This window comes from Corvus moneduloides, chromosome 5 (genome assembly GCF_009650955.1).
Source record: "Corvus moneduloides isolate bCorMon1 chromosome 5, bCorMon1.pri, whole genome shotgun sequence".
Lineage (NCBI taxonomy): Eukaryota > Metazoa > Chordata > Aves > Passeriformes > Corvidae > Corvus > Corvus moneduloides.
This window is the reverse complement of record NC_045480.1, coordinates 41,225,417-41,366,748: the sequence shown is the minus strand read 5'-3', so window position 1 is coordinate 41,366,748 and position 141,332 is coordinate 41,225,417. Positions and strand designations below refer to the sequence as shown.

The 141,332-nt window shown below is 44.1% G+C and overlaps 5 protein-coding genes across 12 annotated transcripts; 4 read left to right on the top strand and 1 right to left on the bottom strand.

The window, feature by feature from the left end:
- Nucleotides 1-33,327: 33,327 nt before the first annotated feature.
- LOC116444518 (histone H2A.Z) lies at nucleotides 33,328-35,567 on the top strand. 2 transcript variants are annotated; one of them, XM_032110012.1, is made up of 5 exons: nucleotides 33,328-33,517; nucleotides 33,869-33,946; nucleotides 34,334-34,447; nucleotides 34,893-35,022; nucleotides 35,174-35,567. In XM_032110012.1, exons 1-5 carry the CDS (start codon nucleotides 33,515-33,517, stop codon nucleotides 35,233-35,235), a joined length of 387 nt encoding a protein of 128 aa, XP_031965903.1. In that variant the 5' UTR covers nucleotides 33,328-33,514; the 3' UTR covers nucleotides 35,236-35,567. The 2 variants fall into 2 exon arrangements, with proteins under 2 accessions (XP_031965903.1, XP_031965902.1); XM_032110011.1 differs by lacking the exon at nucleotides 33,328-33,517 and having other exon boundaries at nucleotides 33,821-33,946.
- A 1,203-nt stretch (nucleotides 35,568-36,770) lies between these two features.
- DNAJB14 (DnaJ heat shock protein family (Hsp40) member B14) lies at nucleotides 36,771-64,930 on the top strand. 4 transcript variants are annotated; one of them, XM_032108538.1, is made up of 9 exons: nucleotides 37,007-37,093; nucleotides 38,809-38,939; nucleotides 42,725-42,899; nucleotides 52,463-52,608; nucleotides 55,627-55,812; nucleotides 56,168-56,262; nucleotides 56,929-57,038; nucleotides 58,291-58,463; nucleotides 60,135-60,694. In XM_032108538.1, the coding sequence occupies exons 3-9, from the start codon at nucleotides 42,742-42,744 to the stop codon at nucleotides 60,257-60,259; spliced, it is 993 nt and encodes a 330-aa protein (XP_031964429.1). In that variant the 5' UTR covers nucleotides 37,007-37,093; nucleotides 38,809-38,939; nucleotides 42,725-42,741; the 3' UTR covers nucleotides 60,260-60,694. The 4 variants fall into 4 exon arrangements, 3 of the variants coding, with proteins under 3 accessions (XP_031964428.1, XP_031964429.1, XP_031964430.1); XM_032108537.1 differs by lacking the exon at nucleotides 38,809-38,939 and having other exon boundaries at nucleotides 36,771-37,093; nucleotides 60,135-64,930; XM_032108539.1 differs by lacking the exons at nucleotides 37,007-37,093; nucleotides 38,809-38,939 and adding an exon at nucleotides 37,920-38,071.
- A 1,527-nt stretch (nucleotides 64,931-66,457) lies between these two features.
- LAMTOR3 (late endosomal/lysosomal adaptor, MAPK and MTOR activator 3) lies at nucleotides 66,458-71,493 on the top strand. The gene is made up of 7 exons (XM_032109465.1): nucleotides 66,458-66,542; nucleotides 66,799-66,852; nucleotides 67,056-67,090; nucleotides 67,690-67,748; nucleotides 68,630-68,763; nucleotides 69,865-69,928; nucleotides 70,639-71,493. Exons 2-7 carry the CDS (start codon nucleotides 66,844-66,846, stop codon nucleotides 70,710-70,712), a joined length of 375 nt encoding a protein of 124 aa, XP_031965356.1. The 5' UTR covers nucleotides 66,458-66,542; nucleotides 66,799-66,843; the 3' UTR covers nucleotides 70,713-71,493.
- A 917-nt stretch (nucleotides 71,494-72,410) lies between these two features.
- On the bottom strand, nucleotides 72,411-127,594 carry DAPP1 (dual adaptor of phosphotyrosine and 3-phosphoinositides 1). Of its 4 annotated transcripts, none has more exons than XM_032109454.1 (9): nucleotides 127,231-127,593; nucleotides 85,064-85,186; nucleotides 81,749-81,882; nucleotides 78,933-79,063; nucleotides 77,564-77,611; nucleotides 77,264-77,326; nucleotides 75,184-75,269; nucleotides 74,579-74,666; nucleotides 72,411-73,634 (listed from the first exon to the last, which is right to left on the bottom strand). In XM_032109454.1, the coding sequence occupies exons 1-9, from the start codon at nucleotides 127,506-127,508 to the stop codon at nucleotides 73,584-73,586; spliced, it is 1,002 nt and encodes a 333-aa protein (XP_031965345.1). In that variant the 5' UTR covers nucleotides 127,509-127,593; the 3' UTR covers nucleotides 72,411-73,583. The 4 variants fall into 4 exon arrangements, with proteins under 4 accessions (XP_031965345.1, XP_031965349.1, XP_031965348.1 ...); XM_032109458.1 differs by lacking the exon at nucleotides 127,231-127,593 and adding an exon at nucleotides 92,737-92,846; XM_032109457.1 differs by lacking the exon at nucleotides 77,264-77,326 and having other exon boundaries at nucleotides 127,231-127,594.
- C5H4orf54 (chromosome 5 C4orf54 homolog) lies at nucleotides 127,519-138,305 on the top strand. Its single transcript, XM_032110408.1, has 2 exons — nucleotides 127,519-130,230; nucleotides 134,633-138,305. Exon 1 carries the CDS (start codon nucleotides 127,519-127,521, stop codon nucleotides 130,219-130,221), a length of 2,703 nt encoding a protein of 900 aa, XP_031966299.1. The 3' UTR covers nucleotides 130,222-130,230; nucleotides 134,633-138,305.
- The last annotated feature ends 3,027 nt before the right edge of the window (nucleotides 138,306-141,332 follow it).

The following is a 141,332-nucleotide window of genomic DNA, read 5'->3' as shown; positions in this document are numbered from 1 at the left end:
GGACAGGTGCTCCAGGCCTCCACACATGCCCACGGCCTCCTCCGGCCCTGCTCCACAGGCACATCCTGCTGCTGCTGGGCAGAGCTGGACACAGCTCTGCACGTGGGGCCTCACGGGGCCTCGTGGGGCAGACCTGCACCTCCCTCCGCCTTCAGCCTGAGGAACCTGAGGATCACTGCAGCCCTTGGAGGGCAGAAGAAACCCCACTAAACACCACCTGCCCAAAACAAAGAGAAATTTAAATGCTTCCTTAACCCTCCTCCTCCAGGTTTATTAGTCTGTTGCTGTTTTAACTCTTATGAGAGTGTTTTAACTTTAACCCAGGTAAATAGCAATTAAAATAAAATAAAGTTTGTGGGGTTTTTTCCGAACTGTTGGAAGTGTAACCATTCAGATCGTTATTTCAAGTCTCTGAAGTCTTGACATTTTCAGGTGTTCAACTATTCCTCTGCCAGAATTTTGTAACAGGGCTGAGGAGGTTTGCTCTGCTCCCAGGGACCTGCTCTGTCATGAAAGGTAAAACAGCAAAAAACCAGAATTAATATTCAGTTTTCTTCTAGCCATGCTGCTGCTGGACCTGTGTTCAGAGGGATGGGCTGGTGCTCCTGAGAGCAGCAGGGAACCCATCTCAGCCCTGCCAGAGGCAGGGCTGCTCCTCAGCCATTGGTCCCATGGGCGCTCTCTGGTGTGGGAAGAGGGGTGGAAATGCATCCAATGCTGAATAAGGATATTTTAAGCTCATGCTTTACATGAGGAAGATCATTTCTCACAAAAATTTTTCCATTATAACTGTTGGGTTTAGGTAATAGGCAACACATTGAGTGTTTAAGAATGGGTGGGGATGACTTCCCACTTTTCTAATTCCTGTGTCTGGGAGCTGAAGCACAGGCTTGTTCCGGTGATCATATTCGCATCCTTCATTTCTCATACTCAGTGCTTTGAGACCAGTAGGATTATATATAATTATTTATATATTAAATACATATTTGGAATTGCTTTAGCATATTAGCATTTTCATACGAAGTATTAAATCACCTATAGGATTTTTCTTATCTAATCCTCTGCCCTTTGGACCCAACATTTTTGGAAAGCAAAAGTGTTTTAAACAGCTGAGGTTGTCTGAGTGGACTCAGCACCATGTGCATTTCGGGACAGGACTGGATGGCTTCTAGAAGAAATGTGTCATCATGGGTAAGGGACAGGGAAGCACTGAGGAAGAGGGGCAGCTTTTAGTAAGACAAACATTTGAAGGCTCTAGGGCTTGATCTCCCTCATCCCCGCTGGACAATGGCAGCAGGGGCTGGGAGACCTTTACTGTAAAGCCCAACACTTTTTAATTAAAGATCCTATTGAAAATACTCATTGCTCAATGGTGAGAGGGAGAGAAATTCTCTGCCCCTTCACTGCACATCCCCGGGAAGCTGCAAAAGCCACATTCCTGTTTCATCTTCTCCCATGTGGGTCAGCTTTGAAGCAAGTGGTAAGACCTTTAAAACACCCCACTTCCTTTCCATTTCAGGAAGGAAGAAGTTTTCATCTATTACCTTCCAAAAATAAAAGGTTATTTATAGCCAACAGCCTAAACTAAGCCCAAATTGAGCTGGCTTGGTATACTAATCACCTGGAGGTACAGCATCAGTGTTTTGCACATGATTAGCTACAGTTTGCCAGGAATTTTTGGCAGGAGAAGACACCTCAGGGAGTGAGAAACCCAGAGTTCACTGGACAGGGGTTGTCAGCTCTGTACTCTCCCAAATCAGGTCTATCCTGAGGATCAGAGCAAGGGCCATGAAGTAATTTAAGAAGGGTGAATGTAGTATAGGATATTGTATATAAAAGTAGTCCACTGCAGGGCAACCACTGATGACAAGAAAACCTACAATGACATGAGAAAACCTACTTTCCACCCCAGCTGGATCAGTGCTGCCTCTCTCTCTGACTCTCTCTCTTTATTAACCAAAATTATTTTGATCTGAAGGTAGACGAACAACTGGATTCCACAAGGCAGCAGAGGTCCAGCAACGAGCCCAGTCCTTCAGTCCCATGACCATGGTTGTGGTTGCCCACAGGGGTCCTGCCCATGGGCAAGCAGGTTTCACTACCAGGCAACCCAAGTGAAAATGGGATGCATCACCCTCCTAGGCTGCCAGGGACATGTGGTGGGTTATTAGTGGGAAGCAGCCAGACACCTGGCTTCCCACACAGGTTGGCACAGGAGCAGGTCTGCACTCTCTAGAGCAACCCTGCAGACCAGGCCCTCTAAATCCACCATAGGGATGCAGGAAAATAGCAAGGATTACCAAAAGAAGCCCCAAAAAGATTATATTCTTGACTAATGATAATTTTTACTAGTCTCACTGAGGATAGCATTTCACTTCACATGTCAAAATGTGCCTTTGCTTGACTCTAGCAACGCTTGTGACTTCAGGGTATGTTTTCTCAAAGTGTTGATGGATGGTCTATTAGAGAAAGACATATTAAGACTGTTCAGAGTAAGTAAAAACATTTTTTACCCTCCCTGATGGTAGGCAGTAGGGGATGGCTTGTTCTGCAGAACAAATATGTCTCTGTCTCTGATTTCCTTCACTCTTTTTTTCTAATACTCCACAAAGGTTTGAAATTCTTCCACTGAGTCTACATGGTCTTGAAAGCTGAGCAAGATTTGTAGCTTGCTCTGAATCTGAGACAACATCTATGGGTGTGCTTGCAGGGAAATGGGCTTTTCAGGCAGTAACGAAACAGGGAATGTTTTTCCATATATAGCCTATGTTGCTTGTTCATACCCCAGGCCTAACACTAGGAAAACTCATTTTCGTAAATTGCTTTCTTGTGAAGGCAGGTAACATAAAGCGTTTTATACAGCATTAGGCAAAAATCATCTTTAAGAATTGGGTCACTATGGTAACCACTTCTTATCTCAAAATCAAATAGCCATTATGGCTGTAATTAAACAATATATGATTTCTACTAAGAATTATTCTGAATTATAATTCATTTTCTGTCACAAGCTGGAATTATTTTTATTGTCCCCAAGGGCATCAGCATTTGATCTAATTCAGCAGTGCAAAACTTCACAGAGAGACACTATAACCAGCTTTGAATCTACTGTCAGAAATCATGGTCAATGACTTCAATCTCTTAAATACTTCAACCAACTCCACAAAATATCAGTAATAATTTTTGAGGAAGGCAGAAAGTAAACAAGGTCTCCTGAATCTTGTGTTTCATTGCAGCTAGCCACATGTCCTGAGCCCAGTGGTGCACAAAGGGGCCAGGGTTGCTGCTGTACACAGGTGAGTGGGCAGGCCACAAATTCAGATTTTCCCTTGGCTTAAGCAGAAACTTTATTTAAAAACAAGCAAAAAATATTTTAAAATAAGAAAACCTCTCAGTTTTTCTTCCTTGGGCATTTTTACCTGTCACTTTTGTTCTTGGGACCAAGGTCATGCACAGAAACCTTGGCAGACTAGTGGGACACAGTAAACATCATTCACAGGTGAATCACTGTGACTGCCTTTAAAACCATAACATAAGTAACAGGAGCACGATGCTCCACATGGAGCCCAACCAAGCCAGTAGCAAAGCTGGTTTTCAAATAAAGGGGAAAACCCCAGCCTTGTGGTTAGGTGAGCTGCACCAGCTGGCTCTGATAGGAGTTGTCCACAGGTGGCTTCAGGGAGGAGCAAAGCCCCCACCGCTAATATGAACCATTTCCAAGGGAGTAGTGGTAGGGTGGTTCTGTTCTTTCCTTTTTGGTCTGGAGCTGTACCAGGTCAGGAGACTTTTAGCAGGACTTTTTGGTACTCACGCCTGGGAGTCTTTTTTTTTTTTTTTTTGGGTGGAGGGCTGCAGATGGTTTGTTCTCTAGCTAACACATTATGGAGCAAATATATGCCTATGTTCTATGTAAATATTAATAGACTTGTTTGCCTGAATGTTTTTGGGGTTTTCTCTCTCTCTCTCTCTCTCTTTCCCCATAGAGGGAGGCAAAACAAACATTTATTTTCCTAAAAACCTGTAAATTTTTGAGGCACTTGTTTCTCTATAATGCAGTTGTGAATCTCTGTGGGCTCTTGAGTGTTCTCTCCTGGAAGTGAATTTACTCCTTAGTGGCTGCAGTTATTCCAGAAAAAAAACATGGAAAGCCTTTTGGTGCCTAAAATGAGGATTTTTCTCTTCCTGGTCTGGAGGAGCAGTTTCCTGTGCTCCAGATGAGCAGTAATGTTAGTTTAATGAGCCATGGACTAATATTTTTTATTCTTTTGGAGCTATTCTGGCCACCCATCCACCCCAACAGCTCTCAGAGGAAAAATATTTACAAATCATCAGGCTGCCTAAAGACTTTCCGGAAAGGACCCTGTAGAAAACCCCAGCCAACCAGAAGAACCCAAATATGTCTATGGAGCCTGAGCATTGCACCCAGGACAGTGGCAACCCTGTCTGCAGTGGCACAGCCACTGCCTGTGTTTTGGGTCTTGCACAGGGATGCTCTCAGCACTGACTACAGCCTCCCCACCACAAGGGTAACGCTGTGGGATTTCCAGGTGAACCTTTTGAGTGGTGAATGGCTTCATTAAGCCTGGACTAATAAATAGTTTAATTTGCTGAAGCACAGCTCAACAAAGTGCAGTTCAAAGGTGAGTTAGCTCCAGCATGCCGTGCGGAGGGCAGGGGAGGATGCTGGCAGTGGGAGGGCTCTGCAGATTCCTGCCGTGGTGCTTCCCCAGGCATGGAGTAACACTGAATGGGACAGGCAGCATCAGAGGAATGCCCTTCGGGAGAGGGGCATTCCTGACCCTGCAGTTTTCCCTGTCACTGCTCAAGGACAGGGCTAAGTGTAAGGCGGCTCCTGTGGCAGAGGGATTAAGCCTTCTGGCCTTGAGGCATGTCTGTGTCTTTGCCCTGGGTGTCCATCCCTTAGCTCCACTGCAGAGCATCAGTATTTTGACCTTTCCTCTGTTGGCTTTTTCCAGAGCCTCTCTCTTGGTTTCTCTCTTCTTCTTTGGCAGCTCAAGCTAATGGTTTTGTCCCCAAACCAGTGTCTGCTTTTTTTGTCTTCTCTCTTCAATTTTTTTGAAATATCCAGCAATTGTCCTTTTTCTCTTGAGCTGCTGCAAAAGAGTCACAGCTGAGCTGTGGTTCAAGCTATGGGAAAATATCCTGTGCCCACTCCCCACCCCAGCCCCCAGTGCAAGTAGATTTTGCATCATGATGGTTTTAATGTCAAGCAGTGTCTTCAAGTGGGTATCATTTGCAGGGGCTGGATCTTTGCACTGCCATGAATTGTTAGCCTCCTCTGCCACCCTCATTTTCTAGTTTCATGAAGGCAGTTGTTTGCTGGCATAGCCCTACCCTTAGATTCAAGAAACGAACTTGTCTGTGTTGACACTCGAGACTACACTTTTAGTTTTTAACAGAGGGTGTCTGCAGTGTGAAATCCTGCTCACTACCAAGGACGTGCTTCATAGTCCCAGCCAGTGGGGACAACAACTCCTCCCTTGACAAGCTGCTTCATGAACAGTGGAGTTGAGATGTGCTGCCAAGTAGCATGAAAAAATGGTGTGTTAGTGCTGCACCCTTGAAACTAAAGAAAGGCCTTCTTTCTTTATCCAGCCTTCTTATTTTGAGCTGATCTTCCCTTCCCAAATCTCCCAGCAGCACTTGGGGTCAGAAAGAGTTTTGAGGGAGGGGACTTCTCTGCAGCACTGCAATTTTGGCAGTCCTCGTGCTGAACTCTGGGGAGCCCTTGGCAATGATAATTACTCAAGATTGCAGAGGCTATGCAATCAGAGCCATGTGAAGCTTGGAGGAGCCTACTTCAGTTTGAAGTACATTAGCCTGCTCAGAACTGGAGAGCAGAAACCAGCATGATGCACCCTCATGCCATGAAGTGAGAAACAAATCCTGCTGTTTGAGCTGGCTACCAGGATGAGGTGGCCCTTCAGCTACCTTCTCACACTGAATTCATTTCCTCATCCTCTGGAGAGGGCAGGACACGATGGTCCTTGCCCATCAGAAAGAAGGAAAGAAGAGAGATTTGCTCACAAGACAGCAACAATACATTGCCAAGGTAGGACCCACCCATCACCTCTCTTTTGGCAAACAAAACATCAAGCAGAGAAAAACCCTCCTGAAATTCCAACATTCACTGCACTCATCCCCTACTCATTGTCCTAAAGATGAGGTAATGTTCTTAAAGGGCTTCCCTGTGCAGGAGCATCTACCCTGCAACCTGCTGGTAGAGCAGCTCAAGAAACTGAGCCATCATGCTGCTTTTTCTTCTCAAAATGACATCCTGCCATGCTATGGCTTTAGAGACTTCTCTTAGGTATGGCAGTGGGCTGGTTAATGGGATTGGAGGAGGAAAACCAGGCTGAAAGAGCTGACCAGGAGATCCAAGTAAAGAAATGTGACATCAGCAGGATCCTTGCCTCTCAGCAGAGGTCCTTCAGCCAGGTGTACCTGTGGGGGAGAAAGGACCTATGGATGTATCTGTTCCTGGTGCCTCTGATAGCTGTTGTGTGTGAACAGATCGCTTGCACTGAAAGATGAGTACCTGAATGGTCAGAACAGCCTTTACAGTTCCCTGTGTGAGTTTTAGACTTCAGAGGGGACTTGTTGGGGTACCTTCTCTGGTGTCTCCTCTGTGCCCAAAGCCTGTTTGCAGTTTCAGCCACTGCTGTATCAGTTTTACAGACACATCCCAGATTTCTGGTACCAGAATGCCTGGGCCACGGGCAACCAGGTGCTCTCTCTACTGCTGTGGGCATTAAAGCACCTGTAACTTCCTTATCCATTTACAAAAGAAGAGTTTGCTCCAGGCATCCTGGGTGGATTACTGTTGGTCTCATGGCATTTCTTTAGTTAATAAAATGCTCTCATCTGGGAAAAGCCCATGCTCTGGGACCCTGCAATGTAAACTATACATTCAGACTGGTTTATTTAGAGAGCAGTCACAAGCACAGGCCTCCTCTTGCAGCACCTTTATTCAAAGGTAGATAGTCAAAAGACATTTGCCACTTGCATTTACTGAGGGAAGAGTCATTGTAATCACCTGATGCTTCTGCTGGGGCTTAGAAAATTTGTAGTCTCTTGCTGTCTTCCCCTCTGCCCAAATCTGGTTTTCCCTGCTCTCACCAACACAAGTACCCTGTGCCTCTATGCTGAACAAATGCAAGAGGAAAGGGAACTCTAAAGGGTTTCCTCAGGCCAGTGTTTTCCTGCATCGAGCAAAAAAAAAAACCAGGGATGCTTTGCCACAGAGATGCAAATGGTGGTCAGAGCAAACCGGAAAATTGGGTGTGTTACTTTTGCAAGGGCTGAGGCACCAGTGGCTGGTGTCCAGGGCTTCTGGAGCAGAGGAGTGTACGCAGCTGGGAATTAGGAAATACAATAATAGTTCCTGCACTGTGATGTAGGGTGGGCATCTCATTCACAGGTGCTGCTGCCTCCCCCGATTCATGCTGTGCTTCTGCTACACTGAAAACTGCCCTTGCTGTTATGTAAGAGGTAACAGGATGCCAGTAGATGTATCAGTGAACTCTGATGTTTATGTGACTGCTGGTTTTAAGATGCTTAAAGCCCATCAGGGCTATGTTATTTTGTCTGGTTGAATCAGGGCAGTGCCTGAAGTCCCCAGGTTACTGCTCAGACCTGCTGCCTGCCAGGACTGGCCCAGTTTAGTGTTGATGTTATGGAGATGGGAGTTGCCTTGGTCGTTTTGTCTCAGCAAGTTAGATCAAGAAAGCTTTAAGAGGAGTTTCCATCAAGCTTTAGGACAAATGGATGATAGATTTAGCTCTGCTCATCTGCTGCAGTGTGGTCTTGCTATTTGGCCAAGAGACCTGGGTGCTACAGCAGTGGTGCTGAGGCAGAGAGAGACACATACACAAAATTCCCATCCTCAGGAGCCAAGGTGAATGCAGAAGAAATACCTGAAAAGAAATTTTGCACTATCTGAGCTGCCCATTTATAAGGTAGTGATCAGCTGATATTGCTGGGTGGATGAGTGCTTGCCAACTTCGAGGCAGGTCATTTCTATATGTGAATGAGGGTGGCAAAGGCAGGTGCCATCATTATATACGGGCAAGAAACCAAGGGATCTTCAGGGTCTTTGAGCAACAACTTGTCACTGCTCCAGCAAAGTTTGCATGGAAACACGTCACAGTGGCTTCATATTTACTTATCCAACAGGATTCTGGGTTTTGGTTTGAATTTTATTAGCTATTAAATGGGACTTATGGAGCATCAGACTGCATCCTTGACAGGTTGTGAACATGCGTTTTATTCACAAAACTCGCTCCCCTCGTACAGCCAGGTGTAAAGGTGGTCAGGAAAGGACCAGCTGGGCTGGCAATGCTGTGCCAGTCCTCAGTGGCACTGGAACCTTTCCTCCATCTCTCTGCCGAGCACTCATCCTTTGGATGATGAGAATTCATTTTAGTCAGCTTTTTCTAAATGTTGGAGCATCCACAAAAGGCTTTTCATGCTACAGTTTTTCAGCCATTATATACATAGGGGAAAAATTACCCCAAATCTTATCTTTCAATGGGTACAGGAAACTACTTACTGGTCTGGTTCTCACCTCATATAAGAAGGAGGATGTGTGCAACTGGGTTTTCCCCTCATCACTGAAAAGGTGAGTTCTGTTACAGTTTTTACTGCTGTTTTGTCAGTAAGCTTTGGGCAAACAGCCTGGGAACTGCTGAACATGCCAGAGACTCAAGGCCCTGACTCATTTGTTCATCCCACTTTGTAAAATAATTTAATAGAAAATAATTTAAGTGTGGACTTTAGTTGTGTTGCTGAATTGAGACTTTGGGGTAAAGTGCCTGCTGGATTCAGTTCATCTTAAGCAGATATTTATCAGAGCTTGGGCAAAGCCACTGACATTTTGCTAAAAGTGTTTCATAAAAATGCTGTTGCTGATAACTTGGACACAATCACACAGGCATTTTGGGAAACAAATGAGTACCAATCAGTGTTGTGCTGGATGAGTCATATGGGAAAGGGGGAAAATTGGCTGATTTTGCTATTTTTAAGGCAGTCAGCCATACTGATGTGAGTGGCAAATAGGAGAGCCAGGCAAAAGCCATCTATGATGGAGTCTCTGATAGCCTGCTATTCATTTTGGAGGAAAACTGGCAGTAAAAAGGATCTGGTCATCATTGAGCTCCAGCAGAGTTTATTCTAATTTTGTCAAGCTGACTCCTTAATTAAATGGCTGCTTTGTGGGGAATTGGAGAAGCATTGGATGTGTGGTAGCAACAGGTAGAGGCTGTCATCCCAATTCATCTATTTTTTCTGAACTCTGAGAAAACACTTTCCACCTCTGAGAGGCTCTTCTCCCAAAATCTACCAATCCTTCCCTGAGCAGACAAGATTAAAAGTGTGCATGTGGGGGTCCCCTTGTTTCTGTCATAGCCACCTGCTGCTGTACCCCAGCTACAGAGGATAATTCTGCTTTTAGTTTCCAAACAGTGCCCAGACATTTTTCTTTTCCTAAGGGACAATTCAATTCCTTTTGTGAACTCATTTTGGGTTATAATGTGACTATACTTCAATCCTCTTATTAACCCCATATTGAAGGCAAGCATAGTACAATTGGAGAAAAAGAAGTACAGTTTGTTTATCTTTACTGAAGGTCTTGTTTCCTTCTCTCCATGCCCAGGGCTTTCTCTGGGTTTCAACTCAGCAGCCCCTCCATCTTAGTGCTCTTCTAAAAGAGCCACAGGACATGCACCAGGGCACTTGGTGGAGCAGAGAAGGATGAACTGGGGGGTGCACAACTGCAGAGGTGCCACCTTCACAGTCACAGCCGATTAGTGTTAGTAACCTGTCACAGGTAGGTGTTTTCCAGACTCCTTGTGTGGCATGCAGTGGGTTTTTATCTGATCCCCCTGCCTAATCATGAGCAAATGAAAGCAGATGGCAATTATCCACAACTCTAAGGGAGGCTTGGGGGGAAGGTGTTGTGCCTTTCCTTCCCAGTGCCTCAAGTGTGAAAAAAAGGTAGCCAGTCCTTGTTTACTGGGGTGAGGCAAAGCTCACAGCTAGCAGGGGTGCCCTGATCTCCAACTTGTGACTGAGGGAAAACAGCTGCTTGGAAAAGGGTTTGAAAACGGGTTTGAAAACATGGTGGTGCCTGGTTTAAAATGTCTAGCTTGATGACATTGTGTTTTCAGAAAGTCCCAGTTAAGATGTATAACACTGGAAGATGCTTACTCTGCCTGCACTTAAGTCTTTCCCCAAACAGGTCTTGTTGATTGCTGAAGAGTATGTGTTGACATACCTGGTAGTGATAAAGTTCACAGAGCTGGAGAATCACAGATGCTTTACCGCCTTTGGGAATACCCTAAGGATAATTGCATTTAGAGTTAGTATTCTTTATATATTTTACTGTCCAGTGAAAAACTCTGCTCCCTGAGGTGTGGATCCACACCTTTCTTCTGGTGAGGCAGAACTACAGTCTAATTCATTATAAAGACAATTTGGCAGCAGGAAACTCAGAGGCCCCTTGATAATATCAGGGAAATGGACACAACCTTAAAATATTTAGATTTTATTTTGTGATGGAGGTTTCCATGCAGCCTCGATTTTTACATTGCACTGCTTTTCCTCCCTGTACATCCAGGGCAGGGGATGAGGCCAGACACACCTTGGTGTTTGCTTGTAAGGCTAGGCTTGTGCTGTGGACTTGTGATGCAGTGCTGCACTGGGGCTGACAGTGCACTGCCAGCTCTTGAGAGCTGCAGCATCCCCTGAACCACTCAGCCTCGTGCCAAGATGTGTTCCCAGGGAGGCCTGAGGGCTCACACCCACCTTTAATTAACACTGCCCCATCCAGGCTTTGGATAACCTTGAGTAATTTCAGGGCTTTGCGACTTTTACCATAAAAAAAAAAAAAAAAGGAATTTGCCAGTGGCGAGGGGATGTTGCCAGGTGCTGTCCCAGCAGTACCCACTATGTGGCAGAGACGGTTTTACAAAAGGTCCTAAATCCTTCTGGGACCAGTTGCCAGGGAGCATCCCATGCAGAACATGAACCAAGTAAAAATGCAAAGCTCATCTTGCATCTGTCTTACCTTAAGAAATTCTTAGTGCACTAAGGACATAGTATTACAGTACTTGTACCTTTTAAATCCATAAGTGAAAGCAATGTGGGTTATCATATGTGGTAATGTTTGAGAGCTGAATGACAGAGCTGTCAGCTGTGAGACACTGAAATGACAGCCCTTTAAAGTGCTGTCAGGTCCTGTCAGACACTTTTACCATAACACTTATTTTAGCCTCTGGAAGACAAATCCATTGTGTCTTCCATTTCTGGGGGTCTCCTTAAAGCACTGCTATTCAGCAGTGGGATGTTTAACAAAATGGCTTTCTTGAAGCTGTCTGCACTGTAGGTAATATCTCCTCCCTTACCAGATATAGGAACCCCACCAATGCCATAGTCAGGGGCTTTGAGCAGGGTTCCCAAGACACAGAGACCTTTTCCAGGCCTTGTGGCTTCCACAAAATGCTGACCTTGGGAGATCTGTGTGCGATGCTCTGTGATTGCCTGGTGTTTGCAAGTGACCTGCTTGGGCCTGCATGGGATCCCCCTGTCTGGCAAAGCCCACCACTTCCCAGGCCTTGCCCTCTCTGGTGCAGAACAGCTTCATACAGCAGTGAAATCTGCTGGGGCTTGGCAGTGTGTTGGCCTGTGCACTCATTGGAGTGATAAGAAGGGACACTCTCCATAATACCACCAGTGCTGAGGTGGGCTGGGCAGAGCCTCGCTGCTCCCATCCGAACACGAGTGCCAGTGTTTGGCCTCACCGTCTGCCCTCCCTTCCTCTGGAAGTTGAGCTGTGGTCTTCATCTCAGTGCCAGTGAAGGGCCAGCTGTGTTTTGTATGGGGGAACAGCTGGGGTGTCCCATGCCCTTTTAACATCTGACGGATGCAAAAAGTGCAAATGATCTGCCTAATCCCACTGCTGGCTCCTGTCCCACAGGAAGAGCCCAGCTCCTTGCCAGCTGGAGGAGGTTTGGTGCAGTGTGGCAGTGCCACAGCAGAGCTTCCCCTAAAGCTGCCCACGCCCATTAAGTCTCCATTACAGGACCCTGAATTCACTCCGCAAATGAAAGATAATGTCTCCTGAGGAAAATAAACTAAAAGCGGGGAAGGGGATTGGCAAAACAAAAACAACCCTTCCTACTGCAGTAGCACTTGCAATTAAGAACAAAACAGAGCAGGAGGCTTTGAAGCTTGACTTTGGGCAGAAAGAAAAGGCCCTCTCCAAGAGCCCTGGGTTTCTGTAGGCCCAGCACAGCGGCTGCTGTCTTCATTTTACGTCAGAGCATTAATGCTGTTGTTTTGCCCCTGGTATCAACAGAGTTTGCCTGGTAGGTGGGTGGGGTACTGGGATTTATATTGTAGACAAATTCAGGAAAGCTTCAGCCTTTTTTTTCTTTTTTTTCCTTTCCTTTTTTTTTTTTTCCTAACAAAGCTTTTGAAAGTCCACTGGGGACCCCTAATGTTCAGCTACTGCTGAAGCAAGCGCTTCAAAGCCAGAGCTGCACAGCTTCTTTAGCCATGTATGGGTTTGATCATTCTAGTGGGCTTTTATTAGAGGCAATAACACTCCCTTCCCTCTGCTAAAAGTCATCTTTCTGGGAAACTCTGAGAGCTCCTCAAAATGTTTGGTAAAACAATATTTCCATGGTCAGAAAACATGCCAGCCAAATCAAGCCAGGATGGCCCTGGAGATGCTTTGGGAGGCAGAAACCTTTTTGCCACCTGCATAGCAGGTAGGATCCCTCCCTGCCCTGAGCTGTGGCAGCAGACACACCTAACATGCCCAATAGAAAAGTCCACAGAAGAAAAGTGGATTGAAGAAATGGTTATTGTAAAAGGGGTTGGGAGGAGTAACCCTGTGGACGTTTTTAAGGATGTCAGTGACAGACTGTGTTAGCCCTCCATAAACTCCCATTGCCTAGTCCCTATTCCCATACATCTCCCCATGGCTGCCTCCTTTGCCCCCCAAAAAAATCTCCACTGACCACCTTCTAATGCCCATAATGAGTTAGGCAGCCTCCATTGATGCCTTTAGTTTTAACTTTTATATGTTTCAAATTCTGTGCTGCTTAGTGTGTGACTCTGAAGTTTCTTGTAGCCTGTTAATTTCTGCTCTCTCATGCTAGGCAGACATAACAAAGCCTCTCTGGCCCTGCTTTCCAAGGACACCAAGACTGTCCTAGGCCAAAAGTATAAACCAAAGAGCCGCTAAGGGGGGGTAAGCTGAGGGGAAAACTGAAGCTTTAATTGGAGAATTAACCCTGCTATACAAATGAACCAAACCTATAAAAGAGTGAAGAACTCATGACCTGTTGTCCATCTTGGGGTCCATCTTGAGAATAGCTTCAGGCTCCCCAGGGGGTACATTTGAAGGCCTTTCAAACAAATACCTACTTTTATTCCCTTACTCCTGTCTAGTCTCTGTTTCTGGGAGGCCTCTTAAGGCATCGCCATGACCAAAACCGACAGTTCTCCCATTGCCTTCAGCCAGGGCAGATGGGAATTGCTGTTATCATAGGGGTTTTTCTTGGTTTCCTAGTGCCTCTGCTGGTGGGACTAAACAGGACACACGGATACCTCCACAACAGCCTGATTTAGGATTTTTTCAGCCAGATTCCTGGAGTCAGCTTTTGTCTTTCTTATGACAGGAATGTGTTGTCTTTCCTAGACCAGCATTAAAGTAGTTCTAATTTTGCCTCTCAGCCAAAGGCAACAGCATGGTCAGTTACTGGGAGAGCCACACCAAATGCACTTGGAAGTCTGGGCAGAAAAGTGTTAGAAATGCAGCTGGAGTAAGTTACCTTCCTCTCTTTCATGTCTCCATCCCTGATTCCAAGTAAATCAGAAAAAATCGTGCCTTCTAAGTGGTTTCTAACATAATGAAAGTCAATTAGAGTGATGCAAACGGAGCTGATAACTGCAGGTTTTCATCACTGACTCCGTGCTAAATATCTGCACTGTGGGGTTTGCAAGGAAGTAAGGGTGCATGGAGAGGAAAGGATGGGGTTTTTAAAAGCACTTAAATTATCTCTAATTAGCAACACAACTGTAGTCAAAACATAATGTAAGGATAATAAATTGATATTTGCATAATGGAAATACTACCAAACTGTACTTCAAATAAGATGAATTAGATTATAATTAGAGCTGTGTTTTGGGAAAGAAAATCCTTCTAATTGCCTGAGTACAGGCAGTGCCAAGGAGGAGAGGGCTGGCAGCTGCCAGGGAGGTCCAGCCAGTGCTGTATGGGACAAGTGCCCCACAACTGGGGGCCATTCCCTGAAGAGGTGACAGGGTGCCCACACCTACCAGGAGCCAGCACAGCCATGGCAAAGCAGGTCTGGGGAGAAAAAGGGAAAAAGCAGGAGGGATGTGTATGTGTGCACTCTCAGCCATCAACTGCAAAACCATGAACTGAAAGAAAATCCAGGGTGAAATTGTATGGACAGCAATTAGGGTGGGAGACACCTGTGTCTCAAGGGCAGGTGGTGCAAGGGTAAAAATGCAAGACCTAATCCTGCAAATTGCAGGAAACCAGTGTACATCTTTTTCTGGTAAAATCTTATCTCCACATTGAGTTGCAATGGCTTCTTCCTGCTGTTGTTTGATAACTGACTTTATTAAACTAAAAGTTGTTTTCTTTATGTTAAATCACATGCAAGGTTGCTTGTGATTTATTGTCCAGCTCTTACTGCTCTTTATTACAAAAGAGGCCACCTGGACAGCACTGGTCACTCTCCCATTGTACAAGACCATGTACACCAATAAGGAAATTACAGCTGATACCTTATATTCCAAAACAGCTTTTTTTTTTTGAGAAAGCAGACAAAATAATTACACCTTGTCACTGAAGTGAAGGCACCTTGAGGCTGGCTTGTTGTCTGGTAGCTGCAGAATCTTATGGTTGGTGCTAATGGACATTTTGGTGCTGGGCAATGACATTGTCAGGTGGAAAAACTGATGAGCATACAAAAGCCTGCTGTCTCATTTTGGCTGGGGGACAGAAAAAGATGATTTCTTAAGTCCTGTTTGTACTGGGTTTGTGGCCATATTTTTATAGTGAGGGGGCTATGGGATGGCTTCTGTGAGAAGCTTCCAGAAGCTTCCCCGGTGTCTGACAGAGCCAATGCTATCTGGTTCTGAGACAAATGTGCCACTGCCTAAGGCTGGCCCAGTCAGGAATGATAGTAATGCCTTTGTGATAACATATTTAAGAAGGGAAAAAAAGTTATTGGACAGATGTAATTGTGGCCAGAGAAGAGCAGAAGGGGACTTTTCATGCACCCCATGAAAAGGGACCACATTGGAGCAGTTCATGGAGAACTGTCTCCTCTGGGAGGGACCCCACACTGGACCAGAAGGACTCCCCTCCCTGAGGTGGAAGCAGTGGCAGAAACAGCTGGGGTGAACTGTCCATAACCCCCATTCCCCAACTCTCTGCACCACTGGGGGGAGAGGAAGTAGAGCCAGGGAAGGAGGGAGGGATGAGGAGGAAGTTGGTTTTAAATTTTACTTTTCATTATTCTGCTCTGATTTTTTTAGTAAGAAATTTAATTAATATCCCCAAGTTCAGTCTGTTTTGCCCATGACAGTATTTGGTGAGTGATGCCTCCCAGTCCTTATCTCAACTCATGACCCTTTTGTTATATTTTCTCTCCCCAGTCCAGTTGCAGAGAGAGTGACAGAGTGGCTCTGATGGCGTCTAGCATCCAGCCAGGGGCTATCCAGCACACCGTGAAATGCAATGACCCTGCTCACCAGGCTCTCAGCATATTTGCTCCTCACATACTTAGGTTAGTACGCCTTAGCTCACTGAGGTAGTGCCTTATGTCACATCTGGGCCACTAACAGCATCATCCTGGAGCCGGTGGCAACAGGAAAGGTGTGTGGATTTGGCCATCACTGGCTGACAGAAGTGTGCAACAGGATATGACTCTCTGCAACCATGCTTGGATGTCCCCCTGACATTGGCTGCTGTGGTTAGGGAGGATGGAGAAAACAAGGAGGATTATTTTGGGGGTAGAGGAGTGGCAGCACACAGACTCTGGGTTTCAGTGGGGTTTTTGAGACAGCTCCTCATGTTACTCGCTGGGTGGATGCTGTTTTGTGGAGACAAAGACAAGGTTCTCCTGCCCCCAGGCATGGAAAAGAGGGTAGCACAGGCCTGGAAAGGATGCTTGATGCACTTAATTGGTGCATCTCTCTGCATATGAGACATAAAGCATAGGTCTAGTTTCCAAAATAGGAGCTACAGCTCATGCATGTTTACTATATGAGAAACAAAAGAGCAGGGTATGAGATGTGATGCAGCACAAGCCTCACGCCAAGGGAAATATTATCCTGCCTTCAAAGGGTCCTGGCTCAGGGCACCAGTCTACAGCCACTGCAGAGACCATGGAAATAAGCTCCTTTTTGAGTTGGCAAATGGTGTCTTGTTTTTCTACTTGAAGAGTAGAAAACAGAAACTCACCTAGAGCTCTGCTCTGCTGTGCAGTTTGTGGTACCAGATTTAATAAAGGGCTGTGTGGGAGAGAGTGTAGAAGGGAAAGAGAAAGGAGATGAGTGGGGGGAGCAGGCAGCTGCACTGCACCAGAGAGCATTGGTCTGCAGCATGCTGCCAGGGACAAGTGAGAGAGGCAGGACAGCCAGGCTACAGGTCTCCTCTTTGGCCTCTCCTGTTGGGAGCAAGATGCGGAGCTGGCCCTGAGGAGCCCAGCCTGGGGACAGCCAGGCAGAGAAGAGGCAAGGCCCGGCCATCCCTTAATGTGTGGCCACCACACAGCCTCCACCAGTCTCCACTGTGCGGGGTGCTGGCATGCTGTGCCTGTGGGATGCCCCTCAGTTGCTGCCAGGATCACCCTAGAAAGATACTGGGGCTGGCACCCAAGAGGGGACAGGAAAATGGGAGCATGGATAAAATCCTTCATCCCTTTGTCTACAAGTCATGGCACAGTAGCAATTCCCAGAAACTGAAGTCTGGACCCCACCATGGACTTGCTCAGTGGCAGCTCCTTGCTTTTGGGCTCACCAGTGTGGCCTCAGGCACCCAGGGAGAATGCAGGACCTTGTGTCATGCAACAAGTGAGCTGAATAATCACGGTAGGAAGAAAGGAAACATTGCACACCAACAAAAGCCCATGGAAACTATTTTATTGCTAGCAAAACTCTGCCGGTCTTTGTTTTGTGAGTGCACTTCCCATGAAATGCAATTGCTCACTGTGGTTTTAAACTGAGACCACCCTGAAAAAGAAGGCAGCTTCCATTAAATTGAATTCCTTTTCCCCAGAACTGGCATGACAGTGGTAATGTTGATAAGGAACAATAGATGTTAAGTGAGAGCATCATTTATATTTTCTGTTAAATCACTGCCATTTCCAGCACAAATGGATCACACATGCATGTCATGCTGATTTACAGTGATAAAGCCTTAGTCGTGATCAGTTATCACAGTGCCTAAGCAGAGCATGAAAGGTGGCACAAACATGCAACTACACTGCACTAAGCCCAGACCAATATTTGGATCTAACTTAGCATTAGCAGATGAGCTGGTGCAACAGTGATGGGAATTTTTTCAAAAATGTTCATATGCCCATCATCAGTGTAACCTCGAAGGCTATTGATCTCCTCCATCTCCCCTTTCCAGTGGTCTTCAGAAGTGGAAAGGCAGGAAGCAAACGGAGAAGGAGCAGCAGCACGTGACTGCCATAGATCTCACCATGGAGATGCAGCACAAAGCAAATGTAATGTCCAATGAATGATTCAACCTAAAGACTAGACACTCAGCAAGGAGAAAGTGGGGTTGCTGAGTGCAGAAGAAGGCAAGGTTGGACGAGCATCGGTGTTGCAGCAGTCATTCAGGGAAGGCTTCTGCTCTTGAGGATGTTTTCCAAAAGTTGCTGAGCTTCTTGGAGCCCATGGGCTGCTGCCACACTGAGGAGTTTCTCCACTTCCCTGAAGGACATGAAACCTTCATCAAGAAAATCTAGGAGGAAGTCCTAAATTCAGTCCTAGCTAAATTTTAATTACTCAGGCTTTTTTAAGAGGAACAGAGCTACTCAATCTGAAAATATCTAAACATCTGTAAAGTTAACTTTCCCCTATTCAGAAAATGATCTGATTTTCCTTCTGCTTTTTCCTGTGGTCTGAGCTCATATGTTCTAGGTTTGGTGATTTTCTCTTCTTAGTTGAAGGAGAAATGGCTTTGGAGTTCTTGAAATACCACCAATATGTGAGTCTGATCATGCAATATGCAGTGGAGACTGAAACAGAATGCACTGGCTTCAAATCACAAGGTTTACCCAAACAATGCTTTCTTAGCTTTGTTTAGCTTACAACTGCTCTTTTCAACTTCATTTTCAATTTTCAGTCTTGGAGCAAATGAAAATACTCAAAATGAAACAATACACAAAATCAAAAAAGGGCTGGGTTTCACTGTGATAGGATCAGTTGTTCCAGCTTCACTTAGCCCCAGAACAAACCTCCACAGTGACTGTAAAAAGCACAAGGCAAATCTTCTTTGTCTTCGGGAACACTGGTGTGTGCTGTGTGCACGTGCACATCATGGACAGAAACTCATCCTAGGCAGTTTCAACCCACCCCCAGGCAGTCAACAGGAAACCTCTCATTGACCCCACTGGATGGAAGGAGAGTGAAAAGGGAACTCCCTTAAAAGAGAAAGGCAGGTCTTTATAGCAGAAAATTCACATGTCACTTCAGTAGCTCTTTCTACACCAGTACAGGTCTTGTCCCTTGCCCTCACTGGGAAATCATCATGGAAAAACATATGCAATCAGACCACAGGCATTTTAGGTACTGTGACACCTAATTTTAAAAATGTCTTTGGACTAACTGTGGTTTTCCATTTCCCTGCTTCAGGTTGGGCTGCATTACTGACAGTACAAAAAGAGGGCATTAGAAATGCTGGAGTAGCTTCATGCATGGAGTACCTAGAGCACCAGGTTTCCTTCCCTCCCCAAGAGGAGCTGGGAATTGAGCTGTAATGGGAAGGAAGAGGATTATCTCAGGTTACCCTTCTTCAAGTGCCATGGTCATGTTTCTGAGTGTCCCCACTGCCAGGTTGAAGGAGGAGTGGGGATGGCCCTGCCCCGCAGCTTGCCTACAGCCAGGAAGAGACAAGCACAGAAAATGGTAAGAGAAATACAGAAGAAGAAAACCTGTTTGAATGTTTTCAAGCAAGGTAGGAATTGGTTTTGGCTGAGAGAGTTACTTTTCTTCCTAGCAGCTGGTATAGTGCTGTGCTTTGGATTCAGTATGAGAATAATGTTGGTAACACACTGATACTTTGGTTGTTGCTGAGCAGTGCTTACCCTAAATCCAGGATTCTTCAGTTTCCCACGCTCTGGCAGCAAGCAGGTGCACAAGAAGCTGGGAGGGAGCACAGCCAGGACAGCAGACCCAAACTTGCCAAAGGGATATTCCATGCTATGGAGCATCATGGTCAGTGTATACACTGGGGAGGTTGGTCAGGAGCTGCTGATTGCTTGTCGGGGATGGGCTGGGCATTGGTCAGAGCATGATGAGCAATTGTACTGGGTATCACCTCTGCTTCTTGGAGTTTATTCCTCTCTTTTATTACTATTGTTATTGTTACATTTTACTTTGTTTCAATTATCACACTGCTCTTATTTCAACCCATGGGTTTTACCTTATTCCAATTCTCCTCCCCATCCCACAGGACTGGGAGAGAAGGGGAGAAACCAGTGAGCAGCTGCATGGTACTTAGTTGCTAGTTGAAATTAAACCATGACAGAGCAAATAAGGAAAAAGTTATGTATCATTCACTTTTTGAAATATGACTCCTTTGAAATTTCAGGCCCTGATTTGGGAAACATCCTTATTCAGAAAAGCATGAAGGCTTCAGCGTTTCTCTAGGTATGGATGTCTTTAATGATGCCTTCTTGATTTACATCTCCTGCTGTCACAGGCATAGTTATTTCCACCCTAAAAGTCCTGCAGCTTGATGCTGTTCTATGCCTTGAGCAGGCAGAGATAGCATCCAATGTGCTTACTTCTCTCCCCTTGCTTTTTGGGTAGCATAGTAAATTTCCCTGTCCTTAATCCTTCCCATTTCTCAGCAAGAATGGGAGTATTCTGGGGGATGCAGCCCAGGCTTCCACCACAGGTGTAACTACTATGGGTACCACAGCAAATGCACACCCAGGCATGGCTGCATCACTTACATGGCAGAAGCCTCCTGGGAGGGTGTGCTGAGAGCAGGAAAATAATACACTGCTGTAACTTGATTTCCTGTAGTCTCAGCAGCTCCTGGCTCACTCCCATCCTGCACCTGTGCATTTTTCCTGCTGCCCACCTGCAGTGCAAACCTCCCCATAAAGCCACACAGCACCAGGATCCCTCTGCACTCTCACTGTCAAGACACTTCCTTTTTTCCCACCGATTAAAAAAAATAATACTAGCAGGTGGGGAAAGTGGAGCAAAGTGTATAATACAACCCACAGTGAGAAGTCAGGAGCTCCCACTGTCCCTGCTGCCACCTGTGAGCCTCCTTCCCACCAGCACAGGACAGCTCAGTGCAGCTTTCCCCCCAAAGCATTGCCAGCTTTTTCCTCCTCCCATACCACAGTAGCCTTTCCCCAGAAGAAGCCAATTTCCCATGGCAGGAATTGCTTGGGGGATTTTTGTGCCTCACCTGAACCAGTGCATGGCCATGTCCTCATTTTTTTCCACTCCAGCTCCTGGGTGTGAGACAAGGCAACAAAGTCACAGACAGGTTATAACATACAGTGTCCAAATCCAGCAGTGTGTTGGTACCACAAAGCCACATTTGTGGTTCTGGCTTATAAGCACACACACTCTGGCAGCAAGGTAGCCACGGGCTGGAGAAACATTACCTTGCAGATACCTCTGTCCCAGGATGTGCTGGGCATTGGGGTACCCCAGGCGAGCATACACATGAGCCACATGGAAATGGAAATCCTCGTAGCACAGCGGGATGTAGAGCAGGAGGAGGCCAGCAGTGATTACAGCTGCCAACTGTAAAAGAGAGGAACAGTCACAATGCAAGGAAGAAAATAAGCTGAGGGCTAGCTACAGCAAATACTTCATCTGAGCTCTGAAGCCTCCCAAAGCTATTCCCCACAGAGAAATGGGAGGAAAGGCCCACACAACCACAGAAAATCGAAGTCACCTTTGATAGAGAGCCGGTTCCAGAACTTCCACTGAAGCTGGCAGAAAAGGCCCTGCTGAATTCAGTGAGCAGGGTATGAACTCCCAAGTTAATTTCCCCTTTAAGCTCTGCTACAGCAAAGGAAACTACAATCATTTAATTTTCTAGTGGTCCTCTTGAAGAAAATGGGGGAAAAACCCCTAAGGTGCCACCAGGCTTTTAAAAACAATTCATCAAAGACACTTACCAGAAGGAGCCTCATTCTCCAGGTACCTGGGGACTTGTGGCCCACCACTGCCCACATAATTGTCATACAGATGTGAACATTCACAGAATCCCAAAATGGGTCTGGCTGGAAGGGACAACAGGGTGTCATCTGGTCCAACCTCCCTGATCAAGCAGGGTCATCCCAGAGCACATTGCACAGGATTGCATTCAGACAGTTCTTGGATATCTCCAGTGAGGGAGACTCCACAGCCTCTCTGGGCAACCTGTTCCAGTGCTCGGCCACCTGCACTGTAAAGTTCTTCCTCATGTTCAGGTGGAACTTTCTGTGCATCAGTTTCTGCCTGTTCCCTCATGTCCTAGTGCTTGGCACCACTGAGAAAAGCCTGGCTGCATCCTCTTGACATCCTTCCTTCAGATACTTATAAATGTTGATGACTTCCCCTCTCAGTTGTCTCTTCTTGAGGCTGAACAGGCCCAGCTTCCTCAGTCTGTCCTCATCCCTTAATCATCTTCATTGCCCTGTGCCAGACCTGCTCCAGGAGCTCCATGTCTCTCTCCCTTTGTGAACATCCGCAGCTAATAAATCCTTTCATTCTGTGTTACAGTGAGGACATGTCTACACCTGACAGGAGAATAACCTTGAGTCTGAAACTCTTCTTGCATCCAAGGTATAAATCAGTGAAAAGTCTGATGAACTGCACCAGCAGGGAAAAAATATGAGAGACCAGAATTAGACTGTTTGCTTTTTTTGGTGCCAAATTGGATTTTCTTTGGTCAGTGAGCTAGCTATTAGATTCCAGTGAGAGGAGCTGGCAACTTATGCATCCACATCTTGGCAGAGTCAGATATCCCTGGCTGGGGGAAGAAGAACATATTTAGGAAAAGGCTGTAGGAGGCTCATGTGGAGCCTTCTGCCCACACAGGTTACCAGAAGCCCTTTGTCTCCCTGCAGGGGAATGCAGCGTGTCTCACCAGTGGTGCCAGCCCTGTAGAAGGTAAAACCCTTCCCTAGTATGGGGGAAAATGGAGACCAGGTACAGTCCCAAGTGGAAGACATGGTTCTTTGAAAACATCAAGGAGGCAAGTGCTGATTAGTCTCTCTGTGCGACTCTGTGCTGAAAGAAACCATGTCAGTGGTGTGGGATCCGGAGGAGACCACTCATACCTCATCCTTCAGATCTGTAGCTTTGGTGAAATAGTGATGGACTCTTGGACCTGATGTTCATGGGGACATGCTGAAGTGCCTGCAAGTGGTCTGCATGCCACGGTCCCTCCCTTGTGCATGTGGAAGGAGAGCAGACACAAGTAGCCCTTCTCAACAGCCAAGTCAGAAGTAAGCCCCAGGGCCTGTCCAATTGACCACAGCTGTTGCAGAACAAGGTCACTTTTTCATCTGGGCATAATTTCTTGCTACAGCTACCTGTGCATAGTGGCTACAGCATGTGTGTGGGTTTGTCACCATGTCATGTTCAGAATGAGCCAAGGGGACAAGAAGCAGCTGCAAAGGATGACGAGATATGAGCTTTAATGGTCAGGGGCTCTTCTGGCCACTATAGATGGTTTGATACAACTGATACAGACAGGTGCAAAAACCAACTCCCCCTCACTTTTTTGGGGGGCAGGGGGAGAGGGTATAGTGCTTGAGATATACACAGACCATTGCAAAGTAAATGACACATTTAGATCCTGATCTGCTGCTCAGTTGTCTGTATAGCTTGAGCACAGAGGTGATGTGGGTCTACAATTCCTTGCTGTTTCATGGGGGCTCCTGCACTCCCACACACCACGATCAGCTGCAGGGATTTCTGGAGGCAGCAGATTGCCAAGAGCTTGTTATCTCCTAATTGGGACCCAGGTCCTGGTTTGGGCCCATCCCTAATTGGGATTAGTGAATGCTGGGGATTAAATGAGCCTAGTTAGCTAATTAGGCTAAGTAGAAAAAATAGGTAAGCAACAATGACATGCAAATGCCCCAACATTTGATTTTCTGACTGATAATCTTAGGGATGTAGGAAACCTGGACACACACACACACCCACGCACACACCCATTCAGGCTGTGTGGTGCTGTTCTGAAAGTGCTGATGGGAATGTAAATCCCTGTAAGCCAATAGCAAGTCCAAGAGGAAATGCAAGTCATAGATCAAACTGGTTATTGCTGAATGCTTTTGATCTTATTTAAAAGGAGGAAATTATACTCCTGGTAAGAAGTGCTTCTTGCTAGAAACATGGCTGATGTTAAAGGTCCAGCTCAGGCAAAGCTGAGTACAGACCTATGGTGAAGGGTAGGACAGTGTTTCTGAAGCAGCGCAAAAGCTGATGAGTAAGGGTCTGGTTTCACACAGTGGCCGTGGGCTGTTACTGTGATATTTTGTCACTGTTGCAGTGCCTGGGGCTGGAACATGACCGGGAATGTTTCATGCAGCTGCAGGAAATAGGGTGCACCATATTGCAAGAGGTAGTGGCAGTGCTTTTATAGGTGCAGATCTGTGACCTGCAAGATGCCCACAGCTGCGGTGTCTCCCTTGTGCTCCATGATAGGTTGTCTGAAGCCTCAGGAAAGGAGTAGGAAAAGTGGCATTTTGGAGGAGCTGTTTCTATTGCGAGTCTGGTACAGCCAATACATGTAACAGCAAACAAATGACCAAGTAAGTGAAAGAGGAAAGGATATGGTGGACAGGTGCTGCAGGTCACAGGGGAAACCTCTGTGACCATGCTCCACTGCCATGGGGGTACATCCTGACATATATGCTCTCTGTGGGACACCACCTTTCCACAATAATGTCCATTATGATCAGCCATGCCCTGATGGCAGCCTCTACCCTCACTGCTGTAGAGATGCTGTGTCTGGCTCCTCTGAGGCAGGTGGCCCAGGAACCTCTGGATGTTCACTTTTTGTCCCAACAAAACGGAGCAGAGGGGAGGCTTTCAGCTTTTTGCAGTTGTGTAGGCACTGACATGTAGGGCAAGTTCACATTTTACAGGGAGTTCCTTTAGAAATCCCCCACTGAGCATCCCTAATCTGATTTGCTTGTTTGTTTGTGTTTGGGGTTTTTTTTCTATTTTCTTTTCCTAAACAGTAAGAAAAACTGAGACCTATGCATGACAAAAGGCAGGTGCACAAAGTACTGGAGTGCACTGATCCCAGCTCAGGAAGACGGTACCACAAACAGCTGTTGCTTGGCTGCCTACCAAACCTGAAAAGGCATCTGCAAGCACACAGCTAGTCCCACACAAGCAGAGACATTAGCAAGAGTACTCCTTTGTCCTCCACTGTGGTTACATCTGAGTTCAGGTAAACGTTGTGCTATTTTAAGTGTCTCCAAGACCAAGAGAGGAAGGAAACAGCTGCTGGTGGAGGGGGGGCACTTTGAAGTAAGGTCTCCCTGCAGAAGGGATGTAAGAGGGAGCTGCAAGTCCCCTGGACTTCCTCCAGGTTGATTGTCTGCAGCACTTCGCCCTCACAGCCAGCACCAGGGACTAAAGGCACCAACAGTCCCTGGATCCAAGAGTTCCTCAGGGACCCCAGCTGGGCAACAAGTATTACTCTACCTCAAATGCAGGAAGGAAAACGGGGAACCTGTTGCGTTGCCCCGTGCAGAGATGTGAAGCAGATCACTGCCCTGAAACAACCTTTGTAGTCTTGCGTGACAACTCTCAGTTGCTCATCAAACCCTTTTCTTCTGTAGTGACTCATCAGAGGCTACTTTGCATGTTTGAATCCTGCATCCTTAGGGCTGCTCTAAAGCACAGGGAAGCCCAGTGGTATTGTTGGGGCTCTGCTGGGGAATCAGGCAGTGAGGGAGATAAAACAGGCTGTGCATATGTATTTATGCAACCCGGTTCCTACGCAGCAGCTCCAGCATTTTGACTGCACCATCACCCATGCGCCAAAGCCAGGTGAACAGGATCAAAATTATGACCAAGAGGAATGCCTAAAAATCCCACCCATAATCACTGCCCTCGAAGATGCCATATTACTGTGTGCTAGCAAAAGCCTCTGCTCCTCAAACTGAGAAAGGCATCACCAGCCTTGCAATTTTGAGAGGCTGTGGTGTGCAAACAGCTCCTGTGGCTTTGACTCTGGCACCAGTGGCTTTCAGAGGCAGGGTGTGATATAACACCCACTGCCAGCACTCCCACCCTGAGCCCATCCCAACACTTACCTCCCAGCTGCTCCATGCCAAGCTCGGGAGGTGGAGGCTCCCACCCCCCAGAGAAGGATTTGCCCCACAGGTATCAGCTCTGCCCCTTCCCTGCTGTCGCCACCGCACTGCAGACTCCGTATCCCCCATCTCTCCCTCCCACAGGAAGGCCGAGCACCTCGTTTTAAGCTGCTCTGCTGTCTCTCACCAGGCACCACCACCACCCTGCCATAACTCTTGCCTGTCACCACCCCTTGGTTTTGCTCCTGATTTACAGCAGCAGTAGCCCAGCTGCTTCACTAAGATAAGAGGGATTGGATACACATCCCCCTGAAGAGCCACAGAAAAGAAGATGCTCCTGACGAAAGCCTTTCAAACCCCCGATGTTTAACTCTCCCCGTCCTGAATATTTCTCTTCTTTCAGACTGCTCCCAAGTGCTGCAAGGCCTCACCAGTAAATTGTTGTATTTGACAAACTTGTTTACATTTTTTCTGCTTTTTACATGCATGGATTTGGGACAAATGCAAGACCATGCAGGCCCAGGCCCAGGTGAGAAAATTAGAAAAGATGCAATGATGTATGTTATAAACATATATTATAGTATTGGCTTCTCGCAAAGTATTAAGGTAGATATTATATAATGTTAGAAATGCTTTTTGCTGTGTGGATGTAGTTTTCTCTCGTTTTAGCAAGAATGTTAGCAAGTGTGAGCAAGTAAGATAACCTCCAAGCGAACAGAGGATGAGGCCTGAGAAGCTGCTGATCAACACTTTGTCCAGAGAACAAAAGGGCCCAAAGGCTGCTCCGCCCGGAGAACGGGCGGCCGGGAGAGTCCGAGAGCCCTTATCACCGCTCTGCCCGGGGGGCAAAGAGGCCCAAAGCTGCAATCAGCCCTGACTGCCTGGAGAATTAAGAGATCCACTCTACTATCAACTCTTACCTAGCGGGCCCAACCCCAAGAATCAAAAGAAATAAAACCACAAGGCAGAAGACTACGCATGCTCTAAAAAGGCGGACCCAAGGAGTGGCCATGCAGAACAGCTCCTGGAAAAGTTTGAATATGAATAGAGAACAGACAGTAAAAATGGTATAAAAAGGACTCACCTCTAGCATCAGTGTGCTCTTGGCAGAGCGCCAAGGCACCCGGCCGTTATCCCTTTGCTTTATTTTATGTGTTTCTTATTGTCTTTATATTAAACTCTTTAAATTCTAACAGGAGAGTGAACCTCGTTTTTCACATGTATAATCAGAAAGTTAACAGGACATACAAAATCCCCACAAAATTTGATGGGATGGGAGGGGTTTTTTAAGCTGGAAAAGAGCTTACTTGTTAAAGTCAGTCATTTTATAGCTGCATAATTATGCCTTTATTCATCTGCAGCAGCCTCACCTAGTGAATTTCACATGCTAGATTTTGTTTTGCTTTCACATTTAAGAATTTTTTTTTTTTTTTTTTTACCACAAGATCCCTAATGCATGTTATCTTTCCTGCTCTGAAATCCTAGCAGAGGATCTTAACCAGATGGCTGCCAGGCAAGGTCCATCTCGTGTGAAATGCTGACCTGGCCTGGTCTCCTGCCTGCAAAAAACAAAATGTTTTTCTTTCCAAATTTGCAGCAATATAAGTGCTGTGCTTTGGTTTTAACGGCAATCCCACCTCCAGAGAACACTGATACCTCTTTGGTGATGATGACTCAGCCTAAAAAACCTTACTGAAGAGGAAACCCTTCATATTTTTGTATTTTATTTCTTATGTTATGCTGCCACCATTGGGACAATTTCATCTGGTCAGTCAACAGCCCCATTACAGCTGAAGAGATTAATCTCTATAGCCCTGATCAAAGTGTGACTCATTTTCACAGTATATCTAATTTAATTGAGCAGTAATAGTCATACTGCAAGATCAAACACTTCCAAGTGCAAACCTCTGCATTAAGGAAAGTTGCAAATTTCCAAAACAAGTCCAGTGCAGAAGGCCCTTCACTGCAGCAAACAATAAAGAAAGGATGAAAGAAGGTAAGGAGTCTACTTACCTACTTACCCTTTTTTTTCTTTTTTAGGTACAATTACTAAAACTTAAAGATAAATTTTTAAAAAACCAACCTCTCTGGGAGTTACTCTTCTTGGGAATGAGATGCCCTTAGCTATAATCCCAAATTTTGGCAGAAATGAACTCTGTTAATCTTACTGTTGTTTGTGAAGGTGTGTCGGTAACAGTTATATTTGTGCTGACACCTCAACTCGCTCTGAGAACTCGTGATTTCTCAGTATAAAACAGGCCCTGGGGCTTGCAGTTCTTTGTTGCAGATGACTAAAAATGAGAACATATTATTAATTATGTATAATTCAGTGAGGGCTAGGCTGTCTGTGTCACAAGCCCGGTGTGGTACAGGATCTCACTCCAGTTGTGAGCTTCAGTTACTTCTCTACAAAACCCTATTTACACCATGAGGAAGAAATGATAGCTGTAGTAGCTGCCTCCTACCACCTAAGAATCCTTCTAAGATCCCTTCTACTTGCAATGACTTTGGCAAGGAAAGGGCAAGCCCCCCAGTGAATTTTCTCTCTGGACTTCCAAAGGGCAGATGGCATTTCTTTTTTCCTTTCATTTTTACAGAACAAATTGTGTAGAGATTTTTCATTTTGTTTGAAAACCTAGAACAAGCCACCTTCAGGAAAATGCAATTTTCTTCTCATTTCTTTTTCACTTTTTTTCCAGGTTGCTTTCTTAGGAAAAGGAATTGGTATAACAAAGTTTCTACAGCTGGTAAAAGCCTATTTGATTACAATGTCCTCAGGACATAGGTATCACAAGGCAAATTAGATTCACCTGAGAGCTCCCCAACTTGAACATAATTGGAGTAGGCACTTGCAAATGACTTTGTAGCCAACACAAAATACCATGTAAATATAACTTCAGTTACTATATTGAACAGAGCTCAGATATGGGTAAGGGGGAGGACCAAAGCAAACAGCAACAAGAGAGTGTTGAGGGATGAGTTGTGGTGTAAGACAATGGGAAGGATGAGGTTAAGGAGTTCTGGCTGTCACCATCTCTGACAGACTCATTTCACGTTGCCTAACTAGCTGTAGTTTCCTTTCAGAGGTGGCTAAACAAGATAAAAATCTATTCAGGCTAGTCATTATGACACTATTAATAGCAAATACAAGGGTGTACCATGAAAAACAGTGTAGATGTAGGGGTAGTTCAAGTCTTTCTGAAATCAGTATGCAAGTGTTAACTGCAGAACTATTACAGAGATCTGTGTTGCGTGAAGAGCATAGACATTTATCAGAAAATAAACTCTCCTGCTTTCCAGCTAGTCCTTAGAGAGTCTGGGTGCAGCTAGGTTTAATTTTTTTATTATAACCAATTCAGCACTGTAAGTTAAGTTGCATTCATTAAGATCCCAGATGCACCAATAAAGTGGGTTACGTCCTAAGTCTCATTCACAATCAGAGATTTACAAATAGTGAAACTTCCCAATGAGACACTATAAGTCTGGTTGGGTTCAGAAGAACTTGCGTGAACACAGACTCACAAACAGTGCAGTTTATTGGAACAACAAGTTGTAGATTCTTTTAGATTGGCAGTGATAGATTCACTAGATGTACAGAATATAAATATATAGTACTATGTACAAGTGTTTCCAGGTATGTTCTAGAGGTGCAAATCTTACTAAAAAGGCATCCCGACTTTGGGGAAGGAGACAGGAGTAAGCCCTTTGACTTGTCTGCAAGGTGGTTGTATTCTCGTCCTCTGCCACGGAGTATTTCAAATACGGAATTAGATTTTTTTGTAGAAGTGGAGGTGAGAATGTAGTCAAATATACTGTTAGCTGCTGTCACAAAGGGGAGGGGCAGACACTTTATACCTAAATGAGGAATACTGGGAGTTACAAAAAGAGAAATTACAAAGGCTGTGTGTCTTGGGCAAGGGCAGAACAGAACTGTGACACTTTAGTGTCACTCCTTCTTCCAGCTGGATTGCAGTGATGAGAATCACCTGCAACCTATAGATAAACTGTCACCCCATCGGCAGGCCATCATGTCCATGGTAATCTCTTCAGCACATATCTCACACCGTATCTCATTCCTACAATGAGTGAAGCTGTTTAGAGATAACAAACAGATTAATAAATGTATCTGTTAAGCCGAGCAATTGAATCCATTCATCACTACAAACAATACAACAGAGCAGCCAGAGAGGGTGGGATTTTCCTGAATCCAAATACAGCAGCCAGCAGAGAGACTCAGCTGAGCAGAACCCTGCTATTTGATAGAGATCCTGGAAAAAGGCAGAAGGGAAGCTCTCTGCAATGGGAAAGAACCCCGGGGGCAAATACAAGTCATACTGGAATTCATCTCACCACAAAACCTAGAGCCTAAATTCATTTAAGTGGTGACTAAAAAAAACCCTAATAAACTATATTACTCACCTAAGGGGAGTTAGTTCAAAGTTTGGCATACTAAAACCTCTGACTAAAAACTGTATACTAAAAACTAAACTGTGTAGCTGTCACCTAAAAAAATTAATTTCTCAAATACTTTCTGCTGCCTGGCTTTTGAAGTTCCACAGATATCCTGTGAATACCATGGCAGAGCTGAGCACCTAGACATGTGTCTTCCACTTAAACTTGTGCAGGATCCAGAAATTGTATAGTTCTGAAGGATGTGGTACAAAGAGCTTTCCGGGAAAAGCTTCATCGGTCTACTAAAGATGATCTCCACGACTTCTGCAGAAAGTCAGATCCTGAAAAAAATTAATTCAAGAAAGTCCAAATAATATCATGTTCATAGTGAGGGGTGAGAAGTAGTACATGCTTTCGAAAACGTGTTTCTATTTTGGAGGCAATTGGGAATAAGTGCTTTTTTCCAAGGAAATATTACCAAGTAGTAGGCAGAGTAGAAAAGAAAGCAACACCACACCCCAGTTCTCCTGAGGTCTGAGAAGGTAGCCAGGCGGTTGAAGGTCCTTCAGGTACAACTCTGTCTCCAAGGCAGAGGTAACCTTTACCCAGGAGCTCACAGTGCAAGGCTGATGGCCTCTCAGCAAGGACCTGCCCCAAGCCGGCCCAGGCAGGGCACCAGCAAAGCCACCCGGCTTCCCGGGCAGGTGGGAAGTGCCGCGGTCCAGGACAACGCAGCAGCAGCCCCTCTGCTGGGCTGCGTGCGAGGGACTGCAGCAACAGCAGGTCAGGCACAAGCTACCCAACACAGGCAGCACTTGTGCCGACACAACATCTGTATGAGAAGCACCAGAAAAACTTCGTAGTAATAAAGCAGGGGCACAAGGGCTGGGTAAATGATGCAAAGCCCTTCACCTCTGTGGCCTTTAAAGGTAAGAGACACTTGGGGATAGGCTTGAGGTACAAATACCATTAGGAAGATGGAGGTGGTTAAGTGCTCCCTTTGGCTCCTTTTGGGCATGTGGGGTTGAGGTTGAGTTATTTGTGCTAACAGCTGGGTCTGAAGTTGCTTTGGGATTGTTCCTGTGTACCTAAGTTTGTTTCAATTTATCTCTTTGAACAGCAGAGAGGGAAGTTCAGGTTGTGCTTGTGAGAGAGTCTTGTTAGCTGGCATAGGGTGATCTGAGGCTAGTTTCATGTACTCTACCTGATATGTCCCTAACCTGATCTGTATGGTAAATATACATCCTTGCTTTAGCTTAACCCTTGGTGTTAGGCTGCCTTGCCTGCGTAATCCCGGCTATAAGGAGCTCCGAGCAGCTGAAAGCGCACAGCCAGAGGGAGCCGTCGGGAAAGCTCACGTGTGAACCAGGGAATGTCCGTGGCAGGGATTATCTCCATCTCATAGGAGGCCTTTTTGTTCCTCTTCCTAGCACTTCTGTGGACAGAAACCAAAGAGAAAAATATTTTTTTTTCTTCCTACATCTTGAATGGTGTTCCCACAGGGGTCTTATGGCTGCAACTTGGCTCCCTTTTCCTGCAAGGTAAAGGGCAAATGGATTCTTGATTTTGAACAGAAATTGTTCTTAAACAGCATGCTGAATGAAATCTTAACTTCTGCAGGCTTTTGTAAAATGTTGAGGTTTGTTTTTAAACTTAAAAAAACCCCCAAAATTCTTCAAACCCTCTTATCTTCTTTCTTGCTGAAGGAGAATATAAACAACTGATGCTTCAAATAGACAGAAGCACCAGACAGTTACATAAAAACAAACTGCCAGATCCCTGCATGTAGGAGTGTCTGCTTTCAATTCAGTCCTGCCTCTCTGTGAATGTGCCTGGAAGTAGGTCTCCCCATCCTGAGGCAATAGCAGCTGGGACTAAATGCCCGACTGAAACTGGGCGCTGAAGGCACTGATGATGTGGCCTTAGGCTGCACAGAGATTCAAGCAGAGTCCTTTGTAGCCAGGGGACCAAGTATTTGTAGTCAGACATTGGAGAAGAAGAGCCACAAAGTTTTAAATCTTTACTAGTTCCGTGAACAGCTCGAAAGACCTTGAAGTGAAGCTCTAGGGATCAGCACATATCCTCCTGTCTTAAACCTTCCTAAAGTATTTGAATTGTTGTAGACCTGAAAAAAGTGGAAAAGTTACAGCAAGGACAGAATCCTCATGAGAGCCTTATGCCCTCAGCTCTACCTCCTTTTAAATGTCTGGTTGTAATTGTGCTCAGGAGCCTTCAATATCAAGGTAGAGGAAATACAAGCTACACCTGCTAAAGTGGTGGGTTTGTGATCAGATTGTTAAAGTGCATGACAGATCCAGCTCATCTTCCCTCTGAACAGCTATTCAGCCATCTAAGGGCCAGGGTTTCTCCCTGAGCTCATTGCATGCTCACAAATGGACTGCAAATCGCTCAGATAACACAGACTTACAGTGTTCTGGAAGAGCACAGTGAATTGTTACTTTTTTGAAGCTGAAAGAATTGGATTAACCAAGAACACCCTTAAGCTGAGCTCTGAGGTTAAATGATAATGTACTGAAAATGGCACCCCGAAAAACCAAGGAGGTTAAGGCTTCATTTTAGGGAAACACAGGCAGGGATTCGAAGTGCCCAAGGTGAGGAAATTTGCACTGCATTGATTGTTACACTTGGAATAGAATTCGTGATAAACTGCTTTTAACTGTAGTTTGTGAAATATCTGGCACCACAAAGGAGTCTGAGGCCCTAGGTATTGGTGCATCCCCTGCTTAGAGGTAAAAATAAAAAGCAGCCCACGTGTGTAGAGTTGTTGGCACTTCCCCACCCCCGGAATCTTGAAGAGTTGATGGGAGCTTTATTCGACGCCCCTGGGCAGCCTCGTGTCCTCGGCAACGCAGTGTGAGAGCCCCTCATCCCAAACCCTGAAAGAAGATAATCTCCTTCAGGCTGCTCCTGGGGCGCTTAGCACACAAAGCCAATGAACTCCATTGCGGAAAGAAGGCTTCGCCGGCAGTGCGGCGGCTCTGGTGCGATCTGAGTACACAGGCGAGGCTCGGAGCCGGAGCGGAACTTGGCGATAAAGAACCCCGGGTAAATGAGTGGAGTGACTCTTGGCAGGGCCTCTCCAGCCGGTGACCCCACGGAGCCCCATCCCCAGCGCAGGCTGCCGGCGCCTGTGAGGGGGCTGAAGCTGGAGAAGCCCCCACACCGGGGGTGACAGGACCAAGACACCCCCTCAGCGCTCCTGTCTCTTTAAATGGGGGCGGGGCCGCTCCCGCTGCCCTCCTCGCGCGGCCGGCCCCGCCCCGCTCCGCCATTGGTTGTCGCTGGGGCAGAGCGGCCGCCCCGCCCGTGGCCATTGGCTGGCGGCTGGGCCGGGGTTCCCGGATGCGGCCGCGCGGTGCGGATATAAAGGGCCGGGGGAAGGCGGGAGCGGGCGCAGTTTGAATCGCGGCGGGTCGGGGTAGGTTGGTGCTGTCGCTTGGGTTCGGTGCGTGCGGGACGCTCTCTGCCTCAGCCTTCCCCTGCGCGACACTGCGCTCCGGTTCGCTATGGTGAGGAGCCGCGGGGGCCGCTCGGGGGGTGGGCGACCGTGGCTTGGGCCGGGGCGGTGCAGTACCGTGCCGCTGCTGACGGTGGGGGGGCAGCGCGCACGGGCTTAGTGGGGGGAGGGCGGAGGCGATGTTAGGGGGGATGGTCGCACGCGCAGTAGCGCCCTGGGGCCGGGGAGCGGCGGCGGCGCATGCGCACGGGGAGCGGCCTGTGCCGCGCGGTGCGGCGGGCGGCGCGCGGCGCGCATGCGCCTCGCAGCCGCCTGTGCCGCTGTGCGCGGGGTGGGGGTGGCGGGGGTGGGGCGCATGCGCGGTGGGGGATGTCAGCTCCTGTTTTTCTCTTGGCGTTGCCAGGCTGGCGGGAAAGCTGGGAAGGACTCTGGGAAGACCAAGACCAAAGCAGTTTCCCGTTCTCAACGGGCTGGATTGCAGGTGAGCAGGGGCTGGGGCGTGGATGAGTGACAGTCAGGCTGGCCTTCCATCTGTTGGTCTGTACAGTGTGAAACCTTCACACTCTGCTGTCTGCCTGTTGTTTGGAATGATGTAAGGATAGCAAACCAGACCTTAGAATATCCGGCCGGTTTTAGACATTTGCATATCTGTGCAGCTGGGAAAATAATTCCCTTGTGGCCATTGCTACTGCTTGTGCTGAAAATTGTGAAGTTGCTGATGTGAGTTTGGCATGTAGTGTCTTAGCTGGATTCTCAAGTTTCGAAATGCAGCTTGTGCTTCTGCCACTGGGATTCTGCTGCCCCGGATGTGGTTTTGTGCAGAGGCTTTCTGTTGTCACAGCCTGTTCATACTTCTCTTATTTTCCAGTTCCCTGTTGGCCGCATCCATAGGCACCTGAAGTCTAGGACAACCAGCCATGGGCGTGTAGGAGCCACAGCCGCTGTCTATAGTGCTGCAATCCTGGAGTACCTGACAGCTGAGGTAAAATTCCTGCAAGGAGTGCAAGCAAGTTGGTCAACTCCCAAATGGCATAACGACCAGAGCTTACTGTATCTGACAGTTTGGACTGGGTTGTGAACTCTCCGTGTGCTTTGAGACAGTTTTAAGTGCATGCATCATCAGAGGACCATTAAATATAAATCCTTTGCATTTTGTGCAGATCCTGCACTGTGACTTGCAGGAAAAATGCAGTGTGTGAAAAAACTTCTAAAATGGGCTATTCCAGCATGTCATACCTGCTGTAAAACACTCTATTATTGGGAAAACTAAATTCAGAGCTCCAAAGGAGGAGCCTTTTCAAAAGACTCATTGTGCTCTCTTGGTGTCACCAACAGTGACAGTGTATTTGGAACAGAGAATTAAACAGCTAAGACTGTGCAGTTGGTCTCACTTGATTGTGTAACTGATGAAAAATGGTCTTTCTCAGGTCTTGGAGCTGGCAGGAAATGCATCCAAAGACTTGAAAGTGAAACGTATCACTCCCCGTCACTTGCAGCTTGCCATTAGAGGAGATGAGGAGCTGGATTCTCTGATCAAGGCAACAATTGCTGGTGGTGGTATGTCAATTGCTTGCTGTTTGTGGGTACTTGGGTGGCATGAACTGTCACAGATTTGAAGTTCCTTAGTACTGTCCTTTCATTTGAAGCATGAAGTTTAGGGAAATCATTGAAAAGAAATAGCATGGTCTTAATTGTTGTTCTTTCTTAGGTGTAATACCACATATCCACAAGTCCCTCATTGGCAAGAAAGGACAACAGAAGACTGTCTAAAGGATACCAGGATTCCTTGTTATCTCAGGACTTGAAGTACTTAATTTGTCCAGTGTTGGTGATTCCAGTGGACTGTATCTGTGAAACACGATTTTGCCTTTTTTTAACTTTGAGAAGCTAAAGCTCCCTTGAGCTTTCTAACAAACCAAATTTCTGCATTGAAGTCTTAACCGTATTTAAGTGTTACCATGGCTTCAAAGAAGCTATTGTGTTTGTAGTGGGTTGTAATTGAGCTGACTGTTTTTAGATTGGTTTAAGTAAAGGAAATGTTTGGTTTTGTACAGACTTTTCATCTACTAGAGTGGAAATAATAAATGTTATGTCAAGAGTGATTTGTCTCTTTTCCACTAACTGGAAAATATGTGGTCTCCACTGTGCAGCTCTTGAAGTTGTTCCAAGAGCATGTAACTAACAACCCTTTCTTCTGGGTTTGGGGCATCTCGAATTGCAGCCTGCGAATACTGCCGTTAGTAAATAAATGTAGTAAAAAAGGGCACAGGGCTTTGTCCTGTAAAGCTACATTTCTTCCCAGCTGAACCTGCTGTGATGTGTGCTGAAGTTGTCACATAAAGGCTGATGCTATTTAAGGCCAGGTTATACTCAAATGTCAGCCTTCATAGAGGAAAAGGGTCTGTCATAGAGGAGGGAAAGATAAGGTGAAGGGATATTGAAATTCCATGCTTCACATAATTTCACGTTAGGGCCTGGCCCCTCTTACTGTTTCAGCTTGCAAAAGCTCTGGACAGACATCCATGAAAGCAGTGGCAGTACTGCAGCAGCCTTTAAACTGTCAGGCAGTAGAGTCCTCAGTAGCAGTGGATTACAGGGGTTTCTGGCCACACCTTCAGTTGTCCTCCACTCTGCCAGTTCATTTCGTACAGCAAAGCCTTGCCGGTTGCTGTGGTGAGGGAAACCTCCTTTCGTTGAGGTGGAAGGGAATGGTTACTGTGTGTGGCTGGAGGTGACAAGCTCCCTGCCTTCCAGAACTGCAGTCAGCAGTGAAGTACTGCAAATGGAGATGCTTCTGCTGTGAACAGGCTCTTGTGCGTCCCTAAGATCTTGCAGACAATAATCTCTGCTGCAGCACTGTAGTTGGAAGGCGGTGACCTAGATCGGAGACGCTGGTTAGACCTGTGCTAACTGCACTCCTCTGGCGCTGCGGTGCTTCCCTGGATCAGCACCCGACTGCTTCCTTCGCGGCTAAGCAGTCCTTGCCGGGTTGTAATTGTCACTAATTACAGTGAGCCGTTACGAGGAGCTAATGAGTACCTTAGGGCATAGTCAGGGCACGGGAAGCAGTGGCACCGCGTGGGCTCCTCTTACTTCTGTGCGGGGCTGCAGTGCTGCGGCAGCGCGCACGGTGCTTTTCCATCGCAGCCCGCTCCCTCCCGGGGCCGTGCGGGCGGCTGCGCTCCCGGCTGGGACGATCCCAGCACTCCCGACCCTTCCATGCGCTCCAGGCCGGGCAGCAGCGGAGCCGCGGGCGGGCGGGGCGGCGCATGCGCGGCGGGGCCCGGAAGGGGCGGCCGGGCTGGCGCCGGTGCGAGCGCCGCGCTGGGGCTGCGGCAGCGCCGGGGCAGCGGCGGGATGAGCCCTGCGGAGTGAGCGGAGCCCCGCCTGACGCCCCGTGCCGCTCTCGGCCCCTCCGCCCCGCCCGCCTCCGCTCTGGCTTCGGGCCCCTTCTCTCTGCGCTGCGGCGGGCGGAGGCGGCGGAAGGAGAAGCCCATGGAGGGGAACCGGGACGAGGCCGAGAAGTGCATCGGGATCGCGCGGGAGGCGCTGGAGGCCGGGAACCGCGACCGCGCCCTCCGTTTCCTGGGCAAGGCGCAGAAGCTCTACCCGACCGAGACGGCCCGAGGTGAAGCCCGGCCCCCTCCCCGCTCCCGCTGCCCGCGGCCCGGCTCCGTCGGGACGAGCCTGGACCGACCGCGGGGCCCGCAGGAGGGCGGGCGCAGGGGGGGGCCTCCTCTGGGGGGGCCCTGCAGGCTGAGGCGAGCGGGACCCGGTCCCCAAAACCAGCCCGGGGGCTCTGGCGGGCTGCGCGGCTCGGCTGGGAAAGGAGGCCGGAGTCTGTGCCCAGGAGTAGGGCTCAGGGCAGCTGCCTTCCCCCCGCCAGTGCGTGACTGGCGTGAGGCGCTGAGGAGCAGTGGGTTTACGTCCCCCGGCGCCAGCGGGGGTCTCCCAGGACCGACCCAGCTCCTCGCCTGCATTCCCCCTCCTCCCTTCAGCCATCAGTATAAACGCAGCCATACAGACGAGGCTTAGCCCCGATTAACATCAGGACATGTCAGGCCCCAGGCCGAGACAGGCTGGGTTGGCTTCTCTTCTGTCACTGTGAATTACCCCTCTCTAACAGCTTGCAATGAGAGCTGCAGCTCCAGAGTGGACTGTGTCTTCATTCTCAAATATACTTGTGGTTTGGGTTTTCTTGGATTTGGTTCCCTTTTGGTTGTACAGTAGCCACGCAGGAATTGCACACAGGTTTACCTTTTCTAGAGAAAATGGAATATGTGGCTTCCTCTAAAACTTAGTTAGCTCTTCTGACTATTCTGTACTAAAAACTTGAAAAATATTTAGCATCTTTTGAGCAAAAGGTGTTTAGAAATAATTTTTTTAAAGGAACAGTAGTAAGGTTTCAGTGTATGTAGAACTGTTACCTGTCTTGGTGTCTTTCTGTCACACAGTGCCAGAAGTCAGTTCAAAACACCTTTGGACGCAGCAGGGACTTGTTGCATTCCTCTGGTTCTCACTTACGTGGTCTATGCTGTAGAAGGAGTAGGAACAACTTCAGTGTGCTGTACCACTTAAAGGCCTCAGTATTTGCCATTTCTGGAATGTAAGTTTGAGGCAAAATCCTGACTGGAAGTTGCTGTGAGAAGATGCAGTGAATATTTTCGGGCCTCTTATCTCATGACTACTTTTTATATGCAAACAATAAATGAAGGTCTCACCAGCGCTTTTTTTTAAATTAGTGTTTAATTGTTCAAGTGTTTGTTTTTTCTCCTGCAAGACAGCATGGATGTTGCCATATTCCCCTACGTTTCTGTGGCTTGAGAACATGACATGTGTGAAAATCTTCGAGCTTTTTAGAATCTGTGTTGGTCAGGAGGCAGGAAGGCAAAGGATTTCAATTCAGCTTCTTCCACCAAGGAGAGCAAATAGCTTCATCTGCTTCACACAGCTTATTATAATTTTATATCTCAAAGATAAGAGTTAGAGTAGCTTTCAGGAAAAAATCTTCATCTGATTTGTTTTGAGCATTTGGGTTTTTTTTTTTAAGTAGGACTGCCACTACATAACCACCATTATAAAGTATTCAGTGCAAGAAATAGATGGCTAATTAGGCTATTGTCTGTAGGACACTTGTTTCATTCACTGTGGAAATTAGCAAAGTCAATCACGAATGAGGCAGGCACAGACCTGGGGAAAAGAAGATGGCCTTGTGGTAGTGGGCTGTAATCTGGGGAATTGTGTCTAAAGAGAAGCTTCACAGAATTTCTCTGTGGTGTTAAATAAGTCAGTTCACTCCGTTTCCATTAGTGACCAGCTAATTGTTTGTGCTTTGTTTTTCAGGTATTCAGCTTGAAACAAGGGCCTGATTTGTGGAACTGGTGGGCAGTTAAAACTCCATCTGAAGCTAAAGAGAATTGCAGATGCCCTAATATTCCTGAAAAAATTCAGGCCATAGGCCTGATTTGAACTAGGTACTTAGAAATTAGGAGACTCTGTAGACTTGTAAGTCTCTGTGCTTTAGTTTTCTAGCTGTGGAGGTTGTTAAGTATTTTAAACTCATTTCCTCTGAAAACAACACCAACTCATTGAATTTATTTTGGTTTTAAAGTTTGAGGCACTTAAAGGCACTCATAAAAGTGCAGTAAGGTGCAAGGACACAGAATGTCTTTTTTTCAGGACAGGTTCTGGAAGGTGTGCAACAAATACAACTGGCATTTTACATTGGGTAAGAACAAATTAACTTGCTCTCATTGACACCTTTTAGTGGGGAGTCCACTTGAAGAAAAAAATCCAACCCATAATTCATAATTAAAAATGTGTGATAGCACATACCAGAGAGAAAGAAGCAGTTAAGCTTTTGTGAGCCCATTTAGTTCTAACACAAATTCTTATTTTACAGTCATAATGTGTTGGTTTTATATGGTGCTAGGACAATGTGGTACAGCTCCAGTTGTCACTCTGCTCACTTATTTTTCTCTTTGGAGTGTGGGTTAGAAGGTAGTTGAACTAATTTCTCACTGAAGCTGCAGATTCTTCATATGTTGTACCTTTAGCATCATTTTGAGAACAATTGCCCACCATTTCACAAATGAAGTTCTGTCAGTCATAAAAGCAATGAGAATGGTAATGCTGAATCTTTTACTGATGGGAGCTTCCTCCTCCTGATGTTATAGTGGATTACAAAAGGACAGAGAATAGGTTTTAACTATTGTCTCTAAAACAATACTATGTGTGATCTGCTTTTGGCAACATTTACATTTAAAGGGCATTCAGCACTAGTTCAGTCGTCAGTGAAGTTTGGTTTTGCTAAACAAAGCTTCTGCCTGAAATACGCTGACTGCAGCAGTGCTATTTTAAGGCTTTACTAGTGTGAAATGTAAGGTCAATGCTTATTTAATGATAGTGAGCTAATGACTTCATAGTAGCAGTGTTCATGTTGACGTCATTCTTTGCTAGAAAATCGTTTTACGCTTCAGCTGTTCAAAAAATTGGTTGATTTTGATTTTTGCTAATGATTCATCTTGCAACTGAATGGAACCTAATCGCTTTTCTGGAAAAGATTTTTAAGAGTGGATTTAAAGATAACAAAGGACAAGATGTCCTTTTCAAACTTAGGTGCCATTCTGTTTGAAGGCAGAAAACAATGTTAAAGAAAACTTTATTTTTCAGTGTTTCTTAAGATTTTCTTGCCCCGTTTCTGATGCTGCCTTTAAAAACAAATTTTTTGGGAGCATGTCAGCTTAGTTTTTAGGTTGTTGCATTAGGACAAATTCTGAATTAAACAGTTCTTCCATTAGCGAAAGTGTGTGGGGAGGTCATGTTCAATGCATGATGGAATTAAATGTAGTCCAAGGATCTTTCATTCAACAGCAGGTAATAGTACACACAAGAGAGGCTTCAGACACAATCAGAGATAAGATTTGTTGTCTTACCTGCTAACAGAATAAGTCTTTGGTTCCCTGTGTGCCCTATTTTGAAATACTAGATGCACAACAGAAGTTTTCTTTAGTACACTGTTAGTACTACAATTCTAGCAGCTGGTTTTACCACCAGCAATTCATGGAGGAGTCAGATTTTTTTCTGACTATCTCAACTGTATCTTTTATTTGAAGAAAACAATGGCCCTATACCCTTGGTGTGGTTTTCTTTTTCAGTGTAGAACAATAGTATGTTTGTATATGCTGTGTCCTGCTATTTTAAGAAGTTCACGCTGATGTATTTGAATTTTATTTTTGTTAAGCATCCTGCATTGTATTCTCAGCAATGCAGCTCTGTTATGAGGTCTGAGAAGGTGATTAGTAATGTTCAAAGTATACTGCAGCCAAACCTGTTCATTAAGAGACTTAGAGCTACACTTGCTGTGAAGAGACATTGGATATTAAAAATGCAAACTGTTGCCCATGCCTGTGTTTCTGCCATTTCTGCTCCCACAGGTTCTGCACAAATGTTGGTGCAGGGATGAGAAATTTCTAGAGCAATACCAATATAAAACTAGGAAGTGTAAAACTTTTGAGTAAGCATTATTTCAAGAGTGCCACATGTTCAATAGGATTCTATGTGATACCATTATTAAATGCCATATTCACTGGATAGAAGTGTAATTATTTTTTTGTTTTGTTTTCTGTTAGCACTTGTTTGGAGCACATTTGGGCTGAAATGCTTCATTCTGAGGGCACTGTCTGTTCAAAGCTCTGTTCTTGATTAGTTCTTAATCTGCAGACCTGGTCACCTCGTTGGAGTTGTTATTACTTCATTTACCTCACAACTTTATATGCCACAATGGAGGATATTAGAATAAAGTATTGCAAATATTAAATATGTACTTCAGTTATAATCCATAATGCAACTGTAGCTCTCCTGTTTTCAAGCTCCAGATTTCATTTGTAGTGAAAGCATCCCCTCAGTTACAAGTAGAGATCTAAAGCTTAGTTTTTTCCTTATATCTGCAGTAAAGAGCCTGATCTGATCAATCCATGAGTCTTGCAGAGACGGGCAGAGCACAGGACCAGCTCTGAAGTCAGCTGACTTTCTTGTTCAGGCTGAGTGTAGCTATTCAGTACTAAGCGAATGTAAAAGTAAATAGTGGCGAGTTTTTAAGAAGTGATCACTCTCCTTTTCAACAAAGCACCACTTTTCTTTCCTGTGAGATACAAGCTCTGATGTGTAGGATCCCAGTTTTCTGCTGCTCTTGGGAAAGACCATGCTAGGCAGAGGAGAATTTTTTTTTAATTTAGGAGAAAATTCTTAAGGATTCTTCCCACTGGATTTCTAGAAGAAAGTGCTATGCTTTCACAGTGCACGGGACATTTTTCCTTAGCAGTTTTTATTAGTGCATTTTTAATGCAGATAGTAACTAATTTTCTTTGTGAAACAAATTTGGCCTATGTAGTTTGCCATCTTGCTCTGAAGGAATCTGTTTTCAGGAAAGCAGGACTATTTAATAATCTTTGATTTATATTATGCTTTGTGTGCAGTCCCTTATGTTAGAGTAGTATTGTTTCTGGTTCATTGGTAAGACAGATACCCCCAAAATACAGGCTTATATATAGAAAGAAAAACCAGACTTTGTGTATAATGTTTATTAAGACTGCTAAATTTGGGATCTGCTGGGACATGGAATGAAAGAGGATTTCAAGAACTAGCAAAAGCCAACTGGTTCTCAAGATTCAGGTCTTGAGTTGGATGTACTTACTGGTCCTGACTTTTTGTGGCATTTTAACAGTGGTTTGAATTTCAGCTGATACTGCCTGGAAGGAATAGAGCGTCAGTTTGTGGCACTAATGACTCAGGTTACAGATAGGTATGTACTATAGGAACTGAAATGTCTTGGAGATGGGCTTGATCTCTGTGTGGAATAATTTGCAGTTTCTATAGAGTGTAAGGTTAGTTCCTCTTCTTCAATTTACAGTTGCTTATTCAGGTGTTCAGATGTTTTCACCCCAAGGCACAGGTTCAGTGCCTCTGAAAAACATCTAGAAATGAAAGCAGCTGGACAAGTTCTCTCCAGTGTTACATTACCTTGGCAGAGATGGAGGGGAGGAGTCCAGTCACTAATTTTGAAACACTCTTCCATAGTCTTGCCATGAAAAGGAATTGCTAGAGTGGCTTCAGAAACATTTGCATAGTGACAATCAATAAGGAAGGAGGATGTAGCAGCTAGTCTTGTAATGTGGTGCTCTCATTTAAGGTACTTGGGAGCCCTGACTTAATCACTAATACCTGTAATGATACTATGATAATACTGTTGTTTTTATAGTTTTGTTGGAAGCTATTATGAAGAATGGAAGTACTGCTGGGGGAGGCGCTTACTGCCGAAAACCAGCCAGTAGCAGTGATCAAAGTAAGCCCAATAGCACGAAGGAGAGCAATGCAACTGCTGCAGGTGAAAGTGGAAAAGGCTACAACAAAGACCAAATGGAAGGAGTATTAAGGTATGGCTTAAATATGTCACTGCTTTTCATTCTGTGTATTATGTATTTATGCTTTCAGCTCTAGCATCTGAAGGAGCCACAGAAATTCGAGATTAGCTCAGAGGGATTAATTTTACTGAACTTTGACTAGAAGGAAGAGGAGAGTTATGCTGGTTTTAAACACCGAATGAGACACTGTCACTTTCTGCAATAAAGATGCTACTCCTTTCTTTAAACTATCAAGGCTACTTTATGTAAAAATAATACTCAAAATAGTTATTAAGTAGATCTCATGGTAAATGGAAGAAGTGATGAAAATTCTGTAGTACAACTTGCAGGACAGTGCTTCTATTAAATATTTTTATACATAAAATACATGCTCACTCCTAAAGTTTGATTTCAGGCTAATCCTGCTGTACAGGCTGGTCTTAGACAAGCGTTAAAATTATTTTGGTTTGGAAGTAAAGATGTCTGAGAAGCACTGAAACACATAGTCCGAGTTGCAGTATAAACTCTGTTTAGTGCAGCTTGATAGTATTAAGATGAGGTGACATCATGAAAGGATTTTTGAAAAGAAACAAAGGTCTATAAAAATGTCATTTTGCAGCAAGTAACTCTTAAGTCATGTTATCACTGCACACTTGCTGGCTGTAGGAGCAAGAAAAAATTTGGTATGTGCGCTGGGTTTCTGCTAAAGAAATATGGGTATAGCCACTCCAAAATTCCATGCCTCAAACCCTTGTATTTTCAGATAAGCCTAGCCCCAGTGTTTTTGAGGAAGCTTGAAGGGAAATCAAGAGGTGCCTGTCTCCTAGTTTGTATATATTGGATGAACTGTTGTGCATAACAGAAATTTGTGGGGGATTTTTTTGTGTGTATCTGTGAAATGTATGTTACTGTTGATACTATCTTGGGATCTTCCTGAAGTTCTATAATCTGTTCAGCTGTGCTAACAGTGAGGAAACAAGTAGCTTTTCTTTGTTGCTAGAGAAGCTCTGCATTCAGGCAGGTAGACAGCAGCAGCTCTCACATGGTTATCCTCTTGATGTTATTTACTAGAACTTTTCATTTACCATCATCTCTGCTTAATTAATGTTATTGCCTTTTGTGATACATCTAAAGTAAAACATGGATAAGCCTGTACGTTTTTGGCCACCTTATATCAACTATTAAAATGAATGCAGAGTGTGTTTGTGTACACACATGTGTGAGACAAAATATCCAGAAAGAAGTTCTCTATAAAATGCAGTTTAGGTCAAAATAAGATATGTAACATACTCCCAGAAAGCTGCTGCAAAGAGGACTTTATTAGTGCCAGTAGTCACTCACTTGTGACGTGCCATTCTGAGCTGCAGTCTGCTTTGACATCAGGCTCCCTGCAAGAGCTCTCTGTTTGTTTGTTTGTTTCACCAGAAGGTATGTTGCTTACTTTGTCTTGACTGAAATGGTGTTGTAGAGCCAGCTTTTTTCTCTGGTAGGCTTTTGTGGTATTGGGTATTGCTTCCTTGAAGGGATTTGTTAGATGCAATATAAACTTAATCCAGTTGAGATCAAGACCAGAGTTAGGGATATTCAAGAAGTTGCACATTGAGGATAATCTTGATGCAACATTGCTTCAAGAATATTGAATATTGGAGTTTTAAAACCTACCAAGATCTTTGCAAAATAAGCAACTGTAATACCTTACAGAACAACCCATGTTTATTAGTGTTTTACATACCACTTAAAATCGTGTTAAAACAGTATCTTCACCTTAGCTTGGGTAAGCTGCTGTCCTTTAATCCAGCAGTTCATGAACCTTTGGAGAGAGACTGAATTTTTGTTTAGATGTGCAGTGATCAACAGAGCAAGTTTCCTGTTCATCTTGGAAGTTTTGAAATGGTTGTCATGTTGTTAGTTAATGACATAAACAAACCACTTCAAAAATTTGTGGTTAAGAATTAAAAAACGTGTATGCCTTGCCAAGGAGAACAGAATTAAACACAAACAATGGGCTAAAACTTAATGGAAAAATGTAACACATTCAGTGATGATAACTGAGAGAAAGTTCATGTTTAAACTGCTGTGAGAATGAGCTTTCTAGTTGGAAACATGACAGGCAGCATATGATATTGCTTCAGTCAGGCCCCACATTTTTCCAATTAAATGAAACATGCCTCTCTGTGGAGGGTATTCTTTAGAGAAAAGGGCTTGTCACCACCGTATGCTTCTGCTGTACCACAGTGGAATGGTTTTCAGATGTTTGAATTGGTTAAAGAAAGAGTGTGTGAGAAGAGATGGTTTTAAACAGTGTTTCATGCCCAATTTTTGTCTTTTTTTCATGTAAGGGAAAAAGTTTGTAGACAGCAAGGTAGCAAAATCTTCAAAATTCAGTGAATTCTGACACTCGGCATGAATTTGATATTGGACAAACAAAATTGGTTTGCATGTGCATGATTCGAAAGGTGATCGTTTTCCTCAAGTATTCTTGCCTCTAGGAGTTCTTGGTTCAGTAACTAAAGGAAGACATAAGGAAAATGCTCCTGCTTTAAATACACTTCCACGCCGTTTCCAATGCTTTTGTTGTAAGCTTTAGTGAGCTGTCAGACAGGGGGACTGACTCTGAGTTCTCTGGCTTGGATCACTGATTAGAGTTCCTGGAGTTGTCCAGCTATTTTGAATTTGCTTGTGACAGCAGATTTAAGAAGCATAGTGAAGACGTGCTTGGAGCAATGTAACTAATTTAGCTGCATTAATTTTCATCAGGGTTGCTCTAGTAATGTGAGTAGGTATGAGTACAAACAAGCACCTCTGTGCTGGCTTCATTTCTTCCACATACACAGGGGACACTGATCACTAGCAAGTTACCATAACAGTTCTGTAGAGTATTACATGAGCTTGCAAGTTGCTCAACAGGGAGAAGCGTAAGGTGTAACATATTTCTTCTGATTGCATAAGTGCTGGGTAATGCTACTCTTTGTGAGAGCCATGCTCGCTCTTTCTGTGTGACAGTTTGAAGCTTGAGAGATACCACAGCACTTCGTTGCTTTTAAACGGAAATGCTTTGAAAATACCATCTGTAGTACATGCATCTTTTTCTTAGTGATTCTTACCTTGTCACTGAGAACTGGATCAAGTTGCCTTAACACCCTTGGGTGACCTGCATGTGGGAGATATTGACAGGAGACTCGCAGAAATGCACTAGGACCCACAGTAGACTTAATGTCTTTTTAGAGCAAGCGCCCTAGAAGTCTCTAGGCAGCTGAAAGCTACCCAGGCAATGTCAGTTTAAGACAAATGTGTGAGGATCATGTGCACAGCAGAAAAAAAGGAAGAATTTGCTTTTGGATTTTGTGGTCTTTGCTTTAAAGCAATTCCTTCACTGTTTCATGTATGTTAGTAGCATTTTTTGCTGAAATAAAGAAATAAAACATTTTTGTAAAAATGTAAATTCTTCTTTCTTCTAGTTCACTTAAAGTAACTGAGGTAGTACTGACCAGGATTAGTTACCAAAGTTCTTAATTACTTTAAACAAATCCTGTTCATTGTATCTGCACACTCGTACCAAGTGTGCATACCCTTCTTGTGGACTAGCATGAAATATAAACAAAAGGATCATTTGTCTTCTGTGTATTAATATTTCCCATTTCTTTTTATGCTGTGATGTGTGTATTATCTGTTGTCTGCTACATGATTTTCAAAAAAAAAGTTTCTCATTTATATATATATTTACATATATATGTATGTTGTATGTTTTATAAGGCTCTCTTTAATTGATCTTAAAATTGACATGGTGTTTGATCTCTTTGGTCTCTTTTTTTTTGTGAATAAGCCATAGCATATATTCCATATAGCCTTTTTGACATCTGAAATCTGCCATAATTAGTAGTATGTTGAATTTGGATTGTTGTCTTGTGAAAACTGTGGTGGAATACTGCTTTTCCTGCCTTGCCAGTGCCTGCTTCTTGGAAGAAAGCACAAGAATGAAATTTTGTATATGGATCTTTGAGATATAACCAAAACAAACTAACAGAGGCATGAGTTCTGTAGAAACCTTGCAAGGCAGGATTAAGTGTAATCCAGTAGTGGTCAGGAATAATCAGTAGCTTGATTTGAATTCATGTAGTGAACCAAAAAATTGCCTCTAAGCATTTCATGGATCAAACTAGGAGTATAAGTTGTGTGACGGACTTTTTCCAGGGATTGTGCTGAGACTTTTGCAAATTCAGCAAAAAGAGACATATTGTTCTTTCTAGCTTGGGGTTGAGAAGATAATTACCTGGAAGTGGATTAATAAGAGCAATCAGTGTGTTAAAAAAAACCAAACCCACAAACCAACAAATCAAAGAAATCAGGCCATGCCTTTAATTAGGCTGTAGAGCTGCCATGAATTGTTGAAATATCCAGTTGAATGGTTGAGAAATTAGGGTGAAAATCATAGTCATAGAGCCTGTCACGGAAAAGTGGCACAGAAGACATGATGGACTTCATCAGAAAGCTCGTGACTAAAATAAAAGCTTAAATAAAACCTGGAGAAAAGTATGCTGTGTTCAACACAGCCTTGAACTTTTCGTATAATACACGCAGTGGAAACAAACTGATCAGGTACATCCAAGAGCAAGCTAGTAAGACAGGCACCTACTGTGTTGTTCAATCTGTCAGTGCAACAGAGAGCTGGGACTTCCGCTGCATTTGTTTCAGAAACCAGGAATATGCTGGTTCCAGCTTGAGTTCCTTGACAATGCTGTGACCTTCTCTTCCCTATCTAGAGCACTTCTTGCAGGTCACGCTTATGTCACCCAAACTGTGATTGGCACATTCCCAACTCAGCTGCAAGATACCATTTGCATCAGGCTCTCTGGCATAATTGGAAATTTGACCTGTATAGATTTTGGTCTGCATTTTACTGTGTTTTTCTGCTCAACTCTAGGATCAGAAGGTAGTATATCTTCCTCTTGCTGGGTTCTTTGTCACTAACATTCACACTGCTGCTCACTGTGCTGCTCAGTTCAGATTACCATTGGCTGAAATAATTGTGGCTCCCTTGACAAGCTTCTTCTGGTTGAAATATTTGCCTTTTGGGCTGTTCCTGTGCATGTGGGCAGAGGCTTTGGGAGACCCTTTGAAATACTTCATCATACTCCAAATTTCATGATTGTGCATTGGTGCAGATATTTGATACAGAAATGCAAGCATCTCTGATAGCTTTTGTTAATCTGATAAAAGATGGCAATGCTGACATAATCTGAATTGTAGATTTGAAAAGTGATCTGACAAGCAGAGCAGCAGGATCACATCATTTTGTAGTCACGGGAGAACCATTGGTGGTAGCCCCAGAGTTTCTGCAGGTGAAAACAGACATTTCAGGACCTGAAGGGCTTCCTCTGCTGTCAGCCGTCAGAGCATGGAGAGCAGCCCAGCATCCAGCAGAGTTGTTGGTGCTGCAGTTTAAAGCTGGCTGGCCAGTTCTGCTGCAGGTGCCTTGTCAGCTGCAGGCTGGGGTAGTGGAGCTTTGCAAGTCTTGATGAGATACCTCTGCCAACAGACTGGGGATGAATGTAGGCCATCACTTGCTCTCATGCTGTTTGAGAAGTCTATTCTGTAAAAGTCAGGCGTTACTTCAGGAGCAGCCAGCAAATCTGTTCATCAGAAGGACAGTGCCAAGGTGTTGGCAGGGGACTGACAATTCAACAAGGAGAGAAATTACCTGAACAACAAAAATAATTTGGTAGTAATTCAGATACAGAAGTGATCTAACCAGGAATGAAAAATACAAGAAAAGCAATTCACAAAAAACCAAAACCCCAAGCAAAGCGTAAGTGAAAACACCAAACTTCAAATAAGCCAGAAATAAAGAACAACAAAAATAACCCATCCAATACAAAATGGGCAGTTAGTAAGCAAGTTATGCGTACATTATAATTCTAAAAAGAAACATTTGTATGGCGCTTATATATGCAAGAAAATTAGCAGTAGGAACTGCAGTGCCTTAAGGGCAGCAAGACCAAACAAACAACAATTTGAAATGCAGCATTCAGAAAGTTGTTCATGCTGAGAGCATTGCAGGGGTTTCAGGTGCAGTTAAAAGCCAGCAATAAAATCAGTGATGGAGCTTTTCCAGAACCTCCACTGGTTTTACTTTTAATTTTTCCCTGCCTTTACTGGCTGATCTGTGTGCCCTGTAATAAGAGAGAAGTGAGAAAGGAGTGGATGCTTCCATCCACCTGCTTTCCCATGACAGGTCTCCAGAGGGTAATTCAGTGGTGCGTATGAGGGATTCTGGCTGAGTGAGGATTGTCAGAGGTCAGTCTAGTAGAGAAAAGAGGTGAGGAATAGATCCAAAAAGGTCTATGTCTTCTGAGGGACAAGGATCAAGTTGGCCATGGCTTCCAACAGCTTCCAGCAGCTGGAGAGAGATTTCTCATCAGGAGAGTGGAGTTTGGGGGAAGAAGACTTGGAGCATCTCTGTGCAAAGCCCATGATCCCCATCTCTTAAAGGATGAGGAGGGCTGAGGCATCTCAGGCCCTGGTGGGGTGGGCTGTGTGCTCCAACAGTGTTAGAGAAGCCTGGTGGCTGCCCAGCTGTGTATGACCTGAGTCCTGGTGAGTTGTGGTGATCCCACAGTTTGTCCTGTGATAAACTGACTTACCAGGTTGAGTTTGTGATGCATTAAAGTTTTGCCTCTCGGGAGTACATCACAAACACTGATAACTTTGTTTAATTGGAAAGCACCTTCTAATCATCTTTGCTTGTCTCATCATCCCCAGTGCAAGTTTTGGTGCAAAACTCAAATGGACTCAGCTGAGGGGGGAAAAAATGGAGCTGTTATCCTGTAATGATTGCCCTGAATTGTGCTCTGTCAGGAACCTCCTGGCAAAAGTCACTGACGCCCTCCCAGGAGGAAACTGCATTAACAAGATGCTACCTACTCACAGTCCAGGTGCTTTTTGCCTTGAAGTGGTCAAGCAATGGTGTAAAACTGTTGGCTAATGGCCGAGCGTAGCAAGGGCTTTATAACATAAGGTCGCTGCTGAAAATTCCAGGCGTAGGTATGGTTTTTGGCTCCTGTGCATTTGTAGAATCATATAATGTTTTTTAGCTTTAAAGCTTGATCTGCCTAATCCAAAGTCCTGCTAAACTGCAACATTTCCATATGTATATGTATGTTCCACATTTGCATTTGTAGAATTTTTCATTTACCACTAGGAAGGACTTGCAAAGAAAAAACAGAAATGTGTTATACCTTGTCTGAACACGTTTCTTGATAATAACAATACCTCATTTGTGGGCCAGGTTCAGGATAGCTATTTCACGGAGGTGATTGCATTAATCCTTTGGAGGGCAAGTGCTGTATGACCCACAAAGCAGGTTTCTCCCTACACTTCATCATCGGAGGCAGCTCTGGTTTGATGTACTGTCTCTAAGCAGATTGTGGTGTTGGAAGCTGGTGTGTCACATGCTGACCTGAACAGCTGGTTGATACCCAACATTGCTGCTTCTCCCATGACGGTTGTCCACTGTGGAACATCCACTGGTTGTGAACAGGAGGGAACTCTCAAGTGGGTTTTGGGGAGTTAGAAGAACAGGTTGGCAACTATTGCGTTGTTCTTTTTTTTCCCATATTTCTCCTCTTGGCATCCTAGAGTGAAATAAATGTATATTGGGTCTGCAAATAAATAAACTTCCATGTTTGCGTTTTTTTTTCATTAAAAATGACCATATGCTGTTGAGGGAGAGAGTTGTTGAGGATGCACAGTGCTTAGAAACACTTGAATGAATGTTTCACACCAGAGTTTTAATGCTAAAAAAGTAACAAGTTTGCTAAACATTGACGGCTTGCTATGTAATTTTATATCAACCAGAGTTCTGAAGAGTCTGTCCCACAAACAGATAACTCAGAAACTGAATTATTGAAGAGAACTTAGATTGGATGCTGAGATAGCAATTTCATGAAATAAAAGCTTAATTTGATACTGTTACACATTTAAATAAAGCTACCTGCTCTTGGTACAGTTCATAAGTCATCCAGGTATTGAGGCTGTGGATTAAGGAATCTGTACTACACTGAAATTCTTTCTGCTTGTACAGATTACAAAATATTAGTTTCCTGTACTCAAGAGTATAATTTACTGTATTTTCTTTCCATCCTTCCTTGATGGATTCACTGTGTTCTTTTTAGTTAGGTCTATCAACTTCCTAATTGGAGCTTATTAAATGTTACTTCAATATAATGAGCTATATTTATTTCACAGGATGTTTGTGTTGGCAGCTGCCTGCATACATTCAATTCAGTGCTCTTGTGAGCATTACACCAAGGCTTCCGTAAAAGCTCCTGTATTTGAACACAGGAAGCAGGACCCCTCAAATGAAACTTGATTTGATCAATCTGTGGAGTAGGAAGGACCACACATGATCGTGTGGTTGTACTTGTGATGCTCACATTCCCTTAATTACAGGATACCCATACTTCCTTCATGAGAATGCCAAAGGCTTGCTTGCCCCCTTGTTTTCTGCTTGGCTGCCCTGTGTATAGTCTTGGCAACATTAAACCCATATTTACATACAAATTTGTGCATTTAGGAGAATGCAGATACAATTACAGCCATGTAAAGAGACTCACACGAAGCTTTTAAAGTATTTATGGATGTAATTTCTATTTCTTGCTCAGACCAGCCCATTTCTTTTGGTATGCACCCAATGTCAGTGTGCCTCATTTCTGCAGTGCAAGTTTGGGATTCAGCCTTTTCTAACTTTCTAAATTCTTACCTGGGTAACTTGGTTTGATTGTTAAGCTGTATTTACTGGTTTGATCAGTTCTTCCTGCCCACATAGAATTAGTGTTCTCTCTTCTCCTGTAGCTGCTCTTTCTTGCTTCTGGGCTATTGTAAAGTATACCAAATCATTACATCATTTCCAGATTGTGTTTTTCCTGTCTGGATGAGACAGCCTACAAAAAGAATATTTCTGAGTTTTCAAAGTTCTAAGAAATGCTACATTTGATTATATGAGATGAGCTAAATATGTAATTGCTGGAGCTGCTGTCTTTGAATTTACATAAACACTTATAGAAAGATTATTAAGATGCAGGTACATTCCCAGCAGCAGAAACATTCTCACGTGTTTTATTCCCTGAAAAATGAATGCTTGAGTGGTGATATGATTTGACTTTTGTTTGGAGAAAGGGAGGCATTGTTTGCTTTGTTTTATATCCTTCATACTGAAGTGCATTTGCTGTTTACAGTCAAGACAGATTTTCCTACCTGCTAGTTCTGCAAAGTCAATTTGGAACCTTCTTTTTAAGCATTATTAACAGCAATATTAATATAATTGTGGATGAGGAAATGCTACACTAGTTGCAAACTGAAACCCTTTCTTACAATTGTGGTAGTTCTAAAGTAGAGGTAAGAGAAATGTACATAATAAGCTCAATAGTGAGTTTTTAATGAAAAAATAACATTCTTTGTTTCTAGAGTGGATATTTTAAAAATATTTTCTATTGAAAGCAAAAGATGTAATATAATGCACCAGTGCAATGTATGACCTCATTAATACCTTACTTTTACAGCTTTTTGTTTGCAACGTTTTACGTCATTTTATTTTGCAGTATAAAGAAATGTAAAAATTATTACGAAGTCCTTGGAGTGTCAAAGGATGCAGGTGAAGAGGACCTAAAGAAGGCCTATAGAAAACTTGCTTTGAAATTCCACCCAGACAAAAACCATGCACCTGGAGCAACAGAGGCTTTTAAAAGTAAAAACCATTTTTACTTTAAATTTCTCTTATAATTAAACTTCATCCAATTAAAACATATTTATCTGCATTGGTCACTTGTATTTTTACAAATGTAAATGTATTTTTTATTTGTTAAACTGACATTTTTATTCAAGAAAATATTTGACCTTTGTCATGAAGTATAGATAAATAACATGGACTTTGGCAGTAGGGCTTGGTTTCAGAAAATTGACTGTAATGTTCAGTACAGGGAACAAATACTTGATCTGTGAAACCCAACTGCACTTTTTTACTGTTGTTGATTTAATGTAATCATTGAATTTTACTACCTTGAAGCTTTACTGTACTTGAGCTAGAAAAAAAGAAAGTAATCCTTGATAGGAAAATGCAGTTTTTACTGAATCACGTGCCACATTAAGTTACCTCTTCCTTAGAATTTCTTGTATGTGTGTAGTTTTACTACTTTTTCTGCACAAAAACACTTGAGTTCAAACATGCCTTACTAGTAGTTGCCTTTGACCATTTTTTAGGTAAAATTTACAGTCTGACTTGACCTTGTTTAAGGCTGCTCAGCTTAGCCCTGCACAAGGGAAATTGTTGAAGAAAAGCTTTTTAAAGAAAACTACACCTTCATCTCAGATGAAGAAAAATGTGAATCTGTAAAAAATGGTGATGCATAAATAAGCAATCTGATTGTGGTACATCTTTTTATTTTTCTCCTGTGCGAGGTTTACATGCAGACATTTGAAAAAATCATTCGGATAAAACACTTAAATTGGGGAGGGAAAAAAAGAAAAAAAAAGTCCTGAGCAAGACTTCTGATACAGACTATAAGAGGTAATTATAATAATATATTAACAATTCCAGTTGAAAAGTAGATACAGCAGAGCAGGGAAGTTGATTGCTATTAATTCATATAATACAGCTATGTGATGTCTTTATCTAAAAAAAAGATATTATTCTTATAAAATTGTCTCAGGCCCTAGGAATAAAATAGTTCTTCCTTGTTAATAGCATTTTAAATAATCTTGAAAATGTTAAAAAACAGTTCCTTAATATTTTATTTAAAATGAGCACTTTGTACAAGTCTGATTTCTTCAGCCTAATTTCATTTTCTGGTTCTTCACCAGATGAGTAAATGAACAGAAAAATTTGTAGGGGAATCTTGTTGACCAAAAATTATTTAATGACAGCTAGCATTTTCTTGCATTGAAATTAATGTAATCCTTCTGTATGGCTGAGTAAATTCATGGTTTAGTTTTCCTTTAAAGGTGTCTGATCAGTTTTTGACATCCATCTGAGAAAAGGAGTTCGTAATAATAGTTTTTATTTCATAATAATGCTTTATTTTAAGGAAAGCTTACATTATAAAACAGAATTGAGTTTCATGGTAGGCAAGGTACTTACTTAGATCTTGACCTACCTAGTACTTCTCTTGTATTGTATTGAGCAGTCTTACTGAAGTGAATTTTAAATTTAAAAGTTTGTGCAAATATAATGACTTTTCCTGTCTTTTCACCAATTTAATCAAAAATCTTTCCTTTGAAACTTTTGAGCAGTAGCTTTTTTTTCATTTTTATGTCCTTTTTTAAAAGAAAATTATATTGGAATCAAATCTGTTGTGAATTAGCACCAGATAATCAAGAGCAAATGACAAACAGGCATATTGTGACGGTGTGGTGTCTCCACTTTATGTGCAGTCACCTGATCTATCTCTCTAGAGTTTTAATTGTTGGGAAAATCTGAATTTTTACTACCAATTTTATCCTTGTACTGAGCAACAGAGCAATACTTGATGTCAGTTTATATCATGCTTTCAGTGCAAAATACCTGGCTTCATTTCTTTGGGTTTTCTCCTCCACTTAAAGGGATTGGTAATGGTTTTTACTAAGGGCATCTTAAAAGACACATAGCTAAATAACTCATTAACTTTTTCTTAGATTGGATAATGTTTAAAATATTAATTATAAAGCCCACAGTCTTATTTGCCTGTGTTGAGGTTATAGTGTTGCACCTTTCACGAACTTTTGATGACTGATGGCTTTTCAACACTGAAAATCATAATCCCCGTGCCTTGGGTGGGTTGGCTGCAAAAGAAGCCTTTTGTTGGAGAGGCCTGGAGGAGAGAGTAGAAAGGAAAGCAGAAGGGGTTTAATGAAGATATGACTGAGTGAAGATCAAATTCATCAAGTGGCAACAGAAACTTTCCTTCAGTCTGCAAGAGCATTATCATTATGTCTGTGCACAATGAGAAAAAAGCTTGTAAAGTCAGCAGAATATGTGGTTTTTCGTGCTGATTTTTTCCATGCTTACCTTATTTCGGTTTTTTCCTTTCTACTGTCAAAATTGAAGCTGTTCGTTTGTGATACCATAGCATGAACAGGGACAAGCATCCAGGTCAGGTCCTCCAAACACTGAGGTCATATTGACAGCCCTAGGAAAATACACGTTCCTGTCACGCATGCATGTTGTACTCCTTATGATACATCATGCAGAACTTTGTGTTATTACTGTAATCCATACAATACCTTCAGAAGCACGAAGAAAAATGCATTCACGCTCTTGCAGACAATGAAGGTGGTGCATTCAAAGAAGTGACCGCTTACCAAATGAAACCAAAGACAACCTACTGAGTCTATCATGGTTTTTAAAGCTAGGCTGCTAGAGCAAATTGAACTTTGCAATTAGCCAGCTTCAGAGTCTCATTGTAATGCTTGATGCTTTTCTTTGTAATTGCAGTGACAGAGAACATTTCCACAGGTGTAGGTGTTCCCCTAGAAAAAGAAACAAAGCTCTCCTGCCTTCTGCCTCATTTAACAGGATAAAAGGCCTTTGAATAGCATTGGTGGGAAACTTTGTGGAAGCTATTCTAAGAAAAGCAGAGATGTTTCTGGACCTTGGTCTACTGTAGTTGTTTTGTAACGTACAGTAAATTACGTCGTTTGCTGCCTATTTTTGACTTTGAAATTGCAATTTTCATGCTGGAATAGCTTTTATTGTGCATTTATGGGAGTTGTGTTTTATTCCTTGCTTCAGAAATCGGAAATGCATATGCTGTGCTGAGTAATCCAGAAAAACGAAAGCAGTATGACCTTACAGGCAGCGAAGAGCAAACTTGCAATCACCCTAGCAATGGCAGATTCAACTTCCATAGAGGTTGTGAGGCAGATATTACTCCAGAGGATCTATTCAACATGTTTTTTGGAGGGGCCTTTCCAACAGGTATTTGTATACATCAGTGTAATTGTCGAGATTTACTTCCCAGAGTGACATTAGATTTTATGACGTTATAAAACAGTAGAATTATTTCATCCAGCCTTGAACCCCAACTCTTCAATCTGCATCAGTTTATTTTTCCCCCAAGTGTTGCTAAATCCCAAAAATGTCAGTTCAGTTCTTTGGAGTTACTATCACAGAGCTTAAAATATCTATTTTAAGCTACTTTGAAGTTGTAAGATACCTTAATGTCATTTTATGTGTTGTTGTGCAGTAATGTAAAGTGCTTTATGTTGCTTCTGTACTGACCTCTAAATAGTGTTTTTGTGCATGATTTAAATGTGGATGTTCTTTCCTGAAGGTAACGTACACTCATTTTCTAATGGTCGTGCTGGCTACAGCCATCCGAACCAGCACCGTCAGAGCGGGCACGAGAGGGAGGAAGAGAGGGGTGATGTAAGTTTAAGCACCATTGGCTTTCAACTATGAAATTTGCTTTCGGTGGTGTGATTGTATAGGAGCTCTTTACTGTAGAGGAGGATTTGTACTTGCCAGTTAGGTATTTTAAACTTCAGTGGGTGGTTGGCTTACTGTCTGGTAAATAGGCATGCAAATGAGAAGGTAATGGCCTGGTTTTGTAAACTTGTTGTATGTCACTCTCTTACTGGTGACTGGTATTTTTAACCTAAATATGCCACTAATTCTGGCCACTAATCCTTGTATGCATTTAAAAGTTTGCTTGGGCCGAGGGTAAGAATTGAATTTACGGCTCAGTATTCACCTATGTGAATTATCTCTAGTCCTGTATCATCACATATCACTGTATAATCACATATCACTGTATAGATGAGACCAAATCATGGCATACAACATGGCTGAATCCAGCTTTTATTTAGTAGTTGCTTGTGTGTATGTGCTAACCCATGAACTCTTGCATCTTGAGCACTCTGTGAATATTGTGTATGCCTTTGAAAGTTCAGGCAATACCACAGTGTTTCAGTTACTGTTTTCCTAGCAGCTTTTGAGGCTTAAAGCAAAAAGTTACACTTAGCATTAAATCTTGTCAAATTTACCTGTTTGCTTGATGATTTATGAAATACCTGAGTCTGTTTTGTTCCTTAGGGAGGTTTCTCTATGGTCATTCAGCTGATGCCTATTATTGTGTTGATCTTTGTCTCCTTGTTGAGCCAGTTGATGGTATCTAACCCTCCTTACTCCTTATACCCAAGATCGTAAGTAAAGCTTAATTATGTTACCTTAAAGCAGAGGGGAACGTATTGTAATCACCCTCTCCCACTTAGAAGCATTTTAGAGAGTCTTCCATTAGTTGTTCTGTGATTTCCCTCAGTGAAGAAGGGGAGGGAAGGTGTTGATGAAGTAGAACAAAACTTAAAATTTAGGTGCAAAGAACATGCTGTGAGAATGTAATGGAGAAAAGAGGTCAGCAGTACTTGGAGTTCAGGAGGTCTAGTACAAGGCAGTGGGTCCATGCAACATGGCATGTTGCAAAGGTGTTTGCATCTCCAACATACTTAATCAAAACCTGAAATCTGCTAAGGTTCATTACTCTTTTAGGGGTAATCTGTGTTTGTAGTAAGTGAAGAACGTGAAAGCGACTTTCTCATCCTTATTTAAGTGTTAAACTTGATGAGGGCTGGGAGGATTGTCTGTTCTTTGCTTCATTTTAGGTAATGGTAAAATTTCATTTTCTTGTGAAGAATTCTACTTGTGAAACTTACCTGTTTTGTACAGTAGGATATTTAAACCTTTTTTTCTTGTGGGAAATAAATAATTTGAATCCAGCGTGCAGCTAGCTGGTAGACTTAGCCCACTCACCACAGTGGTTTTCAAGGTCCTAAAAAGGTCCTTTTTTTTTAAAGGTCCTTCAGTTCCTTGTAGAGCTTTCAGCCCCACAACAGAAAGGTTTTTTTCTCCTGTTTTTCAGAGTTCTCTGTTTCTGGAGTAAGATGTTTTTCCCTTTTGCAACCAAGCTGTTGTGATGCTTAGAAAAGCTTTTCTGCCAAAATGTTTGTATCCAATCTTTGATTTTTAATCTGCAGAACGCCAGCAGGAAAATGAATTTATCAGGGCTGGCAGCAAACACTTTAGAATGGAGATGCCTGTATTGGGTTGCTGCAGAATAGTGACGTGTTTCTCTTTCTGTTGACTTTGAATGTAATTTTCTATTATTAAAACTTACATTTGCCTGAAGAGGTATGAAGTAAGTGTCTTAGTAAAGTGGATTTTTTTTTTTTGAGACCAAGTGTTTAAGCAGCAGAAGTTTAATGATCGGGTAAATGCAGTAATTTTATTCTCTAGCAGATTATAGAGCCATTCCTTTCATTATCTGTCTCAAAATGGCAAATTCAGTAATGTGCTGGTATTATTCTGTAATGGCAATATTTTTTTATAGTCTATTTGTGGTGGAAAAAAATAATCAAATTAATACTTAGTCTCTCTCTCCCCCCACCTCCTTTTTTGCAGAAGTACAGGGCAGACCATAAAAATGCAAACAGAAAACTTGGGTGTCATTTATTATGTTAACAAGGACTTTAGAAATGAATACAAAGGAGTGTCATTACAGAAAGTGGAAAAGAGTGTGGAAGAGGATTATGTGTCCAACATTCGTAATAACTGTTGGAAGGAGAGGCAACAAAGTAAGTTTGGTAATATGTGTAATTTCATGAAATCATGAGTTACTGTAAAAATAAATTACCTCAGGCAAGAAGGAGGTGCTTGTATTATTACAACATCTCAATGCAAAAGTAAGTGTAAGGTCCCCTGCTGTTTCTCACTTTGAAACTGTCCCCAGTGTCACTTAGTTTTTGAATTTTACTCAGTGACCTAACAACCATTTGCAAATTATCAGCAATTTTAACCTGCTGCTTTATTATTTGTGACCATTTCTCAGAAAATTAAAGACTACACTAAACTGATAATGACAAAGCTTTTGTCCTTAACTTACCGCGATTTCTAAGAATTCTAATGTCTTCCACTTTACTTTCTCATGGCAATAGCTCATTTCCCTCGGTGCTTTTATATAAGTAAAGAAACAAACCAGAAGCTTACATAGGTGTTTCCAGAGAGATGAAAAAATAATCTGCCTTGGACCACAGTATGTACAAACACTGCTTTTCCAGGCAACCAAGGACAGGCAGCACTTCCTGTAGAACAAGGGGGTTTAGTTTGCCATCTGTTTCTCCAATCTAGTATTATACAATGAGCTACTTCTTTTCAGAAACCTAGAATTCAGTGTTAAAGCATAAGAATACTGAAGAGCACCAGCCTTTTCTAAATCGGCATCAATTTTAGCCAGTTATTCTGTTACCTGTGCCCATTTTGTGAGCTCTGTGAGAACAGCGCTCCTAAAATTACATCAGTGTTGAAACCAGATGGTTTTTACTTTCCAGGTGGTAAATTTCAGTCATAGCTTATTGGAAAAATAATTCATTCATGAACTGTCAGTAAACTGACCAGAAGCAAATAGAATGCAATTCTCTCAGTCAGATCACATGTTCCTGCCCAGCTTTAGTCTCTGCAGTCCAGCTGATTGCTACTTGTAATTATCAGGTTGTGAAAACTATCCAAACCGATTTTGAGTTAAGAGGCCCCTAATGGTTCTTTTTCTGTTTATAGAAACAGCTGATTTTGTGGTTTTATGGGTTTAAAATACCTGTTGTATGTTAAATCTCCTTGACAGTTAAAATCTATCCAATATTGATTGATGTGTAAGAATGCCTTGCATTTTGAGTCGAAGTGACAAAAAAGATTTTACAGAATTAAAATGCTCAGCAACGTCAAGCTGTTGAGCACCAGTATAATACAGAGAGCTCTTAATTATTAATAGCTCTGAAGACTGACAGTCTGAATCAGCATCAGTTGAAGTAAAGGGCTTAACATTCAGGTTGGATTTTTTGGGGCACAGGCAACATGCTAGAGCTATCAATAATATGCAAGATCACTGAGAGAGGCCTGTATTTGGAATGTTTAATGAGGTCTGACAGAAGTAGGGGATGTTTTGTTTTTTTGTTATTGCTGGGGATTTTTGTGTGTTAGGGTGGGGTTTTTTCTCTTTAATCAGATACTGCTGTATGAACTCTGAGGGAGCTGGAAGGCTGATACAGCTTTACCTGCTCAAAAAGATGGAATTGTTACAAAGATCCAGCAAAGGAAAACTGTAGCAGTGCTGTTTAGGTGGTGACTGAGGGAAGTTAAAATAGAAGGAGAAAAGCGCAAGGATCAAACCTGAGGTGTTTTGTACAACTCCGTGTCATGTGCCAAGTATTCAGTTTGTAACCAGAAAAATCTTTTCTCTTTTCTCCTTAAAGAAACAGACTTCCTTTATGCAGCAAAAGTATATCGAGATGACCGCCTCCGAAAGAAAGCAGAGTCCATGTCCATGGAGAACTGCAAAGAGTTAGAACGGCTGACCAGCCTCTACCGAGGAGGATGAGCTACAGTTACACCCTGCATCTTACGTATGCTGTTATCTCTCCTGTGAATTGAGAAGAGATTTAGTTTCACCATGAATGCTGGAAAAGAGGGTGGATGTAAAACTCTACTGTGTAGCTGTTTCCAGAAACCTTATGCTGAAATATCATTTAACGGCTTCTTTACCTACTGTGAAATATAGGTAACTTTAACTGTCTAGATTTTACTTCAAAGCTTCTGTGAATTCTTTCAGCAGAGAGAATAGCTCAGAAAGGATGCTATACTTGTAGAGACTTAGTCATAGTGGTTCTCCTCTAACATATTTGCCATGTAAATATCTGTGGAAAGAACACTTTGTGTATATACGAGTTAAATGACTTTCTATTTAAAAATCTCAGAAATTTAGTTCCATACTACATTTTGTCTCACTGATGGAATAAATAGTATGATTACATCACTCCTATTCAGATGTCAAGTGTGTGGAGTTGAAACAATAATTTTTAATTTTTATCTCTAACTCTATGTAAAATCTTCTAGGTTTACCGCTTAGAGGAACTTGGTATTTTTAAATATAATGGCATATATTCCTAAATATCTGTTGGGGTATATTGATCTGGTGTAGAGTAGCAGTTTAGCTGTTGTAGTTTTTTAGCATTTCTAAGCAATGCTGAGAAAAATAAGAACTACACTAATCTCTTTTCAAAGTAAATATTTGCAAATGCTGTACAGACCATTATAAACATTGCTTTTAGTACTTGCAACAGTTTACAGCAGCTCTACCATTTGGTATTCCAGTAGTAGTAAGTCCATACATATGGTTAACATGCATCCATAGCTTCCTTAATTTTCACTGGAAAGGTAGAGGAAAACATGCAGCACTAAAATCTTCACACACACAAAAAAAGGCAACCTAATTATTTTCCTGGCAGGCTTCCATTTTCTTACTACTTTTTTATTTCAAGCTAGGTCCCAACACTGATTCCTCCATGGGCACCGCAAGTAGAACAGGGAAATTTTGCTAAGGACAAGCTATGTGCCTTTCGACCCTTTTGCCAACTATTTAAATGCTTTGCTGCTTTGCAGTGTGCTCCTATGGTCAGAGCCCTATCACTTGTCAGAAGAGGTAGGGTATGCATTTTTTGGGACCAGAATGTAGCTGGACTTGACCTCCTAGAAATGAGCAAGCCTACTGTTTGGCTCCTACATAGAAGATCATGTAACTCAGTGGCCTGGAAATGGAAACTATATGTAGCCACACCTGCTGATGCAAAGAGGTGTTCTGAAGCAGCTAAGTACAATGTACTTAAAGTTTATCAAAGTGTGTTGAAAATGTTTTTAGGTTCAGTAGCTGATGTTTTTTACGTTTTAACAGTGTTATGCAGGGGAATGTTTCTTGTATTTGAGAATGCCAGATAGCTTGTATTATGGGCAATATATTTTGTTTGAGAAAACTGCTATCTTTGAACAATGCTATCAGCTTATGTGGAGCCAAATATTTCTCCTAAATTGAAAATTTAAATACTTTGTCTGAATTCATTGCAATTCTGATCTAGAGCAGGATATGACTTTACAAATATGCTAAATGCTATTGCTCCAAGTGACCTAGAAAACATTTTGCATATATCCCTTTTCTAAACTGTCCCAGTGGAAATGTCTTCTCTTGAATTGGTGTAACATGAGACTGGCTGCAGGCTTTTGACTTAGCAGTAAAACCAGCATTCAAGGTGGACATAAAAGCCTGAGGTACAAAACAGAACTAAAAGTTGCTGAAACAACAACAACAAAAAAGGGTTGCTGTACTGAATGTCCTTACTAAGACTATGGTAAAAGGGTTTAGACGTAATGGAAAGGCATCCAATTGTTTGAAATATGCAATCAAAATCTATGGAGAAAACACGATTCCCCAGATTTTGTAACTGTCCAGAATGTATTGTAATTATATTAATGAAAACCAACTATCAAAGTGCATCCTGGTACTCCTGTGTCTTCTTAACAGAAGAAAATTGTTCCAAAGGCTTTAACAAGTACTTGGGCCTTCCTGTTTACAAATGAGTCTGAGCTTGCAAGGGATCTTTTAGTTAACAGGAAGAAGGATATATAACACATTTATCAAATACTGGAACTGTGAAGTCAGAGCGAACAGATGGTCTTAGCAAAGCTGCCTATAATAATCCTATGGGCTGTGTGTGCCCTGCAGCCTCTTCTGCTGCAGGTGAGAAGTAGAGAAATGGAGGGATGCTGAGCTGTGTCAGCTTCATTCGATTGCTATCAGTTCCTCTGCAAACTGGAATAATGTGGTGGCTGTGCCCTGTGGCAACACAAACATCCCAGGAGTTTAAAAGTGACGTCTAGACTGCTACATTTTATTTGACTACCTACTGCAATTGGCACTTTCTGAGAAGGAAATAATATGTTTATACTGGTGGAAGTATGCTACTTAGTATTTAACGGATTAAATAGTTGCACACTTTGAAATATGTAGTAGTGTGCAAAAGGCTGCTGTGATTTCCTGTAGCATAAAGATTAAGCTGCTCTAAATATGGCCTGCAAACATTCTTTTAATATTTCAAGTGGGTGTTTCTCTCCTCATGATTGTTGCTTTTTTTTCCCTCAAGTCTGAAGGGTATTTTTCTTCAGAAATGTCAATATCTTCCCTGGATTTGTTGAAGGAGTCTGCTGGAAAGTTCAGAATTAATTTTCTCATGAGCAAAATGCAAATTGAAGAGGGTGGAGTACTTAAATCTTTTCAGATGACCTTTCTTCAGAAGGCAAAGTTCTCATTAAAATAAGATATTGGAAAGAAAAGGGGGAAACAAAACTGATTTTGAACAGCCTGACTAAAAATCTCTCAACATCTTAGCTACCTGCTCCTTACTGGTTTTATTTAGTCATTACGTTTCATTTAATCTAGAATTAAAGATAGCACAAGCATGGGTTCTTGGTTTTTTCCTTTAAAAGGGCAGGCAGAAAAGCCATGCAAAAAGTGAAAAATCTTGCCATGACTCTGACATAGCCTAATGAAAAAAGGAGATGATTTGCATCTGCTGAAATACAACATCAGTATGTGTTCTATTTATGGAGCATCCTGAGTCACAAGCAAGTTCAGTGTTCACATCTGATGAACATTTCCCTGCAAGTTCTCTGTTTGGGTAAAACAAGTCTAAATTGGAATTTTTTACCTTTTTTTAAATGGTCTTTATTCTTTTACAAGTTTCCAAGAAATGGTAGAACATTACAGCACAGAAAATATAACAGATGCATTTAAATAGACAGCAGAGGCAACTTTAAATTATAAATATTTTTAATATAATTTTGTAACAAACGTTGTAAAAGGATTAAAATGGGAGAGCAAGAATATTTTTTAAGGTTGTTTGTTGAAAAATTTCATTCATCCTTAAGCAGTTGTTCTTCTGATGTCTTGTAGCTCTGTCAAAGAGAAGGAAAGTGTAATAGTAATAGCATTTTGGTTTTTAAAAAAGCAGGTAATACTAAATAAAACCCTCAAGCTATAACTTACTTACATGTAATGTAATGTAATAAGTATAGGAAAGAAATAGGCCATTTGTTGTGGTTTGGCCTCAGCTATGAACTAAGCACCGTGCAGCCACCTGCTCACATCCCCACAGCACGATGGGGAGGAGAATCGAACTCAGGTAAAACCTGTGGGTCAAGATGACAGTGCTTTAATCATCGAAACAAAATCAAATATCAGTAATCAATAGTAATGAAAAGGGAGACAAGAAGAGAGAGGAATTAAACCCACAAAACAGAGGTGATACCCAGTACAATTGCTCATCATGCTCTGACCAATGCCCAGCCCATCCCCGACAAGCAATCAGCAGCTCCTGACCAACCTCCCCAGTGTATACACTGACCATGATGCTCCATGGCATGGAATATCCCTTTGGCAAGTTTGGGTCTGCTGTCCTGGCTGTGCTCCCTCCCAGCTTCTTGTGCACCTGCTCGCTGCCAGAGCGTGGGAAACTGAAAAATCCTGGATTTAGGGTAAGCACTGCTCAGCAACAACCAAAGTATCAGTGTGTTACCAACATTATTCTCATACTGAATCCAAAGCACAGCACTGTACCAGCTACCAAGAACAAAATTAACTCCCCTATGCCAGCTGAAAGCAAGACACCATTATAAACTATACTTCCCATACTTCTCAGTCTGGCAGGAATTAGGTTTGAGTATTGGGCTTCTCCACATTTTTAGAAATAATACTGAAATACACTGTCTAGTGATGACATTATCCCTCATGCAGAATACACTTCTCCGTTCAGTACTGGTTTATTCTGTGTATAGAAAGACTGTCATTGGGATGGAAGAATAAATTCCATTAATAGCAATACAGGAGCCACCTCATAGATGCTTTTGCATAGCTTTTATTTTAAATGTTACAGGGAAATAAGTAAAATCGATCACTGAGCATCATGCCTGCAAATAATAAAAATTGCATTTTTAAACATTTTTAGTGTATAGTAGGGAATATTTTAATAAATGAGGAGACCAAGGTTGTCCCAGGTAGCATTTTCAAAATACTACCAGAAGCTCACATGTGATACTTTTATGGGGTTCTCTTTTAAGTATCTCTCTAATATGACCAAGTCCTTATCAAATTGCTGTGTGTGCATGGCTTGGATTAAGAAGGAGGTATGGATTCTCAGTATTCAAATAAATTTGTTCTTTTGAATGACCTTTTCCTCTGTTACTTGCAAGACGTGGCTTATCTCTGTTTTGGGCTTTTTGGAAACTTCACTGGACCTATATGTTCAGAAATATTAGCAATTTCCAAGTGAAAATATTTTTTTTTATAATTATTTTAATTTACACTTTTTAAATTTTTAATTTAATACTGGCATCTAAGCAAAATCTTCAGGTATCAACAATGCTCTAGTCCCCAGTGGTGTCCCCCGGGCTCAGTATTGGGCCCAGTCCTGTTCGGTATCTTTACTGATGATCTGGATGAGGGGATTGAGTGCACCCTCAGTAAATTCATGGACAATACCAAGTTGGGTGGCACTGTTGATGTGCTGGAGGATAGGAAGGCTCTGCAGGGGATCTGGACAGGCTGGATCAATGGGCTGAGACCAACGGAATGAGGTTCAACAAGGCTGAGGGCCGAGTCCTGTCCTTGGGTCACAGCAACCCCGGGCAGTGCCACAGGCTGGGGACAGAGTGGCTGGGAAGCTGCCCGGTGGAAAAGGACCTGAGGTGCTGGTCAGCAGTGGCGAAACATTAAACAGTGTGGCCAGCAGGACCAGGGCAGGGATTGTCCCTCTCTACTCACCACTGGTGAGGCCACACCTCAAGGGCTGTGTCCAGTTCTGGCCCCTCACTACAAGACACTGAGGTACAGGAGTGAGTAGAGGACAACGCAGCCAGGGAAGGGTCTGGAGCACAAGTCCTATGAGGAGTAGCTGAGGGAGCTGGGGGTGTTCAGCCTGGAGAAGAGGAGGCTCAGGGGGCACCTTACCGCTCTACAACTCCCTGATAGGAGGGTGTAACCAGGTGGGGGTCGGCCTCTTCTCCCAGACAGCCAGTGACAGGAAGAGAGGAAATGGCCTCAAGCTGTGCCAGGGGAGGTTCAGGTTAGACGTTAGCAAGAAATTCTTCACAGAAAGGGTGATTTCATATTGGAACGGGCTGCCCAGTGAAGTGATGGAATCACTGTTGCTGGAGGTATTTGAGGAAAGACTGGATGTGGCACTCAGTGCCATGGTCAGGTTAACAAGGTGGTGTTCGGTCAAAGGTTGGACTCAGTGATCTGGGAGGTCTTTTCCAACCTAATTGATTCTGTGATTCTGTGCTTGGCCTGTAGCAGCTCTCTTTTTTTAGAGAAAAAGCATTGTTACATGCTGAGCAGGGTTGGGGTTTTTTTAGATCTACCACGGGGGTCCTGCATTCTGATACAAGACTTTAAAGACAGATATGCAGTTACCATTGTTTTACTGTAGGGATCTACTAAATTAATCTATTTCATTTCCTCACATTAGCTGTTTTATTATTAGCCTGCAGGTCCATCGTTTGATGGACTAGATCCAAAAGTAGGGGGAATAGGCAACACTGGAAGAATAAAACTGGCAGTGACTCTACTCGGCAGAAACAGACGTTTCTTTTTTGTTGTTGTTTTTCTTTAACTGAAACGCTACGGTTTGTTTTGGTTTTGGTTTGTTTTGCTGCCGGGGCGGAGGCGGCGGGGAAGCGGTTCCGGGGCCGGGAGGGCGGTGCCGTCGCTCATGTGACAGCGGCTCCAAGGGGAAGCGGCGACGGAGCCGTGCGGGGCGCGCCGGGGGCGCGGACAGGTACGGCGGGGCGGCCAGGGCAGCGCAGCGCAGCGCAGCCTCCCGCACCCCCCTCCCGGTGCGCGGTGGTCTCGGCCGAGCCGCGCGCCCTTCCCGGGGTGGCTGGGAACGGCTGTACCACGGCAGCGGGCGGGGGGTGGCGGCCGGCCGGGCCTCGGGGAGAGAGAGAACGCGCGGCCTCCCTCCGGCCGCTCCCCTCCTCGGAGGCGGCGGCCGTGCCTACGTTGACGGGGCGGCCTCTCGTCTTGTCTCGCAGGCCCGCGGAGGTGGCGGCGTCAGCAGCACCGGGCGGGCCCCAGCCATGGCCGACGTGAGTGCGGCTCCGCGGGGCGGGCGGGACGCGGGCGGTTGGCTTCTGGCAGGGGTGGGGTCGGGGGATGCCGCGGTCGGGCCGGGCTGGGGCCGGGCCGGGCTGGGGCCGGGCCGGGCCGGGTCGGGCGGGGAGGGAGCTCCGGAGCCGCCCCGCCCGCTCGGAGCGGCCTTGAGTAACGCGCCGCCTGTCTCTGCCCGCAGGACCTGAAGCGGTTCCTGTACAAGAAGCTACCGAGGTAACGCGGGGCGGGCGGCGAGGGCCATCCAGTGCCAACCCCCTGCCATGGGCAGGGACACCTCCCACTAGACCAGGTTGCTCAGAGCCCCATCCAGCCTGGCCCTGAATACTGCCAGGGTGGGGTATCCACAGCCTTCCTGGCTAGCCTGTTCTAGTATCAGAGTAAAAAAATTCTTCCTAATATCTAACCTAAATTTCCCGGTTTTCAATTTGTACCTATTACTCTTTGTCCTGTAACTGCAGTTCCTGATTAAGAGTCGCTCTCCAGCTTCTCTGTAAACCCCCTTCAGACACTGGAAGGTTGCTATGAGGTCTCCACTCAACCTTCCCTTCTCCAGGCTGAACAGCCCCAACTTCCTCAGTGTGTCTTCATAGGGGAAGTGCTCCAGCAGTTCCATGTCCTTCTTTTTATTGGGGCCACCAGACCTGTACTACCTGTACTAAACAGAACAATGCTGAATTAGTGAAGACATCACTTTTTTTCAATGTTTTCCCCTTCCTTGCGCATTCGTTCACACAAAAAAATCTTTCCTACTAATTACTGTGTTTTTTAAATGGTGTCTCTTCTTTTTTTCTTCCTTTTTTTTTTTCTCCTAGTGTTGAAGGTCTTCATGCTATTGTAGTCTCAGATAGAGATGGTGTGCCTGTTATCAAAGGTAACCTCAGCTTCTCACTGTGCTCTAGCTGAAATCCTGATTGAACAGCAGGGGGTGGAGAAGTACAGAAAAATTTTCATGGTTATTCCAAATAACTGAATATCCCAAGTGGTAGAATTAAATTGGACTTTTATTTAAAGTTCAGTAGTTGATTATATACCTCTTTAAATATGTCCTTTTGTTTGTGCCCTCAGTAATTGTAGTTCATGGAAGTTTTCCTCAGTGATAGGGGTTTGCAGTGCTGTAAGGTCCTTGTATCTTCAAGTCCCTCACAGGCAAATTGATACTAAGTAGTAGACAGAGCTTGGCAGTGTTTTGTTGGCTGGGTTGGTCTGTGCTCAGAAAGAGTTGTATCCAGCTTTTACACATGTTTAGTTGCGTTTTTTTGGTACTCTAGTTTTTGTGTTCTGCAGTCCTTGTTTCAGATGTTTTCAGGTTGTGAGTACAGTAGTTTAGGGATACAAAGATTCAAGTATTGCGGATTTATTTTGCTTAATGCCCCAAAGTATTGAAACACTCAGCAGAACTTGCACATCTTCACCTGTTTGCACTCAAGTGATTGTATGGCAGTAATCAGTTCAAAGGCTGGAATGGGTGTAGTGAAGGACATGGAAACAAAGGGACATCAGCACAGGCTGTTTATCCTAAAGGAAAAGACTTTTCCTAGGAAGGATGCTGGTATAATGAGCTTTGATCATACACAGAGCATTAAATGATGTACTGCTCATGGAGACTGTCTTGTGTTCCTGTGGGAGCACCTCAGATGTGTTGCATGTTCCCCAGCAGCAGATCAGCTTTTGGCAGAGCACTAAGCTGGATGGGGGTTTGGGATGCAGTCAGAGACACCATGTAGAGATAAGGATTTTCTTGTTTTGTTCTAGTTGCCAATGATAATGCTCCAGAACATGCACTGCGACCTGGCTTTCTGTCCACCTTTGCCCTTGCCACAGATCAGGGCAGTAAATTAGGACTCTCTAAAAACAAAAGTATCATCTGCTATTACAATACATACCAGGTGAGTAATGTCAGTGTGCATTGTCCTCAGTGACTTGAGCTGTTCCTACATTACATTGAGCAAGAGAAAGAGGGTTGTTTAATCTCCTTAAGTTGTTTAAGGTGGATTTTCACTAGGCTGTTGTTGAAGTAATTGTGGTTTATTTCTTACACAGCTTAAATCATGAAGCCAAACTTTCACACTATTTATTAAACTTCTTATATTTCTCAAAACTTGAGATTTCCTGGTTGAAAATGGGAAAGTCTTCTTAACAGGTAGTAATTGTGAATTTGCAGTGTTGCTCATATAGTCTTATGAATCTGTTATGAAGGGTTTATGTGCTCTTTTATAAACAGTGTTTGTTTATAATTAGGGACACCTAATAGTAATTAAGTGCATGCAGCCTACTTCATAGCTAATCTTGCTGTCAGTATGGCTTTGAGGTAAGAAAGCTTTGAAATACACTCACATTTTTCAAAAACTGATTATTTGTGTCCAGAAGCCCATCATCTACTGCATTTCTGCTCCTTCATGAGTTCTGGTGGTCTTGAGAGCTTTTTATTGTGACTGCAGTAAACTGACCAGCTGTTTAGCCTACAGTGTGTCAAGCTTTGTTTGGAAAATAAATGGGTGAATGAGTTAGTTTGCACACATTAATACATTGCTTTGATTCTCTTAATGCATCTAGCTTGCTGTTGTGCCCAAGGTGCCAGTTCCCTGTTAATAGAAGAACAGATACTTCTGTACAGGGAACAGTATTGTAGAAAAATAAAGCTGCCTGCCTTCCTGTTTCCTGTGGAGGGTGTGGTACTCTGCAGGGGTTGCAGCTGAGGTAGAGTTCTGGTGGACAACACACTATAGAATGTGGAGGCGGAGGGAAATGCCAGGTTCTCCATGTGCCGCTCCGTGTACTGTAGCGTAAGTTCTGTTGGTGTTTTTAACCCTGAATCTTAAGAAATAGATACACAAATGCTTTCCATATAAATTCTTTCTGAAACAAGCAGCCTCCTCAGTTTAAAGGACAAACAGGAGCAAGAGCCACAGAGGTGGCTTTCCAGTGTATCAGAGCCCTGACATCCAACATGTGTTAGCTGCTGGCTGAGCACTTCTCTCTCCTTGCAGGTGGTGCAGTTCAATCGCTTGCCTTTGGTAGTGAGTTTCATTGCCAGCAGCAATGCCAACACAGGTAGGTCTTCTCATTTATTTTAAATATTGCGCTATTTTAAGGCCCAAGTATTTTAATAATTGAAAATAAATTCCCTGAATTCACTTCAAGCTATATTAACTTTGCTCCTGCTGTGAATTTTGTCGGCATATTGTGAAGGTGAGAAGGAAAAGGTGTGAGTCAAAATTCACAGATTTTAGGTGGCTTGCTGAAGTTGTTAATTCTTCTAGAAGCATATTTCTCCTGTGATTAACCTCGCTCTTGCTGCACTGGCAGGTACTGTGCTGTACAAAACAGCTGTTCAGTCCCTTTCTCTCAGTCCAGTTAACATTCTGCAGGAACATGTGCAGATTTGTCTTCAGTTCTGTGGGATAGGGAAATCCTTCAGCCAGACCCTAGCCTTGCTCATGAGGGCATTGGCTAATGAATATGAGCAGAAGGGATTTCATTCTGGCACAGCTGCCTGGGCCTCAGCAGCTATGGGAAGTGGCAACACAGTAGTGGGGGAGAGGTGTGCTGCACTGGGTGCCTCTTTTAGTGCCAGGGGCTTTAGACACCCTGCCTGGGGGTGCTCCCCACTGTTCACAGGAAAATGAGTGGCTCACATGGGACATTTCAGGCTTTGAAAAACACTGCCTGTGACCTGGGAGGGGGAGAGAGCTGCGGGCTTTGGAGAGAGGCTTCTCAGTGATGTTGTTTGATGAAATATTCTGTCTCTTCTCTCTTTCCAGGGCTGATTGTAAGTTTAGAGAAGGAGCTCACACCCCTGTTTGAAGAACTGAGGCAGGTTGTTGAAGTTTCTTAGCCTGATGGTATAGCCAGAGTGCAGCATTCCTCTGCAGCCCAGTGGACAGAAAGATTCAATAATCATCAGTCAAATAACACATCTCGGAAGAAATATCACAGCTCCTTAGTACACTAAGTAAGAGTAAATTGTACATAGTACTGAATCTGAAAAGATCTACTAGAGTGTTGTAGGTGGATGTGACTTTAGGCCATGCTTCTTGTATTGTGCAGTACTGGAGAGCCCACCAAAATAGCTCCCATGGAGTTTAGCTCAGCCAACTGAGCCAGGTCGGCGCGATGCCCTTGGCTCAAAGGAGCAACCCCCAGATCTCTTGCTTTACAGGGCACCAGGCACATGGCAGGGTGTGTCCTCAGGCCGGCCACCACTATGTGTGGGAAAGCAGACCAGGTGGAGAGAGTGAGCAGAGATGTGGTTGGAGGCATTGCGAGGGCATGTGTTAGCGATGATGTGTTGGTACAATCAGTAATGTCCCAGCTTTCTTACACGGGTGGTACTTTGGCAAGGGAGTGCTACTAATCTGGATGCTAGCTGCATCCTGCTTCCACTAGGAAGAAAGCTGTTTCTATAAAAGCTGTTGCTTTAGGGATTTTTCATGATGCCTAGCTAAAAGCACCCAATGTCTCACTTCTTCATGGGTTTTTTTGTGTAATACGGTTGTGAAGATCTCATGTCTCATAGTCTTTGTGTGGGTTCATCACTGGTGACACTCTCAGCTTATTTACCCTTAGGTTTTCTTAAGCAAATAAATATAAATAAAATACAGTATTTTTAAATGACAGAGCCTGGTCCACTCTTCTGTTGCACTGTAATACCCCACAGCACATCTGCTTGTCTATAGAGAGAACAAGTCTCTTAATTGTTTGTAAATGTCCAAAATCCGTGAATTTACAGGCTGAAAACTAACCAGTGTGTCTCTCAGTTGGGCAGTAATGATACAGAGTCCTAGGGCAGTGCAGAGATCCTATTGCTGGGGGTCAGTCCTGTGCTCTCAGCCCCACCCCGTTGTTCCCTTCCATGTCCCCTTGTGACAGCTGCCAAGCACTGCGGGTCTCTGCCCCAGGCTGGGAAAGAGGATGCCGTGGTCCCTTGTTCACACCTCATCCACCTTTGGTGCATCAGGCAGGATGGGGGGGAAACAGCGGTGCTGGAAATGACAACTGGGAGTTCTTGGCTCAAAAAGAGAATACAGCTTGTCAGTCAACCCTTTTCCATTTAAACTAAGCTGGAATGGGACTTCTGTTGCTGGTCATTACAGAAGCAGCTGGAAAGTGTGTGTATTTCTGGCAAAATATGTTTGTGTTCCAGCAAAGGCCTCCCTTTGCTGTTTGCTGCTGCTCAACCCATCTGTCTGCGACAGCTTCCACAGCCACCCAACTGCTGTTTCTTTCACTGGCTTCAGTTTGTGACACCATGTGCTGAATAATGTCTCCAGTGTTTTGTGAGGCAGGCTGTTGGTGTAAAAAGGGAAGGCTGCATTTGTGGTTTCCCTACAAGCTCCATTTCCAAGCCATTTTCACAGAACAGTGATGCTGTTGGAGAATATAATCTCTCTCTTCCCCTTATGCTGCCTCTTTCTCACACAAACTCAGCAAAGGTTTTTAACTAAATGGGAGATGCCAGTTTGTTAAAGCTTCATTAAGGGAGAAAGGAGGACAAAGCTTTAACAATACAGTATAGGAATATAAAGACCTGTGGTAGTTTTATAATGACATTTTACTCAGAAAACAGTCTGTATAAAAATATTTACAAATACTTTGAATTTCTAAGCTGAAATAAAATGCTGTCCATATGTCCAAGTCTAGGTTTTTCTTCTTCTTCCAGTGTACTTTTGCCTTCCTCTTCTGCACTCTTCTCCCAGTAAAGGCAATTATCAAACACCTGCTGCACAAGCATTACCAAACACAGGCCACAGTGTTGCATAGCAGGAGAGGGAACAGATGCTGTTTCAGCATAAATTTGAGCATTATGTAGGGAGAGAGAGTCCCCCCTCTTTCCCCGCTCCTTGAGGAGGCACAGGAGTGCTCAGGGGATCTTGCAGCTGGGTCAAGCTGGTCTTGAGCCTCTCTAGTGTGTCAAACTTTTCTTCCAAATGGAACATCTATTTTGAGTACAGCACCAGTGTCCTGGGGTTCCACTTCTTGTCTCTGTAGTGAGCCACAATGCTGTTAAACGTGTGCTAGGAGTGCCAGGAAGCAGCTACTGTTTCTCATAACCCTGGTTTGTATAGAAGTGTGCTTGCAGGATGCTGCTCGCCATTACCTACAGATGCTGTTTGAAACAAGTGTTCACTTGTAGCCATCACTGTGGTAAAAATGTGTTTAACCAGATCTAAGTGTCATGCATCTGGGATATTGAAAAAGGGCCTTGAAATACTCTCTGGATTGCAATATAGATACTATTTACAAAATGTACTTCTATCATTTTTCTTTTGGTTTAAAGCCTAAACAGGTAATAAAAAGATATTTAATGTTTCCAGAAAGGACCCATTTTAAGTAAGAGGCTCAAGGTTACAGAATATGATACCAATGGTTAGTTGTGATGGAGCTTGCAATAAATTATTAAGAGTGCTCTGAATAACCACAAAAGTTTTGAACAGTGACCACTTCTGTGCTTGGTTGGCAGGTGTTTGAATTAAGTGCGTTACAGGTGTACACACCACATGTATCAAACCCACGCTGTGGTTTTGCAACTGTCCCCACGTGTGACTCGGCAGCCCCAGAGCTGCAGGATCCTGTGTGTGCAGAGCTGGGTGACATCTGGGTGGGGGCACAGACAGCACTGCAGAGGTGAAGTTGCCCTCTGGTAAGCAATGCCTTTCCCTTGGAGAGAGGCGGTTCCTGCCAGTGGAGCAGGAGCGCTGGCACACAGCTAGGAACTGAGGGTGGCGTTGCGCTCCTCCAGCTGCTTCCTTATTTGTGACTGCAACAGAAAGACAATCCATTATTGCTTGTCTGTGTGTGTGGGGGTGAGTACAACCAACCCAGTTCCTGGTAGTTTTTAGGAAGTAGTGCTTTCAAGCCTTTACATTGTCTTCTCATTCCTGCCTTCGTGACCTAGGATAAGCAGTTTGTGCTGATGATCCACGGTTACCAGCACATAATGACATCCTTAGAGATGGATGTAATTTTTTCTTACTAATGAGCATGCCTGTTAAAAGTGCATCCCGAAAATGCTGAAGTGGGTTTGCAGGCAGATACATTATGCCCCTGTGCTTGGAACTGGTGAGGCCACACCTCAACTGCTGTGTCCAGTTCTGGGCCCCTCAGTTCAGGAAGGTGCCTGAGTGAGTCCAGAAAAGGCCAGTGGGGGGGAAGGGGCTGGATCACAAGTCCCATGAGGAGCAGCTGATGGAGGTGGGGGTATTTAGCCTGCGGAAGAGGAGGCTCAGGGGTGACCTTATCACTCTAACTCCCTGAAAGGAGGGTGTAGCCAGGTGGGGGTTGGCCTCTTCTCCCAGGCAGCCAGTGACAGGATGAGAGGACGTGGCCTCAAGCTGTGCCAGGAGAAGTTTAATCTCAGTATCAGGAGGAATTTCTTCACAGAAAGGGTTGTTAAACATTGGAATGGGCTGCCCAGGAAGGTGGTGGAGTCACCATTCCTGTAGGTGTTTAAAAAAAGACTGGGTGTCTAGCTGACAAGGTGGTGATAGATCAAAAGTTGGACTTGCTGATTTCAGAGGTCCCTTCCAACCTAATTGATTCTGTGATTATGTGAAAATGGTGTCTTCCAGTCTAGCTGGCCTGGAAGCCAAGTACTCCATTGTTGCAGGTGCTGAGCACTGTAGCACTTGGGTGGCACAGTCCTGGGGGCGGTTTATGATGGCAGTACCAGCTGCTGCCATGTAACAGCACACATCACCTTACCAGTTTCCACCGCAGTATTTTAATCCACTCATCTGCTTCTATCCCAGTTTTTGCACACAGGTAGTATGTCCTTAGTGGGAACACCAAGCTGTAAGTAAACGAAGCTTTCTTAAATGGCTAGGACAACTGGCAGTTCTCCCCAAAACTGAGCTCAGCTGGCCTGTACCAACAGTTGCTTAGACAGAGCAGGGTAGGGAGGCTGTGCTCCCATTCAGTCACCAGGGAGTTAACCAAGAATGGGTGACAGTCGTTTACAGCTCAGGGAGATGCTGCCCCAGGTCCATAAGGATAAATGACCATCTGGGCACAGAAGAGGTTACCATGTGACCTGTAGCAGTGTCTGACCCCACCATGCATGAGTCTAGGTGATGATTACAGATGCTTACAGAATTAGAAATGCCCACTACACATGGGCCCACCTTTTGCCAGGAGTAATTTGGCAGTCATGCAGGACTGACAGAGATTAGCTGACAGAAAAAGACAGAAAGAGGATGAGCAGGGTCACAACCACCAAGGGACCTTTCAGAAGCATGCATTGTTTATATTTCAAAATTCCCTTTCTATTTTGACCTTCTCAGCAAGATGGAGAAAGTGCTACAACTCACCAGAAACAATTGACTCTTTCCTGGGAATAGTCAAATTGCACAGCTGAGCATTCAGTTAAGTCAAGTGCTCGAATCGGTTCCGTGGCCTTGAAGGGAAAATGGTTTTAAAATGTGGACACAAGAAAACAGAAGATAAGGCTATCTCAGTTCATCTTCAGTGCATCTAGACCTTTACAGGCACCTTCATAGGTTTTTCCAGGCATAGCTACCATAGCTGTAACACTCTAAGCCCAAACTAGCAAGCATAACATCAGTGCTATTATCATATGAAGTGAGCTTCATATGAAAAATGCAGGACAGTTCACATCTGGACAAACAAGAGAGATCTCTGCTGCAGGAATGTTTAAGCTACATGGAGGCTGCTGAGGGCATGGCTGATGCCTTAGAATATAACTAACACAGCAGCAAATCTGGTATCATTTTCAGCTAAGGTTTTCAGAAACAAAGGCATGGTATAGCTCTTATCAGACCTAGCCAGCTGTTGGAGATTTAATTAATTCCTTAGTGCCTTAAAAGGATGAAGCTGGGTAAGGGAAAATGTAGAAGCAGAGCTAAAGCAGTGCTTGCAGCAGGAGTGATAGGTTTGGCTGCCTGAGAAAGAAACACACACACACACACACACACACACATACATACATACATATATATATATATATATATATATATATATATATATATATGTAAAAGTTTTTTTGGACAAGCCCAGGTGCAGGGACATAGACTGTGTATAACAGCAACCCATCTCCCTTAGGAGTTTCATTCTCCCTAGGTGTGAGAGTTCTTCTTCCATTTGTTTCAGCCTCACGCTGTTAAGACATCAGAAGAGGCAGCTTAATTGCCTTCTGCCCAAACACCTTTAGCTGTTTTCCATGGTCCTTCATCAGGTGTATGGAGGTGTCTGTTGCTTTCTTATCTTTCTTTATTTTTTTTGCTGGCTCAGTGGCTGTTAGTAATACCCTACATTAGAAGAAAGCCCCTTGTGCTGTGGTGTGCTACCAAATGCTATCCCAGGGTCAGCTGCAAGCTGCTCACCTGTAGCTACCTGCAACCCCACAGCAACAACAGGAGTGCCAGGCGACACTGGAGCTACTGCCTGGAAGGAAGTCATATTCCTGACGGAGACACCTTCTTGCCTGGTAAGTAACTAATGGAGTGCTGCTCTTGGAAATGCTATCCTGCAAACTTAAGTTGTCTTGAACTGAAAGAAAAACTGATGGAAAGCTTTGCAAAAACCTAACTGTTTGTAAATGGCAATGTTTGGTGAGAGAAGACAGTTGTGTCTGCTCTTGTAAAAATCTGTCAGAGGCTTGAAATAGGGCATGGCAGAGGAGCAGAGGAGAACAGTTTGGCTGTGTTTATGGATGAACCTCAAACAGAGGCATTGTAAGGGCAAAGGAACTCCAGAGGTATTTCTTATGTTTACTCAGATTAAGATAGAAATGGAGCAGTGACTGTAAGAACCCAACGTTTTTTCCCAGATGCCGCAGGTTAATCTTTGTCAGAAGGAATTTTTAAATGAATGGTTTTCTATGTATGTTGTGAGACCACTTGAAATAAAAGGATGAAATCAAAGAATGCAAAGGATACTACCAGTATTCTTAGAACCATTTCAGCAGCATGCTCTCTGTTAGGTCTAACCTACCAATAAAGGTTGTGTTGTGCTGGTAGCTTAAAATCCACTTAACAAAGCAACCCAAAAATGTATTCTAGGCCAGGTTGGACAAGGCTTGGAGCAACCTGGTCTAGTGGAAGGTGTTCCTGCCTGTGGTGGAAGGCTTGGAAGTAGATGTTCCTTGAGGTCCCTTCCAACCTGAACTATTCTGTATAAAAAAGCCCTGTAAACTCTATTCAGTAGCTAAGACTGGCAGAGCACAGTAAATGTTTTCCAGCTGTAAAAATTACTTTCTCTTGTTGAAGTCATCAACAAAACTGACTTTACTTGACAGGTTTTAGCCCTCTGACAGTATGGGAAGCTTTAGCTTGGGAAGCTGTGAATACAGGTGTGAAAAGCCAGAGATACAAGGAGGCTGCAGCTGCCTGTAGAGGTGTTTAAATGGTAGAACTGGTGTTTGCTACTTACTGTCTGGTCTTTGAAATACTTAAGTTCATTCCTATGCAGTGTAAACCACCTTGTCTTCCAGTTCTGAAAGATCAAGAACGGATGGTAACTGTCTTGGGAGAGTTTAGTCTGACACTTCTAAGGAAAGAAAAACTTTTAAAGCTGCTCACTTGCTCTGGTTTACAGTTGTGCTTTGTTGTTGCCCAAAACACAAATTGTTCCTCTCTGCAGGGAAATATAGGTGAACCAATTTCAGCCCCACACTGTCTTTAGCTTCTGTGGGTGATCACAGGGTGGAAGCAATGAGTAAGTTTTCCTTACCTTGACTATTTTGCCTTGTTTTATCAAATATCCTTCTTTGGTACCAAGCTGTGAAGTAACAAGGAAAGGGATTTGGCTTAGAGACTGAGCTCTGCTTCTACCTCCCACATCCCCCTCTTTGCCAGTATCAGGAAGATGGATCAGCAGCCTGTTCTTTGGGAAATTCCCCACAGCCACTTGCCCTCACTCCAACACTCCCCTCAGGTGGCTGGATCCACCACTAGGGTAAACATGGACCTGTGCTGGCTCTGAAGGCAGCCCCCTAGACTGTGCCTCGCTCAGTGGGCTTCTGGCCTGTGCCTTCTCAACCAAACACAGCAAAATAGCTGCAGTTACACTTTATGTAGTGAAGCTGGATGGTTGCCTCGGTATGTGTTGTGACCAGAAGCACATGGGGGTTTGGCTGACAGTGGAATTATCCCCAGAAAATGCTCCTCAAATGCAAACAGGGGAAAGTACTCTTTTACTGAGCTCTTCTCTTCTCTCAAACAGGCCCATGCTTGAGAGGAAAAACCTTTTATGTTCAATGTGCTTTTTGAAAAATTGGGGTTTGAACTGTTTCTCTGGCATCATGAGTGGCACTTGGACCTTATGACTTCTCAGATACTGAAACTCTGTGTAGAGGCCTGGCTGTGAGACTGCAGAGCTCTGAAAATCAAAATCTTGCCAAGTTACCACTTGTTCTTGAAAAAATATTACCTTTTTATTGGTGGTATGTGGAAGTTAAGCTTATTTGGAGGTTAAAGTGCAACTTGGCAATGAAGGGTTAGTTATGAGACACATCAGAAGTGGTTGTTCTAGCAACTTCATTAATCCATATTAACATAACTCTTCCTCTTTTCCCCAAAAATATAGCATAGAATTTAAATACTTTCCTCTCTGTCCAGAGCAAACTGTTCTGGAGAAACCACCTGTCTTACTTAGATATGAGTTACAAGGGATTTAGAGACTCTAATTGCTGTCCAAGTGAGTCTCAAATGTCAGAACAGCTGGCCCAAATGTATATGATGATTTTTTTGTGTGTATTTGTTTTTTTAGTTCATGATAATGTTAATAATGATAAAGGATTCTAAAAGATAACATGAGAATGAAAATCTTTCCTATATTCGTTTGGATAGTCAGACTCACCTAGGTCAGCCGCAGACGATGTTTTCCCAGGGACAGCATGGAAGTGACAACAATTATAAAAGTCTTTATTTGCCATGGGACTGTACTGAGCAAATCTGTATTTTTTTTGCCTTGTTTGGCAAAGACTTCCTGTATTTACAAACCCATAAAGGGATTAATAACCAGTCTTACTCCATAGCTCACTCCTGCAATCATGCTAGACTCAGGCCAGAAGCACCCCTCCCACCAGAACACCACTTACTGAGGGAGCATTTGGGACAAGGTCACTTTCTGTCCTTCCCGTCTGCATTGCAGTGTGAACTCGGACAGACTCATAAATGGAAGGTTCTTCCACTTCCCGTGGGTAGGGATGCTTCAATACAATTAAAGTTCCTGGAGAGAAAAGAGCAGGAGTAAGTCATCTGGCAAGATCGCCTCAGAAAACAACTTGTCAGCAGCTACATCTCTGAGGAATGGTTAACTTCACCTTTTCCTGAAATTAAAAAGGCAACAGTGAAAACTGTAAATATATGACACCTTTTCAAAACCTTTGCCCTTGCAAATGCTTGCATGGAATCTCTTGACTCATTAAATTCCCTTGCTCCCCAGAAGGCTGGCTGGAGGGTAGGCAGGTTGCTAAACTAGATAGGAGGCTGTAACAGTCATTGGGTTTGCCAGCATCCCACTAGTTGGTGCTTAAGTCACTTAATCTGTCAGCACTTTGGACACAGGCTTCCTAACAGTAAACCCATGTTACCATTGCCTTCAACTGTTCTTACCACAGCTCTTTCCAGTTAAACAGTTTCATTATAGCCCTTCTCCTTTTTCCCCAAATAAGATCATGTTTATTGCATGTTCCCTGAAAAAAGCTGCATTCTCAATAGTGAATCTATCACACTTTTCAAAATAGTGAAGAACCCCCTTAAAATAGTAACTGCTCCACCATCTAACTCCATTCTTTAAAAATAATGTCACGGCATACCAAATGCTGCTCCATTTGCATTTTATGCAGATATTGCAGTTCTTAAAGAGGAGAGATGCTGGAATTGGTAATAAGTCGGACTTGAAACCTACAGATGTATGAGTAATTTTAAAGTGTTCTGTAATGGGCAGGGCTAAAAAGAGAAGTGAAAAAGTTGTATTTGAAGTAACCAGCTGAAATCTGTTTGCAGGCACGGGAGGGGTATGCAAATGTGATCTATTCAACTTGCTGTAGGTGGAAAGTCAACACTGGTTTATTTCTCTCTGGCCTTGCAGAAAAATAATGCTTTACCATTTAAAATAAAATTGAGAACAGCTCCATCAGCACTCTAGAGAAACTACTCCTAAGCTGTTGCATAGAATCAGGGTGTCATCATCTGTACACCAGGGACAAAAAGCCCCATTGCAGCACTGGAAGGACTAATTTAACATTTTATACAGTATTTGTTTTCTAAAAGTTCTCTGTGGATTTTTTTTTTCCTCCACAGAGACACTTGTACAGAATAATCTGGTAATTGTACACAAGGTCTAGCAAAAGCTGCACTGTAGCAAGATTATTCTGCCATGTCTGCACCTGCCGATGCTTGGCTTGGAGTTGACTCCGTTGAGCCCCTACCCCATTTTTGACAAGAGATGGTCATGACCCAGGAGAACTTTGACACCTGTATCTGAAGGAACATTGCCCGAGCATTAACTTTCTCTTCCTCTCTACTGTTTTCCATGGTATAGTAAGGTGGAAGGTTTTTTAATATGTCGTTACATTTTTAATTTTTTTTTTTTTTTTTATTCTGTAGCACATCTGACTTAGAGGTTTCACAGAGCCAGTAGAATCTGATTAGGAAAACTTAAGGTGACAAGTGTTGATCCCATCCATAGAGATCAGATAAAACCAATGTCTTGCTTACTAATGTCTGTAACACATGCAGTGAGGGAGTGAGGAATGGGGAAATACAAGTTTTATGTCATCTGAAATCTTTACAGAGCTAGGCCTGTGGGTGCATGCCTGATTTCACAGGAAAAATAGCTCACTGGCACAGAGGATACATGTAGGAGCTCTGTGTTAGAAGCACTCCTGAAAGCAGTTTGAAAAGAGAGTGTTTTGAAAGATACAAGTGCCATATTGAGTGTACAACTGCATGAAGAAATTGGCAAAGCAGCCCTTGAATTTAATGTTTGTGTTAGCAGAGTACTGGTGCATGTTTGGTGTGTGACATGTTGCAGTTATTGCATGTGCCAACTATCACTTAACTGGCCTCTTGCATATATAATTAGTACTGCTCTGAGTTATTTGCATACACTTGCCACAGAGGATACCGAAGTTTCTGGCATTAACTTGCACTGACGTGTCTTCAACTCTTACCCTTGAAGCTAAACATAAAACTGACATCATGAGAATATCCACTTTGTTTCTCCAGGGATTCTAATCTGATGGTGTTCAGTTCACTTGTAGGAATCAAGTTTAATATTTTGACCCTTAATTCAGGCAGCACATTGGTTGTTAAAGAAACCTCTGCTTTTCTCTCTCCTCTTAAAAGCGAGACAAATCGCCGTGATGGCAGATGGCATCAGCATGGTGATGCACTGTAGGCAGAACAGGAGAGGTGGTTAAAAACACATTCCCTACAGGAAGGAGGAACATAACACTGGAGACTCTGTCCTTGGACAAAGAATAGTGAAACCAAACAATTTTAGGTTGCTTTTCCATTTATTCTTACTGGGGGATTTCAACTTTATAGATGAATATTTATTTCCTCACTAACACCGTGCTTTGGTTTTGCCATTTTTGAGAATGTTCTGTTCTATCAGAATGTCTCTCGGTATTTTGAAATGCTTCCTCCTCTCAGAAATCAAAAGGAGCTCAGAGCCCAGGTTAGCAAAAGCCCAATAAGATTATGTGTGGTTTATCTTCAAAGAACTAGAAATATTTTTTTGGAGTGGAATTTTTTTAGATACCTGAGGTTAATACAAATGTGAATTTATGAAGAGGAGCACTTTAGTAAAAGATCTATTTGCTAACACATCAGAAGTTCCTTTAAGTTAGGTCTCTGTGGAGCATGGCTATAAATGTGTTCACACACACAATATGGCTCTCCTTACCTGTTTCACTGCCAATTAAAGGCTGGTTCGCAAAATGCATGACCAATTCCTTCAAGCTAGAAAATTCATTAAATCCAAATTTGAATGAAGTTCCTGTATGTTCAACATGGAAGTGTTTCACGGAATCTTTTCCCCTAAAATAAAAGAGGAAAATTTGTCATAACATAAATGCCAAAGGCATTTGGCATGTACAATCCTTAAATAGCAGCTTTCACTGCAGCGAATCTGACCCAGATCACAGGCTGATGATCATTGTCCTAGTAGTTATACTACTGCCATCACTGTCCCTCACTAATACTCAACACATCTGAGCATCAGATTTTAATTGCCGATTTACATATATGAGATGATGAAAGCCTAGAAAGGCCTAGTAGGTTAATTTAACCCTTGCATCAGCAAAAAGACTCACAGAAGAGATTTCCAGCCTTCTGCCTAAATAGGATGAAATCCCTTCACTTACTGGACTTTAGTCTTGATGGTGTACTCAGTATGTGTATTGCTTTTCAAGTAGCATCCCAATCTCATTGAAAATGTCTTCTGTTTCCCTTTGAAAAATAGGCTGTCTCTGTTTTGCACCCAAACAGGAGTTTAAAAACCTAGTTTTAAATACCTAGGGCTTTAGAATTTGTTTGCTTTGTCTCTGTACTCGGATGATTGGTTCCACTAGGATGGGCACTGACAAACATGAATCAGGGTCCTTGTTCTGTAAGGGAAGTAACAGCTTTTGTTTACGAAACCTGATGGCATTTAGAGAAGTGTGCAAGGTCTCACTTCCTGGGTGGGCAATTATTTTGACTTCAAAAGACAGTGAAGCACTTACTGCAAGTATTTCTCCAGTGAAAAAGTTACTTTTGTTAATTTTACTAGCACCCAAAATAGTTGAGTAAACTTTGTCTGACGAAGAACTTACATAGCAAATATACTGAAAAAGTGTGGTGAAGAAAATGAATTATAGTCTCTTTCATCATTTATTGCCACTTCCAAAGAAGATTATGATTTCAAACAGGTATTTAAATATTTATCTTTGAACAGTATTTATGACACTGTAGAAGATGCCTCTATGGGCCTCACACATGTTTTGTGCTACAGTCAGCTGGGGCACAACTAGCCAAGTGCAAATGCTCCACAGCAGGGACGAGCTGCTGTGACTCTGCTGCCATTACAGGGTTTTCCATCTTTTTGTTTAATTTCACAAGACAACGTTGCAATGAGAGCAAATTCTACTCTGCCTCCTACTTCCTTTTCAAACTGGCTAATGGGGGAGGGGATTTCAGGCAATATACAATCTCTCTTCTGCAGCTGTCAGTAAAAACCTCAAGGGATGTCTAAGCATTTTTTCCTTGAAAAAAAACCCCAAACCATAATAATGACTGAAGTTCCTTGTAAGGCTGAGGCAGAAAGTAAAGTAAAAGCTACAGAAGACATTTTAGGATAGAAGGAAAATGACAGCTAGAATTGCTGAAGTTATCCTGACGTTATATTCTGCAGAAGTGTACCAGAACAAAATTGAATTATTCTAAAATTAAGTTTTAGTATTAGTCAAAAAAGAAAACATAAAATTAAACAGTAGAAAAATTGTAAAACATTTTAAAATCAGAATCAGTATTCAAAGGAGCTGTACCACCAGAAACAACAGAGACTAACAGAATAAAAGATCAAACTCCAGACTGGGCTGTTCAGTTCATACGGTAACGCAGTAGCTAACTCTCGCTACATGAAGAGCTGAACAAAAGATTGGAATGGGTTCAAAATAGACTTTTGTAGGTCTTCTAAGGCTAGAATCTGTTAAAGCAGCAAATTTATTTTCATTAACTAACACTTCTGTTTCCTATTAAAAGAACTATTTAAATTTTAGCTTATTATAATAAGTTGTTTCCTGAAAGCTCTTTAAAACTACCTTCAAGATACATATAAATTTTATTTAATTTTCTGAGGTAGTTATCTCAAATAATGCTTAGTTACATTTTGAAGTAAAAAAATATTAACCAGCAAAAGTCTTTTTTTTTTTTTTTTTTTAAGGAAAGCTATTACTTATAAATGCCACTATTCTTTTTGGCAACATTTGCACTCAATTCAGTCATCGCTACTCTGAATACTCATTTTGTAACATCACCTTCAGATCTGACAGGCATTCCCCAAGCTCCTTGTAAATAGGGCTCCCTATAGTGGTAATAATTTCAACAGTGTGTGTATAGGCACACTTACTCCTACACTGTCTATCAGAAATGGGTGAAACACCTCATCATTGCCTTTTCTGGAGAACAGGGTCTGTGCAAATTGCACTTTTCTCAGCTCCCAAGCAACACTCTTCCAAATTGTAACAGCTTCTGGTACTGAATATGCAGAAAGCCACAATCTCTATGGCATATGCTGTGCTCCTGTCAGGGGTGTAAATAACCAGCAGCCTCACACAGACCAAAATTACTTTAAAAAGTTACTGTGATTCAGCTGAGTTGTGGCCAAGAATTTTTCAGAGGCTCAGGTTACAGCAGAAATGAGCTTGAATGTGCCAGCTTAAAATTTTGGTCTCAAAGTCTGCTTGTATCACACAGTTGCCAAAGGCTACGAATGTATTTAGGGCTGGTTAGCTCCACCCAGCTGACATGCATGGACTTCCTTGTGTGTCTATTGCATGTGTCCTTAGGTTGCCTCACTAAAATACGTGACTTCTCTCTTTCTTGGAGATCATTTAAATGTGATTCAGTAGTGAAGTATCCAGGCCAGGCTACCTCTGCTTTATATTGGTTGTATCCTGGACAGTTGTGTCCTAAACTGCTGTAATTGACTTCAAGGCCCTGATATCTATCACTTGCAAGATGCTGTTCAAATCAGTCCTGCAGACCTGGCTAAGACTGAACCTTAGCCCACAACAGAGGAGTAAAACCATCCATTCAAACACCGGATCGTCCTTCAGAGATGATGGTTCCTATACAGTGATTCAGAAACTAGTGTGGTTAGCACCTGTTAACTGTTTGCTGCTATCCTCATCATAAAAGTTTTCTACTCCATTCAGCTGTTTCTTAAGCTCTTTTAACTGACATGCAGATTTTTATCATGCAGACTGAAAATTTACAGCCATTCTATAGAATTAGGTTTTCTACCAATAAGATAAATTCATAATTTGGGAAAATGAGAGCGATTGTCAAATCCAATTCAATTTTTTCCTCTAACAAAATGTCATTCAGTGGGATTATACCAATAGAAATATATTTCAAAATTGTTTAAGCCCTAGGAAAATAAAACCTGTAAAGCATGGGCCATTCAAACATGGAAGTAAGTGCAGCATTAGATTAGTTCACTCTGTCCATACCCTACCTTACAGAGAGGGAGTACAAATCTTCCCTTTCATTACTCTTCCTCAAAAGATAGCTCCCATCCTGCCCATTGGAGAGCAGCAGCGCCTCTGCTGCGTGTCGGGTGAGGTTGTCATGGTACCACCTGGGGAGACACAAGGGGTTAAAGCACCATTCACTCAGCTCTTAACTGGCTGCTGCTGTTTGGAGCAGGGTTATTTGCAGTCTTCCTCTACAATTTTAAGTTACCACCCTCCTCACAGGCACTCACAGTTTACACAGATTTGTGCCACTTTCAGTGGCCTCCTTTTGATCTGCTCAAAAATTAACATTTTTTGTTGATGCAGAGTTCTGTACAAACAGCTGACTGTTTTTCTGGATCTAAAAAATTCTGCAAATTCTACTTGCACGAGCAACAAATTACCCAGGTCTGTGCTGGTGCTGATAAGGTGAAAGCAGTTTTGGGGGGTATACAGAATCCTTTGTCTATTTTCAGAAGCTGTATTTCCTGATATATATATATATTCTTTGGTACACTTCCTCTTCTGGCCAAACAGGCAGCACTTAAACTCCTCATAAACTTTGTACTTCCCTCAATGCATCTTCACTGCCAAGATCTGCAATTTAACATGCTTGCCTAAGCTTAGAATTAAAGGGATCAAAATTAAGTGTCAGAATTTCAGTAAAAATTAGATATCTTGCTGTGGTTACCACTTGGCCACACATGGTCTGAGCAACAAAGGAAAACATCTAAACACTGTTTCAATTTATCTTCAGTGAAAATGAATTTCATTTTTATATGAAAATTTTTTTGCAAGGAAATCACAGGGAAAAAATCCTGCAAAGAAGTCCAGGAAGTGTAGTTTATGGGTTTGTTTCCATTCAGAATGTTCCACAATAGAAACACTCAATTTTTTCACTAGACAAGGATCTCGCTGGAAATGAACCTGAGACTGAAGACAAAGAGCTGGAGCTATAAAAGGTTGGAGCTGCGGAGGGAGGGATACTAGACCCAAGGCTCTGCTGGGAGCAAGCTTCCCTTGTCAGTATGTGGAGTGGTGCCTTTCCCTCCCTTTAAACTGTGTGCGCCTGTAGCGCTGGGATCAAAGCGGGTCACTGCTTCAGCCAAAGAAACACAGTTTCACTGAAAGCAGGAGTGCCATCGCAGCCCTTTCCAGAACTTGCGTCGTGGCAGTCTTCAAAATGAAACCAGGTGTAATTGTATCCTCTTTCTCCTTAGCTGTTCATCCCAAATTTCCACCAAACTTGGCATCTCACACAAAGTTTTAACTCTGAATTTGGATGGCTGCCTATTTGAAAGGCCAGCTGGCTGATAAATTGCTTTATGAGAGACTGCGGACTGTTAACCCAGAGGAAGACAAGATCCATGTGAAACTCAATACAGGCAGGGTGTTGCTGCTTTGGCTCTAGAATGTGGTCCATCTACACAGTAGAATAAAATAATGAATATTTAAAGATCAAAGTGTCATCCTCTAGAACACCTGTTAGCCAAAATCCGCTTTGGGATTAACTGCCCAAGTAAGTAACAGGCAAAGGTCAGATCTGTCCTGATGTGGAGAGGATCGTATCAGCATGGCCAGACCTGCAGCTGAGAATGCAGCACTGTGTTTTGGGTGGGATTTCATAAGGCTGCTTGGCTCACTTCTGTGCAAAAGAAGCAGATGTTGAGAAAATCTGTGAGTGGTCGTTGTCATAGTTTGAAGTTGCTCATAACTGCGTCGTTACCTTATTTCCAAAAAAAGCCTTTTATTAAAATTTTAAAAGAAGTCAAGTTTAAAAAATACTGTGTTTAAATCCACTATCCTTACACATAAAAGGCTAGTGACTAATGAAATGTTACTACTATGCAAAAAATAGGTAAACCAACCAAGAACCAACAACAAAACCCTTGATTGGGAAAAAATGTTGTCTGAAAGTGCAGTTTTAAAACTTTGCTGACAAGGCTGCACCAGTTTCTTGCCTAAATATGCTGTCTCAGACAAAAATCCCTCAAATGTTACTGTGTTCCTCTTGTTCAGCTCAAAAAATAGAAGTGGATGGGAGACAGTAATGCAGAGCTTGGTGTCAAAGGGACTGTTACACATAGTTTTGGGTTTTTTCTCTTCCTGGCTGTGACAGATGGTTCAATCAGGTTACTTTGATATTCCACTGTGAAAATGGTCACACAAGCTTCATTCCAATTGCATAAACACAGGTAAAATTTTAAAATGCTGTAGAAAATTTAGAATTTGCACCACAGACCACCAGGAAGGTAAACAAATACACACCTATGCAGTCTGCTCTTACAATCAAGCCTGAGCTGACAACACAAGTAAAAATAAGCAGGACAAAAAATAAGCCAAAGCAGTCCTGTGGTTAGACATTACTAGGTATGCTTCAGGTAAATTTAAGTATTTGTCAGAGGGAGAATCCTTCTATTTATCTGTTTCAGAAAAAAAAACTTTTAAGCAGTTCTCTGAAATTTGCAGGCATATCAAGATGGGAGTTATGGCTCATTTGGCAAAACTGTAAAAGGCAGTCCACCTTCAGCTTACATTTTGGTTGTCTTCTGAGTTACACCTGGGGCAGGAAACTTGATATAAAACACAATACTGTATCTACCTTCATGCCTTCTTAAAATGAGACATTAAGGAAATTAAAATGCTTTACAAACACCCATCTCTTTGAAGCCGCTAAAAAGTCCTTCATAAAGCTGAATTGTCTTAAATCTTTGATTTTTGAACCATGGTGGATAATGTTAGATAATAAGGCTGTTTCTGAAGGCCCTTCCAAAAGTCATCTTTATAGAGTCTTGTATTCACAAAAAAATCCAGATATATGCTCTGTACTTTGACACCTTTCAGACTGAAAATCATCAGAAGTGTAAAAATTGCCTGAGGTTCTTGATTGAGATTTCTCTGAAGAAATACAAGAAGAAAGACAGATGGAAGTCTTTCCCAGCTTCAAAGCCACTTCTGCTGGCTACCCTTGGCCCTGTATACCTTCCTGTCTGATATATATACATCTGGGAGATTTCTCTTTTCTAATTATTTCATTTCTCCTATTAAAAAAAAATCTATGTAGTCAACTTTTTGGGGTTCCTTTTCTATGATTTGACTAGCAATCTCAGGCTCAGAATTTGTAGCTGCTGTCATTTATCCATTCTTGCTACTTTAACTTCATCCTAAATGACACTAAATCTCTTTATCCCACCCATGTAAGCACATTTGGGCTGTCAGTGTGTGTTGTTGAATGACCACACTGTCCTTCCTGCTCTTTGGAATGGCCAGTGAAAGCCTGTCTTAGGATGGGCACGCACAGCCAGTGAGATCACTTTTGTTAGCCCTTGAAAAACAAAGCCTTTTCAGATTTCAGCCTGTTCTTCAGGTCAGACTGCTTTGGTGACCTTAGAGGAAGGACTTTACTGGCACGGCTTTTATGGGAAGGAGAAGGAAGTGACACAACCCCAGAGAGCTCAAACTCATCAGAGCACACAGCCTTGCCCCGAAGGTCTGCCCATCCAGTCACCAGTGGGGTTTCCCCGTGGAATAAGCTGGTGGCTGCTACAGTACACACCATGTCTGTGCTGGCCAGCTGTGCCCCTGCAGCTGTGCTAATCATCACAACTCCAAAACAGGATGCACTCACGGTAAAATCTCTTCTTAAGATTTCTGTGTAGCTAATGCAGTGACTAAAACTACCTGCACTATGGTGAAATCAGGAATATGTTACAGCAATGTTTGGGATGGGAAACTCACTCTTCAGGTTAGAACATCATCCTCAAAATGTTCATTTCTTCTTTAACAACACAAGTTGTTCAAATGAAAAGTGTTAATGCAACTCCATATCTATGTCCCCTGCGGATCAGAGAGCCCTTAGGTATGGCATCTGTCATTTCTGATAATGCTGTTTTCAAAGAAACCATATGGATATTTTGCAAAACATTTCTGCCTGTGTAAATAGGGGCTGCTGAATAAACTTGTAGCTAGTATCAGGTGCATTAATTTTTTAACAATAATAGACTACACAAGGAACACAAACACTCATCCATGAAAGGATGGATGTGGAGTGACTTGGATAATTCTCTTCTGAGCCATTTTTATGTGCAAACTGTGTAACATCCAAAAATTACTATAAAATTGATTCACTGGTTCTTTATTTTTGGCACTCTGTATTTCAGAAACTTCCAGCTCTTATCTGTCAAGTTTAGTAGTTTGAGATTTTTTGAATTTTTTTTTCCTAATACCAAACCCTAGAAGCATTACCCATCATCTGAAAATTGCAAAAGGGTTCACTGTACCCAACGTCACTAAAAGTGAAGTTTTGGCAATGTTTTTAATGGTGCATGAGTTGACAGAGCTCTAGAGAATCTACAAAAGGGCAAGAACGCTAAGACAGAAGTTCCGTGTGTCAGGCAACCAAAATTGGTATTTATTAGACATCCTTTCAATGTGTTACACTGAAACACTTAATCATGCACCTATATAAAGTACTCTGTTGGAACACAAGGATGCCATCATATGGGAAAAAATAATTTAAAAATAGAAATAAGAGGAAGTAACATCATTGTACCCAGTCTTAAGGTTTCTAACGGTAGACTTTCACTAGCTCAGCTTCTGCTTTTCACTTCAATTTTCTCTCCCCCTTCTTTCAACTGCCTTCATTCTGATTTTCACCCATTATTTGGCCCACTTTCTAGTCACTTTAATTTTTCTCTTGCTTAAATCAGAAAATAGAGATGAAAAAATTCTTATGACAATTTACCCTGTTCCAGTCTAACATGTTCCTCAATTCCTCAATTTTATTATCACCCGATCTAGGCCTGTGGCCTAATTTCTCTTCTGTTACTCAAACTAAGCATGAAATGTATTGTCCAGTCTTACAAATATCATCTGTCATGGTATTGTTAAACCTGGAAGAGTATAATAGCTCTGCTGCAAGGGGTGACAAAGAAAGCTTGGACTGTAGAAGGAAAAAAGGCTACAGAAATTTGTTGCCTCTTGCCCTGTGCCTTTCACTTTCAACAGACAAATGGTGTCACCCAAACTATGCTGTACTGGGAGGGAACCTGTGCTACCAGACCAGCCTGTAATTACTCGGATGATGAGATATTCCACATTCTCATCTCTTGCACAAATAACAATGTGGAATTCCCCAAACTCACGCAGTACGTGCTCAGCCACAGGAGTTCCACACTGCAGTATTCCTTCTGTCCTTTCAGCTCTAACAGCAATAAAGGCAACTGGAAAATGGATTCACTCCAGGAATAACCAAAGAGGCCTTCAGAGAACAATCCCATTGTCAGTTTCCTTTTCCTTTAAGCCATGGTGCTTATGTATCTTCTGGCAAACTTCAGTGTTCCCTTTTAAATATTTTGCTAGATCTAGGGACAAAGTCAATGGGTGAGGCAACAAGTTTTGAACAATGTGTTTGGGTTTTGACCTTCCTTTTCATTAAGCATTAGGTCCACCCATATACATTTCAATACAATGAAACTGACTGTAACCTGAATTTTCACTACATTGCTGCAACTTTCCATTCTGTTGAGCAGCTAACCTGGTAAACTATGAGCATATGCTGATACTCAGCCTCTTCTCTTAAGAGTAAAGTCCTTCCCATTTCACACTTCTTTAAACCTCATCTAACTTCTTTGATTTTTGAACCAGAAAGCAGAAGCTTTAAAATAAACTGCTTCAAATTCCCCCCCAAAGGTACATAAATGTTGAAGCTGTTTCTCTTTTGAATGACCACTGTCTCTGTTGGACACACACTCCTCACCAGAACTGGGTCTCAGTTGTGCTGGATACTGCATCAGCTGTCAGGGGAACTCTGCACCATGAGAGTGTGGGACTAAGTTTAGGGTGGAAAACCCTTGTGATGGCTGCAAATTTAATTCTATAGTCTAGAGAGTGACACACCTATTTGTCACAGCTGAAAAAGTATTTACATTAAGACATCTTTCAGGTTATGCTACAAGAATGTCTGCTGCATGAGGACTTCTTTTTCATCTTTAGGGGGAAAAAAAAGAAGAAAAAAGAAGTGGCTTTAGTACCAGCTGAAAAGAAAGGGCCTTGTTTAATAATTGGAAGGGACTCTCCTTGCCTGGCATTGCTTATTTAACTTTAATGCATTTAACTTAGCACACTTCCCTGAAGGAGATGCATAGTGTTCTATAAAAGGGTGAAAAGTTTAGGTTTTCCATTGAAGTGGAAGTAAAAGAAAGTAGCTACAGCTTTAAAAATGCATATTTGTAGCCTTCTCATTTGTACTCTTCCTTCTTATGGATACCACATTAAGTACCACATCAAGCTGCATTTCTACAAGACCATCTATGAGGATGAAGTCCATGCTGTTTATAGGCACATGTTACTGGCATATATTAACTCAGACCATATAGTGTAAATCAATAAAAGTCTGGTAATTGGGAATCATGCTTCCCACAACAGCAGCAACCAATTTTTCTTTCCTTCTTCCCTGTAGATACTGTTTCAGGATGAGCGTAATCCTACAGGTGTAAAGAAAAAGTATATAATGGCTACTCTGGGTACCACTGGAAAGTGAATTTACTTAGTTTCATAAGTGTTAGGTGCTTCAGTTAGTAAGCATTTCATTAAAAGCTTCTTTTAAATATTGGGAAGTAGCAGCAGTGTGAAGATAGCAATTCCAAGTCATTTTGTTGCGCTCCGATTAATCACTAAGTGAATGAATTGCAAAAATAAGCAATGAGTTGGTGCTAATCCACAAGTACTCAGGGAGCAAAACACCTTTTTCTTTTTTCATCAATTCTTTTTGAATGCAGAGGTGACACCAGAGCCTTTTTGCCTTGTCAGAACGATCACTGGCCTTTCTTCTGCTTTGCCTCCCCTGTGCCTTGCTGCCACTGATCCCACCCTGCCTAGATCCATCTGTGCTGCTCCTCCAGCCCGTGTTTCTTCTTGCCCGCGGCAATGCTGCCGGTGACAGTGACCCAAGCCTTCCTTCTGTAAAAACCAAAACTAACTGGCAGACAAAATGGGCGAGTCACATCAGACAGGGAACAGGGTCTGTTGCAACCTTCAGCCTTCCTTTTTGCTCCTGGGGTTTTGCTTTTCGGTGAGTATGATGTCCTCCTAGCGGCTGTGAATTGTCCGCTGCTCTCTCTCCTGAAGCCTCAGGCATCTTTGGGAATCCTGCTGCTTCCCGGGGCCCAGCAAGGATAGCAGCTCTCCAGACCAGAGCCCAGGCCAAGCTACAAGGAGGCAGCTGAAGGGATGCCACAGGGAGGACAGGGATCTGAGGACAACCTCTGGATGTGGTGCTCCCTGGAAACGCAGGGAAGCGGCACGGCACAACCCGGGCTCTCTCCGATGGCGATGGCTTCAAGGCCACAGAGATTCTCTGAGGGAAGCTGCACCCCTGCCGCCAGCTCTCCACTACATTTGAAACGTGTGTCTTCGCTCTCGTTTTTCTAACTGTTATTTATTTCTCACCCCTGCCACCGGGACGTGGCGCTGGGTCCGTCCGAGGGCCCACAGCACCCACGGAGCCCTTCGGCAGCCTCGCTCAGACAGACCCCGCGTTACCTCATCCCTCACTCATCACCGAAATCCAGCAGCCAGCCCCAGCAGCTCCCGCCCTGCCAGCCCGGCCGGCTGTCCCGGCGCCCCAGGGCAGTCACGGAGGGCGCCCTTGGTGCGGGCCCCGAGCGCCGCTTACCCGAGCGCCATCAGCTCCCGCTCCAGCGGCGCGGCGGGACGCGGCTCCCGGAGCTGGGCCATGATCCGCAGCTGCTCCGCCGCCTCCGCGGGGCTGAGGAAGTGCGGGCCGGCACCTCCCCGGGCGGGGCCCATCCCCTCCCGGCCCGGCCCAGCCCAGCCCAGCCCGGCCCGTCCCGCCTCGTCGCCCCGGAGCGCCCCGGCCCCATCCCCCGGCAGGAGCGGCCAGAGCCCCCCGGCTTCCAGCTGTGCCCGGTGTGCCCCGCCACGCTCCCATACTGCTGACACTTGGGTTTATCCCCACAATAATTCATTGCTTTCATCTGTACGTCCCAGAAGTTCGTATTCCAAAGGATTTCGTTGTCGGTTCGTTTTTCTCCTGCAATCAATCAATGAATGCCCCTCGCCTCTTCTGTGTCCGCCAAGGTACTCAGCGAGGAAATCTGTGGATTATTCTGTAAGCGTCAGGTGTTCAGTCCTGTCCCCAGCCAGCCCCCAGAGCTCAGGGGGGTTGTGGCTTGCCCCGCCGAGCGCAGCTCTCCATGGACCTGCCGCTGGATTACCAGGGAAGGGGGATGTTGCCTGCCATCGCCCCTGGCATCCCGACCCGCTGATTTCCGTGGTGATCCTCCGTGCAGGTTTTGAAGGGCTCACGCTGTCTTTCTGAAACAGGAATAGGAACATAAACTGCCAGAAAGATACAACTTCATTCCCTCTTCGGAAGTATCGAGAGGAGTGAGCTCAGTGGATGAGAAATTTCTGAGCGTTGTTTGGCGTCTGTTCTTTCCTGTGCTTAAACGATCTCCTGCAGTGCTAGAGCTTATTTGTATTCCCCGATACTTCATGGGCAGTAATCATTATAGGTGTGGCGAATTCCTTACTAAAATTCTTTGACAGAAAGACAGGACTCCACCAAAAAAAAAAAAAAAAAAAAAAAAAAAAAAAGACAGAGTGTTCTTTTCCGACCATATTGAAGTTTTCACCAGGTATCCAGTACTGAAAATAAGTTGTTTCCAGAAAAACTGGTATTTAAGGAGGATGGAACATCTACTTATTTTCCCACAAGCAGTCATATGAACTGCATGCTCAGTGTGGGGCTAGGAGTCATTTGGAACAGGATTTCTTAGCCTGCAGCTCCTGCTGGTCTTGGGGAATCAGTTTTGAAAGAGCTTTTCTAGCCTCCCAGATGGGAAAAGCTTCAGAGGGATTCCATGTGTCAGATGAGACTGTCCTTTGTTTGAGCTTCTAGTTGTGGCTGCAAGGTGCTCTGCTTCTGTGCTTAACTGTTCATGTCAACAGGCAGACATTCAGTTGTAGATAAAGATTTTGCAAATAAACTGAGGGTTTTTTTCCTTACTAGGAAAAAATCACTTTTTAGTGGCAAAAAATACTTTTTTCCTCTTTCTGAGTTTGCCCCTTCCTCTATTGCTTGTTGAAAACTTGTGATCTGATATTCTCTTTGATAACCTGACTCTGAAATCCACAATATTTGGTTAAATAGGTACTTTGATGTCTCCACTGTTTGCTTGTATTTACTGGATAGATTTATTTATTATTGTTCTCCTGTTCTGGAAGCTGCTGTGTTTGATTTCAGCAGTGATGAACCCATTCCAGGTTATCTTGTCTGTCTTACTGATAGACGCAGAAAAGCAGTTATGAAAATTTCTGGGTTACAGATGAAAAGGCACAGGAAGAAAAATTAATTAAATTCCAAGCAACAAAGAGCCACAACTAAATTTTAGTAAATTCTAATTATATCACAAATGGTCTTCAAAGTTCAGCAATGCAGGCTCAAAGGTATTTTCCAGTTCTTGTGTACACACCATTGTGTTTTGTGCACCAGTGTGCTGTGGTGGGAGGGGGTTCCCATCTGGGAGCAGATGCTTCCTCTTACTCTGCACCTGAGAGAGCAAAGTTTCCTCTTCATTTGTAGCAAAAAAAAATTTAAAAAAAAATGCAGAAATTGTGCTCTCATGCAGCAGAGTCCAGCTTTCCCTTTAGCAAAGTCCACTTGATCTTGGGTTTTTAACACAGGTTAGCCACTGGACAGAAAGGCTACAGATTGCCAACTTGCACTTCCCCAAAGCCAGAATACTTCAGTGTCTGTTTTGGTCTTGTTCCCAAGTACGGGCATCCCTGTGGGAGGACTGGCTCCGTTTGCAGTGGGAGTGCTGTGCAGAGCAGACCTGTAGATAGCAGCAGTGCTCTGGTGCTTGCAGCTCAGCCCGAGCCCTTCTGGCCACAGAGCACCCCCAAAAGACAGTTTGGCTTTCTACTCATCCCCTCACAGCTGTCAGTTACAAACCAAAATGTGATTTAATTTAAAAAAGCAATCTCTTGAAGTCTTTCTTGAATAGCTGTGCCATCTCACAGGAAACAAATGCCAAACCCCTATTGCTTTAACTTTAGGTCATGGAAAACAGAAGGAGAACTATGGCCATCAAAATGGGGAGGAGAAGGCTAAAAATGATTGATACATGCATGATTATTCCTTGTGTTATATGTCACACTAGGTTATTCCAGAATGCCACATTTACCAGCAGACTTTAAAACCCAGTGAATGCTTTACAGTGCAGCCACCAGGTCTCTCAGTCCAGCAGGTGTTTGCTTTTATGATAGTGGGTTTGGAGATTGTACATTCTGTTTGGGCAGAAATTGTGGGACTGCTAGGTGAGCTTATATCACATGTGTCCTGTAAGTGGTCAGGTCCCAGGATCATGATGGCTCTTCAGGTTTTTGAGCTTTTATGCAGCAGTTGTTTAAAACTGTTTGAAAGTTTTAGGTTTTTTTAAGGTAGGTGTAATTTTGTACTTTAAGATATACTTTAATATAAATTAATGAAGGAGAATTCAGCTTAGATAGGCATATGACTAATAAATAAACATGATTGCTGCAAAAACATAATTAAATAACTCCAGTTACTTGACAGAACTTGGCAGGAAAGAATTGAAAATTTAATTTCTTTCCTTTTACCATTTTACCTTCCAATAACTTGAATAGATTACAGATAGCTGTGAATCATCCAAGCAAACCCTAAAGAGGGTGATTTCACCCAAACAAAAGTAAAAGAAGCACAAAGCCACTGTTAACATGATTGGGATGAGGGGCAGGCTGGGATGGAGCAGAGTGGGCACCGGCAGAGCACAGGTTTCCTACACAAAAGAGCATTGCCCATTGATTCATTCCTTTAAGTTAACTGCATCTGACAATTTTGCAGTGCCCAAGCCATCTAATCCCTGTTACACTCAGGTATGATCCCATGGGATTCTGTGAAACCCTCTAAAGCAACTACAGAAATCTTTCCCCCGTGTTCAAACACAGGACGCACGCTAATACCATCTTCTGAAATTAACCTGATTGTTCCCTTCTGAATGTGGCACAGATTGTCTTGGAGTGTTCATTGGAAACAATTTTTTTGCTGGAAAACACTTCAGATACTAGCTATCAGCATAGTGATGAGTTTACTTTGTGGATTTTGAGGCACCTGAGGCATGTTTATTTGGTGTGTTTCTAATGACCGCAGTCAACACATTTCCAAAACCTGTCAGCTAGCCCTATGTTGTCTGCAATCTATTCATAGAGAAAACACAGAACAGTGGTGAGAAAAGGCATTTGAAAATGCCCACATGCCTAGGGAAAAATGGCTTGAAGACCAATTGTGCAAAAGGAAGTGTTGTTCTTGCCCCATTTTCTCCACAGTTTGGGCTGGGCAGGGCTTCTATAACTAAAGATCACAGTAGTTGTGTTGCTGTCAGGGTTCATTCCCCAGGCTTGGATTAGGAACACATCTCCACCTAGGCACAGCAAGAGATGGAACAGCCATGCCCTCCTAAGCCTTTGTGGAGTTTCCTGCCAAGTAGGACAGGCCCAGCCATGTCCCATAGGAATATGATTATGTATGGGATCCCAGAGATATTTGTTTAATAATTCAGCTTTATAAGTCTCTTAACTCTGCCCTTAGTATTCTTCATACTCTTCATCATGTGACTTTTGGGACCAAACATATTTATCCTTTCTAACATAATACACTTTCTTCCTCTTGTTTGCTCTAGGAAATGCAGCTACTCCTCTAGGGCTAAGTACAGGAGGATTTTTTTCTGGTTTCTGAACTTGAACAGGGACACGGTAATAAGTACAGGAAGTTTCCCTTGATGCTTGCTCATTTTTTTCCTAGTCCTTGATTGCTGTGTGCATAACCAGGAGCTGGAGCATGTATATTTTGAGATGATGGTGGGAGATTAAATGCCTCTAGCTAGAACAGCTGTGTTATCATACGTGGTTTGGTTTTCACAGTTTCAATAATGTGGATAACAACGTGAAGATTATGTGTTTCCAGTTTCAGTTCTACAAGGAAAACTTTCTAGGAACTTTGTCAGTCCACTGTTTAATATACATGTGTGCTTGTTGAAGCCTTCAATTTGTTTTTCATGTCTTCTTAGACACAGCCAAAGTCTCTTTAAAACTTCCCATTTTAGAGCTATGTCATGTTCCCTGAATAGATTATGTGTGTTTCAAATTCTTTTCCTATCCAGCCAATCTCAAGAAATAAACCCAAACACCTAGAAATTATCTTTAAATTAGAAAATGTGGGCTTCAGTGGCTGCTAGTGGCAGCACATGTGGGGAGGTGAGGGAGAGCAGGTCTTGTTGCCAAAGGCAAGGGTGAGGGGCAAGGTTGGAGACGGGCAGCTCCTCTTGTGGGCCACGTGGTGCCTTGAGCCAAGTGACCTGCTGGTGGTTCAGCCTCTGCCCAAGGGGAATCAGACCTGGCTGTCTAGTCTGTGCATCGAGATTACCCAGTAATTAAAGCTGTAGAGAGGAGGAACTTCTCCAGACTCCCTCAAAGATGGCTCTTGGCTGTAGTAATCTGGGGTGGGGAGAACATTCAGGGTTGGAGACCTGAATGTCTTCACACCTGGAGTTGCACCAGGGATTCCTGCTTGCCTGTGAAGCCAACCCATAACTCTGTCCTGCAGCAAGGCCCAGGGTGCCAGCTCCACTTCTGTTCTGGCTCCCAGCTCCTCACAGACAGCATTACAGTACCTATTGCCAAGCCTAAGTTAGAGACTGCATCCAGAACAGGACTGACCACACACACGGGTGTCCACCATTCATGAAAAGTGAGGGGGATGCAGCATATGATTTTAGGCTTGGGTAAAAGTCTGGTTAAAAGCTAGGCTTAGGTAAAAGTGTCATAAAATACAAAATGAAACTATTTAAACTAGAGAGGGGGTGAGGGAAAAAAAGGCTGAGAACAGTTTTACTTGTTGTTTTGTAAAACTGTTTGTAGTGTGATCTTATTACAGTTCATAAGCTGGGGTTTTTCATTTTTGCTTTTTGTGGTTTCAAGGTTTATGTTCAAATAACATGTAATGAATAACAAATTATATACATAATAATTAACATATAATACATAATAAATACAATAACATTATATAATAGTAATACTAATTAAATGTATCTCTGCACTATCAAATCTGATAGGCCTGCCACTTTATGCAACTGTTTATGGATACAGGGACAAGCTTTAGGAATAGTACCAAGACCTAAGTAGAAAGGAGCTTAGGAGAAAAATTATTCTACCCAAATAAAATTATATTACATCAGTTGCTGTGAAAACATTTGAATGTTGCATCATTTTGCACTTTATGGCACTGCTGATGCATAAAGCAGGATACTGAGAATCTGGGTCAAAAAGGGGATGCAGATTGCTATCTGAGAACAGTGATTGCAATTATAGTGCCTTTTCCTTGCAGAGGAAGCATGGGTTAATATGTTAACATTATGTGAGTATAACAAGTTATGCTCACATCTGCATAATAGAATCCCAGAAGAGATCTTGCTGGAATTACAGATGCCAGGCATTTTCCAGTGCCTCGCCAAAAGCGCTGTTCACTGCTAGTTGCTAATTTAAAAATGTACATGCCTTGTGGCAGGTCAATTTTTTTCAAAAATGAGTAAGAGCCTAAACCTAGAAATGCTGCAGGAGCTTTATAACTAGTATTTTGTGGACTCTAATTGGTCTAATGGGTGTTCAATGCACTGCAAATGCCTGGTATGGATGGCTGCTTCTCCTACCAGCACATGGCATCAGTGACCATTTGCAAGCCAGCAGCAGTTTCATCTTCCATTGCATGTTCAGGCACTTCAGCGACTTTAAAAACCAACACTCTGTCACATTAACACCCAAGAGCATTCTCCTGGCAGGGCCCAGGTTATAAATAGAGATCCTCTCCAGAAGCCTGGTCTTACCTGAGCTGTCCATCTGCCCATGCTTCCAGGCATGATCTGTGCATGCCTGTTTCGGGGCAACTGCAGTGGATCTCCCCTGCAATGGCAGAAGAGGTTGTAAATGTTGCTGTGCCTGGCACACTCTCCCTACTCAAGGGGATGAGAGCATGTCCTCTGCTGGTTTTGGTGAGGGGAAAGCCAAGTTTGGGTCATCTATGAAGGATTGTGCAAAAAGAGAAGAAGGCAGTGGAGGCAGGCAACTATGCCATACTCTCCTGCAGAGCCTTCAAAAAGCACCAGGGTTGTCATTTTTCTGTATTTAAATTGCAGATATTGTCTTTTCTTTTCTTTTTTCCTTTTCTTTTCTTTTTTCCTTTTTTTCTTTTCTTTTCTTTTCTTTTCTTTTCTTTTCTTTTCTTTTCTTTTCTTTTCTTTTCTTTTCTTTTCTTTTCTTTCTTTTTTTTTTTTTTTTTTTTTTGCAAGGCGAGTGCATTTGGCCAAGTAGCACAGTAGGGGGTATTAAAAAATCCTGCATGACCGTGCCGCTTCCCTATAGCTATTTATTGTACCATGGACCACAACAGCTGCACTGGGCACCCACGTGACACACATGTCTGGCCTGTGCCAACATATCAGCCCGTCAGGCCCTCTTATTTATACTGCGACTTTCATAGCAGCGATCTCACCCCACTTCACGTGTTATAATTAGACCTTGAAAACCAGTTCAGATAAACATAACTCGACTATTAAAATCTCCAAACTGATTGACATAAACAAGTAAAGTAGTGAGGGGCTGGGGAGCTTGCTCAGATGTGTCCTTGTCGCCATGATTTTGGCATAGTAGACCGGTTTTTGTTTGAATGAAATACAGCTTTCAGGTAGTGGTCTTCGGTTCTGTTACCTTAGAGCAGAGCAGGGTGCACTCATGTTTAACTGCTGTAAAGTTGATATAGCTCAGACCTTGTCAACACTGTGGGTGTGCTCCAAGTCCAGCCACTGATCTAATTTCATTGCAGATAGGCGAAACTAATCAAAAGACAGTTGTATCCTGCGGTACAGGTGCCTGAAATATAAGCTGTAATTGAACAAAGAGAGAATTGGTGGATGACCCAAGAATGAACCAGTGAGGATTTTTCTGGGTTAAGATGAAGAATTAAGGAAATTGAGATTTGAGACACGGCCTTGATACTGTAAAGAAAATGGAGGGGACTCCTAGAAACATGGAGGTCTTATTGTTGTTATGGCGTGATTTGGTTTCAGGAAGTCAAGAATCTCTTCTTTGAACTCAGAAATTCAATTTGCATGTTTATTCAGTATGTGAGTCGGCTTTCTTTCTCAGTTCTGACAGACTGTAAGTTGTAGTACCTGGAACTAGAATTTGGGACCTCTTTATTTCTTAACATTTCTCCAGTTTTTACATTTAGGTCATGTCATGGGTTGGAGGAGGATGGGGCTATGTGTGAGCTCCCAGGAAATTCTAAGCTTGAAACATGAAATTCATAAGGTGCTAGCTCTCTAGCACATCATTATTTTTATGAATGTTAGAATTTAATTAACTTTTTTCTTGCTTTGAAAGGATTTGATAGTCCAGGAGTCTGTTTACCAGAGCTGGAATAAAACCAAACCCCCATGGCCTGTAATCTATTGAGAAGTGTAATCATGCACAAGGCAAAAGCCCCCACTTATATCCAGGAAATTTCAGTTATTTAAACTACATTTCTTGTCTATAATAACCCAGATCTTTGCAGCCTTGAAAAAAACACAGTGCTGGCCGAAGTATATATGCTATACCCACAGAAAGCATTTTACTAACTGGGGTAAAAATTAAATATTGCGCAAATACAAAAATCAGAAGAGATTCATATATAAATCAGAAGGCTTCCCTGCCGTATTTCTGTAGGGATCATAGGATCCTGCCTCTGGGAATCATCCTCACAGTCCTGAGGACCAGGTGAAAGTCACACTCTGAACATCCACCAAAGCGAAGAGGCTTTACTGCACTCCTGCAGGCGCCTGCAGCACTTCACCACATGTATATTGCTGTTTTACTTGAAAGACTCAGAAATGTGCCACCTGAGGGTTTCACAGGGTGTGCCAGCATCAGACAGAGATCTGTGAGCTTTTGTGCTTCTGGCATGGCTCAAACCTGGGCACAGAGTAGCATCAAATATTGGAGATACTTAGTCAGAAGCCCAGGTGGGCTGTGTGGTTTGGTAAAGCCAAGCAAGCTGTACCACAGCCAGGAGCAGAACCCAGGCGCTTTTACAAGGAAATCCCTTTCTGTATCACTAATGAAAGCTTGAAAGTCATTGTCTTCTGGGATGGAAATGGCATGGCAAAGTATTGATGAGATCAAAACTATTTTTAAACTGCTAAAATGAAGTTCAGTCGTTTAGAAAGTGCTGCTGAAATTCGTGGTTGGTTTAGTACAGGTTTAATAGCAGTGCTGAGGCCAACAGAAATAAACTGAAACTCTGTAAATGAAAAGTTCATTGAACAAAACCACTCTGCATAAAAAATGTAGATTCAATGTAGAGATCTCAGAACAGAGCAAAATGTTTATCTGCTTGAGTTAGTGAACGTTATTTTGACTTCTGTATCGGTTAAAAGTCACATCAGAGTGTTTCTGGCAAAGATGCAGACAACAAATTTGTAGCAATTGGGCTGGATGTAACAAAGCTCCAAGAAGCTGAACAGCAGTTATTCCGTGGCATATTTTGCAAGTGATAAAAATCCATTTAAATAACAGTTGCATGTTCATAATCATGTTCATTGAAGGGGAGCTGCACATCCAGCATACCTTGGAGATGTCTCACCAGCGCACAAATAGGGATCTTAATCAGCATCTCCAGAAAAAAAAACCTGTGGAGTCAGGTGCAAGGGTGAAGGTGGGGGCAGTTTAGTTGATGCCAAGAAGGAAAATGTCACTTTGATTCTTCATCTGCTATCATGGTGACAAGAAATAACCTAGGCAGCAGCAGCCCCTATCAGCACTTTGAAAAACGAGCTTTTGCTTGTTTGGGATTCAAGGTGAAAACTGCTTTTTGTATTTTTAAGTGGCAGGTTCTGCTCACATTTCTGGGCTGCTTCACATTGTGGAAAGGTTCAGCTGGCTGCTCTCTGCCACCAGCCTGTAGTTCAGTACTGAAAGCTTCCTTTAGAATCTAAATACAGAGAGTATAAACTATACTCTTTGCAAGTTGAACAGCTTGACACCAGAAAACCCCTTAATTTTTTGTCCTTCTCTTTTGCTTTAACATTAGAAATGTATCGAAATACAATACATTGAAGCAGAGCTGTTTCAGGGATGTCCAAGCATAAACACATACTCACACTGGTGAGTAACAGCAAAGAGGAAATCTTATCCAGGAGGAGCTGGCACATAACAGCTACTGTGGCTCTGTCAGGCCCTTCAGACTGATGCAGGAGCAGATGGTTATCTACAGGAGCACACACTGCAGGGAAATAAAGGCTGCATCAGATCGTTCATGATCAAACCCCGTGGCTTCAGGGAGCCCTCATATTGCCAGGCTGATAAATAGATGTTTCTTATTACAGATTTTTATCTTGCAAACAAGTAGCATCCACAGCAAAGTCGCTGTGGAAATTGCCACTAAAGCCTGCTGCAAAAATGGAGAAAAGATGACTAGGACTGAGATATTTTGGAAAGATATCCTGTACTAGCAAACTATTATTGAGCATGCATTGCAGTCAAGCCAAGGCAAAGGAAGCTGGTGCTGTGGCACCTTACTCAGAGAAGTGGGCTGAGAAGGTATCTTCCCAAAAGCTCTCCCAGTGATTGTACACAGAGAAGCAAGGGCCTCACATAAAGATGGGGTTTTCAGATCACCGTGGTGATCTGCTAAAGACCTTGGAGTGCCAAATTACCAAGGAGAGAGAGTCCTTAGCCAGGCTGTTAAGTGAATCAAGCCAGGAAAGATGGAAAAATGCTGTTCACAAGAGGAAATGTCCATATGCCCTTCTGAATGCAAAGAGGTGAGTAGTAATTTTAGTGTTTTCCAGCAATATCAAAGCAGAATATTTCTTTTGCAAGGGCAGAAGTAGCTTGAATTAGTCAAATGGTAATAACTGCATAAGCCATAGGTAAGTTTTGCACTGTAAGTGCAGTCCATGCACTCCCCCATTTCCACTGCTGCAGGCGAAAAGGGTCTCCCAAATCTGATCTCACTCTCCTGAATCTGATCTTACCCTCAGGAACAGTTCATTCCATCCTTTCCATCAGTACAAGAGGCTCTGAAGGTGTGACAAAAAGTAGTGCTAAGTATTTAATCTGTGTACTGGGGTGCTGCTGACAAGCCCAGCTTCCTGCAGAGCAGCAGAGTCCAAAAAGAAACCCTTCTTGTGGGAATTGAAGCAAGTAGATAGGCTGCTGTGGCAGTCACATTCCTTCAGAAGAAAATATAGTATCCCAAGTGGAGAAAATAGGGCAAAGTGCCCTTCCTTCTCTAGCAAGGAGGGGTACCCAAGCATTGTTAGACTAGATGGGAAGAAGATCCCATATGCCAGCTACATGCCTGCAAAAACCTGTTGCAAATCCCCTGTCTGTGTGAGAGATTCTTCCCTGCCTATATTTTATTTCAAAGGTTTCCTTTGGGAATAGAGAATTGTAATTTATTTATAGAGAAGAAAGAAATCAACATGCAAAGCTCGTATTTCAAATTCTCACTCGTTCTACTGCTGAAAGTCAGCTGTTCAGACAGTTAATGTGTGTTGGGAAGAAATTAAACATGTGACTGAGAGATGCACGTCCAGGAGTTTTTCTTGAATGAACATTTCCTTTTCCCTTTCATTAAACCTGTTTCTACCTGTTGTCTTAAAAGTCCTGTGACTGGATTTTTGAATGAGAACATAAACCTCTACTCTGAGCAGAGCTACAGGCCTTCTGAGGGAAGGTGCTTTCTGTGCTTTCCCTTTGCATGGATTTCCCCATCGGTAAGGCAGGGATGACAACTCTGACCTCATCTTTTGAGTGCTGCAGGCTGGCAGGTGTGAGCCAAATGATCTCCTAAGAAGAAATAGCTATGTGTTTATGTAGTAATGCAAAGTGCTGTGGTTGGGGACTCAAATGAAGAACATTGTGGGCTCAAGTGAAGAGTGAGAAAGCTGCTAAAGGGGAGTGGAAAAAAGAAAGATCAGTTCTTTCAATCTTTCCAGCTTCTAATCCATGGCAACCTGCTGCTGAGGACAGCTGAGGGAGATGCACTGAATCAGCACGTCTCTCAGCTGCTTTGGCCACTCACCCTCCTCGCCCACTCTTTGGGCTTCCCTGGCCATTGCTGGGTCTGTATTTATACCGCACTCCCCAGATACTGCAGTGGTGACTGTGGTATAAATACTGCCAGACAGCTATCTGTCACTCCTGCCACTGGCAGGCCCCAGGATGGCACAAATATGAGTTAGCAATTGGTTTCTGTGGAGGGAGAATTTCGAGCTGCTTTCTGACACCAGTTCTACCACCGCTGAACTCCTACCTTGGGACTCAGTGCCTGCGTGTACTTTGAGGGAAGCTGGGACAAACCTCTTTTGTCAATGACAGCATTGTTTTGATCTGTGCCACGGCAGATGTGAACTGTAAGGCTTGCTGCTCCTATAGCAGTGAAGGAGAGAACAAGGCTTCATGGGCTTGCTAACATACTATTAATTTTGGGCAGAACTGGCTTGCCTCCAAGTGGTACAGAGAACAGGTTTGACACAGTCATGGATCACCCACCTCTGCTTTTGCAAATGGACACCTGAGCAGGGAAACCAGTCACAGTCAGCCCTGGAGAATGGTCACAGGCTTCTGGAGGGGTGATGGTGGTAGTGGTGGTGACAGCTAGAGCTCTATGAGCTCCTTTTTGGAGCATTAATCAGAAAGGCAAATGCTCCATTCACGAATGAAGGCACGTGCTATTTTGTGAGCAATTCTGAGTATAATTTTAATATTGTCATATGAAATAAAGTAAGTGTAAAGGGAGTGGGGAGAGAGTAGAGAGAGCAATAACTGTTTGTAATTTCTGAGCGGTATGAGAGTCCTGAAACTCTTTGAGGCAATACCTCAGGGTTCATCAGGCGTTACTAAGTGATTGCTCTGAACCCCCTCCCCTTCCACTTGGGATAGTGTTGCAACTGTCCAGATAAGCCATAAAGCTGGCCTGTCACCTAAATTTAAAGACCAGATTTAAATTTCTGCAGCTGGGGCTAGCATGTGAAGTCTGAAGCCAGAGGAGTGGAAAAATGGGATTTTCCTTCTTTGTCTGACAGCTACAGAGTTGCCCAGCTCTTCTCATCACCTAGTCAGGATTTTTTTCTTTGTTTTATATTCTAAAAAGGAGGCAAGTTTCAGGTAGGATTTCAGGTCGATGTTGTGCTCTTTCATTTAGATGTTGTGCTCTTATCACAGCATCCTTGCCTCACCCCAGAAGAAACAGAAAATAAAGGATGCAGACCAAACATACGTAGTGTGGCTGCTGCTGTTCTTGACTTTGCCCCTAGACCTCCAGGCTGCCTTGCTTTGGGCCATGGGAGGTGAGTGGAAAGAATGAGAGGTTCAGAGGGTCACATCCGTATCTTGGGGATTAGCCAGGGGCTTCTGGTTTGCCTTTTTAATGAAGGCAAGTCCTGTTTGCACCAGGCTGTGCCCCTATCTTCTCAATGAAGACAGGATAAAAAATGCCTTTTAAGTCAAGCCACCGTAAGTCATTAATCAAAAACAAAGTCTTTGAGCATTTCTGTGGAATTAGGAAAAGAATAATACCATGAGAGGAAGTAAAGGAGTACAGAAATTAATGAGGGCAGAAAACAGTCTTCCAAGCACACTCCTTTTTCCCACCTTTTAACTTCTTAACCAACAATTTCACTGTATTTTAAGTGCTTTTATGACTTTCACTAAAGCAGCAGTGAAGAAGAAAAAATTGTTACCTAAAGAAAAATGCAGGCAATGGCACAACTTTTTTAAAACTAAGCATTAGAACAGTATTTTGTTCTTAATTACTTTAGAGTAGATAAAATATATCTAATTCTGAACTGTTGGGTAGGAAAATTATGTGCATTTAAAATATGCTTTGAGATACCACTCAGAAAAAAATCCTTTGAGATACCACATGGAGAAAGATCCTTTAAATCACTGAAGCTTTCTGTGTTGAGGGGTGGAAATGATGCTCTGGACAAGTGTTTCCATAATGCCAGCAGAGGAAAGATAAATGAGAGTAGCCCCAGGCTACTGAAACAGCACAATAATATGCTTGTACTGGGTGCTGAAGGCAGTTTGTGAACTCTTGGGGAATATGAGAGCAAGGGACAGGTCAGATGTTTTCTTGCAGCACAGGACAGGCATCATCAAACTTGGAGGCAGATGGTCAGGAGCCAGACAAACTATCAAAAGAGTAATGACAGGGGATATAGGAACTAGAAGTACTGAAGAAGGAATGATGGAAGAAGTAAATAACCTGGAATGGAGAGGTGAGAGGCAGATAACAAAAGAGAAAGCCCAGAGCCTAATTACTGGTTGTAGCTGTAGTCCTAGAAATTATTTTTTCCAGGCTCTATTTAAATAGCTTTCAGTATCTGTGGGTCATGGTATAAACAGCTGCTCTTCCTCAAAGCTAATGTCATTGAGGAGAAATAAAAGAGGAAGTTTGTAAACACGTGTCAGTCTGGGGGATCCTAATGCAATCCATAAGTTAAGAATATCTGATGGGTTTGCTCCTGGGTTGAAGTAGGAAATAATATTACTGTTTCAAGAATGATGGTAGGAAATATAAGTTTCCATTAGAATGAGAATTAAAATCTTAATCTTTGTATTAATTAAAATGATATAGATCTTTAACCTTAACACTAAGTGTCTCTGGAGCAGTATACAATCTGTGGTAGAGAAACTGAGGTTCCATTGTAATCTGTAGCTCACAAAATTATGTAGTATAACAAAGAAGTCCCCATGTGGATTTACTGATGTGTGTGTGTAGCCAGGAGGAGGGAAACACCAGCAGGCACAAGTCAGGGAAAGCTGTCTGAGGAAGATGCAGGCATACCAGACTACCTGTAAAGTGCTGCCTGGGCGCTGGGCAGGTGGTAAGCTGGTGGATATTTGGAACAGGAGAATTCTCTGTTTTGATAGTTTTGTGTCCAAGATGGACTGTACCTTGGAAAACACAGGAACTACACGTTGCTTGCACTGTTGGGAAGCAGGACAGGGATGGCATTAGCTTTATCCAACATGTAACCAGTGCCCAGGATTGTCCACATCATGCTGCAGAAGGGCCTGTTTGGGAGAACAGTCACTTTTAACAGAGGCCAAAGTGCTAATGGCTTATCCCTGTTGTTTTAAGGGCTGGACTGAAAAGACAAGGGATTTCAGAAATGTGAGACTCCATCAGAAGCAGGGTGAGTAGACCACTGAGACCTGTGAAGTGACAGAGACAGAGGTAGAAGATGAGGTGTATGATGGCAGGGGACAAGCTGGGGAGACCCTGCTCAGGCTTCTTATCCCAAGCATACCCCCATGCTGGAGAATTTCATCCCAGGGGATGTGATGATGTATAGCAGCACCTCAGGTGACGTCCTTGCACTGCAAGGAGAAAGCAAGGCTTGGCGTTTGGAGGAACTGGCTCTCTCTGCAGGACTCTTCATGCCAATAGGTGCCAGGTCTGTGTGCCCATCCTCCCAGATGCCACCGCTGGTGGGCTCCCCAGGGATGTGGCCCATGTGATATTTAGGGAACAGCGCACTGCCTTTCCTCAGAGCTTGGTCTGACAAGGCACAGGAGGAGTGGAGCAATGTCAGCCTCCAAGGCCTGTCTGCCCTGTGGGGTACCTCTGCTTGGATGAACTCATGTACAGAAGGGTAATATTAAATGTTGGCATATAAACAAGCATATAAAAATATTAAGGGAAAATGAAAGTCAGAGGGGGCCTGTGGAGATCATCCAGCCGAACTTCCATCCATAAGGCTCTTGCCCACTCTCTGTGCAGCTATCAAGGGCACTTGTATGAGTTTTTAAAAACAGTTTTTGTCAGTGCAGTAGTTCTATTGTAATTATCTCATTCTGTAGCCATAAAAAGCAAGGATGATGATAAAAATTCAGAGGAAAAATAGGACATCAGAGCTCTTAACTCTTAATCCCCCAGCATTAAGAGTTAAACCACAGCTATGAATCCTTAATGTAACCCACTCATATGTGTGGATTTGTGCCTGATCTTTTGGTTAAGTATTCAAAATAAGTTATGTATTCAAAATTATTTATGTAGTCAGAAAACATACTGGGATTAATGAATGAATTAAGTAGTGCTTGTTCACACCAGGTTTGCAGACCTAATTTCCAAAATAATGAGGAGGACGTAGAAAAATGCTAGTTTTTTGTGACAATAGTGAAAGCATAATTTCAGAACCTTGAATGATATGGTTATTTTCAGAAAGAACTGAGGGTCAAACAGCCTTTTAAGACTGGAAGTGTGAGACAATGGATAATCAGTACTGTCAATAGCATATGACACAAGAAAAAAAGGACAATGTTAAGGAAGTCTTTCAGAAAGTTTTTTCTTTTGACTTAACCCTTCTCATTTGTATACAAGTATATTCACACATCCTTTGCTAAGACTCGTGTCTGCTCTGTAGCACAAGCTTTGTTGCTGATATAGGAGTTGTTAGGGGTTTCTTCATGATTAAAATAAGTGTGGGATAATTTTTATCATTAAAAAGCCAAATGTGTGGGATAGAAGGGTGTTGAGGAGGAGAGGGCTGCAACCCTGCTTCCCATAGTCTCTCTTCCCTCCCCAACACCTCCATCCCAGGCAGTATTTTACTTCCTGAGAAAGCAGGTGGTTTCGAGATGTAAGTTGGATACCTTGCTGTGTGGCAAGGAAAAACATAACCTCAGATTTGGGTAGCTGGCCATTTTAAAAAGCCCTGTAGTAAATTCTGTGATGGTATCAGCAGGTAGCTCTTATTTATGTGTGACATAACTGGTTGTGGTTTCTTCCTGGACGGATATCTGCACCTAAAAATAAAAGTGACACAGTTTGTGTTTTTAGCAAGATGGCACAAATACTTTTCAAATTACTCTGTTGACTAGAAAACAATTGCACTTCATCTTCTGATGAGTGCTGGCACCTGCTGCCTTCTGAAGTTTATTTGCAGCATGAATCATCAGCGGGGCCTTGAAGTGCCTTCAGTCCATTTTAGGCTCTGAAGACCTGGAATGCATGAAGACCTGGCCTTTTATGGACTCCACCTGGAATCCTATCTTCTGCTGTAGCATCTGAATCTTTGTTTTGTTCCTTGTCCTGTGCCCCTCCCATGGGAAGGGCCTGTAACCTGCATATCCAAACAATGGAGTTCATGCTGCTGTGGCTGCAGTTTCTGTTCACTCCAGGACAGTGGGAGCTCCATTTGGCTCCACCAATCCAGGTGCTGAGGAGCTCGGTTTCCAGCTTGCCATCTTGCTGTGCAGAAGCCAAGCACCAAGCAATCTTTGCCACCCTGTGGTCTGTAAAGGGAATGAATGAAATGTGATCACATCCATAAACTGTAAGAGCAGTGAAAAGGATATTTCTGTACCAAGACAGATAAGATTTTCTCATCAAAAATGTGGGCAAAGCTGGTCTGTCCTGTTGCTTTCAGAGAACTTGTATGTGTTACATTCTTCCCCAGACTGCTAGTGGCTTTCTAGCCATAATCTCTTTTATTACTTCTGCACACATTTTGCCATACTCAGAAATTTTTTCCAGCCTAGAGATATAAGGATCATAAATGTCTCTACCGCAGAGCTGCAGAAACTCAATACTTTTAAATGCCTTTGGATATGAACAGTGCTGTACAGTGGGCACTAAGTATTATTATAGTAGCATTTACTCAGCTAGGCTGGCCTGCTGAATGCTGAGGGGCATGCTAAGAAATATATTGGTTCCTTAGAGAAGGGAGTGGAAGGCAAGTCATGATGTGGCATGATTTCCCAGGCCATAGGCAGAAAAGCTGCATGAACTCTGTGTCTCTGTGAGCCTGACTGAGGCTGTTTGCACTGACAGTAAATTCGGAGTTTCCAATGAGTGAAGATCACACGTGCAAGGGAGCAGGGTGTCGAGGTGCCAAAGTTAACATCAGGTAAGCTGGCTCTGGAGCCAGTGGCAATACAGGCACCACACCCAAGCCCTGTGCAGGAGGGAGCTGCCTTGGCTGAATGCATGTGGTTACAGTGGGACACAGTCCTTGCCCCTGGGGTCTGTGCTGCTGTACAGCAAGGTCATGAGGTGTATGAATGTGTAAGGATGGGGGACACACTCATCCTGCACTGCCCTGCACAGAGTGGGAACATTATGGGTGTCCTTGTGTACCTCTTGCCATGCACGCTGTTCCTGTGCCCAGAGCCAGAGCCTCTCAAATAGCTCCTGCACAGGCACCCCTGCGTTCCTGCACTAAGACAAGACAGCTGCAACTGATCTCTCTTCCCCTTTGCCACCTACTTCAGCCAGGCATGGCTGGCAAGGATTTAGCTTTCCTTAAAATTCCCAGATGTCTTCTGCCTTGAATGAACATGACCCATGAAGACCTTGATTAGACCATCTACCGCCCACAGCATTTCAATATGATTGACTTAAACCCTGAGGGCTTCAAACCTGCTCTTCCTGACCTGGATTAGTGCTGCTAAAATATGGGCACAACAGATGTCTCTTCTGTCCCACAGGTGCCAATCTGCCCTTTAGGTGCCCGTAAATGCATCTCCCTTGTTGCTACTTAGCAGGGGACTCTGCAAGGTCCCTGCAGACACTGGCCCCATCCAGGAGAATGCCAGGTGTTAGCTTGTTTAAAATGTAGTTGCATCATGCAGTATTGTAGTAATCTGCCTGTAAGAGGCAAACATCTAAACTGAAGATAAGCCATAAATTACAGCTGAGGGACAAGAAGGTGTTGGATAAATCCACAACAACCTGAATTTTTTGGGATTTTCCATAAGACTATGGATCAGTTTGAAAAGGTTCAAATGAAGCAAGTTGCCATCCTCACCCTGCAAAAGCAAAGGCAGCTTGGCTTTGCCTCATTCTAGGCAAAAGTAGTCAAGCTTTTTGGGCAGGGGTCACTTCTAATCCCTCAGTGGAAAACTGTACCTTCTGTCTCTTTGTACCATATGGAATGTTTTAAAGCAACAAGGACTGTAATTTAGGACAAGTACAGCAGAAGGATAGCAACCACCTGATGAAGGCTCACTGGGACATTCTGGACAGAAACTTTTCACCTGCCTCTCCTCTGTGCCACTGCACAAGCAGACCATGCAAAGGACCCAAGCACAGCCTTGTTCTAGGCTGCCTTCAAGGGCAGGAGGTGGATTTTATCAGGATGCTGGTAAAGTTGGCCGCTTCTGGCTCAGGATTCTGTGAATGTCTAATGAAGGTCAGAGTATCCTCCCTGATGGTTATCCATGCTGCTCATCAGATGTAACGAGAGATGTGTGAAAGCACAGGCTCTGTTCTGTTCAACATGCTAAACTGAGAGCAGGGAATATATCATAGCAGATATTTCCTCCCATCTGGCAGGTCTGAGAGTGCACTCTGTATGGAGACCTCACTTTCCATATGGAAAGGTCAAATGAACTTCACACTGACTAAATTTTATTAGCCAATTTTTGACATCCTTCCTGATGGCTCTACCACATGGTTAGCTTGAGCTTTTCATCCTTCATTAACAGTGATAATGATGATCATTTTTACACTTAGCTCCCAGTCCCTATAAAAAAGCCTTGACCGTGTAGATGCCTGAGGACTGCTCAGCCTTGTACTACCTACTCTTTTGTGCAAACATGGTGCATTTACTTACCCTGCAGATTAAAGCAGTCTGAAATAACTTACTGCTTAGACAGCTCACCCTGCAAATCAGGCAAGAGTCTTTAGCACCAAACAAGACTGGGTAAAATAAACCCAGCTTCAAGGACGAAACCAGTATTTATGCACTTGTACCGACTTAGCTGAAACTTGCCTTGGAAGCATTCTGCATTCAGTCTGTCACCAAAATGTGCCGTATTTTGAAGGGGATACTTTGTACTTACTGTATATTTTACAGTGAAAACCCACAGCTGCACTGCAACGTTGCCATGATGGTGGTAGAACCGGGTGGTTTATTTTGATATGTAGGTTGGTTTGCAGTGTCAGCCCTCATTAAAACTTACCTGTGATTTAATAGTAGAGTTTGAGAGTGACCAATGGATGCTCCAGACCAGTATGTCTATCTACACTGTTTAAAAAAAATCTGACTAATTTTCAATTTTGAGTTTTTGGGATTGGCAACACAATTAATTTCTAATCAAGAGCCAAAAATTTAACACGTACTTTGTCTGAGGTGTTGCTGTGATTATTGACTGCATCACAAACTTTGGCTTACTTTTTCCACACTTTCTGTTTTAAACCAATATTGATCAAAACGGAAGTAGCCTCCAACAGCTGGACTACAACAGCAATTAGCCTAACAACTGGTGGATCCTCTAGAAAACCTCAACAATTCAGGGCTTTTATTGTGAATTTCTGAATTATGGTTTTTTCTAATGCTCTTACTTCGCAAGTAACCTTTGGAGTACATGGCTGTGCTGAAAACATCTGTTGATCTTTATACAGTGTCTCTATAAATAGCTCGTGCAGCTATTGTATCCCTGCCTCAACACTTGGGTGACAAAACCACATTAATGTGACCAAAAAAAATTGTGGACAATACCAGATTCTTAAGGCAAAACATTTTGTGCATCTCACTTCCTCTTCTTCCTGTCTTTTACTGAGATATTCTTTGGTCCTGTCCAGCACAAAGGTGGTAATGGGGATTCTTGCTATGGTACGCTGCATTTTAAATTAGACTGAGGAGAGCTGCTAAAATGCTCAATACAAATCCAACCTGGTACAGTGCCATTCTCTTTTGTTTAGAAACTCAGGTCAGGTAATGTCCAGCTGGGTGGAAATCTCCATCTTGTGCCTGGTGAAAAGGCTGGAGCAGCCAGTGCTGCAGATTATTCAGCAGGTGGAGTGAGCATGCAATTGTACTTTCACACTGGTGTAAATTCAGAGATTTGCTGTAAAACCAACAGAACAGCTGTTCCTCTGGTCAAAATGGGAGAAAGGGCATTCACTGAGAGAAGTTTTCCTTCAGGGGCTCCTGATCAATGGGAAGTACCCACATACAAGCCCAGGCTCTAGTTTTATTTGTCTAATTTGCAAATAAAAAAAGTCAGACAAACTTTATGTCAAAAGGCCTGTTCTCACTGTGTTTTACTTCTGTGTAGGCAACCAATTATCTATTATTTTCAATATCAATTTTTTTAACAAGTCTGTTCTTTTGTTCTGCCTCACTGGCCAGCCGTTACAGCCATAAAGTACTGACAGCCACTCTGGCTTAGAGAAGATCAGATAAGCTGTATTCTGGTAGGTCAGCTGATCACTCAGGAAATTCTACCTTCATTTTCCCAGTTATTGATATTCATTTGGAGGGAAAAACTCTGCACAAAAAAAACCCAGCATGGCTATACAATTGCAGAAAACTTTGGACTCGATGATCTCTGTGGGTTCCTTCCAACTCAAAGTATTCCATGAATTGGTGAATCAAAGCATTATCAGGAATGCTAATAGTTCTGCTGACTTTTCTTATTGCTAATGGAGGAGGAGGGTGGTGTCCTCCCAAAACAAAGACAGCTTTTGGCTTCAGTCATAGGTCATATCATCCTCTGATAAGCACAATAGAAAAAGCAATTTCTTGAACTTTTAGTAGTTTCCTTTTTGAGATATTCTGTTAGCATAGATGCATTTTTTAATATGTTCTTACTAAGTGTTTCTTTCACTGCTCCTAGTACTTAACTTTATAAACATGGTATCTGAAAACAAGATCTGGGCGGAATGTAATAAAGGGCAAGCATGTCTTCATCTCTTGCAGCAGCATACTGTGGCACTACTGAATTTTCAGCTCCCCAATCATTTCCTGAGTAACCAAGCTTGGGAACCAAACCACTTTGTTAAAAACAAGAATGTCATGACCTTCTTCCACACTGGTGCCCAGAGAGCTCCCCGTGAAAGCTCAGTGTGCCTTGTCTTCAGCAGGCATTAATGCATGTGGGGGCAGAAAGGTTTTGTACGTGTGCCTCTGCCTTGCCTGTTTGGCTTTCGTGCCAGCTGAAGCACTGTGTACTGTGGGGTGGAAAAGCTGCCTAACAGACGAAGGCAGCTGCCAGGAGAGCTGCTGCATGCTATCTCCCAGCTGCTTCTCCTGTAACCTCGGATGACCATCATTTCTGGGTAAAGGGAGAGAACATGAACCTACGGGTTAGGATCTGCTAAATCGTGCCTTTCCCCCAAACATACGTGATTAGTTCTACCACTCCTGGTAAGCAATGGCCTAAATGGTGTAACTTGAGAGCCTGGCCACGTACAGTAGAGATCAGCTTTGGTCTGCTTGGCTCAATCTATGGGCTGTACTCTCTCCATCATTGCATAGCTCTTCTCAGGTTGCCATCATATCCCTGTAACTGCTTTTGGCTGTATCTGATCACTAAAACAACTGTACAGCCACAACAGGATACGTGTTAAGTAAGGCTTTGTTGTCAAGTGATGCTGGACTTTTGCCCAATCACTTTATGTGCCCATCCTCTTCAACATACAGGAGGAGGTATGGAGGTTTCAGCTGAGAGCAGTGATTTGTCCAAGAAGATCAGCATGTGCTTCCTTTTATCAGCTAGGGATAAAAAATCATTATGCTGTGTTCTCTGCTTGCTTTATATACTCAATTCATGTGACTCACCGCATGGAAAGTTAAGTGGCTTGAACTGCTGGTGCACCAGAAAAAGACCTTAATGGACTCCTCTTTTTCCAGCATGGAGAGCAACATGTCCTAGTTGAATGCATTTGAACCAGGGCTCAGGAGTTCATTCAAGCTAAATATATCCCTGCAGTGCTGTCAAGGTATCAGGCCCTGAGCTTATATATAACCACATTTTTTTCCATATAAACCCACTCATATGGTTTTATACCGTTCAATAAGACAGCCCAAAGCAAAAAGTGGATTTCATTTCCTTTCCCTTTAACCACATAGGCTCAGCCAGATCACTGATCCTAGTTTGGATAGAGCTACCCATCCGGCTGATCTTTTTATTGAGACCTCGCAGTGGCTTTCTAGTCTATCACATACTTCTCTGAGTCCTAAAAAATGGCTCAGGGCATCAGTTCCTCTGGAAACAACATTTGCTTTTCCACATAAATGGGAAGCAAGGCAGTCATGTTACGGCCAGATGAGGAAGTTTACCTTTATGTATATACATGTATATAATACATGCCTTTATGCACCAAAGTGACTCGTCTGAACTAAGAAGCTAATTACTGTCTGGTTATGATAGACCAGCTGGGACTTTAGGTGGGTTGAACTCTGCTGGTTGTTCCATAAGTTTTGGTGAAAAGTTATACTCCAGAAGCATTTTCTCCCTTCTGGGCTTAGTTCTGGCAGGGTCAGGACACAGGGATGGAAATACGTAAAGGGATAAAACTCAGCTGAAGTTTTAGTTTTCCTGTGTTCTAAAGCACAGAGTAGCAGGTGTGAAATACCTTTTGTGAAAAAAAAAAAATCTAAGCTTTCTTTTTTTTTTTTTTTTAAACTTATTTTTAATCTCTTTCACATCACAAATGCTAAAACAAACAAAATCTCTCTGACGAGGAGCACATTCTCAGGTTTGACCCTTGAGGGTCTTCACTGTTGCAGATGGGACTGTGTTGTTATGATGAGAAAAGTTGCTCACATAAAGATATCCAAAGATGAGCTATCCCAACTTAACTGCTCTGCTTTTGCAGGTGAACAAATGGCCAGCACCCCAGCTAGCCAATTTAAAGCTATCTCAAGTATCTCTGTGCTACGTGCCACCCTGCAGCCAGCAGCTAATACAGTTGTTACTTGTGTCACTGGGTAGCAACCTTTTGTGCCATCTAGGCTTGTACTGGTAGTAAAAGAAAACAATTACTAGAGTGTGGCCAAATACAATTTCCTGCTGGACACTTTATTTACTGAACACTTCAGACCTATTTGCTAATTTGGGTTAAGTTCAGCAAATAGCTCATAAGAGGAGAAAGAGTTATTAAGTGTTCAAATTTTCTGAAACAGAGTTTTGTGCTTTCTTTTCCCAAACCTGATTTGCGGGGAGGTTTGGAAACCATTCAGAGACGGGAAAGGAAAGGCTTTCCCTCTTATTTCCCTCAGCCTTGAGAGTCATCCAAAGCAGAATATGATCCATGTTCAGTTCCATGATCCTCTGGCCATGGTGTGCCGGTGCAGGTGAAGGGATAGGAAGCAACCTGGCAACTGCAAGAGCCTCTGAGCAGGAGAGGCTTCTTTGGAGGAGGAATGTTGTCCCGTGGGGGTTTGTTTGGCCCTGGGCTGTGGGGCTGAGGGAAGAGAAATGACCCCAGCATCCAGCTGGGCTCTACAGGGAGCCCATCGCCCCAGAGGGTTTGCACACCAGCCCTCACAGCTGAGCAAATACATCCAAACACCCTTCAGTCACAAAGTGGACAAACACTTCAGTATTTTGGCAGAGTGAACTCCACAGCAGCCAGTATTTGCCCAGAATTCACCCTGCCTTATTACCAGGATGATCAATTTATTAATTGAGAACCTCCCTAAAGGCAACACTTGAAGACGCTGCAGAGGGGAGGATTCCCAGGAGGGTGTTGGGGGAGACGTGGTCAGTGTCTGGCCTGGGGATCTGAGTCACAGGGATTTCAGAGAGCTCATCGCTTCCTGGGAAGCACTCAACACCTCACAGGATCAGGCCTGCATGCTCTGTGCAGAGCACCCTACTAAACCCCACACCCCCAGGTGCCAAGACACCATCTGTGTTCTCAAAATGCTGTGGTAAAGGAAAGTGGCAGACCTGGAGAGAGAACCTCAGCCTCCTTGCAGAAAAGAGAATACACCATTTTTGTGTTTAAAATATTCTTATTTTTCCTATTTTTTAAAATATTCCTATTTTTCACTGTTGATTAAAGGAATTGTGGGAAATGCAGAAGTGTATAAGCAAATATCTGGCATAGCTACAGATAGATATTGTATGTTTGGTATAACTATAGATAGATAATATGCTACAGCGTATCTATAGCTATATTTTGATTGATAGATGTGGTATGTTTTGAGGCCAAACTTGAAGCTGCAGTTTAATGAAAATTGCATTAAGCTTCAGCATGATGAGAACTGCTCAGCTGATGAAGGATGTGTTCAGGTGCTTGCAGTCTTCTAGAGGGTGAATTAATTCATTGCACAAGGTAAAAAAAAAATAAACCACCAGACTTGGTGTTGATACTGCTTTTTGGAGAAGCAGTATTAAGATAAGAGAGATTTTTATATTGCAAATTAAAAAGTACTTTTGCTCTAGTTAGATACACAAAGGCTTATTCCTAGGGTGAACATGCATCTCTGTTATTTGTATATATTTGACTACAAGCTCATCTGGACAGATTGTCCTCCTGTCCTATGGAGAAATGCCGTTTCTCTAAATTAAAACTGTGTTAAAAGTACGGGTAGAAACTCTTACTATTTCTGTTTCTGAGGCTAGCTATTAAGAGTTGATGTTTTATGTATTTTTTGCAAAGTATCGGCAATAAATTTGTATAACTTTCGCCAACATATTCTGCAGAAAAAATACATAAAACCTCTGGAGGGCAAAATTACAGAAAACTGCCTCACATAAATAGCCTTTTCTTACCTCACTTATCAGCTGAATGTGGGGAGATACTTACACATTTTTCATCTCTGTGAGATCTGGAAGGACCAAGGACAAAATAAAAAATAAATAAATAAAAGTAGTCCAATTTAAATAAATCCCTTGCTCTAGTATTACTCAGCTTCTGCCAAGCTATCATTTTCCAGCCTCATAAAACTGTCATGTCATTAGTGTTTTGGGATGGTCTCCTTATAAACCTGACCTTTACAATGGATTTTACACGTGGATTTAAAAATCTTATTCTTACTTTCCTCTGCAATTGCCTCATGTACTGACTAAAAGGTTTTGTCAGATGGAAACTGGCTGGAGTTATAACTCCTGATTATGTAGCCAGTTTCTCACCTGCAACTCTTTAATTTGTAAGCCAAGCGAGCCAGTGGAGCAACACACAGAAAACCATGGATGTGACCTTAATTCCGGGCAGGCACATCGCATGTGGATCATAATGGTGCTTATTGAGCTCCCCTATATATAGCCCCTCCGTCCCAAGAGAGCTTCGCTCTGAGGGCTGCTTGATCCCACTTGTCATTGCCAGGGGTGGGAGGCACTTTAGGTGGCTTTTACTGTAAGCCCAGTGAGAAATGCCTGCGGACGGCTGCTGCACGCACTCAGCTCGGGGACCAAACATAGGCCCTGTGGCAGGGGCCGCGCATAACCAGCGGGGATCGCTTTCCACAGGGCCCTCCCGACATTATTTATTGAGCACTGGGAGCAAATTAATCCCAATCCGACGCTGGCTGCTCTCCAAAGCATGGCAATTTCACGTTACAGCCTTGGAGCAGATTGGCAATTGACTGCTCGAGCGCACATTCGTCTGTTGGAGCTCTTCTTTGTCAACAAATTGTTACCAGAGGTCAAAACCCCTCTGCAAAGCAGTTGATTGCATAAAGGGATGGTGTTATCCTATATAAAATCCAGACTGGCTGCTTGCATTTCTAATTCTAAAGTAAGTAGGAAAAAAATTGTACCGCTTTAGGTTTTCATGTGATGGCCCCTGGCTGGTTAAAAATATTAAAATAATAAAACTAGATTTAACAAAATCTAATAATAAAAATAATAAATTAATAAACCATGAGAAAATTAAGAAAAAGATCTTGAGTATAAATAAGAATACAAAACATCATAAAAATATAATCTATTTACATTCACATTGCTTCAAGATATAATACCTTGTTTTCTCTTGTCCAAATACCCCGAACTATGGAGGCAGATTTTGAGCCTGAACTTTTCAGCTGAAATCTACCTCTATAATCAGTTTTGTGTAATTTTAATGAATGGTCATAAATCATCTCTCCTTCCCCCCACCAGCTTGGCTGATAACAACTCAAGGAAAGGTCACAGTTTCGGGTTTTTTGGCAATCATCTCCACAGTTCCAATAATCAGATACATCTGCAGTTCTCGGGTTACCCAATAACACTGTACAAAGAATAGGGGTCACTGAGAAAGTTCATTTCCAAAGGCAGGCCCGTGATTGGAGATTTTAACAGACCCAACCACCTGGGAGACTTGCTTCTGTGGAAGAGGGACTTTGAGAGGCCTGGGGGAAGGAGCAGCATAGGTGAAACCAGTTGGTGTAACTTCAGTTCCTGGAGAAATGTGGGCATAAACTTGCACAAACTTGTAGGCAAAGAGAGAGAAGGATAAAGAACCGATAAATAACAATGCGAGTTTGATAGGTTGGGGAGTTCTTCTAAAATGGGGCAATGGGCTTTGCAGAGAGCAGAAATGGTGTTCGCCTTTCACAGGGCATGATTGTCTTCTGTTAGCCAGGTAGGGAAGCACTGAGCTGGTGAAGTAATGAGGAAAGAAAAGATTGTTTGGATCGTGCTTGAAGGTCAATTACAAATACTGCATCATTTGTGTTAGTAGGGAACTTATGGGGGTCAACACAATTGTGTTTGTTCAGTATTTTCATTAGTAACTAGAGGAAGAATGGAAAACATGCTCAGGGTAGGGCCCAAGCTGAAGGACATGGCCATGCCAACATGACAACAACAGACATTACTCAGAGAGGGATGAGCAGGACACAAAATTATTCCATCCCTCTTCTTACCACAGGGGAGGTTCCACCTGGTCTCTTGTGGGCACCTCTTCTCACTGCACGTACAGATGGGCTAAAGGACATCTGAAGAGCAGTGATGGGAGATGTAGCTGGTACGTCCCACAGGTAAAGTTAAAGTGAGCCTAGGGCTAGTGAAAGCTGGAGATTGAAGGAAGCACACTGGTCACCCTTAGTTATGAAGAAAACCTGTAGCATAGAGTGGGAATCATCTTCTTCCATCTGTGGCAGAAATAATGGATTGACTGCAAGGAGAAGCCAGATAGACCTGAGGACCATCTTTCTGATGGTATATGGACAATCAGGTACCAGGGAGATGGCCTGGGGAAGCCATGAAGTCTCTGCAGGCAGAAATTTGTCAGTGCAGGCTGGACAGGCACCGGCCAGGATGTTTGTGAAAGCAATAAAGTGTTTATAATTAGTCTTATTCAACAGATTCCCGCAGTTTGCATGTGCTATTGCTGTCTACATGTAACAGCTACCAGAATATTCTCTTGTATCACTGTCGTTGTAGACACAGTTTAATCTGACATGCACAAAATTCAGCAAGTATTTGATTTATTTTGTCTGAGTAGCAGACACCCCACATAAATACATGAACGCATATTTAGACTGTGTTTGCAGCACGACTGAAAAGTACGGGAGAAATCTAAACTCGTTCTGGGATTATGTTCCTGCCTGTTTGTTTTGGCATGAGATTTTGGGGTCTGGAAGAGAAGGATGGGTAGCAAGGGGGAGGATCTGTTTTAAAAACATACATATCTTCTGCAGACCTTGAAAGGCATCCAGCAGGAGCTGCTTACAGCAAGGGCCAGAGGGAGCTGCAGGGAGGGCGGGAGGTTATTGTTTCATAGCATTTCAGCCACTGCTGCTCGCAGAATGCACTGCAGAGCGTAAGGCAGTGGCCAGAACTTGATCCTATCTCATCCTAGGAGGAAAAATGGCCTCCATTTGGAGGGCCACACCAAGGTCTTTGAATCCTGCAAGATCAAGCGCTCAGGCTAGGGTCTTGAAATTCACCCAGCTCTGGAGTTTCTTTTGAAAGGTCTGACTCTCACTGAGAGGGAGAGGTCTGCCAGGAAGGAGCGCACATTTGGTTTACATCTGCAGGTTGAGTGTTTAGAAGAGCCCCTCAGTCTCTTCAATGGGCTCGGGATGGAAGAGGAAAGATCCCCTTGACTGGCATTGTCTCAGTGAGAGAAAGGATTGAGGCATCCAGGTGTTGGTTTTCACTTAGTTTTTGCCTAGTAATTTTTCAGTCAGTCCCTTGCTAAATGTCATAAGAAACACCATTTTAGTGCAAGCTACAAAAATCTCACTTTATTTCCACTTTGTTCTGCTAGAGAGCTTCCATACCAACACATGTGTGTGGGTATTTTATTTCCTTTCAACATATCTGGTAGCACTTGGAGATTTATAATGTGTACTGGGCTTCACTGTTTGATGCTAAACCACAAATCCACCTCTTCTTTCCCGCAGTGGTGTTTGCTCCCTCCTTGGGTACTAGCCCTGAGAGAAAATCAGGGCGCTGTTTTCAGTTTTCCCTTCTCCTTAACACACACACACACATATCTAAACTTCAGTAATCTATTTTTTGCTTTGATTTCAAAGATTAAGTATACCAGAGAGTTCACTTTGACAATGTGCAATGTTACCAGAAAAACTACTGAGAGAAAAATCACTGAGTGAACCCAGCAGTATTCAAATACTACTCAAGAGAATAATCAGCTGAAAATTAAAGCTTCTCCCTATGGCTCTATCATTCTTCATCTCTCTCTGAACCTATAGTGAGCATCCTTTGCTGTATGCACAGAATTTAACACAGCCCTTATGCTGCTTCCTTACTTTCTGTGAAAGACATTGGCTTCCCTGTGAGAAGCATAACCTCTCCTGCAGACCATCTTAGTTACTGGAACCATGTTTGTCTTCTCCATAAAAATAATATTTTTATTTTTCTTCTGTATGAGTCTGATTTTTATAACTCCTTTGTGATGACTTAACACTGTAAGAACTAAAATATATAAAGTGGTATTAACATTTCCTAAAGTTAAATTAACAGATTAATATTTTACCTTTCCCTAGTCAGAGAAAGCTCAACTAAATTCTCCCCCACCAGTTGTTCACGTTCCTTCCTGTCTCAGTTCAAAGAAAAAACCCTGTGCCTTCCTCTGCATGGTCTCCTATGTAACCATATAGTTACAGTCTCCCTAGCCTCATTCTTCATCTCTTGATTCCACTTTTAAGAGCCTCTTCTCGAATCCCTTTTAAATCCCACTTCCCTGCTACTTCCATGAGTAATGTCTTTTAAGGTGCAGAGCTAATTCAGCCTACCTGCATTTTCCCCATCACCTTTACCTGTCTGACCTAACCTGTATGAGCAAAGGTCAGAGTGTGGCTAAGAGTGTATGTTGTTATTTTTACCAGAAAGAGATTAAAAGTAGAGTACCTACTATGTTACAAAACACATTAAACATACAGATTTTCTGTGATTTTGAGGACAGCTCCAATAACACTTCATGACAGATTTGGATGCAGAAATCTTAGACTTTGGTGCCGTTAGTGAGTGAGACAGATTCAAAGGTGGAAACGACAAGAGAGTAATTGATGCTATTGCATGCCTCAGCTGAGTATTGCTAGGGTCATAAGGATGACATGTTAGTTACTTATATCCCACATTATTAGGCAAATCACATTGATCTGATTATTAATCAATGGAGATGTCATGCCAGCACAGAAGAAGTTGGTGTTTGCAAGAAGATGTGATGGAGCTGCAGTTTTCCTGTGCATTTTTTACTGTGACCAAACAGGTCTATCCCTTTGCTTGCTGTAGGGTTTGTCTGGCAACTCTAAGAGACACAGAAAAAAACTTAAACCCCAAATCATCTGCAAAGCTTTTGGAGCACTCTGATCCCTTGTGAGGCAGCACCACAGGGGAGCAGTCCTGGGGAGTCAGCCCCGGGTTCAAGTTGCGCACCCAAGCTTTGGATGCGATGCACAGAGGCTGTTAGACACCTCCAAAACAGGCTTTACAAAAGCTGACACTATGGTAGCTAAGAGGAAAGGCTGGGGAGAAGGCATTAAGCCTAAACCCCATGGACTTTTACGCTTTGCTCAGGGCCAGACTTGCAGCAAAGCATCTCTGAGGACCTGGCGCCGCATCAGTGCAGAAATTTCTGATACCAAAAAAAAGAGGAGGAAATCCTTCTCATTTTCCCCTGCTCTTCTAATGCCACACAGTGATTAGAGCACTTAAGCTGGATGTCAGAGATCTGCTTTTTACAAATGGCATTAGGATTTGTGTGGCTCTGTACCCTGTAGCAATGTCTTAGTGCCACGGGAAACACCCTGATCTGACTGCCTAAGGCATGCAGGCCTCCAGGGCTTGCCATGACTGAAAGTGGAGAAGAACAGGTGTGGATTTTATGTATGTATTTTTGTCACCAGGGGCATAAATTCCCTGTGCTGGAGATATAAGTATGTTATAAACATACATATAAGAGTGCTCCATTATGGTTTCAGCCTCAGTGTTGAGAGTCATTGCCTAGGTTTGTAAGATGGAGTAGATTAAGGTCAAGATATCACCAAAGGAAAAGTGCAGAAACAACCATCTCAGGACCACAGCTAGAAACTAGACTGTGAAAATAGATAAATAAAGAGTCAAGTTTTGACGCTCATTTTGGTGGGGATCTTGTCTGGGGATCTTGGCAGGAATACATGAACAACTGTTACAACTCAAAAAAACACCACCACTTTTATTTGTGCAGGTTTGGGGAGCAAAGATATGATTCACTGTGTACTCCTAATGCAGGAAAACCAAACAATGGAGAGGAGAGTAAGGTGTGAGACACTGACACCCGAGACCCTGGTTTGGGAGATCAGAGTGTGGGGGCACTGAGAACTTGGGGTGGAGACCTTGCTTGAGAGGAGGCATCTGGTAGAAGGCAGAGGTAGAGCAGAAGGCCAGGCTGCTACAGCTGCCAGCAGTCACCCAAGTACAATGAATGATCAGGGTTTAAAACACATTCCTCAGCATCCCAAGCATTTGGAAAGGACTGTATCTGAGCATCTACTCTTAGCCCATCATTAATTAAAACCAAGATGCCTCTTAATAATGTGCTAAAACATTGTCTTTCTCTAGTTATGTCATGCTTTTATTGTGGCTGCTTGAGACAGAGAGGCAGGCCTGTAATATGTGTGGATGGGACACAAAACCCAGTGAAGCTGTTTAGGGATGATGATGCCATTTACCACAGCTCTGTTGAGAAGCACGGTTGCTGTGTGTGCCAGGGGAGTTGAAGCTACATAAACCTGGGCTAAGATAAAGGCTGAGGAAGCCTAATAGTCATAAAAGCTGGTGCCCAGTTTCTTATTAACAGTAAAATGGAGGCAGGACAGGCTCAGTAAGGATGAGAATCAGATAGCCATGCTGCTTGGGGAGAGCCTCACTGCACGTGACCTGACTTGCTCCAAACCCTCCAAGTTTGGAGGATGTGTCTTTCTGTTAAAGTATCACATGGTGCTTCAGGAGTATTTTCCATCCTGTCAATCTGCAGCCTAAGAAACGACCATGTATCTATGTAGGGTCCTAAAAACTGGAGCCACCTCACTTGTTTTCCTCCAGGCAGAAGAGACCCTTAGCTGAAACGGGCTGTGAACCTGCCCTTGCTGCAGGGAGCCTCACAAGGCTCCGCTTGGGTTCAGTAAAGAAGGGAGGTCATTTTTCCTGGAGGCAGCAGGAACAATGCAACCTCATGGGGAGGATGGCAGCAGAGCAGCCTGGCTACAGAGTGGGATGAGGAGCTGGGAGCACCAGGAAACCCTTGTTTTGGCACAGACAGTGCTGGGAAGAGTTCTGGGATGGCGTCTGCTTTGCCTCTTGGTTCCTCCATCCTTGTGGCATCTGTGGCAGAGATGCACACCATGCCAGTGTATGCAGCTGTAAGGTCCTGGATCCTGGTAATGGCTTTAGGGATTTCCACAACTCACTCCCATCTCAGTTCAGTGTTACCAGCCCAATGCCAGCTTCCTCACCTAAGTGTTCAGATGCTGCAAACTTGGGATGTTGTTTTTTAAGCTGTAAATTTAGGATGTTGTCTGCATTGTATACCTGAGAGCTGCTCCTCATCATTGCTTCCTTTCCTTCATTTCTCCTCCTTGGCATTTAACAGCTTCCCTTTTCAAAACTTCCATGGTGCTGGAGTGATTTTTGGCGCGTGATTCTTGGGGACTGTTCAGTAAAGCTCTCAGCCACCAAAGGTCAGGCATGCCATAGAAATGCCTATTAATAGGTCTTAGGTGCTGGGTGTGTCTAAACCGGCTTTTCTTGGAAAGAGAAAGATTTCTTGGAGACCAGTGGCTCTCTGGACTACTGTGAAGGTGCAGGGCCAGGCCGGCATCCATAGGGTGTCCCTACACAACCACACCTCTTGCAAGTGGGGACACAGGGTGCAGGGGGAGAGTTTAAGGAAGAAAATAGCTGTTTAGCCACTGCTGCTTGTGGAACGAGGGTGCACTTGCTGTTGACAAGCTGCGCACTCAGCCGGTGCCCTGGGAGTTTGTCTCCTCCAGCCGGTGCCGTCAGCTCCCCGGGGAGCTGGGCAGTCGCAGCATCTTTGCAGGCATGGGCAGCTCTCCCCTTCCAAGGGGCGTCCGGGCGCCTTTATTCCGGCAAACACAGACGTTTAAAATAGGATTTCGTTCAGCCGGCCTAAGTGACGCCAACTCTATGTATAATGCGAGCCTGGGGCCGCCCGAGTGAGGCCCATCTCGGAAAACGCGGAGAACCTGGGCCCGCCCCGGGATGTGCAGGGCCAGCTCCCCCGCGGTGGCCGGACGGCCTGCCCTGTGTCGCGGTGGGCTGCGGGGTGAGCTGAGCCCGGCCCGACCCCTCCGCCCCCCGGCGGCGATGCCCGCCCGGGCCGGGAGCCGGCGCGCCGGGCGGAGGAGGGGACGGGAGGGGAGGGGAAGGGAAGGGAGGGCGTGGGCGGCTGCTGCCCCCCCGTCCCCGCCGGCACGTGCCTGCCCGCCCCCGCGGGCCACTGCCGCGCCCCGACGGCCCCGGCATGGACGCGCCCGGCCAGCGGCCCGCCAGCCCCCGAGCCGGCCCGGAGGGCGCGGCGGCGGAACGGGGCGCGAGCACCAGCCCGAGCCCGAACCTCAGCCCGGGGGCGCCCATCCAGGAGGAGGAGGAGGCGGTGTACGTGGAGATCTGCGGCTCGCCACAGGGGCCGGAGGAGACCAGCCAGAACCCCGAACTGGCCCCGGCCGGCGGCGCGGAGGGAGCGGCCGGTCCCGCACTGGACAGGGGAGCCGGTGGGACCGGGGATGGCGGCTCGGCGAGCGGCGGACCCCCGGGGGAGGAAGCGGGACCAGCATCCTTGGACCACGGGCGGGATCGCCCTCCTTCCCCGGCGGCGGCGGCGGCGGCATGCGGTGCTGACACCGGCTCCGGGGAAGTCGCGGGGAGCGGCGGGACGCCGGAGGCGGGGGGCTGCCCGGAGTCCTCCTCCTCCTCCTGCCCTTCGCCCGGGACCAAGGCGGACGACTTTCCCGCAATGGGCGACCCGCTGTCGACGGAGGGCAAAACCTCCTCGTCCTCCTTCGGCTACGAAAGCGAAGTGGAGGATGAGGTTGCGGGGCGCAAGGCGACTCCCCCCGGCGCCCCCCCGGGCACCCCTCCCGGCGGCGGCCGCGACGAGGCGCACTATATCAGCACGCAGGAAATCCAGCTGAGCGAGGTGGACCACGACATGGACTTCGACGCGGGGCTGGCCGCCCGCTGGGACTTCGAGGATAACAACGTGATCTACTCCTTCGTTGACTACGCCTCCTTCGGGAGCGACGAGACCCCGGGGGACACGCTGACGGAGGAGGAGGAGAATAGCTGCTACCTTAGCACGACCACCAGCGACCCCAACAACCAGACGGACAGCATCGACAACACCAGCAGCACCGAGATCGTCAGCCTTACCTCCGAACACGACACCCCCGGCGGGGACAAGCGCGCCAGCTCGGGGGAGAGCCGGTCCAAGCAGCCTGGCCGCCCCGGCGGGAGCCCGGGCGCCCAGCTTCTCCTATCAATCAAAGCCGCTTCCCGGGCTATAAATGAGTCTAGCAACGTGCACGGAAAGCAAAACACTGTTTACGCTGCCAAGCATGAAGGCGACATGAGTCTCCGTGTCGCCGCGGCTCCCGACCGCAGTGCGAGTTTAAAACAGGATGCGGTCCGCGACCACGCGAAAAAGTTCATCGCGGTGCCCGCGCGGCTGCAGACGCGGTGCGGGGCCGCCAGGGCAGGGGAGCACTCGAGCGGCGCCTCCAGCGCCGTCAGCGAGCTAGACGATGCCGACAAAGAGGTGCGAAACCTTACGGCCAGGGCTTTCCGCAGCCTGGCGTACCCCTATTTCGACACCCTGCGCCCCGGCTCCCGCGCCTCCTCCGCCTCCCTGTCCGACAATGCCCTGGGCATCAACCGCTGGTCCACCTACCTGGACCTCAAGTGCGGCAGTCTGGGGCCGAGAGCCGAACCCAGCCTGCTGCGCTCCGGCCGCTCGCAGACCAAAGCCCTTGAGTTCGTGGTCAGCAAGCTCGATGGGGAGATCGCCCACGTCGAGACACCGCGGCGGCTGCGGGCGGGCTCCCGGGTGGTGACCCTGCTGGACCTCGGCGATGCCGCCGAGGCCGGAGAGCCGCCGGCTGCGGAGGGCGGCGGGAAGGGGTCCAACAAGAAGTCCAGGTTCGCCTCCAGCCTCCTCAAAAATGTCATCTCCAAGAAGATGCAGCTGGAGCATGAGTTCAAGATGGAGCGGGGCGAGATCACCGACACCTCCTACACCGGGCCAGGCGCGGGCCGGGAGCCGGAGCCCACCGGCGGCGGCGGCGGCAGCGCCGGTCGGGAGCGGCAGCGGGAGGGTGGCGTGCAGCGGCAGAGCTCCCGGCTCTCGGAGGGCGGCTCGGACTGCACCGCGGCGCCGGCGGAGGATGCGGGCGAGGGCGGCGGGGGCCGGTCTCCGGCCTCCAAGGCGTCGACGCCCCGCGAGGGGAACCGCAGCCTGGACCGGGCGCTGTCGGAGGAGCTGTGCGAGGTGAAGCGCAGCGCCTCGGAGGCCATCAAGGCCACCTTCCTCCGCAGCCAGAACAGTGCCTTCAGGTCCTGGAAGGAGCGGGAGGCGGAAAGGAAAGAAGAGAGGGCGCCCGTCGGTAAGCTGAAACTGTCTCCCAAGCACGACTGGCGAGCCGACCTGGGTGAGATCTCTGCCGGCAAGTCCACCAAGATGTCCCGCCTGTTCGTCCCCGCCATTCAGCACACTCCTCGGGAGAAGGAACCCGGCAAGCGGGCCACCAAGTGCTTCGCCGCGGCTGCCGCCGCCTCCTCTCCCGCCGCCGGCTCCGCCACCACCTCTCCCCCCGCCGCCAAGCCCAAAGCCCCCGAGATCAAGATCAGCCTGGGCAGCCTGCAGCAGCCCCGGGACGCCGCTTTCAGCATCGCCCAGCTGCTGACGCCGCAGATCGCAGGCCGACCGCCGGACGAGGGCAGGGGACAGCCGCTCAAGCCTCTCAAGGCCGGCGACGGCCCCGACAAAGTGCCGCAGTTCCTGGTGCGCGACGTGAGGGACAGCAAGTACAGAGCCCAGGGCATCCTCCACCAGGTGCGGGACGTGCGGAAACTCATCAAAAGCTCCTACAGCGCTGACTCGGGGGATAACAGCAGCGACAAGGGCAGCGGCACCTCCGAGCAAGGCGGCCCGGAGCAGAAGCCCCGGCAGCAGCTGGTCATCGCCGGTGTCCCCCGGTCCCTCTCCCCCGTGGTCATCACCTGCCAGGCGGTCGGCCACACCGGCACCAAGCCCACCGAGGCGGGGGCCAAGGCGTCGGGCAGGGCGCCCGCCTGCCCCCCGGAGGGCACCGTCCTGGTGCACCGCACCTCGGGCAGGCTGCCAGTGGCCACCATCGCCCCCAACAAGAGCGATGCTCGCCAGCCGGCCGTGCTCAAGATCGTCTCCAAATCCTCCGCGCCCTGGCGGCACCAGCCCCCGCCGCCGCCCGCCGAGAAGGGCCGGGGACCGGAGGAGGACCCGCGAGAGGAAAGCAAGGCAGCGCCGGTGCAGAACGCGCTGGAGAAGTTGACGGCGGCGGTGCGGAGCATGGAGGAGCTATACAGCTTCAACAAGCGCGAGTGGAAGCGCAAGAGCGACCCTCTGCCCATCACCGACAGCCACGTCCTCTCCCTCATCGCCAGCCAGGAGCGGGGCGTCGGGTCCCGACCCGCCGCCGCTGCCGCTCCGCCCCCGCCGCCGCCGGCGGACAAGGCGGAGGAGCCGTCGGGCAAGGGGCCGAGCAGCGAGCGGCTGCCCCGCCGCCCCTCCAACAGCGCCGCCGACAAGGTCTCGGCCAAAGCGGCCGCTTTCGAGAGCTTGGCCCGGCAGCGGCAGCGCGGCCCGCCGGCTCCCCGCGCCCTCCTCACGCTCCGCGGGGCGGGGGGAGCCGCAGCCCCCGCGCCGGCCAAGCCCCCCTCCGAGGGCGGCCTGCGGGGCCCGGCACCGCCGCGCTCCCCTCGGCTGCCCGCGGGCGGCGGCGGCGATGCGGAGCGCGGCCCCGACTGCGGAAACTATCTGTCCCTGCCGCTGAAGGCGGCCACCGAGCCCGGCTCCCCCCCGTCCCCGGGGGCGGCGGCGGGCGGCGGCGTCCGCCCCAGCCCGGTGTCGGCGGCGGCGTCGGCGGCGGCGCTGTGCAGCCTGCAGCCCTTCGGCACGGCCAAGCCCTCCGGCAGCCCCAGACCGCCGCCCGGACCCCCACCCACCGAAGAGCCCCCCGCCGCCGCCCCGCCGCCTGCCGAGGGCCCGCCCGCTGCCCTGTACCGCCCGCCGCTGCCCTTCGCCGCCCTGCCGGGCGCCGCGCCGCCGCCGCTGCTCTGCTTCTCGCCCTCCGTGCCCGCCGCGGCTACAGCGGCCGAGCCCTTCCCGCAGACGCAGCGCAAGGTGCTGCTGGACGTGAGCACCGGGCAGTACTACCTGGTGGACACCCCTGTGCAGCAGCCCCTCAAGCGGCGCCTCTTCGACCCCGAGACCGGGCAGTACGTGGAGGTGCCGGTGCCCCAGCAGCCGGCCGTCGCTCCCGTCCCGCTGCCTCTCTCGCCCCTTGCTCTCAATGCCGGCGCCTATGGCGCCACTTACATGCTCTACCCCGGGCTCCTGCCCGCCGCCACCGTGCTGCCCTCCGGTGCCCTGCAGCAGCCGCTGTCCCACCCGGGCAGCGATGGCAGTGCCCCGGCAGAGCCTGGCAGTCCCGCCGCGCCAGAGGCAGCTTTTGCCGAGAGTCCCTACTACGTTGCTACCAGCAAGGGCCCGCCGCCGCCGCGGCACGGGGCAGCCGATGCGAAGCCGGTCATCAGCATCACAGCGCCGGCCACCGGCCCGCGGATCGTCGCGCCGCCCTCCTTCGACGGCACCACCATGCGCTTCGTGGTGGAGCACCGGTGAAGAGCGCTGGTGAGTAGGTGCTGCCTGGCCGGCACGGCAGTCACCGGTGATGGGTCAGGGCAGACCGGGTTAACGGCCAAATGACAGTGGTGCCACAGCTTCTTCTCAGGGGAGAGAGGGTCGACAAAGGGGCCCTCACCAGGGTGTAAAATACAGATAGAACACACAGATAGAATAGAGTTAGGCACACCCGTGGAAGCAGTATTCCTTGGAGCTTCTTTATTTTTGCAGTTTCAGAGAAGCACACCGTAGCTGCTCATCACACAGCCTGTATTTGTGCAGCCCCATGGCTGGGGCACCTCCCTTTGCTCCCGACGCTGGGAGTGTGGTTGGGCATCTCTGTCTGGATCCATCATCTGGACCCATCTTGCAAGCCATGGAAGAGCCCCTTCACCCTGGCAACATACCCTCCTCTTGTCTCACCTCTCACCTCTTCCTCCCAAGGGGAGGTGAGCACCTCTCTCCCCTGAACCTGTTTCTCCCCTCCCTCAAGAAGAGTGGGAGAGGGGTCTGATGGAAGCAAGCCCATACTTTGGGTCCTTTTTGTTAGTGGGGTGAGGGAGCAGGATGCATGTAGCAGTCCCTGGTGTGCTCTCCTGGAACCATGGGGCTGCTGGCAGGGGCAGAGGTACCCACAGCTGCCTGTGCTGCAGGAAGGCTCCCAGGGGCACCGCTGCAAAGCACAGTTTTACACAGCAGCTCCAAGCTTGGAGTGCCATTGTCCTGACAGTGTCCAGTTACCTGGGGCTGTAACCCTCCAAATTCAGGGATGTGTGTGCAGGGGCACTGAGTACCTGTCCTGGAGCAAGGAGGAGAGCACAGGACTGGGCATACAGCATGCAGTGAAACAAGTGTGGTGCAGTATGTCTTGTGCAAAATAACCAAGGAACGATGACATTTCATTTTGAAAGACCTGAAATATTACAAAAGTGCCTTGAGGATTGGTGTCACTGCTCCTTCTGCCTCTTGCATTAGAATGCCTGGCTCATCTTTACTGCATGCAGAGCTGCCCAATCTGTTGCTTACCAAAGACTCGCAGAGTTGGTTTTTTGGTGTATGTGAAAGGGCAAAGAGAAAGAGTGGAAGAGTGGCAACAGTCAGAGGTTTGGGTTTGTCACCAGTTTGCACTGAGTTTTGTCCAGCTGCATGCTTGAGGGTAAATTTTGTCTGCCAGCTCTTGGGTTATTTATTTTGTTTTAATATTTTTTCAGTTTGCATCATTACTTCTGCATAGTAGATTATTTGTTGAATGAAACCTTGTCAATGGGATTTATGCACTTACTTCTCTGTTTGTAAATATTTTATCTTGAAAGTTCCATTCTTTTATCGTGGCTGTGGATGAAGTTGTTTTCATTGGGCCTTATGGGTCACTCAGGACAGGCAACATGCCAGTTTAACTTGAGCTCTGCTGTGCTACTTGAGTTCATCTTGCCAGTAAAGTCTTCATAGAGAATCTAGATAAAATTGCAAAAAGTAGTTGATGATTTTTCATTTGGTCTGGAGGCTGAGTTGAGACTGCTAGCAGAAGGGATTTGCTAGATTTCAGATTAGAGACTTGACGTTTTTGAAAAGGCGGAGTATATAATAGTTGTATTTGTAACAGTAGCTATTTAAACAAAAACCTCTAGCTTTTCTTGTACCACTCTTTAAAAGGAAAACCATCATATTTCCTGGTGTGCCTTGCCCCTCCTAGAGGGTTATCCTGTTATCACATACTTAGCTTGCCTTCGGTGCCTGGGGAAGCAGGTGATGCTCTCGGCAAATTGCTCTTTCTCACTGGTGAAGTTAAAACAGAAGCTCCGCTTGGTTGTGCTGTGTCAGAGCTCTACCACTACAAAACTGTGTGAAAGCTGCCCCAAAAGACTGGTGATGTAAAAACATGCATACTCAGTACAGAAGGTCATTCAGCAGCGTGCAGGCTTTAGTTTAATTTTACCATTCTTTTAATGTTTGAACATGCTGAGGTGCTCGTTGTCTAATGCAGACAGGGATGCGCCCTCCGGGCTGTCTCAGACCTGCTGAGGGAGGTGTCCTGCTGCTGGACAATGGATGTACTTTTTTTTCCTTGACCTGTTCTGGCAGTCTCAAATAATTTTAACTGCATGGTGCAGGATGTATTTAACTAGTCATTGGACTCATATCTTCTCTTTCAGTGGAAAAGTAGGTATATGCCAGAGGGGAATCACATCTATAGCCTTCTTCTTCCTGTTATTTTCATTTACCTACTTAACTTTCATGTCCCTGTGGATAATTTTTCCTCTTCTCTCTTTTATTATCTACTTTGTCTTTTGCTTTCCATTATTTTCCTCTATCTCTTTTGTCATTCCATTCCTAATGAAAAAGATTTGTTTGCTTGGGGTGGTGTTTTTCCCCTAACAAGAACAGCAGTATAATTTCATGTGAATCGAAGGGTGAATTGTTATTAACTTTTTTAATTCCAGCTGCTTTCACATCAGACCAGGGTTTTTTTGGTTTCAGCAATGCTGTGCAGATCCTAAAATGGATTTTAAACCAGCCAGATTTCATCCTTTGAGTGTGGGAGTTGAATAAAGCACTGTCCCTTCAGGTCTTTGTTTTTTTACTAGGCAAAAGGAGCTGAATGAATTCTCTTTTTCTCCACGCCTGAATTTCTTTCTGCACTGCACATGCTGTCTTCTTCCCTTCTTTGCTCTATTTCTTTCACATCTTCATTCACAAACTGTATCACTGTGTTAAGGACTGCTCCATCTTGGTCTCTGTCACCTCTGGGGGGTCAGTGTGACTTGAATCTTTGGTGATGGTGTGATGCCCGTGGTGGTGTTGGCACCAAATCCTCTGCACATCTACTGCTCTTCCAGCACTTCCTTTTGTATCTGGTGCTCTTTTCTGCACAATCATTGGGATTAAATGGATCCCATCAGTTTGTGTTCTGACAAGATCCAAGCTGCCATTTCTGAACTATTCTTAAGTTTTTGATATGCAGAAAATAGTAGAAAATATATGCACGTTTCTGGGCAATATCATATGGTTGCTTCTCTTCCTGCTCTGCTTCACTCACCATAGATGGGGGAGCTTTAGCAACATCGTTCTTGCCTGCTGCACTTCTTTCTTGATACAGGAAAGAAGTGATGCTAATTCTCAGTTCAAATAAACTTGCATCCAAGCCTAGACGGCACCAACACGTAGTGAGTGGACTGCCTGACAGCAGCTCATTCCCAGCAGAAATGACTGAAAATGCATTTTTAACTTTTTTATCTATTACCACATTATACTCTGTGGAGTTGCTGCCTTGTGTTACTGTAGTGGGTTGGTCCAAAATACTCATTACTATTTCTGAGGAAAGAACAGGTAGCAAAGTAGAAAGCAACTGTAGTAAATTGTACTGCCAATATTAGAAGGGTATTTTTTACTGTTTTGTTTAAACATGAGCATAAACACCTTATAGTTACAGGATCATATACACCAATATACGTATTAGCTGTGTTTTCTTCCTAATTGCTATCAGATAATCTATGCCTGCCTTTAAAAATTATTTATGTGTGAATAGCATATAAAAACTATTTTAAAGGCTCATAAATGGATATTTTTAAACTTTGTTTTAATTGTTCCCTGTTCAGCAGGATGTATGTTCTACATTACTAAGTCAAGAAGTCAACTTACAGTGTAAGATGCAGTACAAAGGATTTACTTTTGCTGATGCCTTTGCTGAGAATTTAGTAACGAATTTATCCAGTTTTAGTGGGAAATACTGGAATATTCCTAGAACCAAATAGGCTTCAACATTTGATCTAGTAAGTCAGTCTACAAACGGAAATAGGCATGCCCTTGTGTTCAAAACTGAGGCTACTTAGGAAACGTTTCAATAGTGCTTAGCCTTGATACCAGTAAAAGTTAATGGTGAGTTTAATGACTCCTCCTGCCCACGATGATTTCCTGAGCCAGTATTTAAGTCTTAACTCCACGAATCTTGGAGCATGTGGGTAGGGGTTGTTTCCCTTTTCCTGACATACTCCATGCTGGATGCTGTGTTGGTGAGGAAAGTGCCCAGCTCTTTAACTGAGCGGATGCATCGCTCAAATCCTGCTTAGGTCACATTGCCTTCTTCCCACCTAGGTCCGTGGGGTTCCCCAGGACCAGTCTGCCGGGAGCTGTGGGGTTGTAAGGCACAGCATGTTCCACACCTTGAGCAGAAAGGATGGGTTCTGCTCAAAAAAACAGGGCTTCCCGACCACTGACTCATTTTAAGAAGTTGGGTGCTGTTGTCTGATTGTTGGCAGTAGCTTAGGACATGAGTAGCAAGAATAGTGTGATGACAAAGGAGGTATTTATGCACTTCTCCAGAGGAGTAGAGGTTGTTCAGATTGTTGTGGCAGCTCTCTAACAATCTGTATTAATTATGCCTTTCTGGTTTTGTTTGTTTGTTTTTCCACAGGGATAAGGAAGAAGAATTATGCTTCTTTAATTTGAAATACACTTTTTAACTCTTCAACATTAATCCTAAAAACTGCTTCTACAGTTTTCTCAAGTGTTTTGCTTCATACAAAACAAGCATGTAAGTTTCTTGTTTTCCCCTAAATGCCCCCCTGTTTTGGAGTATGCCTACATTTAATTATGTGAGCAACACTAAATTACTGCAGTATTTTGTGCAAAGTTGTTTTTGTACTGAAGCTGATCTGCAGGCTTTAGACATTGCCTCTGTGCTGGTAGCCAGTGATAGTGATGCCACTACAGCTGTTTGTAAAATGCAGGGTGTAAGTGCAGCAGTGTTGCAGTGTGGATCTACACACAGCTTCATTCAGGTCCCCGGAGCGTGTTGTGATGATCCAGTGCAGCCCTGCAGCTCTTCAAAAATAAAGCCCTCAGCTCTCTCCTATTGCAGTAAATGAGGGTCTTCCATATAGGTTTTAGTCACAATTTGCGATCAGATGGTTTTTTGTACTCTGTACTTCTCACTTGGAATTGCAAATGAAGAGAGCTGTAGTGTTAAATTTATCTTTAGTGTTTGTTTTTTGGCATGGTTCAAAACAAACTGTGTAAATGTCAGAAAACACATTTGATTGCTTTCATTTTTTGTTTGCTCCTCTGTACTGCATTGAACATCACAAGTTGCCTTAATTATGACAGTGTTTAAATACTGGGAAACCAGAAATTGAATGTAATATTTTAAAATCCTGGTTCTAAAGGAGAGAGCAGCATTTATTTTTCTTTAAGACTGCTGTCTATTCTTCCTTAAATTGCAACATTGTTGAAAACAATGCCCTGTGAGAGGAATTTTTTAATGTTACAGCCTCAATAGTACTTAGTTGTTTCTTTAGCTGTTGTTTGACAGGTTTATCTGAGGGCTACAATTACAATTTGCTAAGAAAATATTTATCTTTTGAACAAAAAAATATAAAATAAGATTAGCGAAATTGCAGTGATTTGTATGTCCAACTCTGCTCAAACTGATTGTTTTGTTACCAGTAACTAGTGTGTCTCAGCAAAAGAGAATTATTATGACAGTAAAACTAAAATACAATAGTCTGTTCACTGCCCAAAATTTCAGTTCAGTGAAGCACTTTGGGAAGCACATAAATGTAAGAGCAAACCTAAATTATATAACGTAAAGCTTTCTTGAGGTAACAGATTAGAATTTTAAAGTCTAAATGCAAAACTCAAAAGTCTATACTTAAGCAATTTGCCCCCAGGCAGGATTTTCCACCACCTGTTCTCGAGGTTTCCTGCAGCTGGGGAAGTTTCAGTGTTTCCCATTTCTAAAATAAGCCCTGGGTTTTCATTTTCCTGAGTAACTCACAAGGTGTGGGAAACTCAGGTAGAACTGTCTTTAACCATATGTGTGAGATGGTATTTCAGTGCAATTTATTTGTTTACAGGCACAAATTGTAATTGCCCTCAGGATGAAATGCACTGCAAGCATGCAGATAGCGAGTGATTTCTCATGTATCTCCTCACTCATTTTCATCATTGTGAAAATCCAATGAATATTCTAACCCTTTTCAAAGAGCTTGGTGTGCCCAGCTAGAGCACATACCATCTAAGGCTAATCCCTGTGCTCTTCAGCTGTACACTCTGCATTACAAGCTTTAACTTCCCACTGGGATTCGGGCTCACTGCCTCTTAAAGGAAATGATGCTTCTCCACCTTTCTCATGACCGATAAGCCCATAGGTGTTGTGATTAGAGTATCAGTGTTAAACAGAACAGTACTTGGGACTGCAGGACAGTGCAGGTACCAGAGTAGATGGTCCCCTGTGACACACACGTGTGCAAGACGTCCAGTATAATACTAGCATCCCTGTTCCAAAATGTTCCTGTCCTACCTTTTCCTATATCGGTGCTCGGAGCAGAGTTTCACATTGCAGTTTACAAGATATAGGTTTGCACACACAACCTCAGGTTTACAGTTTCACCCGGTGTACTTGAAAGGAAAAAAAAAAAAAAGCATTGAAAGCAAGTGCCCAGGATTTCAACATGTATTTGTTGGAGGAAAATTTTGCAGGTTTTTTTTTTTTTTTCCCATTGTCTGTGGAGATGAAAGCAATAAAATGAGGGAATACCAACAGCTATTTATTTTCTCAGGGGAGATTACTTCAGTGGAATGTGTCAATCCTAATGTCAAACAGTGTTTACTTGATTTTGTCTGTTACTAAAGAGACTTCATGTTTGCATCAAGGGGTCAGTTTTGCAAGGTGCTTCTCTTCGCAGACCTAGCAAAGCCTTCACATGCATCTCCAACTTCAGATATCTTCAGATTCCTGGGGACTTCAGTGGAAGGATTTTTTCCTTCCCCCATCTATGCAAAGCTTTGCTGAACTCATCCCAGAGTGCTGAGTGCCTTGCAGACCCGAGCACCATGTTCTTCACTTTAGAGAACCCGAGCTCTGGGCTTGAGTCAAGCCGGACTCAGCAGATAATGCCACAAAAGGTCACCAGAAGAAAGCTCTGGTAATATGGTGCTCCTCCATGTATACCCAGTGGTGAATTTCTCCAGTGGATGGGGTGATGTGTAACCACATATCTTGGATTAGAGTCAAGCCCTCCATGTCAGGGCTCACAAGCTGCTAGTATTATATGTTTCACGGTGCAGTCATAGTATGTTACAGCTGAAATTCACCCCATGTGCAAAGCAAGACAAAATCCTGTGCACCACTCAAGTTCCCTCCCAGCCCTGCTGTCAGGGTTTGAGGGCTGCACCAGCAAACTGTCCATGCATTTTAGGTCAGGATCCAATTAAAAGTTTGAGTAGGACTGGAGTGATGCACCAGAATGTTGTTCTGGTCTTTTGCAACAGGGTTGGTTTCACTCAGTATCAAATTTAGCCCTTGGTGAATCAACTGGTGAATGATTTGAAATGTATTTATGGGTTGTGTGGGGTGTTCTTCCCCCTTGTCTGTATTCAAAGCTACCTTTATTCTTTAGTGTTGATGGCCAAAGTGTCATTCCTTACGCTTATATATTGCCATTAACTCGTGGCTACCCGAGAACACATACTTCAAAAATGCTTGTGCTTTTTTTTCACCTATTTCCTTTTTTTTTTTAATTTCTTCTTTATTTTCCCCCGCCCCTTTCTTTTTCCTCTCATTTCTAAAAGGAGTGGGTTAGTTATCAGTGTAAAGATATTGAAAAGTGCAAATGTGAAGTAAGGATAATGATTGTTAAGAGGATGTGGGTGGTATGTCTGATGAGAGGGGGTGGGCTGTAAGGCAAAGGGGAAACTGCTGTGAACGCATCGTGTTGATGATTGTTGCCTGTGGAGGAAGAATTAAGAAAAAGAAGATGTATAACTGGAGAGAAATGGACTCTTTGACCTGCTCTCATTGTAGACAACACTGTGGCAAGTGTGTGGCTGAAACCCGAAGTGATCCCGCTGCAGGATGCCGTGGGCCTGGGATTGAAGGACAGCAGAGTCGCTCCGGGAATTGCACAGTGGGAACACTTCAGTGCATCACAGCCATGTGAGAACAGACTGTCTGAAACCTCCAAGTACCAAAGTTTGTAACTGAATGAGTTGGCATTTGTATTATGTTGGGGTTTGTTTTTTTTCTCGAATGTTATGATAAATAAAATGTATTTTTCAGTAAAAGATACACTGCAAGTAAGCCTGCAGTCCTGCTTGGTTGTATATTTGCAAAGTTACCTTGGCTGTTGTGCAGAACAAGTGAAAACAGAGGCATTACTTGGTTCAACACATGAACAGCAACAGAAGAAAGGATTTCACCACAGAGCAGATCAAAAATCCCGCACTCAAGAGTCTCCCTGAGTTTGTCCCAGTATTGAAAGTCTGCTTCTGACCTGATCTCTATTCTTTCCTCTTAGGACAAAGAGAAGTTGGAATTGCTTATTTTTTTATACCCAAGTATATCTTAAATGAAGAAAGAACTCCCCAGTTCAGTGAACTAACTTTGACTGGTGTATGGGTCTGGGTATCCAAAGAGCTGCATCTTTGTTTGTTGTAAGATACTCAAGAGAGAGCAATTGGTGGGGTGAATAACTTTTTTCTGCTGACTCTCTCTGTTATTTTCATTGCCTAATGTTGCAGTGCAAGCAAAGATAAGATGACTTTATTAGTGGATAGCAATATTGCTTGAGTTATTACTAGGAAAAAACTTCTGCTGCTTTAATGTATTCCTTCTACCTTCATGGAGATTGAGAACATTTCTGTTGTTAACTCCAAGTGTTTAAAAAAGCATGAGTCAAACACCAAAAAATCCCAAAACAGACTTGAAAACTAAATTATTACTTTTGCAGTTTAAAAGAACACTTTTGCTTCTCAGTTTTCAGTATGTAAGGGGCACATAATGATCTCCCTCTTAATCATGTGCCCAAGATACTTAAAGGAAAACTGATTCCCACCTCATTATTTATCTACAAGTAATACAATATGTAGACATCTGCTGTGAATTTGCCTTATCATTTCGAGACACAGCTACATGATCTTCCCATCTTGCTGGAAACACAAGTTCACTGGTAAAACAGTGGTTGGTGTTTGCGACTTTCTCCCTCTCTTTCCAGATTCGTTGGAATTTGTACCTCAGCACTGCATCCACAATAGATGTCATTGGTGGCTTCACTGCTAATGTCTAGCCAGTGATTCCCATACAGAGGCACATGTGGCAGCCCCAAAAGACTTAAGATTGGAATGAGAACAGATGTTGAAGGGAAGAATGGGGAAGGTGGGGGAATGAACTGGGAAGAGCGCAGCCACACAGGCTTAGCTGAACAGGAGAAAGCTGAGTAACCTCAGCAGATGAAGGCAAAACAGACACAAACTAACAGTGGGTGTGTAGAGCAGAGAGAAAGGCCTTGGATCACTTTGCTCAAATTAGAGAAGTCTGAAATTGCAAAGGGACCTGGGGTTGTGAACCAGAAAATTTGGGAACTCTCCTTTACTTTTCTTGAAGGAGAGCTCTCGGAGCCTGATTTCAGCAGAGCTCTGTAACAAGATCTTCACAGCACTGCTCGTTTCTCACAATAGATGGAAGATTTAAGCTGAAACCTCTACAAAAGAGAGGTCAAAAGTAAAAAAACTGAGAAACATGAAGTTTAACCTTACCCTAAGAGGCCCAGTCTTGCAACCAGTGTTTGTCCAGCCACAAAGTGCCTCACACAACTGAGATTTAAGTATGAGGATTTCTTACAATACCTTAAATAAACTGAAAGGTGGAATACATCTGGGATTTTCAAGGACTGCTGGAGAAAATCTTAAAAGTTTCTACATAGTCTTTAAAATATCACTGGTAGGAATGACAAGACCAAAAAAATAAAAGTGCAACTCTATTGTCAAAAGGAGTAACGAGAAGCAGATAATTCCCTGATGTCAGATCTAAACAAGCTATCCAAACATAAAACATAATACTAAAAAAAATTTATTCAAAACAAAACAAAAAACCAACCAAACAAACAAGAAAACAAGCACCTGTTTTAGAATTGCTGTCCCCTGGGCTTGTCGCTATTGAGAACACGTAATCTGCTTGCCAAATTGTATCCCTATATATATGAATATTTTTCTAAGAGTATGTGAAAAATACTCTTTAAAAATCAGCACTCCTGGAAACCTGAAGGGGGAAGTTTCCAAGTCTCTTTTGCAAGTGGGTTGCTTTTTGGATTTAGCTGGATTATCATTGCAGTGTTTCTTCTGTGGCTTCCAATTAGAAAGGACCAAGCAGTTATTTGCTTCTTTACACTTCATGTATGAATTATTAATTGCTATCATTGCTGATTACTTAAAAATACGTGCAATACCATTATTAACTACGTATGTTACATCTTTGAGATTGACCCCCACTAATAAACAGAGCATTTGCTTTGTTTGTAACCCTAAGTGTGTTTTCTCTTCAAATGCGGGCTCGAGCAATGTATTAATTTCACCTTATTTTTAGAAGTTTGTTCCTTTTGTTGTTTCCGTAGCTATGGAGCCCAAGTAAGGAAGCCATGGCCTTCCACTACCCAGCTGTTGGACTAAACCTCTCCTGGAATCCCCATTATGTCCAGCTGTTGGGGTCAGATAGCTTGAGGAGCATCTGCTGCCATGCCAGGGGGTATCCACAAAGACACATACCACTTCTGAAGGAGCACTGTGGGTCTCAGAGGCTCTGTTTAAGTGTCAAAGCTGTGGGAGGTCCACAATTTCCCCTTACAGGCTGGTTGTTCAATTTGATAAAATTGAGAAGGGGTAAGCCTTGCAGTGGGATTGCTGATATCAGACAAAGATCTTACAGATCTTACAGACTGCAGTATCTAGAACCCTTTTTTCCTGATTTTGGGTTGTAAATTGATAGGCAAGCCTGGCAGAGTGGGGCTGAGGTGTCATCTGTTGATAACTCTTTCCAGGTAAAATAGTGATGGCAGCTTTTTCACTGTCCACTTTATATATTTAGGGTGTCGGGTCACTGCAGGAGGAGACTGCCTCTTGCTAAGTGTGTGAGTACTTAGCTCTGCTTTCATTTTTGTTTTATGTGACACAAAGAGCAAGTAGTAATAACAAATGCAAAAGCTTGTCTTCAGTTTGTTCCTGAAACAGTAGTGGAGGTATCAAAGAGTGTCTACACCACAGAGGGTGCAGACTTTGAGAGTGGATGCTGAGTTCGGTATTGATGCTGAAGAGGGGTGCCTGGGTCTTTCCTCTGGGTAGAG

What these genes read in the sequence shown, in the direction of transcription:
- LOC116444518 (XM_032110011.1), top strand. Translation starts at nt 33,821, where the DNA reads ATGCGCGGTGGGGGATGTCAGCTCCTGTTTTTCTCTTGGCGTTGCCAG. An exon ending in TGGAGTACCTGACAGCTGAG is followed by an intron (nt 34,448 to 34,892) that starts GTAAAATTCCTG and finishes GGTCTTTCTCAG; the next exon opens with GTCTTGGAGCTGGCAGGAAA. An exon ending in GGCAACAATTGCTGGTGGTG is followed by an intron (nt 35,023 to 35,173) that starts GTATGTCAATTG and finishes GTTCTTTCTTAG; the next exon opens with GTGTAATACCACATATCCAC.
- DNAJB14 (XM_032108537.1), top strand. Translation starts at nt 36,961, where the DNA reads ATGGAGGGGAACCGGGACGAGGCCGAGAAGTGCATCGGGATCGCGCGG. An exon ending in AGCAACAGAGGCTTTTAAAA is followed by an intron (nt 52,609 to 55,626) that starts GTAAAAACCATT and finishes TCCTTGCTTCAG; the next exon opens with AAATCGGAAATGCATATGCT. An exon ending in TTGGAAGGAGAGGCAACAAA is followed by an intron (nt 58,464 to 60,134) that starts GTAAGTTTGGTA and finishes TTCTCCTTAAAG; the next exon opens with AAACAGACTTCCTTTATGCA.
- LAMTOR3 (XM_032109465.1), top strand. An exon ending in TGGTGTGCCTGTTATCAAAG is followed by an intron (nt 67,749 to 68,629) that starts GTAACCTCAGCT and finishes GTTTTGTTCTAG; the next exon opens with TTGCCAATGATAATGCTCCA. An exon ending in CAGCAGCAATGCCAACACAG is followed by an intron (nt 69,929 to 70,638) that starts GTAGGTCTTCTC and finishes CTCTCTTTCCAG; the next exon opens with GGCTGATTGTAAGTTTAGAG.
- C5H4orf54 (XM_032110408.1), top strand. Translation starts at nt 127,519, where the DNA reads ATGCAGCTGGAGCATGAGTTCAAGATGGAGCGGGGCGAGATCACCGAC.
- DAPP1 (XM_032109454.1), bottom strand. Translation starts at nt 127,508, where the DNA reads ATGACATTTTTGAGGAGGCTGGAGGCGAACCTGGACTTCTTGTTGGAC. An exon ending in TTTAATTGGCAGTGAAACAG is followed by an intron (nt 79,064 to 81,748) that starts GTAAGGAGAGCC and finishes TTTTCTCTCCAG; the next exon opens with GAACTTTAATTGTATTGAAG. An exon ending in AACAAGGCAAAATAGTCAAG is followed by an intron (nt 77,327 to 77,563) that starts GTAAGGAAAACT and finishes TTGATCTTTCAG; the next exon opens with AACTGGAAGACAAGGTGGTT.